Below are 141,615 nucleotides of genomic sequence, written 5' to 3'. Positions count from 1 at the left end.
ACCGGGACGCGCTGCCCCCTGGTGGAGAACTGTGGTGGAGGTTCTCCAGCAGGAACACCGGGAATCCCCACACTGTGAGCTGCTGATGTGCATTTTAGTTGCTGTCTTATTTATAACACTGTTGTTATGAGCAAACGTGTCAGTTATATTGACATGCAAAAGTCTCACAGCGTACTTCCAAGTATTTAATATTAAATTGAATGTAGACCACACTCTTGATTCATTTTTATCAGTAAGATGATCTTCACCACTGATGGAATATGTTCTGGAAGTTGCATGTAAGACAGAAAAGCATAGGAATTTGTGAATGCACAAAACACTTTCTCATTTTGTAGTGCTGTGATGTCAGGAGGTGCTATAAAAATAAACAGTACAAGCTCTTGATTTCTTCTTCAGTGTGAAGACATTTTATTGGTTACTAGCATGAACTGAACATGTTAACATGTCTAACAAAGTGCAGCCTTGAAGGTGAGTTTGGGGCCCCGTAGGATACAACCACAGATAAAAGTTATTTATTATCTCTGAATGGCCTAAAGAAAATGAAGCTGTGCTTCTAAATCCCCTGTGTTCATGTAGTAGAATCACTGACCTTTTCAAGCACCTAGTTTTATGTTGATGTGTGCAGTCTGATGCTAGAATGATCAGCTCTAATATTAACATTATATAAACAAGTTTTGTGTTTCCGTGTTTGTTTTCAGCTGCTGGTGATGGTAACTCCTACATAGACAACTACAACGATCTGTTTGGTCCAAACTGCATCAAGGAGCTCAGCGATTGGTCCAACACACCGCAAACACTGATGCCTTAGGTGGGCAGCAATAGATCACCTCCCTGTCTTTGTGTTTACTTTATCTTTGGCTTGTCTTTAGCAATTCCTTTACTGCTGCATCTCCGCTGATCTGACTGCAGAAAAAAAAGAGAGGCCAGAGAATATTACTCAGTCAAGTGGTCGTCCTCTCTGCTGAGCGTGCTGAGAGGGAGATCCTGTTCCAAGCTGTTTTATCTTTGTCATCATCAACTGGGTTCGCTGTGATTCAATGCCTCAAACTCATTGAAATGACATCAAGCTCACGCTGACTTTCACTGTAAACAGATTTTGTTTCGCTTCAGTGCATCTCACTGTCTGCCTCATTTCCTTGTGTTTTAGGCAACACTTAGTAAACTAAGTGCTGGAGATGAAGCTCTTTAACAAATGGAGGTTTGATTTGCGAGTGGAGTTCCAAGCTTCCTGCATGACATCATATACAGTAAATGGACAAACCTGTTTAGATCCAAGCTCTTTGTTCATATACAGTTTTTCTTTTTCTTTGTTTTTTGGGCTCATGGGAAGATAAATATTAATTCCAATTTTCGAGATGTAATGTCCACACATATGGATGCCAAGAGGTTGAAGTAATAATGCACACATGCATAGTTGTCTAAAGGTTCGATATGCCTTCAGTTTTAAACAGTTCAGTGATTACTCTCACAGATGTTTGCACCAAATAAATGTTGAGGTTTTTTTAAAAAAAAATTAAGGTTGTGTATTTTTTTAAAAACATTTTCTATATTTACAAATATAAATCCAACTAAATCTAACACTAAATGTCAGGATGCTTTGTGTTTGTTTTTAGCATTACTTACTTTAATGCCCAATTAATAATTAAAGTACTGGACAGGTATGTACTGACCATACAAACTGCTTAAACTGAAGTTCATTGTGTGCATCACTTCATTAAGATCTAGAACCCTTTTCCCAGCCATTATTATACGGTTGTTGATCCTCTGCTGAATTTAGGGTTAGGGTTAGCCACAGTATAAATCACATGTCCAGGTGTGTTAACAATGTCATTTGACGTGTAACATTTAAAATTTTAAAAATTGCTTTAAAAAGCTGCAGCTCCACATAGAATGTAATCATAAGTCGTTTGTGCTCTATACCTTAAAACCTTTTTGTCATTCTAGAAACTGACTCGTCACAGGAAGGCACTTATTCGAGCCTCCGTTTCATGCATCTCACAAAGTCCTTACAGCGCTTCAGTTTTCAACATCAATCTTGAGAGTTACGCAAATGTGCCAGTTTCAACAACCTGAAATTACACGACTGAGTAACACTACACCTAGCATAAGAATTGAACCTACAATAAAGGCCGTGAACAGTATGCTTGTGTGTCTGAGTGGCTGGAATGGACAAAAACAACAACAACCTAAAACACTGTAAGTACAAGAAATCAGACTGGTTTTGCAAATCTGCAAAAGCCCAAAGTAGAAATAAAAGGGCCTCCACTTTTTCATGATGAAAATGCTTAAGTATTGTTACCTCAGTAATAATCACTTATAGTCTACTTATACTACTATTAATTCAAACAAAGGGCTTGTTTCCCAGTGGAATGAGTAGCAGAAGAATGCAGTATTAAATGTTTTGAAAGCAACAGAGCTTTTGATTAAGGGATCTGTGCCCTTATTTTTTTACATCTATAAATGTGTTTTTTTCCCCAGAATGAACAAAATAACCGCCCCTTCTCGTTCTGCATTTTGGTTCTGAAGCAAAAACATTCGACACATGGTCAAAAATCAACAATGGACATTTATTTCTTAGATTCTGAAAAAATGCAGAAATAAAAAAACAGACCTATTTCCCTTAAAGAGGAAACATATCAGAAAGTTCCTGGTAAACTGAAAACAAACATCAACTCTTCCTTCCCAGTAATGAGACTGAAAAGTAACCAAGAACATGCATGACCCTCAATACTTACAATATAACCCAGGAATCCGACAACCTTATGTTATATATTTACAATACCATCATAAAATAGGTCCTTTGAGGGGAATCCCCCAAGGAAACAATGTAGTCACATTCAGCCAACCCACTAGCACATCCTGCTGGTTAAATCATGTATACAGCGCTTCAGATGTGTGACCAGAGCTGGCAAAACAAGTCTGAACGTGAATCTCTTTTCACACAACAGTTACAGAAACACTGCAAGAAGAATAGATGATCTCTATGACAATACTTAAACCTGATGAATAAGCAGTTTTAAGGCTGTAAATGATATTACTAATGTGTCTCAATCTCCATTAGGGGTTCTATGTTGTTTGGTATACAGAATATTTCATTCTTGTATCATAAATAGTATTTAATAATACATTTAACATCAATCTACACAGAATTTTGCTTGACTTTACAATCACAGATGGAAAACAATGTATTGACAGATCCAGGCCTGCTGGTTTACTCTACACCTTTGACCTTGTGATCTACAATCTGTTAGTCATGATGATCAATGCATTCATAAATGATGAACATCAGGGACCGGACCATGGTTTTTATTTTTTATACTGCAGCATCTCTCTGGCACTGTCTGCAAAAGTATTTTTAAAACAGCCTGGACCATATTTGGAATACATATTTAAAAACAAAACAAAACCGACAACCAGCTAATAAAACGAGAAAATAATTTTTTGAACATTAAAGCAATTTATAATCACTGATCAAGCGATCAGAGCTGCACTTGCTTACTTTTCCTTATAAGAGAAATCAACCTATGCACAAACAGATTGTAACATCTCCAGTGAGCCATGTTGGGGTTTAATGCATGATTTTGCCAAAATATTGTCAACATCATATGGAAACAACTGAATGCCTGACACAGGTTCATATCTATTTTAACATAAAAAACTTGATTCAAATTACTGAGACCGATGGACACTCAACACCCCTTAAAGTGGGTGCAGATCAGCCAAAGAACAGGCTGGCAAAGAAATTAAAAAACCTAAATGAAAGATGAGACAAGACTGAGCAACACAGAATATCCCGAAAAAACATAAGTTTCAGCTAATGAACATAACAAGTGCCCATTTGGAGAAAACTACTAATTTTGTCAAAAGATCCAAATTCACAGCGATATTTGCATTGGTGTTTGATTACTTTACAGTTTAATTTTTGGTCTGCGATTTATACAACACCCCCAAAACAGAAGGGGGAAAAAAAAAAGCTCCATATTTTTAGCATGACGCTTATAAACAAAAAATTAACGTGACTTCAGAAGGCAGATTATAAAACTCATAGTTTATTAAAATTCTATATTTTCAATCTAGTGAAGTATAACAAAAACCCAGCTGAAATCAATGTCAAATTCCTAAGCAAGTGTGAGTGTACAATATATGTTCCAGTGTACTCTACTCATTTCAAGTTTTTTACATGATAGCAATCTCCAATCCTGAAAGTAAACTCAGATGATCATGAGTATGTCTCAAAATAAATCGCTTTTTGCGTGGCTACCCCAATCTGTCCTTTGATAAACCTCTGCAAACAAAGAAGGAAATTGAACGTTCCAAATCTCCAGCATGGCCCAGCCACTGTGAGGTCCATTAACAGATCAGAGAATAAATACAGGCATACAAATGGGCTACAACAGCAAATATATTTGAAACTATATTCCACATGCATACACACAAGCATACGTCTGAGACTTCTAAACCCTCTTATCTACTCTGAACAGTTACTCTTTACAGTGCAACAGTATGGCAGCAAATGAGTAGCAGTGCTTTCATTTTTTTTTTTTAAAAAAAGGAATGAAAATTAAAAATATATGTACATTAAGGAAAAGCAGTAGTTTCATCTTTTGGTCCTGCATCCTTTACAGATAGAACTGGTTTTTGAAAATGCTTCCATGTATCAACAACAGTAGTTTCCACGTGCCTGAAGCGCTGCAAGAGGAAGAAAGTGGAAGAAATGTTAAAGGTCAAAATTTTACTGGTAATGTGTAACAAGTGCGCATCACATTTTGTGAACGCTTTGAATAAATACAACATTTTTAATAACTTTGCTGACTCTAGGTTCTTTTTTATTTATAGACATATTCTGATAAAAAAAAGTATCCATCCATCTACTACTACGATAAATCTTTATTTTTCTATATACAGATCTATATCTATAAATCTATTTATCTAGACTAATGGACAAACAAGCAGACAGGTAGACAGATAAAATGGTGTGAATCTATTTCTGGATCTGAGGAATACCCAAAGTGACCATAGCAACATGGAATTTAAAAAGATGACAAGGAATAACTGGCTGCCTGACGCTGAAAGCAAAACTGCCCACATTAGACCAGTGTTGTAAATAAGTACACCTAATAATTATAACAATTATTTTGACAGCTGAGTCACTAGAACATGGAACACTGAAATTATTCTTATCACAAAAAAGCTAATGAAGGGGAACAAGGATATTCATTCTTTAATTGAAGAGTGGAATCCCCGAGGAAAAAACATGATCACATACAACACAAAGAAAATATGTGCTGTGTGGCATTTCGCCACTTCATCTTCAAAGCCACACAACACAAGCTTCCTGTTATGTGTAAGCATGGATATGAATGTTAATAAGCAGGTTTTCGACTTTTAGTCACGTTTTCTGCCTCAATAATGATAAAATCACAAACACTAAAGCCTATTTTTTTTCAACAATATACTTTTTAGAAGGATGCTGAGTGTTGAACTGCCAGGCAGGAGGCCTAGAGGAAGACCAAAGAGGAGGTTTATGGATGTAGTGAAAGAGGACATGAAGGTAGTTGGTGTGAGAGAAGAGGATGAGAAGACAGGGTTAGATGGAGGACACTGATTGGCTGTGGAGACCCCTGAAGGGAAAAGCCCAGAGGAGAAGAAGACTTTTGCATGTCTAACCTACAGTTTTACATTTAATCTGTAGGTAATCAAATTTTCTTATCTTATGCCAATCACAAAGTGGCATTAATCACCTTAGCTAAATCCTACGAGCTAGTCTGGAGACAAAAAGAGAGAAGCCGTTGAATTTTCTGGGGAAATCAATTCCACAGAATAAATCTGAGCTAAATATCTTGGTGTTATCTAAGAATTCCAGCTTAGCATTGTAATCATTTACCACCTTTAAAACTGATATTTATAAATAAACAAGAAGTTAAAAAATATCCATGCTTTTATTTCAATTCTGCAACATTACTGCAATGCAACATTTACTAGTACTCCTAATGAAACACACGAAGAAAAAAAAATCATACAGATTTTAACTTCTTTAAAACTCTTCAGCTCGGTTAATAAACCAGAATACAGAGAAGAGCTCGTCAGTCCAGATTTAGATGCTCTATTTTAGTGCTGTTACATTTACGTCAAAGGTGCTCCTCCTTGTTAATGAAACTCTTCATGGTGTTGAGTAAAGCTTCAAAGCAAAAAAAATGATTTACTGGAGGTTCAGATATGACAGAAAGAACAAAAAGGAAAGCCGCTTCTGTTAATTATAACACAAGGCTATGGATCACCCTCTGTAGATTTATGTGCTAAGATGCATTTAAGATGAATGTAATTTATTGGAGGTATTTTGACCTACATATCTTCTGTGAAAGGTAGTAAAAAAGTAAGTTATTAATGTTGAGAATATTTTATTATTAATAATAATAATGTTACTACTCAACCAGGATTACATACATCTATAATAGGGAACATTCAGTAGCCGAACATGAAAAACTATCTCACCTTGCTACAACTGGGAACCTTCAGACCCTCCATGTGCGTAGCCCCCTTTAGATTTCATCTGGGACTGAACAAGGTCCACCTACAAACAAACATGTGATTAATAGATAACTTGTCTTTGCTACACTGTGTTGTTTGATTTTTCAGTCTAGAAGATCTAAAACATACCGATGCCAATCCCAGGCCCATATCCCCTGAGCCTACATGTGTGGTGTGAACAAAGTTTGTTGGTTCCCCGATCATGGAGCGATCGATCCGCCGTCGTCGTTTCTAAAATTCAATGAAATGTGCACCTTAAATGTAACTTCCATTTTGAAACCTCAAGATCATTAATATGATGATGTTATGTTAGGGTTAACGTCAGTAATCACTGAGGAGAACGGTGAGATGTAAACATTAGTGGCAAAAGAGCCTACACATTCCTCTCCTGTACACCTCCTGAAACCTGTGCTATGCAGCGAAAACTAAGACAGGGGCCAACACTGATGGTTTCTTACAGGCTGGCTGACATCAGGAAAAAGTACAACTGGATGCTGACTGCTGCAAATAGGAACCCTATTAAAGCTGACTGAGTGTCTTGTTAGGCAGTAAGATGTGGTTAGCCGGAGAACAATGCCACTTACTCATTTAACATATGTTAAAGAGGATGTGATCTCTATTTTGTCAGAAAGAGGGAACCATTAAGTCTTAAAGGAAACTTTATTAAAAAGAACAGCAAATTGTGGCTACTTGTCTTCCACTTCACACACGACAGTGGAGTCAGTCAATCAATCAGAGTTCATCTCATACTTACAGGCTGTGGCTGTTCAGCAATGCAACAGCTGAAACAAACCCAGAACTCAGTCATTCTGAGGATGATGAAGAAGCCACAGCAGTTTCCTCTCTCCGTTTGCCTTCCTGTTCAGTGTTACCAGAGCCTCAAACACACGCCGGAAACTGATGACAGGAACCAATCACGTTTATCCTGGGTCACACTTTGGCACGAGAACCGTCTTTCCAACACAGGGCAGCTCACTCCTGTCAACATGGGAAATTTGTGTTGTCGTTAATGTCAAGGTCATCCTTCATGTCTACTCTTTGCTTTTCATGTAACTCATTCACATATTTGGAGAAGCTGTATGGTAATTGGTATCTTAAAGTTATTGGTATCACAAGGATGATGTAGGAGCCAAATGATGCTTTGGGTGTCCTGGCGATAATTGGTCAGCAGGTATAAATAGAAACCAATTGGTGGCTGGGTGGGGTTTCTCCACCTGGAAGCATAAATAGTTTTTGACCGTTGATTGCGCATTGACCGCAAATATTGAAATGTTTTGATATCAACTATTGGACAAGTTAAATGGAAAATAAACAGAACATTCATGCAAAAGCTTGGCGTGTCGGATCTTGATTGAGGACGCGCGTCAATGCGTCAACTACTCAGAGCGGTGGGAAACCTCAGTGGCTTCAAGCGTGGCTTAGCCTCGACAGATGATAACCCAGTTTTATGCCTGAGGCACAAATTTATTCACTAAAGCAAAACTGTCCTATAGTAGGAAACAAAACTAATGAGGTTAAACCCATAGGCCAAATCATTTACTTGTATACAGCATAAAATACTCTTCTCTATTTTTATACATACATTTGTTGCAATAACAGAATCGTCTGTATAATTACATACTGAATTTTTGATACAAAATGTTGTACTGTGTTAAAAAATGAATTCTGAAGACATGTTGTGGATACATGTAAACAACTGTACATTGTGAAATACAGTGTGCGTCTTACGTTGAATTGTGGACATGGAAGAAATGTTATCAACCATGTGTTCCATTGTAGTATTCTGAGCAGTAACCCACAATAAAACACAAGCTGTCCAAGTAATCACCATGCTTCAGCTTTCCTTTAATGAGTCATCTCTCATGGTAAATAAAGCACTGATCATCAAATGCTTCAATGTTCATCACAGTTACGAACACCGCTGAAGCATATCCACTTTAATGAGTATTTCCCTGGACCTGAAATAATCTTGTGGCCTATTTAATATCCAATGGACAAGCAAATGTATTTATATAGATCTGGGACATCACCTGACTGCAGAACATGGCTATACTGTATAATCTGATTAGCAAGTGTGATTTTCTGGCCAGTGACATATCTTTAACCATAGGTAAGAAAAGACTGCTTGCATGCAAAGTTTTCAAAATCAATTTATTTGCAATATAGAAGCGTTCTTCTGCAAAAGACACACCAAGAACATAAAAGACTGTTTGACAGCCAAGTGGGAATACATTTTGATGCTGTCCCAAAATTCAGGATTTAGTTTAATTATGTAATTGACTTATTACGGGTCATTAATTGCAACAAGCATTTTAAGAAATAATGTGCTACTGAATGAAGATTTTGCTGAGTGCTTTATTTGAAAAAAATGAAAAAACGGCACTAGGGATTTACCTCTACAGCCATTACATTCAATGATCAGGCTTGATCTTAATAACAGCTCAATAACAGGATTAGTCACTCTGCTTTGGGGGTCAGGTCACACCTAAGTAACCGGTATTTACAAACAAATGGACCTTATGTAACCACTTCGCGCCGCTGCGGCAAAGACTGTTACCGTCACTAAGTGCGTCAGAATAAATAAATAAATAAATAAAAAAAGACAAACAGAAAAAAAAAAATCGGCATTCTTGCAAATTGCACATCTATTGAACTGCTTTGGTTTAGCAAAGTCGGTGCTTGCAGCGAACAAGCGCTGGCTTTTCCAGCCGCTAGCTGAGTTAGCTGACGAGCTAACATTCACAAGCCCGCTAACAGGACCTGGATCCTGTTCTCTACCGACTGACAGCTAGCTAGCCTCGCTAGCGGAACCCGTTTTCGAAAGTGTGACATGATGCGTTCAATAAAAAACGACATGTACCGTACATATGCGTGCTCACGCAACTATTTCGCGGCTACATGGTAACGTATTTTCAAGAGGTATTCTGATTATAAGACAAAACTTACCGGATAGCTGCCGGTTTTCCGTACCACACACGTACGATCGCTGGACGCTAGAAGAATGTTAAAAAAAAAAAAAAAAAAGCCAACCAGGAACTAAGATCGGTGATGACGTCATACATGTTCCGGTGCGGAGGGCGGGCACTTCCGCGTTGACCCACGTTTCCACATTGCCCACGAAACTTTTGAGACAAATGCTGATAGAAATAGATATCTCAACGACTCAGGATGAGGCCATTAACTGACGAAGAGACAAAAAGTATGTTCGAGAAGCTGTCGAAATAGTAAGTGGACAAGGAGACCGTTTTTCCTACTTGATAAATGTCCATGTATCAAAACGTTAGTCTCCCTTTTAGCTTCTTTATGCTAACCGTGTCTGCTATCTCGCAACAGCATCGGAGAAAACATAAAACTTTTAGTGGACCGACCTGATGGTACTTACTGCTTCAGGCTGCAGAATGATCGCGTCTACTACATGAGGTGATGTCGGGTTGACTAACTTGCATGTTTTGCTGCCATTATGTCCATATGGAAAATATCATGCAGCATCACTGTTTTCTCTTCACAGTGAGAAAATTCTGAAGTTGGCCACAAATATTTCCCGGGACAAGCTGGTGTCAGTAGGAACATGCTTTGGGAAATTTACAAAGACCGGGAAATTTCGACTACACATCACGGCTCTGGATTTCCTGGCCCCCTATGCAAAGGTGACTATGATGGCAGCTTTCATATGTCTTTCCATCTCTTCATTGTTCATACAAATGAGGATTGGAGTATGGGGGCCCTAAAGGAAGTGAGATCATGGATATATTTAGTATACAGTACTGAAATGCCCTTTCCTTACCAAAATCGAATTTAATGTCAAATGATGGAATTCCACAGTTGGTACCTGCCTAATTCACTTGGAGGTACCATTCCCCACCCGTTCCTACTTTTTTCTGATATAACATCTCTTCTGCTGCCACTTGCACTGCAGTGAGTCAGCAGTAGACTTTGCATTTCATTAATGAGCAATAAAACTATCAATACCCACATGATTGTTACTAATTCTGAAAAAAGAAAAAAAAAACACATTTATGAATTGAGTGAAACCATACTTGGTTCATTACTGAAGCAGCTCATGACAACATGACTGGCATGTTTATAATCCAAATGGCCATACTTCTGCAGGATTGCCTTTTTAATAAGGGTTCAAACACTTTGTGTTGTCATCAGTTCAAGGTTTGGGTGAAACCTGGAGCAGAACAGTCTTTCCTCTACGGGAATCATGTGCTGAAATCCGGACTTGGAAGAATTACTGAGAACACGATGCAGTATCAGGGAGTCGTGGTCTACTCTATGGCTGATGTACCCCTGGTAAGTTTTATTGATGCAACTCTTCTTTGCTCACGTACTGAGTGGGTCATAAAGGGCTGATGTGGGACCACTAGTACTGAAAATACACGAGATGGGACACGTCATACAGCCCCATTTACAAAGTTTGAATGCTGAGTAAAGTGAAAATACAAACAGGATTCAATGATTACAAAAACATTGAAACCCCACATTTGATTTAAAATGGATTTCCAAATTTGAATTTATGACAGTAACACATCACACCGAGGACTATAATGGTGAACAGCTTAAGAACATTTCTCAATGTAAAATTGCAAAGCATGCAGGTTATTTTTACCATCACATCGTTAAGATTCAGAATATGACAAAATCTTCAGAAACATGGACTTAGGCTGAAAACCATATTGTATTGTGCTTCATTCAATATGACCAACAGTAAGCTTTTCCAGTTCACTGAGGGGATTTCTTTTTGCTCAGGGATTTGGTGTGGCAGCCAAGTCAACACAGGAGTGTCGGCGAGTGGATCCTATGTCCATTGTAGTGTTTCACCAAGCTGACGTGGGAGAGTTCATCAGGAATGAAGACACATTAACATAAACATTCATCAACAACTGGACTGTTGAATCACTCATTACAGTCAAATGTTTCACACAAAGTAAGAAACTGAATTTCTTACCCAAACAGTTGTGTTCAATGTGTAGTTCAAGGGCTCTTGAATAGAAAGGTTTCAACCGGCGGCCCATACTTTTAATGGAAAGTCGAGGGACAAACAGACCTCTTGCCTTGTGATATTGATATTCTACCATCCAACTGTCAAATGAAACTAAATGCTTTAGTTTCATGTGCTGTAAATATCGAATAAATCCATGTTTTTGAGTCTCTGTGACGTTACTGCCTGACTGCAAACTCACAATGAATAGGCATTTAATCATGCTAAATGATTTATTGAGAAGAATTTACAATATATACATGTTTCATGGAAAATATAAGGTATTGAACCAGATTCACATTTCCCTGATTTTGGGTATAACTAATGGAGACAGCGTCTACAAATAAGACATCCGAGTCATGTAGTTTTGAGGTCTTTTTCTGGTTAAATGAAACCGTTCAACTCTAGCAATCGTTTTGTTTTCAGGAACTTAAAGTGTTACATACTGTGATAGCGCTCACTTATCTGCTATTCCTTTGCAGTACATTTGTGGCAGTAATGCTCTCGCTTCATATGAGGCCATTGTCAAAAATCATCCCAACCCAAATCAGGGAATGTTTACAATTCCAAAACTATTTAATACAAGTAAACACAAAATTTCATTGAAGACAACTCGTCAAATTAAAGTCCTCAAAAATCAAAGTTTATGCTGCATCGAATTCTCTTGACATCAGCTCAGATCATATTTAACTTCTTCATGGTTCTCCATCTGTCCTTAATCTGGACATTCGTTCGATCCTTGAAGGAATAATATGCCGCTATCTTATTCCAGTTGCCCTCACCAAATTTTCTGACCCCTTCTTTCAGTTTCTTTGTTTCATCTTCAGTCCACTTCTGCAACACAAACAGAATTGGGTTTATTCAGAATTCTGCTAAATAGACAATAAGGCTATCTTTTACTTGTGTCAGTGCTGGTGCATCTTAACGCCACTAACTATACTGAGAAGTCTGCTTCATTTGGACTGTCATCAGATGTAAAGGCACGTAAGTCACAAGCAGAATGCTTTGCAGTCATTTTGAACACAGGCAATCAAGTCCATGCAGTCCATTTTATGTTAATATTTGCAGACTGTTGTGATTTTTCACAATATAATGTGAATTTATTAAACTCTCAAGACTTGGGCCACTATGGAACAAACCCTAACAAATACTACTTTATCTCTTTACAAATGCAATTCATGTCATAGTTACCCTCTTCCTGTGGCCTGAATTTGAAACAAGGCTGTCATCGAGTGATCCTTTGGGAAAAACAAAGAAATTAATGCCTAAACAATAATTCCGCAACTATAAGAAAGGAATTAAGAACATAAAAATTGTCTTACTCTGTCTGGCAGTGAAATTTGACTCTTCATCACTCCATGTGTCCTTAGTCTCCAGTGCATTGCTCATCAGCTGCTTCCTGTGAGAAACAGTATAATTTCATTCAACTGCTCTATTAAAAGACATTGCGAGTCAACATACAACAGGTAAACTGCTGAAGTAATCTTCACTAACCATTTTGAATTTGAAGGACCTGGATCCTGAGTAGAATGTTTTTGAGGGGTGGAGCTTTTTCGAGGCACAGGATCAGCAGGAAAAAGATTGGGTGAGGTGTCCAATGACGAATCACTAATGTAGACTTCGTCTGCATGTTCTGGAACCCTTCATTTGGAAAATGTTGTTTATGAAATGTTGTTAGTATTTGAAATGTACAGTGAAAAAATATCAAATGAATAATGTATTGACATTTGCTTGCTGAGAGAATGACTGGCCAGTGATTTTTGAGGTTTCTGGACCGAGGATCTGCAGCGGGCCGGTGAACGTGGGTCTTCTTCACTATCTGATGACTGCTCTGACCTGGAATTTCTGTATGATGAGAGTTGAGGCCAAATCAAGCATCATTCAAAAGGGATAAACCTGACTTGATTAAAATAGTTTTCTGTCACATGTCTATAAAGTTTTTACTGGTGCTTTAATGTTAGTAGTTCAAACATCTTTGTGTTTAAAGTAGAAAAATGAATAGACATCCTTAATGTTTTGAGTGATATTGTGATATTACCAATCTATGCAACCAGTAGTACTTCTATGTACGAAAGAGTTCTGGCAATTACAGGACAGACTTGCATTTACAGCCTTCAATCAGAATTTGTGGAATATAAGGCTTCCTACAATTACCTCTTACATCTCAGGTTGGACTTTTCAAAAACAAAACCTGCAATGTATGATTCTATTGTTTGACATTCCTATGACATTATGACTTGTATAACCAAACACAGAACTGGTCATTTTCTTCCCCCCACCATTGTGCTGCCTAATCACTCGGCCGACATCAAATTATTGCCAATTAATTGGAAGCTGACAATTCTGTTGAACATAGTGCTCATCTGAAAGGCCAAGTGTTTGGCCATCTTTAATTTAAGAAGTCAGATATTGCCTCATCTGGTTTTCTGGCAAATCTATGACAACGCTAACAAGGGGGCGGCAGTGGCTCAGTGGTACAGTGTATCGTCCAATGTTCCCAAGATCAGCGGTTTGATTCCCGCTCCCACCCAAGCCCAAGCCACCCGGAGAGTGAGCTGACAGAGGGAGGCGTCAGCCGACCCCCTGAACACTGCCGAGGCGCCTGTGAGCAAGGCGCCCTTATACACAAGTGAATAGAGCAGTCTGTTAAAATGGCTGATTGCTCGCTAGTAAATAATTTTAATATGTATCCCGTATATAAAAATCCTCGTAAGCGGTGATGTACATTTGGACTTACCTTTTAAAAGAACTGTTGGACTGGTTATGGAGTTCTTCAACGCAGCTTTGCCAATCAGCAGCCGAGGAAGGGGTGTCCTCCTCACTGGTGTAACAACATGCAAGTTCAGTGGATTTCAGTGAACAGCACAGGACCAAAAGCAGCTGATATGTCTAGTGTGTAAATATATCTTAATAAAATTTAACATGTCATTAGAATGTATACAAATTTTATATCTTTTTAAAGTGAAACAAACATTCACTAACATTTTTCTTAGATTTTGCCTTTGTAAAGAGTTTGTTTAACAGACTAATTTTACAGAATATCACGTACAGTATTACAAAATAGAGTTGTGTTGTTACACCTTCCACTTGTGAGAAACCCAGTTCTTTGCATGCTGACACAGGCCTTCAGCCTTCAGGTGAGGGTGGCTCAAAGATATCAACTACATGACGACATCCTGAGTTATTTCTACAAACAAAACCATCGTCTCAAGCATCTTTAATGTTAGAACCGAACTGTGTAAGAAACAGCAGTTCAGCCATGTTAAATTATTTACATGTTTACTGACCACTTATAAATCTAACAAAGATTAATGACCACTGGCCCATTAATTTATGATAAACATGCAATGGCATTCTGATTTTTATTGGATTTAATTTTAAGTGATGAAAAAATGTTAACTCTTACAACTCCATACACTGATCAGCCATAACATCATATCAATAATATCAATGATTATTTCTTTATCATTGTATCTGTGGGTGGGTATGTCTGGCAGGTATTAAGTATTTTGTTCTTAAAGTTGATTTGTTAGAAGCTGGAAAATTAGTCAAGCTTAAGGATTTGAGTTTGACAAAGGCCAAATTAGCCTCAGAGGATCTCTTGTGGGGGGTTCCTGGTGTACAAACCAGCATCAGTGGAACATGCTGGACAAATCAGTTTGATCCATAGAGGCCTCACCTCACAGCTTACAGGACTAAAAAGATCTGCTACTCATGTCTTGGCGCCAGACGCCACAGCACATTGTCAGAAATCTGGTGGACTCTATGCTCCAATGGGTCTGGGCTGTTCTGGTAGCAAACAAGGGGAGCTACACGATATTCGGCAGCTGATCATAATGTGCATGCCGACGGGGGTAGATGCCACACCAATAGAAAAACTCCAATTGTGCTTGTGCTATAAGGTGAATATGATCAAGCGGAAATGAAATACCTGCTGCTAATTGTTCTTGCTTTTCTGGGATGTTTCCGTTTGGGTATGGAGACCTCAATCTCCGTCACAGGATTCTGCAGGTCTTTCTCTCGGACTCTAGTTGCTGTCTCCGGTGGGTCTTCTGATCTGACTTCAGACTCCAGGTCCCCAGCAGGTGTTGTGCAATGCAAACTCACCTGGCTGTCTGGATCAACCACCAGTCGGGCCAAAGTGTATAGTCGTCTTTTCCTTGGCACTGATGTTGTCTTTGAAAGTGAACCTGCCTGTATTTGTGGATCGTCATCTTTTTGTGGTGGCTGATCTGCTGGAGAAGCCTCCATGGGGCTGCCTGCTCTTTGAAACGAACCACTCTGCTCTGAGTCTTGACTGGTGGCCATTGTGGGAGAAGGGGAGAGACGCAGGCAAAGATCTTCTTTGGCCTGCTGCTCTTTCTCCACTTCGTTGTTCAGCTGATTAAATGTTTTACGTGAGCCAACCACCAGAGCCATGTAGGCAGCCTCCAACTTGGACTTGGTGATAATTCCTGAAAAAAGACGACTGAAAAAAGAGAGACATCAAAGTATTTAGGCAAGAACAAGACTTAAAAATGTGACTGCACTGGAAACATTCTCACTTGGAGACATAAACAATTATGCTTGACAGTGAGTATGTCAGATGATTCTATGACTCAACAAGAGTCATGCTGCTGTTGTAATTACTACTGTAAACAATTGTTTCTTTGAAATGAGTGGAAGCGTACCGTCTTAGAAACTTGGCATCAGTGGATTTTTGTGGTGCCGAGTGTGGTTCAGGTTCATCTTGCTCTTCACAAGTTGTCTTGTCATCAACTTCCTCACATCTTTTATTAATACACATTCTTGCAACCTGTTTCAAATAAACAACCCAAAAAGACATGTACTGTACATCAACATACGTGTTACCTAAAAACCAGCCTTACAGCCATGTCTGTGACTGGCTGAACTCAAACTATTACAGGTGAGATTTTCTTATTGAACTTGTGAATGTTTTCAAAGAAGACGCACATTTTAAAATAAACATGCGTTTACCTTTTGGTCTAACAAGAAAAAATAATGCTGTTAGCAAAAACTTTCAAGGACAATAAATTATATGTAACCCAAAAAATTAAAAAAGCATTCATGCAGCAACATAAAACAATGACAGAAATGAAAATTGAAACACAATGATCATTATTTGGTTCCAAACATATACATACCTTCTGAAGAAAAGGAACATTCAATGGGCAGAGTGACTTGCAAAAGATCAACATTTCCTCCTTAAACTTTCTGAAGTCAAATTGCTCTATGACTTTGTGTGTACCAGTTTTCTTTTTGATGAGTCCCATGAATATAGCTTTCTATTAGAGCGGAAACACGACATATACAAATGTAAAATGAGGACAATAATTACCTTCAAAATGTATAAGCCTTTCATGCAAAATAAATTGAAAAACATTTACTGCAACATGGCAAGTTATGACACAACATTGTATACCACACAGAATTTCTAAAATGAAAATGAATACAATTTTTGTAACTCTGAGGAACAGTGTTGCTTTAGGTACTAAACTCACCTTGCCAACCATTGGTTTGGGGAAGTATTGTTTCAACACCTTTTCTGCCATGTCAAACTCACCATTCTTAATGAGAACTGACACCATCTAAAAGTAGAAAAAATAAATTCTCATGAAATTTTAACCCAAGAATCATTTCAAGTGATCCGAATAGAGTAAGCTGAACGCACAGATACACAATGGACAATTTGACTCGTTACACGTGGGGCCTACAGTCTACTTTTTACCACCACAATTTTGCAAGAAAGTTAGTATAATGTTAACATCCTTCACTGTTAAATTCAAGCTGTGTTTAGCTCCATTACCATAAAGAAGAATCTGTAAAGAATCTGTAACATATTTACTGCTCCGTAAACTGCTACTTTTTCCCCCACGCTTTTGAAAACTGTGGCGTGGACAACAATGCGGCTTATCTATAGTTTTTTTTGCTGATGGCCATCAGGGGGCGCAGGAGGTGTAAAAACAACAGACACAAGTGGTCAATGCAAAGAAGAAGACGCTACTTTTAGGTGCACTCGATTCAAAACGCAGCACAAAATGCAAAATATTTCATCATGCCCTCATCATGGTAAGTACACAAAGAAAAGCATATGATGCAGCTCTTAAGGTGAAAGCAATTAATCTGTCTATCCAGACAGGAAATACCGGTAGAGCTGCTGCATGGAATCTAGGGGTTAATGAATCAATGAATGAATCAGGGATCACAAACGCAGATGGCCTGAACTAGAAAATATTTTTGAGGACTGGGTGAAAACACTGAAAGCAGACGGCCGACTGAAGCAGATCCGACTGAAAGCTAAAACAATCGCCAGCGAAATGTGTATTGATGATTTTAAGATTTAGATTTATCAGACAAAAAGATCTGTCTATCAGGGTGCAGCAGACTGTCAGTAACTCCATCCTGACTATGAGGAAAAAATAGCAAACTTCCAAAAATTCATCCATCCATCTTCAACCGCTTATCAGGGACCGGGTTGCGGGGGCAACAGTCTCAGGAGGGATGCCCATATTTTCCTCTCCCCCAGCTCCTCCGGGGGGATCCTGAGGCCTTCCCAGGCCAGCCGAGAGACATAGTGCCTCCAGCATCTCCTAGGTCTTCCCCGAGGTCTCCTCCCAGTAGGACATGCCCGAAACACCTCCCTAGGGAGGCGTTTGGGAGGCATCTGGAGCAGATTCCGAGCCACCTCAGCTGGCTCTGCTCGAGGCGGGGGAGCAGCAGCTCCTCCCTGGTGACTGAGCTCCTCACCCTATCTCTAAGGGTGCGCCCCCCCACTGTACGGAGGAAACTCATTTCAGCCGCTTGAATCCGGGATCTTGTCCTTTCGATCATGACCCAAAGGTCATGACCATAGGTGGGAGTAGGAACGTAGATTGACTGGTAACTCCAAAGCTTAGCGACTCAGCTCCTTCTTCACCACGACAGACCTATACAGCGACCGTATCACTCCGGTCGAGAACCATGGCCTCGGATTTAGAGGTGCTGATCCTCATCCCATTGCGTCACAATCGGCTGCAAACAGTCCCAGTGCACGCTACAGGTCTAGGTCTGATGAGGCCAACATTGTCCGCAAAAAGCAGAGATAAAATTCATTGAAACAAAAATAGCTGAGAATTCCATGGGACCAGACAACATCAGAAATATGAATGAAATACCTTTAAAAGTTTGACCTGGCTCAACTAGAACTGTTAACGAGACATATGCATCACCCATTATGGTGAAAACAATGGCCAAAAAACACATACCATGTCTTTGAGGGAAATGCATACATTCTCAAAATCCTGCGGTGGAATACTGAATTCCTTGTTAATATTTCCCAGCAAAATTAAAGCTGATTCCAGAGGACTTATCTGGTCAGACTCAAATGATGCATCTGAAAAGAAAGACAAAGCAACATTCAGTGTTTGAATCACAACGATAGGATAGGATTCATCTGAAGTTTAAAAGTCTTGGATTTGGATTCACAACTTGGTTGTGGAAAGAAGCCTCTACGTCATATCACAGTGAAGTCTTGTGGTTGCTGTACTTACATACAATGTCCAAATATGACATTAATTTTATTGCATACTGTTTTAAATTATTAAAAATGTCTTGAGAATAACTGTATTATCCTGGATTATCAAATACAATAATAATAATAATAACTAGAACACTGCTAGTTGCCAATGTACACTGTACTGCATCTTTACCTTTGCACCATCTACTGTTCGAATAAAGGAAATTACTGTATACATATAGTAACACATAAAACATAGTCACAAAAACACACATTGTTACTGAGAACACACTGATGAAAGCATTAATATTAATGTTACCCAGGTTTTCACCATCGTTAATACGGGAGAGGAACTGCAGCACTCGGATCTTGATCTGTGTGCTCTCAGTGAGCTCCAGAGGACGTTCCAGGACACCTGCAACAAAACAACGCGTTTGTCATTCACCCCTGGAAATCTGTTAGAATATTAATAAATTATTCACTTACACCGTTGTCTTTTTTTTTTTGTTTTTTGGTACTCTCTTCCAAGTTTTTAAAAACGTTTCTGAACAATCGTCCGAAACGACACTGCTGAAACATTTTGAGGTATCTGGTAAATGGGGCGCTGGGTTGATGTATCTTACTCACCGTTAAGTATATTTCTTATTCCTAAAAAGTCATTGTACTGCTCATTTTGAAAAAAATCTAGCGCCAGGGAATAATAGTGATCCAACAGCCAGCGGTTAATCACAGGCTCGACACCAGTTAGACTGCTGCTCACGACTTCCTTTGCCGCCATCGTCGTATCATTTCTTCTTCGCTCCTCGATATTCACGCCACATGAACGGAAACAGGAAACAGTGACCGATTTTTTGGGAGGGGTGGGGCGGCGGACGTACACGCCCCCCAGTCTGATCGACATCCTCCTGACCAATTACACAACAGCAAAAGATTCGAACCTACCCAATCAGATGCGTACCAGGAAATTTATATGCGCAGAAAATCTCGAAATTATAAAATTATCACAAAGTTATTAAATCATCCAAAAATGAAGGAAAGATAAATAGAGTGTATTAAAATATATTTCGTTTTTCTGTAAACTCTTGGTTTGGCCCCTCCCCCTCCCCGTTCCACTACCGCATTCCGAGGATAAGTGAGGTCACAGTTCAAAGCCTCGGACATCGAACAGAAAGTGGGTTTACTCCCTAATGCAACTCACCCGAATGACGCTCTCTCAACAGTCTTACGAGACTATTAATTAAATGGAAATGAATTTGGTCAAATTCCCATTTTTTCTTATCTGTGAAAATGTACTTAGGAGTGAAATGGAGACGTCACATGTCTTCAACAGACGTTTAAAAAAGAAACAAGAACCAATGCAGTCAGACTGCAACATCCCACGACACCCCCGAATTCAAAATTTTACCCTACTTGCATAGGTCAAAAATCAAAGCTAGTGCTCTGACCTGCTGCCACTGAACAAAGCAAAAGCTCTGATCTATGGTTTTACTCTGGCCTTCTCCCTCATCTTTCTATCTTATCCAGACTCAAAATGTGAATTTTTCTAAATTCCTGAATTGAGAAAATGTAAATTCCCATAAACTGCTGCAAGTTACTTTTTCATTTGGATGCACTATATATTTCAGTGTAGTATTTCAAATTTACATAATGTCTTGAATGGTTTCATCATTGTCAGCAGAGTGCGCTCTCTGCATTACATTCCACTGTTAATCTGTATCCGTCAAGAGTTGAAGTACTGATGTGATTTGAAGATTTGTTTTTCATGTTCTAATGAAAAACACACTTCCCATGGCATCCAGAAACAAAACCCACAAGCGGAGAAAACAGTTGTACATGATTCACAATCACAAGTTTTAATTTCATCAAGTTTATTATGTAAAATAATGACAATAAATATTTAAGACATTATAAGATTGGGATACAGTATATTCATAAAAAACATTCAGCTGATACTGGTCAACCTTATAATTAGTTCAAACAGCTAAAGGACTTTTGTTATTGGGGAAACAATCTGATTGAAAATTGTTGTTCCTTCATAAAACTTTTTGACCCCATATTTTCTGCCCAGATTTCCTGAACTGCATTGAATAAAACCTTTGTAGTCATAGAATTCAGTGCACCATTCCCTGTGGTTGTTGTGTTATAGTAACTTATACAGCAGAAGGTGGGAAAAATGTAATTAGTGATAAATCCCTTTTTAAAAAAATCATTATTCTGATTCTGTTGCTGAGCATGACTTCAAAAGTCATTCTGAAACAAAATCAGAATTTAAAACACAACTACAGCATCTGAGCTTTGTCAAAAGATAGGACTTTTCCTTTTCTAAATCAACAACCGGTATTCCTGAAAACTGCTTGTTAATGCCAAATACTTTAATCAGTCAACAGCACCTTATCTATCAATCCACAATTATTTCTGATGTTCTCTCACTAAAGGTTTAGCAGCATATTAGAATAAACAGTTACTGTACCGCAATACTCAATATTTACGCTAATTCTCATTTTTGTTTTTCAATTTTTGGATTTTGTGTAATTTTTTCCAATTCATTTAAGCTTTTTAACTAATGTTATAATATTAACAAATTTGAGCAAATACTACTGTTTTTTTCTTGCAAGGCTTTTGTACATATAAATGAAAGAGATTGTACTTGACCTTTATGGACATGCTTGAGGACATCTCATCGTTTTGCACCTCATAAATGAAGGAGTACACTGAGCATGACTGGAAAATGGACTTTAAGGAAAAATAATATTTTTCCAATGTTTAGATGAATACTGTCACTGAATTGATCTACTCCAGTAGAATAAGAAAAGAGACCAGCATTAATTAAATCCCCTGATATTAATATTCCAAAGTTTTCTAAGTTTTACACTGTGATAACAGCATGTTATCATAGCTGTACAGCATCAAACGTCATCATTTAGTGTAAACAATTAGACACAGTTCCTTCTCCTCAAACCCACAGACAAGACCAAACAGCAGAAAATTGTCCAATGCATGATAAAAAAAATTAGACATTGAGAATGAAGACACACTTACTGACAATACATGGACAACATCAAACCAAACAAGAACTAAAAATCCTGATCTCACGGCTGATGTAAAAATGGGACAGCTGTCACAAAACGGATTAAACACTTTAATAAATATGGCAATAAGGACAAAATCCATTCATGTTGATAAATTCACTTAACTGCACGAGTATAAAGGCATGGATATATGTTTTTTTTTAACATTGTGAAGACACTGCCACTGCCTGCCACTGGGCATTCCAGGCCTGAAGTATGAAAGATAAGCCAGGTATCTGCTGAGCTCCCTGTGCCTTAGTAAAGCTGTATAATGTGCCTGGCCCCTCCCCTCCATCCAGCAAAGCAGGTCCTTCGTACGTCTACAGACTGACTCCACAAAGGAGCTAAAGTCTGTCGACTAAAATGATTTCACAATGAGCAAAAGGAGGTTATACTAGGGTTTTTAAATTTCCTTTTCACAATGCGGCACCACATGGTGGCCAAGGAGCATGCAAAGCCATTATATCTGAATGCTGGCTCTGATATGCGTTTGTATGGTTGCTTTTCAGAAATAAAATACTATGATAAAGCCTCTCTTGTCCAAATGCATATGGATTCCTTATATATACATAGATAACCATAGATAACCTGCAGTTTACAGCAAACATATTTTGACCATTCATACATAACAACATTCGGTTAGTTCAGCAGCCAAGGTTGTTCAACCTGAATCACTTATTTAGTGTTTTGGACATTTAAGGGATGCGATGTTGAGCAGCATGTAGGAATGGTAGAATCGCAAATTTATGGATATGAGTACAATTAATACAAATCAGTATTTTTTTTCGCCTAGATGAAGATACAGAGTTAACATCTCCAGTAAGTCAATACGGCCAGGCTTTGAGGAATAGTCACTATGCTAAAGAATCCCCCCCCCCCCGTTTCAGCCCAAGAAATTAAAAATGACAATGGAGGTGAAGACAGAAAAACAACCACTCTTTTGCTTTGTGTAAAAATGATGTTTGTTCATAGTAGCCTGTTCATTATTCATTTGAATATACTGTAGTGAAAGCCATGATTCCTGTCTGAGATCCAGATAAATTGAGGCATTATAAATGTACATACAGGCAGCACAGTTCCAGGTCTGATGTCCATTCAACTCCTTATCCACACCTTTTCTCAAATGCCATATAAGTAATGCAGTCCCTGACTGACTGGGTCCAGTGGTGCAGGTTCAAGCATTTCCCCATTGAGACTTTATCTGAGTCCAGTAATAATTAAAGATTGATGTTTGTCCACGCTCAAAAACTAACAAACAAAAAACCCAAAAAACAAATCTTGAATCTCATGTGGAGAGCAAAGAAATACTGCTTAAGTATTTACCTTAAGAAGGTACATGAGTCAGGTTGAAACTCCACCTTGGACGGTTTCACAAGGAGTAAAAGTCTCACATGAGTTACATACTGCATGCTTTACATTAAAACACACAAACAAACCAATAACCTGCTCATGTGGGAATCAAAATTCCAGTTGTTCAACAAACATGGAGACCAAAGGTCTACATCCTCAGGTGAGAGTGAGTTCATAAACTTTTAGCAGGGCTCATGGTTTGCTGGGGTCTTGCTGGGGTCCCACAGGTTCAGCCCATCTCCCCTGTCACCCACACGATGGATTGAGTCAGGGAACAAAAGTCAGTTTTATCACAGTCTAAGGAGGGCATACAGGACATCTTGCTTAATACAGTCATGTTTTGGTGAGCCCCACCAGTCTGTTTTTTTTCTCAGACCGAAAACTCAGACCCGGTGCGACGACCATAGGTCAACAGCAGCAGGCGCCGAAGACGCAGGCCCGTGAATGGATTGCACCACAGCAGTGAGGGTGGGCCCCCAAATACAGCTTTCATTCCATCCCATCTCATATGACGCTCCCATGTGGGCTTCTCATTTTTAAGACGTTCAATTTCCTGTAAGCAAGCAATAGAAAACCCTCTTTAAATAAAATGGTCTTCATTATTTTCTCTTTTCTTTGGGTCTTTAGCATGCAAGAATGCTAACACATGCAGTCTCATGAAACCTGACAAAAACCTGTATTAATAAATACAACATCATTATCAACATACACTCCGCCAATTTGGGTTCACTTGTATTATTCCTTGATGCCCTCTTATTATAGTGACCTTCCTTACTACACACAGTCTGCTGAGAAGAACAAGGCTTTCAGGGTGTGATGGACACTGACCGTTTCATCATTGCAGATGGAGTGGATCTGTGTGCCAAACATTACAGCTGTGAACGTGAGGAAGAGGATGGCTTCTAGACAAAGGAAAATCAGCAGCAGCACTGACACCCCAGGAGAGAAGTCACTGCATTCTGGTCACAGGAAGACAGGCAGAAGCATTATTTCATGCTAAACATTGGAAATGCATAATAAGTAAATTCATAGAAATATTTTTTTGAATTAATGTTTTACTAATTCTGGCTGTTGAGGGCCTAAAATAAAATTAAGAAAAACAAAAAAAACACTGACCCTAATAAAATCCTGCCTATATAAAAGAGCCAATGCATACTTTAACATATTTTTGAGCTATAAACAAAATGTTACTTCATTTTCTTAAAATGTACCAATTCTGTCAATAATAGTAATTTTTATTTGTAAATGTATTGGCATATCAATGTGTCAAAAGACAAAGGAGAAGATCTAAACATATTTTCTAAAAATTGCAAAAAAGGAGACATCTTTGTTTAATCTGGACTGCTTGTTTAAAGTCAGAGCATTAACTTGTAGAAGGAAGTCCAGCCTGGAGAATAGAATGAAATATTATCCACATTTCCTGTGGGAAGTGGGATAAGATCAATGGCAGCTCTGCTTAGATTGTGTGGTACAACTCCAATGACTTGAAAAGACCTTGAAACAATATAAAATCTGTTTCCACTCCAACTCAGATCTTAGCAGTTTCAAGCAGTTTTCTTGCACAAAAGGTTGCTACTAAACTCCATCTTTGTAATATTCTGTATTTGTCCAATAGTATTTGCAATAGCATATTCAAAGCTGTAAAACAGAGAGGACCTACCATTCCACTGGGCTTTAATACAGGTTACAAAGTGCATACCACTGAGACCCAGGGCATGGGCAGAAATCAAGGCTATGTACATCTGCAGATAGAAGAGAGGAGAGAGACACTACTGACCATATGTCATTTAACAAAGGTTAACTTTCTTAGTCATTAATTATTTAAACACAAATTAACAAATAGGAATTACTGTGAAATGTGCATTCCTATTCCTTACCACACACATTGATGAAACTACATATACTACTCTATGAGTTTTTGAGTACTTACCGTGAATAGAACAAAGAATCTTTGATTCTTTTCTCCTACACAGTTATTGACCCATGGACAGTGGTGATCCATCTTTCTGATGCATCTTTTACAAATACTGTAACCAGATGAGAAAAGAGGTTCACATGTGAAAGAATTAGTGCCAACATCATCAAGTATACTGATCCTGTTTACAGCAAATATGCAGATACAGATGCTGCATGATGAAGATGTCACAACTTAATTGGCTACATGGAGACCGACCTGCAGTGGTGGGCTCTCTCAGGCTTTATGCTGCAGCACTTGGGGCATTTGTAGATAACTTCACCAGGTTTCAGCTGTAAGCTCTCCATGTACTCCTTGGTTGCATTGCCCTTTGGAACTGCGCCCTAAGAGGAATGTAAAACAGATAAAGAAAAAAATGCCAGTCTTTAATGTCATGCATGCGTTTGAATCAGTAGCTAGAGTGTGCATTCTTAATGTCCCTTCGGGGATCAAACCAGTATATAAAATTAAATTTAAAGAAACTAAGTACTGGTAGATTTTGCCATTACTACATAATGTGAAGTTTAATATGCATTTTTATATTGTTTTGTGAAAAAAGCACCCACCATTTGGACATACTGCTGTAATAATCACTTGCTCTTAAGTAAGACTGGATGCTTTATTTTGACTGAATTTGCAAGAAATGCTTTCTCCTTTTGTTTGACAAAAAGCAAGGCACATTACATTTGAATAGAAGTAATCTCTGGTGATTCTTAATGTGGCTGTAACTATCAGTGAAATGCATGAATAAACCTAAAACCTTGACAGCTCACTTGAACACTCAGATATTACAACTGCACAACCTTCTGTGCATAGTTTAATGGCTTTAAATATTATTTGTAAGGCTTTGCTGTTAGATAGCATCTATGCAGCTTTCATGACACATCAAGTTTATGAGTCAATGTTTTCACAAAATTACCAAACTATTTGACCTACATTACACAAAGCATGAATTAGTGAGCTCACCATGAGTAGCTACGAGGAGTTACAAATATATTACAGTGTGATTCTTGTAATTTGACATTTGTTTGTGAATTTATTCTCTCACTGGCTTTTAGTGTGGGCTTTCCTCCATCTTCAGTCTCAATCTTATGGGCTCTTGGATTCATTAACATCTTACCGGGTCAGTCATCATGGTGCGCAGATGTGAGGCCAATGCAAGGACAGCCAGGGAGTTGAAGGTGGCCCCATTTAGCAGTGAGTACCAGAAGCTCTTACTGGGCAGCAGCATGACAAAGTTCACCACAAATTCAGCATACAGCACCAGGAACCAAGTTATGGAGGCACACACCATCCCACAACTGTCCTGGATGAACCACACTGAGCGGTTCCCTGCTGTGTGGCCTGCATGGGAACCTCCGACAATCACTCCGGCTGACAGGCTCCCTGATTCAACATCAGATCCAGCTGACAACAGCGGGTGGTGCTGCTCCATGTCTCTTAGTCGGTGGTTTGAAGTTTGCATCCTGCCTAAGGAAATAGAGAAAGCATTCAAAAGAAAATTTAGTGCAATTGTCTTTATCTTCTCACAATAAAAAGGACTAGACAATATTTCATAGATTATACACCAAATGACAGCCACACAACCTGTACAAATATAAAACAATGTTTAAGTGTGCTGTGTGATAATATTCAATTAACTTATCTCACATTAGCCCTTCATTCATAAAATAAAAGTGTTGAGGGCCAGGCAGAGAAAGTTCACATTTCATGTAGTAGAGTGTTTGGGGAAAAGACAAATGGTCACCAGAAATTTAATTTAATCAGCACTACACACAGCACAGTGAGCACACAAAAGCACACAGAAAGTATTACCAACACCTAAAAAGAATAGAAAACAACCCACCATGAATATACAAATAAAAAGGCATAAATAGGCATTGGAAAGTAAAGTTTATATAGTGTTTGCAGAACAGAACTCAAAGCAAAGAAACAAAAACTCAAAGACATATACCGATAAAGGAAAGGCATGTGGCTGTACATCATCATACTATCTTTGACAACCAAGTTTACATAGGTGCTTCATTCTTGGAATGAAAGTCAGTAACATACCTACAAGAAATTTTTTTCATGGGAGAATCTTGTTTAACATGCCTTTCCACTTTCACAATTGATCAACTGTATTCATTTTGCTAAGGAGAGTTACTGCTTTCATTTGTTGGTGTGGTGTCCCAGTAAATTCTAATGTAACGATATCAAGTGAAGGGCTTCACCCTTTTATTACATTTAAATGAAATAATACATCTCCAGTGAGACAGGTGGTGCAGGGATAAGCCCTTTAATCTTAACTTGACTGGTCAGTCAGGCAACCTTCCAAACACCACACTGGTGGTGGTTTCTGCTTGCATACAAAAACTTTACATGTTAGAAGACTATCAAAAAAAAGTGTTGGAAGACAGAAATGCAAATACAGTCCGTATTAGAGGCCTGGGAAGCTGATACCACAGGGGCAACACGACTGGTCAGGTAACCTGTGATTACTGTATTATAAGGGAGAGTAATGGTGACATATCTTACAATATCAATGATTCTGATTCAAGTCTTTCTATGCTGTATATAGACTGTTTTAAAAGACAGTGTTCACAAACAATTGGCTTTTTAGATCATATATAATATTTAAACTTTAGGCCGGTTATAACATGGGCACTGCTACTGAAACACAAATAAAAATTCTCAAAGAAAATACACGGTCAAATAACACTGACCTTAAATCTGATCTGTTGACTTGAAAATACTTACCTAAAGCATGAGAATTTTTGTGCCAACTGAAAATCAGCAACGTTCTATTTATACTATTTTACAAATAATAATGAGTCAGTGATTTCCTCTTTTTAACACACCATATGAGCTAACCCGGAAACCTTGCTTAGGATTTGAAGAGACTGACAGTATCTTGACAATTCTCCTTTCGTTCAACTACTCTTTTAATGGAACACTACATATTAGCATTCAATATGGCACGCTTTCTTAAACAGAAAAGCAAGTTATTCACAAAAAAATGCAGTTTAAGAAATAAAGTTCACATTAAATACAGTTTAGTCACAATTTGAATGCTTCCTTTTTCCTCGTGAAAGCCAGAATGAGGAATGTAACACTTCCAGCTTTTGCATTATGAATGAAGACACATTATGTTAGCTGTGTGACACTGTTGTGTCACACACACACACAGACACAATGTGCGTGTGTTTAGTCTGTAGGCCTTAATATGTAGCTAAATGTTATGGTCATATGATGGTTGTAAATTTGCTGAACTGTACATGCCTGTAGGTGTACGTAAATTTCAACTATCTCGTGGCAAAACAGCAAAGTAAAGACTCTCAGGCTGTGATCACACAACTGGAGCAAGAGTTTTATTTTTTTTAAAAAGTTGGATATTATTAACCTTATGCAGATAAGTTTCATTACAGGACTGTTGGCTTCATATTTGTTTAGTACATAATTGTTAAATCGAATAACTTGAAAAGTATAAAAAGGTGTAAACTTCAGTGTTACCACAAACAAACTGGTACAATGTCTGCATCCTCTCAAGATGAATCCATCAGTGCGATGTCTACTTTGCAAGCGCTTTTCGCCCAAGGAAAGAACAAAAACAATCCTCATAATGTCTGTTCGTGTACATGTGGTGACATCGACAATATTTTGAGCAGATAGTCTCACAGTTATAAGATTGTTTAACTCCGAGGTGGTGACTTCATCATATCCGGGGTGTTCAGACCTATGTCCGAAATGAGTAACTACAGCGGCAATAAAAATACCAAGCAATTACGAACACACATCGATTACCTCTAATTATTTCTTAAATACTACTGCGGTTGTCTCCAGCCTCACCTGAAACCAACGGCACATAAATAAGATTACCTGTACAAATATGTGGACTGGTCTGTGCAGTTACACAGAAACGTAACTAAAAAATTCGCATTTTTCAGAGAAAACACAAATACTCTGTATATTATATTGTATCTCAACATATTATTTATAAAGCTGTGATTTAGATTACAGCCCTTTATCGAATTCCTACAGCACTGCTATCTGTAGAGGGCATACCCACAGGGCACGGACGCTAGCTAGCTACACAAATCTAATGTATCCACAATGGATGGTAAATACCATTTGCTAAGTAACATTAGCCACGAACAGAAGCTAGCACGGCTATGATGCTAACGCTACATACGAGCAACCAGAGAAATAACAGAGCTTCCCCACTGACGGCTGAGTCACACACCTTAAATCTTGTCGTTCCTTTGGTTAGGAGTGCCTTTTTAATACATTTCGATGTCCCGTTTGAGCAAAAGCCCTGTTCCGACACAGCAGTACCCTCTGCAACAGCATCAACACATCACTCTAACAACGGATTGACAATATAGGAGGCACTTCCTGGATCGACCTCGGGTTTCTCCGACATTGTTCGTGACTGTCCGGAGATACAAAGGTCAGAGGTACAGTATTTCGGTTCTGCCACAGCGCCACCCCGTGGATTGTGATAGAAATGTAACTCCACAACTGCAATATCTTAATTTCTCCACTCGACAGTGCTATTGGCCCAAAAATTAAATAAATAAATAACTCATAGAACCGAATGAGGAAATGTTGAATTGTGTTTAAATACAAAACATTTTGGTCTAATAATAAATAATAATTATCTAGTTTTTAAAAAGGACAGTTATGTTACACAAGCATGCATCAGTATGTATAAGCATACAAGTAGAAGAAGAAGAAGAAGAAGAAGATACACTTTATTGATCCCCTAGGGGAAATTACATTTGTCACTCAGGTGTACATTTGTTACATTTTTTTGTGTTAGTTTTTCACACACTATGTATGTACAGGCCCCTGAAACAACCACAGCACACAAAGGGGCCTGTAATCATGCAGTTAGTATACAACACAACATCAAGCTGTACATCGGGAGCCTGAGTGACGGGCAGCAGCTTCCTGGAGTGCGCCCCAATAGAGCAGCTTGTAAGGGGGACGGCGCCTTGCTCAAGGGCGCCTCGGCAGTGGCTGGGAGGTGAGCTGACGCCTCCCTCACACTCCGGAGATGTTCTGGCGGGAGCGGGAATCGATCCACCGATGGCTGGGCGATCTGTCTTCAAGACCTCTGCTCTACCGCTGAGCCACTGCCGCCTGAATGTATATGAATGAAGCTGAAGCTTATTGGCCTAAAGTTTCATCGATGTATATTTGATTTATTCTTTTTTAGCTGGCAAAAGTTATTTAGAGTCGCGCCCAGAGTTTCCCCACCTCACGTCCTAACACAAGCTGAGCTCTCCGTGACCCGCGCAAGCAGATGAAGTGGATTGAGAAAATGAATGAATGAATGAATGAATGAATGAATGAATGAATTTATTTAGAGCAGAAAGGCGTTGCCTCTTCGTGAATTGTATGTTTCCTCAAATCCTTACATCCCGTGAAGCTGTGATGTATTTGTCAGTGTTTGTGCGTTGGTCCCTCCGTCCGTCCACCAAATATCTTCGCAACCATTACAGATAGAAAGATGAAACAAAAAGCAAAGGGGGTGAAAATGAGATGATGACTTTGACCTTGAAAAACTAGGTTGAGTCAAATTTTCACTTTCGTACCTTCTTATTACACATCTCAGAAACCTGATGAGATACACCGGTAATCACAAAACAAAAAGCAACATTTTCAGGAAGCCAGAGGCACAAAAATGTGATGATGACCTTCACCTTTGGAAAACTAGGTCAATGTAGGTCAGGGTAAAATTTGGAATTCAGGGGTGTCACGGGATGTTGCAGTCTCTGACTGCCTTGTTTATTTTGGCTGAATCCTTAAGGGTACCATTTCAGTATGCTATACCTTTCTGGATACTCCTTTCGGATGGATGGACGGATGGACTAACAGACAGACAGACCGACAGACCGACAGACAGACAGACAGACAGACAGACAGACAGACAGACAGACAGACAGACAGACAGACAGACAGACAGACAGACAGACAGACAGACAGACAGACAGACAGACAGACAGACAGACAGACAGACAGACAGACAGACAGACAGACAGACAGACAGACACTTTAGTAATCCCGGAGGTAAATTACGTAAAAGTAAGTTGCCTGACCAGGAGTCGTGGCGGTGAGAGTGCTGAATCCTAACCACTAGACCACCAGTGAAAGAACTTCACTGGGAAGATATACAGTATTTCACATAATTAGAAAATATAATTCTGGATGTTTATTCTTATTTAATTTCATTTATATCTACTCCAATCATCAAATTTACCAAATTTGAATGGTTCAAACCTTTACAGTGAACATCCACTATCTATTGGTTTCTTTTGCTATTAATGATGAAAATATATATCTTAAGGTGCCCGTAGGAATGGTACATATTTAGGTCAGTGAATTTCCAATCCATTTTTACGCTGAAAAATTCCACAAACTTTATTGAGTGTCTTTCTGTCAATAATACAAAGAGATAACAGATTATGAAGCTGTCCTGCCATGTGTCTCGAAGATGCATATTGAAGGCTCTGGGCCCCTGGCCTCTCCTGTACTCACTCAGAGCTGATAGCAGCGGTATGTTTTAGAGTGAGGGAGAGGAAAAACACCCAGCAATCCTCTAAAGCAGCTTAAGGGCTGACAGGAGACTGACGCCCTGTTCATATCCATCTCTCTCATCTCTCTCTCTCTCTCTCTCTCTCTCTCTCTCTCTCTCTCTCTCTCTCTCTCTCTCTCTCTCCTCTCTCTGTCACCCCCCCTCCTCCTCTCTATGTCCATTATGGCTACATTAGCATCTGATTGACTGCCAGAAGAGCAGCCGCATACAAAGTGTCTACTGGTTGCTTATGCTCCCAAGGGCTCTGTCCTTATCATTCTGTACAACTACCAGAAAATCTCCCACTTGGACAAAGCACCACATTGGCCACATTAAATAATATGAAGAGAAAGTGAGACAAGCAGGGGTATTTGGTTTTAACTTTTGTTGTAATCAGGACTCTTGTATCTGATTAAATAATGAATGCTAAGTGCTCACATAACACATCTCCCATTGGGGGCTTCGAGTTACCATGTGCATTATTATTTTGGCACAGTCTATCCACCACAACCCTTTGTTGATATGACATCATTTTGAGTGGACTGAAGTGAAGCTAAGTGAAGTGGAAAGTAGAGTGGTTTGGAGCAAGTGTGCAATGTCCTCTTGCATGGCTTTTTTTTTTGGTGCGTTTGAAAGAGAATGGAGAAAAAAGAGGTGGGGCTTTGTGTGCATCAGAGGAAGAGAGAATATATTTGGGTAATAGGAAATAAAGAAAAAGCAAGCAAGACAAGAGATAATGTCAGATTCAGACATTACCATGAAGTTATGAAACAGAACCCATGCAAAAAAGCTTGCCTCTGAAAATGTGGAGAATATTGATTTTTAGCATCATTATTTCCTTAGAATTAATAGTTCAGACAGTCCAGAGACCAATTTTTTTTGTATGCTGCAATAAGAGATGTCAGGGAATGAGAAGTCTTGAGCGTCCACCATGATATGGCGATGGCTTTGACAGATTACCCTTTATCCAAGCATAGGGCTTAATCTCAGCTTCAACCAACTTCACTTCAGCCTCGCAAATCCAATCTGGAAGCATTTCAGAGGATTGTCTGAGAAGGGTAATCTGTTGGCCTCTCTAAAACTGTGAGAGTAAAACAAATGAGGGCCAAGATTGTTTGCCATCTAGGCTAACATTTGTGTATGTGCATGTGAATAGAATTTGCACATACAGTTATGAAATGTTACAGAAAATTTTACAGACAGTGAAATTTACAAGATAACAGATAACTGATAAAGATTGTTAAAGGTCACGAGTGCACCACTCGTACAGAAAGCTCCAGTGTATTAATTGGATGTCATTTGAGATTCAGGTGACAAACATCCCAATAATACATTTGATACCTTCTTTTTTCTCTGAAAGGGACAGGAAGGTAGGATTACTGCGTTCAGGATTTATAGTAGCAGGAGGAGCCAACTGGAAAACAAGTACCTCTTCAGTACACATAAGCAGATAACTGAGGCCCAAACCTGCAGCATTCAAATGGAATGCATCTTCACCTGATAGACCGTCATTATTCTGCCAACATGTCACTTTTCATTCTTATCAACCCCCCTCAGGTTCTTTTGAACCATGATGTGATAGGATTAAAGCTAAGCTTTTACCGCAGCAGATGCAACACATCCTTTTGCCCATCTCAGTCTAACACTGAATGTGCACTGCAGCGCAACAGAAAGCCTTATTCCACTGGACTCCAGTATAACATTAATGTTTTAGTGCTAGACATTCATAGGCTCCCCTTTAGATATGTAGTCAGGGGTCATTTTGTGTTTCTCAGACAGAAAATATCAGTGGTTCAGTGGAAATCAGTGGAAATGTGGTTTATTCATTTAATATGAACCATCTATGAAATATATGGTTTATATTATCTAATATTATCTTATATCATCTAATTTATTTTTCTAAATTAGATGAAAACAGTGATTCCATGTAAGCATTCCATGTATCCATGTGTGCACAAAAATGGTTTCACACACACACACACACACACACACACAAACACACACACACACACACAAACTTTATGTGGACGTTTTTGGAGACGAGACATGATTCACGGTCCACCCTGCTGCTGCACGCTGCACCGTGAACGAGACCACAGAGTGGACCAAGTCCATCAATGATTCAACAAAGAAAGACTTTCTCTCCCTCTCTCCCTTTCCCCTCAGTGTTTAGCCTCATAGTGCCACAAACAGACGACACCTCCAGACTCCCTGATACACCTCATACTCCCTCCTAAACTAACCAGGTCAAACCACTTAAAGCAAGCTGCACCGTCCAAATATAAGCCACATCCAAATAATCTTTGGCTTTTAAGAGATTTCTTTCTAATAACTAGTAACAAGATCATTTACGACTAGCAGCATGATGATCCTGTACCTTTTAGCAGTTTATCTCCCATACTGACATCCATCAGAAAGAAAGACGAACTAAAGTGTCTGAATAGGAGCATTCTGAGGAAAAGGGTTGCAGAGAATTTTGAGAGGATCATATTTGGACCACTCAACTCAGTGGGCTGTGGGTACTGCTGCTATGCACAAGGAGGTTAAAGGACCTTGCTGACTGAGGCCTGTCTATTGCCTTCTACATGGTAGAAAGTTGGTGCTTGAATTCCTTACAGTGGCTTCAAAGTTGGACCTTTTAGCCAGTTGCCTCCACATTAAGTGTATTGGACATTTTTACCATTTTTTTCTTATGTACAGCAGCCATGCAAATGTATAAATTTTCCCTTTTCTCTGCAGCTATTGCCTGTCTGGAAATCCAACAAGCAAACATCAAGTATGGGCTAATTTTCTTTTACAAGTGTTCACAGACATATTATTTGTCTCGTACTGCTTTTTGTGCAAGCCAGCATGTTGCTCACATTATTATTTAAAGCAGGGATCCAAGACTTTTGAACCACATTCCATCTTCACATCACAGCAAAGTCGACTTATTTCTAATTTCTGTTACCCACAGATTTTTTTACTGGCACAACGAGGCCCGCTCAATAGTGCCCTCTGGGTCCTCTGATCACTCCAATGTAGTTGAAACATATGATGGGTATAGCATAGACATGTGGACAAAATTGTTGGTACTTCTCTCTTAATGACAGAAAAACCCAAAACCATGTCTGATTTTCTTTGGTTAGTTTTCAGTAGACTTTTATTTGTTATTACTTTTGTCAGTTTCAATCAGTTTCATTGACCATTGTGGGCTTTTCTTTCACTAACAGAGGGGTACCAAAAATTTTGTCCACCTGTGAGTATCTCATATATATACCTACACATGCATTAGGCTTTACCATTCAAAATTTACTATATACACGTGCATATATATATTTGCATGTGCCTTTTATTAAACAAGGGAAAGGTGAAACTATACATGTTGGGACTTTTAAATACACAGCTCATTATGTTGAGCAAACAAACCAAAAATTACTACAAGCCCTTTTGGTCAGACTGCATTCGTATTTAGCCGCTATGTTTGTTACCTGTATAACAGAATGCTGTTATGCTTTCATGAAGCAAAACATTCGATAATATCAGAGGAAAGTGCAGTCACTGTTGCAGCTTTCAGCCGGATTTATCAAGAGGTCTGACAGAGGATATTCAAGAAGTGCATCAATGCACTTTCAGGAAAAATATCTTACTACTCGTGTACTTTTAACCAGTCTCACACGCACTGGTAAGTGCTGTCAGGATCCATTTTCTGCTGCAACATTTATTCCATATAATGAAAATACATGATGGATGACAGCATCCATTAAAAGATACATTAGAAGGCATTATGTTGCTTAACCCTGGAATTTTAAGACATTGTTAATCTGGATTATAGCATTTGTAGATAATTTCAAAGCATCATTTGGCAGAGGCTCTTCACCAAGCTATTTATGTCTCCTTGCTTTCCTTCCTCTTTAGCGTCTTGAGTTCAAGGATGCTTTTGCTTATCTTTCACTTTAACTTCAGCTTGTACTCAGAAGTTGTCTATTATATTATTTAAACTCTTAAAATAGTGTGATAACATGTGAAATTGTGACATTAATAATAAAGAAGACAAAAATAACACAAACCTATTTATATCTATCTCTCTATCTCTCTATCCATCTATTTATCTATGTCTGTCTGTCCGTCTGTCCGTCCGTCCCCCCGTCTCTTTATTTCATCAAGTAAAGTCAAAAACTTAGTGAAAACAAATTTAAAAGAAATTAAAACGAGACACTCGTTGCCCTGCCAGGACTCAACAGTTCCAAATACAGTACTGTAAATGAATAGAGCACTGTACAAAATCATATTCTAGCCCTGCAATCTGAAGTTAGGGACTCATAGAAACTATGCCTAGAATATAAATGTGTTATTTCAACAAGATCCATGCATAATTTCCAGAAAGATAAAAGCAAATGTTAAAAAAAAAAAAATCCTCTCATGCAATCTTAAGATGGCAAGAAAACAAAAGTCTAGGCTCCTTCTACCAGATCTGCACTAAAATGTCTCTAACAGAGAAAGCCATTCTTCTAATATTGCAATCAGGAATGCTTATCAGCGTTTTTTTGTACAGACATAGTTCCACTGAATGATTGATGTTGTATTTATTTTTGATGTTAGGAAAAAGCAAAAAATAATATCTATAAAATGTATTTTAACTGATTTTTTGGTCTTTCCACTGTGCATCTGAAAAACCATCTTAACATATGGGCCTCCTACCTACTCTCTTCTGTATAGTATCACATATAAAGACATCCTCTGCACAGGAAATATCATTGTTTTCCATGATGTAATCACTCTGAGAGCAATCAGACCCCAGCATGTCTGAGTCATCAACACTTGAATCGAAGAGCTTATCAGGAATCTTATTATAGGAATGCAAGCAGACAGACTCCTCAGTCAATTTTACAATTTAATCCTGCAATCCTGCCTCTTAGTTGTCAACACTTCCATGTAAAGGTGATAAAGAGATTAAATAAACACAAATTTCCAGGGAGTTGTACCTACAACGTTTTTGTGTATTTGAGACTGAGATGACTTGGGTTGGCAGATTGCAATTGTATTGCTTCCTGTAGCTTCCATGTAAAGCAAGGCTTTAATAAGAAAAGCCACACCTAATAAACTGAATGATACGTTGATTTAAACATTCATGCAACAACAAACATGATGATTTATTGCCTTGCATGTAATTGAAGACCTTGTTGAAAATTATCCAGAGTGCTAGTCAAGAGGAGAGGGGTTGCCATGGAGACATATTCAATGGGAAGAAGATCTGTTTATTGAGATATTAACAACACATCTGACTCAGACTTTCAGTCAGATATTTCTGACATGGTCACCATGCATGAAACAATATAGTGTACAGAAGAAAGATAGAATGTGCTTAAGTTAATATCAAACTAACCCAGGAGATTTTATTACGCATCAAAATTGATGGAAAGTAGAAATATATCGGATGCAGTCTTGTGGAAAGCAAAGAAATAGGTTTGCCACAAGTTCCTTGGGCATTCTCTGTATTTCAGTCCATTAGCTTGACAGCACACTCAATGGATTATTAGACGTCATCCGCTTCAATAATGCAAAAAGAGCAAACCACATAGCCTTATCTGTCTCTCACCTCTCATCACAGCGGGGGCCAGCTAGGTAAACAACACATTATCCAACCGGTGATGTATGCTGCAGCTGTATGCATTCTGCAGAGTGTGTCTGATTGGCCATGTGACTCACAATTATGGACAGAGAGAGAGTAGAAATAAATGCAGCAATCTGACAAAGTTACTTTTTCCAATTGAAATATAACACATTTTCATTTTTGAAGCACACAAAGACACACAACCAGTAACAAAAATGTTTCTAGATGATTTGTTAAAGAAAATCCCCATGATAATGATAATGAATATTGTCCAAGCCCAGAAATTTTTAAAAATCTTTTAGACCCTATGGGCCTGCCAAACCATACGAACAAGCAAAAGGATTGCGTTCAATTTTGCTTTTACTGAATTGCTTTTATCCAACAAATTAGAAAAGCTGCTTTATATATTGTATTACTTGATTCCAACATTTGTTTCATTCCTCATAACAGACAGGCGACAGTGGGGTTGAAATCCTATGCAGGATTGACAAACAGCTATTGGATTAGGTTTGGGCTTTGTGATTTGGCGTCCTTGCTGACAGATACCACAACCCTGCCCACTTCGGGGGCAACACAGCAAATGATAGGATCCATGTAAATGTGAGGCGTACTGGGGCAAACCAATAGAAGTGGAACTGCTTTGTTTTCTCACCACATCTACCGAGTGCGCACATGCGACCGAAGAGGGCGCTTTCTGATAGACCTATTTAAACATCATCGATTGGGTACATGAGTGGGCAGTAATCCCTCCCCACCCACCCCCATCGAAGATAAAGTTAACAAAACAAAAACACAAATGCCTTCCTGCAGTGGACGCAATCACGCCTTTCCCTCCCTATAATTATCGTAAAAATCTCCATCTCCCCAGCGGCGCGCCATTTTCGAAAATTTAACATTTTTACTTTATTCTACCACCTGTAAAATATACGCATTCTCAGACGGGGGGAGGAGGGGCTGGGGGGGGGGCACTTGTAGCTGATTCCTGAACTGAATCACATTTTTTTAAAGAAAAGGGCCGTTGGTTCATTTTCGCGCATCCACCATCCGCGCCCTGCGAGAGACGCGCTCCGCCGCCGCCTGGTGTGGAGAGGAGAGGGGAGCTCAAAGGTAGCCCAAAGCCATTTACGGACGCATTAATTTCTAAGCCGCTCTGTGTGCATGCTTGCAGACAGGAAGGAGCATGGATAGAGAGGAATTTTCTCTGAGCAGTGCGTTGAGGGGATTTGTAAAGCTGGAGCTGCACTCCCGTGGAAACTAAAGACAGCGGCTGGAGCCCCGCGGACAGCTCGACATTTTTCACCGAGCGTTTTTTTTCCTTCTAAATTTCATCTATTTTTTAATTTATTATTATTATTATTATATTTTTTTGGAGCAGTTATGGGGAAAGAGGAATGCAAAACAATGCTGGACGCTTTGAACAAAGTGACTGCTTGTTACAGACATCTGGTCATCGCCATGGGAAGCACCTCGGACTCGCAAAACCTGCGAGAGGAGCTGAAGAAGACCCGTAAAAAGGCCCAGGAGCTGGCCGTGGCCAACAGGACTAAACTGACCTCTCTACTGAAAGACAAGACCATCAGCAAGGAGGACCGCGTCGAATACGAGCGCTTATGGGTGCTGTTCTCCAGCAGCATGGACCTCCTGGAGGTGGACATGAAAAGGTCCCTGGAGATAGGCCAGGATTTCCCCCTCAAGGTGCCGACCAGACACCTCATCCAGACAGGGATGACTGGCAGCACCACCACGGTGGCATCACGGGCCATGAGTGTACAGAACATGAAATACGAGGCAGACAGCAACATCGACACGGCCGACCTCCGGGACCTGCAATCAGAGATCTCCCAGGTGAGCCAGATGTTGGAGGAGATGGAAATGAAGGTGCAGGTGGCGCCGTGGGCTGTGGAAGCGAAGCAGGAGGCCGGTGCAGAACTGAAGTCTAATATGAGTGTAGGGAATTCCTCTGTTGGTGTCATCTCCATCTGCGAAGAGGAGCCCAAAGAGGAGGACGGGGGAGGCACCAGGGATGCTGGCTTTGCGTCCATCTGCGCTGTGCTCGCCTTTTTTGTCATCGTTACAGTCGCTGTGGTTTTGGGATATTTGGTCATCAACATGTCCTGAACTGGCCAACCCACTCTGATGGGACACCCCGTGGGGCTGCCCACGGGAGGAGCCGTCATGGTTTAGGAGCCAGCATCTGCACCGGAGAGAAGAGCTTATGTTGGCAGGGCTTGGAAGCTGCGGACAACGGGCAAAGTTATTAACCTTCTCGGATGTGTACATGTATTCGGAGGAACTGATGAAGTTGCACTAGACGAAATGTAGAGCAGTATGTGTGTCAGTCTGTGGGAGTGAGTGGGGTGCAGGTTCAGGTGAAGAAACGTGTTTTGAGGGGCCAAGGGGTCACGGTATTTTTGGAAGAGGGGGGGAAAAAAAAGTGAAATTACGTGACAGAGTCTGTCCATCAGGATGAAACACACAACACGTAATCCAAGTGGATTAGCGGAAAAGCTCATGCGTAAATGTAGCCTACTGTTAAGTATTCACTTTGATGTTCTGCTGATTGATGCTTTCAGTTTATGAATTAAAATCCAGCAAAGTTCAGAGAGCATGGGACCATTACGTCGGGAGTAGGGTTCCACAGGTCGTAAGGAAACCAATAGAGTCAACATCACCGTCGAGCTTCACATATTTTTCCTGCTCTCTTGTTAGAACAGTTTTAATGCCTTGGGACAGGATGTAGAACACATGCATCTTACTTCATTGCATTTAACAATGCGCTTCATGAGAGCTTCGACACCTCAGAGACTGTCCTGTCTTTTGGTCACACACCCTTTTCACTGTAAGCTTGTTTATGTTCAGGGGTTTTCATGCAAACAGTGTTGAATGTACACATAACATGTGAATAGAAAGATTTTACCAATCCATCAGATGATGTACATAAATAAGTATATTTATTATAATAAAATCTTAAAACATAAATGAAAACAGACCAGTACTGTGCAGAAATGACTCCCAGCAACATTTGACTTGAACACTACATTTCTGTTGTTTATGAAGCTTCTGAATGAAAGCTAAGGGTTTCAGGTTGAACCAGTTTGTATTCCCTGAAGAGCTTCTGGTATACGTACATCAGCTGGTGAGGATTATTATCTTATACATAAGCATCTTTGTGGTAAAACTGTGCAGTTCAAAATAGAAATAGGACTAACACAGATGCTTTAACTCCCTAATGGTTTTAGTTGTAAGAGTCTTTGAAGTTATTCCGGCTGTAATACAGTGAAGGGGGGTGTCTGTCTGTCAGAGCCAAAGCCTCTATGAGGGCAAGTGTTCTGGGCCAACTCCTAACAAGATTTCATGCAGGACAGTTTAGGATAAGAAATGTTTTCAAGTCAGATATTGTATAAGACAATATCAGAGAGATCTTTGCACAAAATCTGACTGCATTTCTTGTCAGCTTAATAAACTGTGGATGATATGGTGAAACAAAAAACAAGATCATATGATCCAAGATGACATAATCCATTACAATGAATTGGAACGTCAAATTCTTTTCAACTTTATAAGAAGCTTTCTTCGTTTTATGTTTTCATATACTTTTCTTTCACTCACAATTTTGAGGCAATGTTTTGACTTGTTTTCAACAAGATCAGGCATACAATAATAGACTGGAACAAAATGAATCAAAATATGACAATATTAAATGTTTAACTGATGTGTTAAAATACTAGAATAATCATGAATGGCCAACATGTCATTTCTCCATTTAAACTGTACTAATCCAACATCTCTTGAAGAACTGAAACACCTCTGGGACTAATTTGAAATTTCCAGTCTAGAATTCAGAGGATGGATCAATAATTAAGTAAATATGACTTTTTTGTCATTCTCTATTGTAATAGTATGTGAGAAAGGTATATTAAAGTGTCCATGCGCAATTTTGCAAGGGCCTCCTTCATTCAAGCCACAAAGATACTTTGACAACAGCTAGTTGGTCCTTTATTGATTCTGACTATAATCAACTGATCTTGGGATAAAGACAACCACAATTTATTATCCACCGTGTGGTTGGTGGAAAAATAGAATTGCCATCATCAGTTGATTTGAATGAAAAGTATTTTATTGCTCTGGGCTAAACAATTAGACAGAAAACTAGCTCCACATTGACTCTAGCTATCAGCTCTTCATACAGTACTTAACATGGGTTTCTGCAAACTGTGTGCATTAAGGACCCTTGGCATTTACATATCATTCAGCATGAGTTTCATACTGTGAAACCATTTATTTATAATGATGGATCCAATTAGTTTATAGCATCTTAAATAGAGAACTGAATTATTCTTTATGGGAATAATGAATTTGCAATGAAACTTTTTTTAATTTATTGACTAATTTTTTAAAAAGATGCGTAAAATATTGTAGTTTCAGTCACAGATTGTTCTCATATGGGATATTACATATTTATCCAGCAGATTACTTAAATGTCTTCTTGTTTTGGGTTTTTAACTTATTTATTTTCAGGCTGTCTTGTGTCTACTCAGCCTTTTGAGGTTTGAAACCCTTAGAGAAATATTAATAGAGCATCGGTAAGAATAAAATTTGAAAGGCAAGTTTACTTCACTCCTAAAAGCATCGAGACCTCCAAGTTGGGAGTATTTTCTGGCAAGGCTATGATGTGTGCAAATCAGCGGCGTACTGCACTCACACTCGACTCACAGCAATCTTTCTGACATCTTGCTTATCCTTGTTATTTTGCACAAGCAGGAAGGTCTGTTAAGAGTGAGTCATGAAACTCTTCAAACTGATGACTTATATTAATCATCTAGAGATCTACAGTTATCAAAAAGAAGGAGGCAAGAAGAGTGACTTCAAATTGTGCCAATAAACATTGCCCACAATAATACTGTACATCCCTTTTGTTTTAACAGGAATCATTACATCAATGTCTGAATATTAGACATATACTGGTATGCTACATTGACTATGCTGATATATTTGTTACGCAAGCTGCATCTAAAAATAGCCACAGATATCAAACTTTCAGAATATGCGCATGTTTTTTAAAGCTTGACCCTCCATAGGTAAGGAAACTGTGCAGCTCTTTTGAAACTTCATGCACAACGGAGTCGTTCATTTGCGACCCAATCCTTCAGTCACAAATAAACTATGCAGGTTGGTTCACAGAGAGGCGAGCAACACACTTGGCGGAGACAGACTGCTGCATCATCACCTCATCTGGACGAAGATGGTGGGTTTCCAAGGCTGTGAGTTGCCATGGAAACCCCCAACGGACTCCAACACAAACAGCACAGAAGGTTGAGCAGTGTTATTTAAACTCAACCCGTTTCTACCACCATCATCCCACACATAGTGAGATGTGGTGTGAGGACCGCACTGAGCAGATTAGAAAACCTCAGCATCCTCAAAATTAGACTGAACAGCACTGACCCGGTGTTCATAATAGAAAAAAAAATCATTTCATACCAAGTTGACTTAAGGATAGATTTTCAGGCTATAAAAGGAAACAAAGGTCAAAACAAATTGAAATCAGCAAATTCAGTCGCTGATATAATTACACCCTCTTTCTTTACGTTTATTTCTATCTTTGTGTCACTGTCAACCAGTATTTTTTAATATTTCTCCCCAGAGCTGCCCCTCATATGTAAGATAAATGATGCAATTGATCCATGTAGCACAAGGTTAATTACTTTATTGTGGTTTTGTGTGAGACAAAGAAAAAAACCCACTTGATTTGCTGTTTTGCTTTCATTGTGTGGACACCAAAATCAACAAGCACATCAGAAACGCATTTAGACATTTAAAAAAGATGCAATTAAAAATAAATAAATTGATTTCTTGAATAATTAAAGAATTCCTGAATGTCAGACACAGGGTACCAACCATATGACAGAGATCATGTCTTACCAGCTGTCAGTGTGTCATAAAGGACATGACTGTGAGCAAGGAAGACACCCCAAAGAGAAAGGGTGGAAGCCCTGCAGTGCCTCCATCACTGACATATGCAGTTCTGAGAGGAACCATCAAAACACACACACACACACACAAAGGCAAAGAAACTGTTAAGTGTGAAGACTAGTCTTCAAAAAGGGGACCAGAGCTTTGGAAGAATAAACAATCACAGTGTGTACAGAAACTATTCAGACCCCTTTAAATTTTTCACTTTGTTATATTGCAGTCATTTGCAATAATCATTTTTTTCCCTCACTGATGCAGACACAGCACCCTATTGACAGGAAAAGACAGAATTGTTGAGATTTTTGAAGATTTATTCAAAAACAAAAACTGAATTATCACATGGCCACATCAGACATTTTGCTGTGACACACATTTATCTCAAGTGCTGCCCATTGCTTTTGATCACACTTGAGACAAACTGTAAGTCTCAGGTTTGCCTTCCCAATAATTGTTTTCCCCCTGTTGCTCTGTAAACCAATAGAAAAGGATGTCTTAAAATTGTTGAGTTTTACAGTGAGAGTTGTGCTTCTGTTTAATATTTCGCATTGGAGCTAAAATTTTTCCATCGCTCATTTACAAACAAAAACAAGAGGCTTCCAAGTCTACCAGCCTCTGCTGCATAAGTGTCACTCAACTGTTACACATTCATACAACAGACTGATGGTCATCATTGTAAACTACACTGCAATTCAAAATGTCCACTGTGAATGACTTATGGGCTGTTGTAAGGCCAGTACAATCAGTATGATGTGTTAGCATTTACTGTGTAAGTCACATGGGATGGCCTGTCCTACAACAGGTACCAGATGACTGTGCTTGGGTGTGATGTTGATCTGTATATTTATAGTATATGAATCTAGAAGCAACATGCGGTGCAGTCCACAATCTGGAGGATCTTCCTGCGGGAGGTCTGTGCTTTTATTCATCTTAGCGTCTTCAGAAGTGCTCCGAGGGTAAAGTCTGTCACCTGAAAAGAAACCAAGAATATCAGACTGAATAAGACAGCAAAAACTGACAACTGACCACAGGCGTAGCAGCATTCAGAATTTTGCTACTGCCAAGAGATACGATGAAATAAGGAAAACCAATAATACATTTTCTCAAAACTTCCCAACAGCCTCATGATAATTTTATCAGGGACTAATTAGTATACAATATTTAGGACCAGACTATTATTGTGGTATTTGTATAGCATGGGAGAAATATTTAAACACACAATTTCTATGTTTACTACAACAAAAGAACATGTAAAAAACAGAGTTTGGTAAACACGGATCTTTTGCGCTAATTCCATGTACCGGTAGTTTTTTGAGGCAGAACTGTTGCATCCTGACTGAACATCACCATTCTATTGATATGCTGTGAAGGTCTCAGGGAGTCATTATCACTCTGCTTCTGATTCCACTCTAGAGACATCAAAATTGTATTAAATCTGTATTAATAAAGACAACCAGCAAGGTATGATAAATCGTCGTGTGATTTTTTACAGCATATTATGATGTGAACCAGAGTTGGAATTCAGTAATTAGCATTTAACTCATAAAAAAATAAAACTTCAACAGCCTCTTCAAATTGGGAACGTTAAATGATATTTAACAGGGAAGGCAAAAGATCCTTTTTGCACTTTATTTTGTAGCATTGGTAAATCAATGTTGACAAACCTTGAGAGACGACACATAATATGTGAGGTGTGTTTTGGGATGAACTCACTGACAACCAGAGTACACTGAAAAGTGTCACAACGAATATCCAACATGTCATCTGTGCAATACATTGACCACAGAGAGCAACATTCATCACTGGGATGTGTGAACTGTAGAATACTTATGAAAATATATGTACTTTAAACAGGTTTTTCTGTCTGTATATAATATTTGCATCTTCTTTAAAACTGCGGTTAGAGTCCAAAACAAATTCCCAAATACATAAATATATATCAAATTGTATTGCACATTAATTTTCTAAAGAACAATCAAAAATTCAACTCAAACCACTTGTGTAGATTTTATGTTGGAACTCCGTCATTGTATAACAGACTTTGAAAGACGTGTCCCACATTGGGTACTGATTGATAGTGATCAAAATGAAAAGGTGTCCAGAGATTTCTGTGAAAGGGCTATAAACAGAGGATGGTGGTTTGAGTTTTGATTACGTAGATAACACTGGTTTGTAGCATCCAACCATTATTGGTTTTGAAAATTTCATGGAAAAAAAACATTTTTTTTTCAACTTAAAGGAATATCTATTTCCTATTTTTCTCTATTGGCTTAGATGAAAGGCAATATTGACCTGGCAGTAGTGACATCGACTGTTCCTTTTGCACAACAACAGGCAAATACTGTTCACAGCCTTCTTGGGCACGTTGAATGGAGAATTTGTGGAGGTCACTCATCCGAGGCAAGCGACACATTCGGCTAAGCTCATAGTACTGCGGCGGAGCAATCCAGAATTTCTTTGCATGGAAGGTCTGCAGGACCTCTGAGGGTGTAGACCACTGAAACACAAAGACGGAAGTAGTTTTCCAACATCATTACTTTAGTTTGGTATGGAAAAAAAGGCATCTGAATAGTGAAGAGTGAAATCAGGATGTGTTGTTGTTAAATATTATTTAATGATAGCACATCCCAATATTTGTGTAAATGACTCACATCAGTAAAACCCACTGATCTTTAGAACTCGTTGGTGAGTAATTTCAGTTATGTATACACTGCTTGAACCTGTAAGTCACGTACCCCATTTCACATGACTGTTACAGTAAATGTCGATTACACAGGATGGTTTGCCCACAAACTGTCGCACTACCAGCATATAAAGTTACACTCAAAAACTCAAATGAAACACCTGATAATGGGTACATGTTCCTGTTTGACTTAGAATATTGCAGTAGAGAAATTTATGGCCATTGTGTCAGTTTAGCACTAATATTAAGCTTATCATAATAAAAAATAAAAGCAGAAAATTGAAATCAATTGAAAGTGTTAATGATTATTAAAAAGAATCATCTGAAAAATTGTGGTTATTAAAGTTGATTTCATTTCATTCCATAAAGTCCTCTTAAGTGATAAATACATCAATTTGTTTGAAAATGTGCTTGATTAAATTGACATGATCGATCACCTGAAAGCAAACTATTTCCTTTTCGTCTTGAAGGGTTGCAGGGGTCTCCTGAAGGCAGCAGATGAAGAAAACGGTGTCATATCTCCTCGACCCGTATCGGGCTTTGGGGGTCAACCAGTTGCTCCACTCGTGTAAAGCCCAGATGTTGGGCAGTATCTCCAACTCTCTGCACATCCTGATGAAGTTAGACGGGTTCTGGTTCACCAGAGTCCTCCACTTCATCAGTTCTTTGTTGCAAAGCCCATTTAAGTTGTTATTCAGCCCTTCATTAGTGGCACAGCTGAAATCTGTGCCTGGGATACACCCAGTCTCCCCCGGCGGAGACACCGCCAGGAGCACACCGGACTCCTCGAACGTCTCCCTCAACGCGCAGATCCGGAAGGCGACTTCTCCCGGTATAGGAGAGCCTAACTTCAGTCGGTCCGTGGCGAAGATGGGAGGTCGGGTCTCCAGCGGTTGTTTGACACTCGCCACTGCAAAATTGGGGAAATTCCTGACATGCTTGAAAATGTCGAGCCACTCACTAGAGAAGTCCGAGGAGTCCACGGTGCCACCGGGAAACACGTACGCGTTGGGCATGAACCCGCTTTTGTGGCTTCGTTTAAGCATCAGAACGTCGTAATCAAACCGGTGCGGCAGAGGTGGAGGTCCAGGGCTGCGGCCCCGGTTCGAGCCAGCGACCGCCAGCGGTGTCCTTGAAAGCCCGTCTGGAACAGGCCTGTGTCCGGCCACTAAAATAAGAGTGGCCGCCTCTTTCCAGTGTTTCAAGGCGGTATTCATCCTAAAACTTTCAGCATTATTCTGTGTTCAGTCCACTGGAACGTTGTTACGACTGCCTGTTTTGTTTTTGCTGGAAGTGACGTAGTACTAGCGGAAGTGACGTTAGACACGGTACCCTAGCGACTACTGCCACCTACTGGCAATAGCGGCAGGTGCACCGTGTCTGTGCAGGTTCTGTTGCCCAGGCCTCGATCCAGAGTGTAATTAATGCAGAGAAGACATACATCGGTCACACACATACAGTATTATATATATATATATATATATATCTATTTTTATACATATATACTGTATATATACGGTATATATGTAACCGATGTACATTGGAACTCATGTGGTGGCAATAGCTCATGTGGGGGTTTATTCTGCATTCAACAACAAATGGACACAGGAGACAGTGTACAAGGTGTCAATTTGTGGACCCAAGCACATGTCCTGTCTGGGAAAACACTGATACAACCTGTTCACTAACTGTACTGGACACGTTCTTTACAAGTGAAACAATGTACTGTACACAAAGTTAATGTTTGACCTAACACAAAATGTAACAGTTAGTCCACTGCTGTTTGCTTTCAGGCATGTATCCCAGAATAACTTTTAAGTACTTTTCAAAATTATAATTTATTTTGTCCACGAATGCACGGACATTACCTGTCTCATGAAAATCCTGCGGCGTACTGAGGATTTCCCATCATGCTTCGCTAACATGAAGCAGGCATGATGCAGACATGTACAACAGTAGATAGGGTAGTTTCCCCATTTCAGACTACAACCTACTCAACTATGTTACATACTGTATACTATATCACACAAGAAATGGGCATTGGTAAAAAAAAAAAAAAAGCTATTTGTTTATGGTAAATAGGGAATCAATAAAACATTATTTCTAGGAGTCTCTGGGACATGAGAGAGAGAGAGAGAGAGAGACAGAGATAGAGATATTTTGATTTAATTTTTAAAATCACATTTATTCATGAAGTTGAAAAAAAACCCCACATCATATGAAACGTGGGCAGAATATACTTGAATTAAACCAAACACTGACTGAAAATAAGTTCCTCATTTAACACGGAACATAAGACACATTTGACCCACCATAGGTTTGTAACAGTATCCAAATCAGTCATAGCTCTGAAATAGTTAAAATCGATTCTGATTCTCGAGAGAGAGAGAGAACAATCAGTAGTGCAGATAAAGAAGACAGAGACAAAGAGCAGCATTCAGACCATCCAAGTATCCACAACATCAGCGTGGTTCACAAAAAGAGCTGTCCAAAAAATTGGTAATGCAGTTTTCAGTGACTATTGGGTGCTTACCAAGTACAAATTGCTGCATTCTTGTTTTTGATTAGTGTTTGGTAAATATTTCAGACAGGAGGAATTTGTGAATGGTGGTATCAATAATAGGAAAAACAAATATTTTTCATGCAAGATACAAGCACTTTTGAGTAGAATAGGTCTTTTTAGTGTAGAATTCTCTTTTTAGATCTTAAAAAATATGAGCAGAAAAAAAAAGTATTGTTAGAACAGAAAACAGAAAGCAGGAGTGTCATGTGTCTTTTTCAAAGAAGCACTGTGATGTTAGTCATGTTTGAGACGAGACAGTTTTTAAAAAATCTGGAACTGCTCTGAAAGTGTGGAAAGTGTAATAAAAACTAATTAAATGTCTCATGATGTAGCAGGAATATGAGGTCTTGCAACATCTTCCTAGTATACTGAAACTGGGCAGTTGCCTGACCACAGATAAAGTGGTAAAAGTATAAAAGAATAAAATATGCAGAGAATGTACACACACTTCTTTTGCTGTGAATGACTCCTGCTGTGGTAGTAATTTTTACCTGATTCTGTATTTAATTTAATGATTTACATACTTTGTTTACATTAATTGTAAATTATCTGAAAGAGAAGAAAATGTGAATACACTGCAGTTTTAAACAAAAACACATTTTCCAAACTAATAAACTAAACTCCTGGTTCATGAGCTCTTATCAGCAGATTTTAATAACCCACAAACTAAATTTTTGTTGATGCAGCCTTCTCCCTGTCTTTACTCTGAGGATATCTGAGGACGTCCCACTGCAGTGTGCTCAGTCACAAGGAGCCAGGGTTTGCATTTGCATCAGACATTCCTGCTCTACTTCATTAAACCTGGCTCATCTTCATCTGTTGGTGCATACTACTTGAACTGTCCTCAAGAGACCTTTACTCAAAGTCCATAGAGTGTCACTGAAATTTCATCATACGTAAGTGGAAAAAGCATTTAATTTTTAATTTTATTCATTGATTGTCATGTGTGTGATGTATCTAACAGAGTTTATTGCGGCACCACACAATTAAACATCACATGAACTGCTGTGTTTTAGAATCTTGTCAATTAAACTTTTAAGATTTTTTTTTGGTCTTTCATCTGTAATAGATGGAATAGATGGAATGTAGTTATATCATACAGTACTGTGTTATTTTTACTAGGGATGAGCGAGTACACCACTATTTGTATTTGTATCTGTATCCATATCTGTACTCGGAATGGGTGGGGCTTAAACCGGACGTTGGTGCGGTTTGACCAGAAATGGGTGGGTGACCGTGGGTGACACAACAAAGCTTCTCTGCAATTACACATCCAAATTTGAACTTTGACATGATAGGTTGGTGTCATCATTAGACCTTAACAATGAAAATTATTAACTGTTATGAACAGTTAAGCCAGCTGGAGACACTGATGTTACGATGCCAAGATGGTTTGCTTATGACTCCCAATCAGTCACAGTCAACACAGATAACCTGTACCTTCCATGTGTAACTCCCACTACCTCGTCACATCTGACACAATTTTGCTTTATTTTTCTTACATGTTCTTCACCTGGCACTGCCTTCTCCTCTCCATCTTCAACTGCTCCAAATGGGGCTCTTGCACCATCATTTGTCAGGCTTTTGCTTTCACGTGTGGCAAAGTTCCTTTATGAGTCGCATTACGAGGTTCCTCTGTGACATCATCTTGTCATCATCATTCTTGTCTACTCTTATTTACTGACCAACCAGGCTGGTTTTCTGGGCCTTTAGTGCCTTGGAAATTTCAAGAGAAGTAAAGAAGTTATCAGTGGTGACATTTCTCCCTCAACACAAGTTACCTGTGTTGAATGGGGGAAATATCAGTGTGAGCAATAAGCAAAACAACTTGGACTTGCAATAGCAGTGTCTCAAGCCGGCTGGCAGCCAACACAGTATTATGTAATGTTCATAATAGTTAATTGTTAATAATTTTTATCGTTAAGGTCTCATGATGTCACCAATGTATTTTGAAGCAGGATATAATTGTTTTAATATCACAGAAATACTTTTTTTTTTTTCACAGTTCAAGTTTGGATCTGTAATTGCAGAGAAGTTGTGTCAATTAAATAAATAAAAAAAACTCAATCATTATAGTTGTAATTTATTGTCCTGATGAGCTCTGCTCTGGCTCTGGCTCTGGGAGGGGTGGGAGCTCTGGGTGACAGTTGTGAGGATTTTATGAGCATGAGTTTTACTCGTATTGTGCTCGTACTTGTCAAATTGCGTTATCTGTACCGGTGATTACACTAATCTTTGATCTTAGCAAAAATTGAACGGCTTGTAGAAGGATTTTAGTAAATGTAGCTTAGTTTGGACAATGTCTGTGAACGTTCATGTTGTAAAAAATGTGTTGGTGTACCAGCAGATGGAAATGGATGAAGACACCTTCAGGAGGAGGAAGGAGTCTCACAATGGTTCCACCAAAAACGGCATGGACTGCCAGACTAAAAGCAGACAGAACGTCAAGGCCACCGTACTTCAAAGGGAAGTGAGTTGTGATGTGAGACTTATGAGATAATTGTACCTTAAAGGATAACGTACAGTAGATCGAAATTGAGGACCAGGGAGTGCCTCAACAGCTGTTTACACATTAACTCCAGTCAGTGTTGTCGTACAGACATCTTAACCTGAAGCTAGAAATAGAAGGTGTGATGTTCAATGTTGTTAGTGGGTATGCTCCACAGGTAAGATGTGAGGTGGAGGAGAAGGAGATTCTGTTATCCATCGCGAGGCAAAAGCAAGGCCAGGACGGAGGCAGAGTACAAGAGCGAACAGTTTATTAAGCACAAAGTAGCAACAGAAAATCACTTTCAAAAGAAAGGCTAACCTAACAAAGTAACAACGGAAAATCACCTTAGTCAGGGAGAAACTCATGAAGACCAAGAACAAGAGAATCACTGGAAACAAAAACCTTGCAGCGGGAAACACGTGACAGGAGACGAGGTCAGCAATGTGGCGAGGTACAGAGAGCATTACATAGAAAATTTTCCGCCGCTGAACAACGGGGGAAAAAGATGGCGAAACTGGCCACAGATAATCAGTCTGATGAAACTAAAGTGTGGAGACCAGAATGCCCACGAGCCCAGACCTGCCTCCTGCCACGCTCCAACACTGCAGAGAGGGAGAGGAAGAGCAGAGCAGAGAAACATGACAAGAGCAACAAACACAACCATGACATCCGGACCACATTGAGACGTTATCCACTGCAATCTGGAGGTAGGAGACCACCTGCAGTGTTGATATAATTTGACAATCATAAACACAAGATTGCTCTTCTGAATCAAGGAAAAAATGTCTACATTAATGAGAGTGTCACTAAATAGAATGCTGATATCGTTAAAAAAGCTCGACAACTGAAGAAGAATGGGCTGAGCGACTACACCTAGACAAAGGGGCTTTCTCTGGAACAGATAAAAACAATGATGATCAGAAGTCCACAGGAGTTGGTGAAATACGAATAATAAAGATGGAAAAGAGTTGTTACTACACCAAAGATCAGTACAACAGAATCACTTCAATAGTAGCAGCTCTACACCAATTTTGTACACATCAAAGATTACATAGAACAGTTGAAAAACCATTCAATATCATCGATGTCAGAAACATGGATTAATGTTTCTGACAAAAAACTAGACTTACAAGGAGTTTTCTGTCAGCTATTTCTGACTGAGGACTTTACTCAACATTATTATTTTCTTGTTCTTTTCTGGTGTTCTCAGGTTGGTCTCTTTAGTGGCGTCTGCCTGATTGTGGGAACAATGATTGGGTCTGGCATATTCATTTCTCCTTCATCTGTTTTGCTGCACACTGGAGCCGTTGGACCTTGTCTCATCGTTTGGGCTGCCTGTGGTGTGTTGGCCATGCTGGGTAAGAATGGTATCTAAACCAATGCACGATCGTGGTCAGTATCAGATAATTTCAATCCTAATTGCCTTCTGTCTTTATAGAGACAGTTTCAGTAATATCCATAACTTTATAATGTAATAGTCTGAAAACAACAACAACAAGTCCTATTATGCAACAATAACAATAATTCTTTAATGATAAGACTGTTCTCACACATAATATTTACAGTAATTGACTCAACCAGTCTCTCATTTTGAAGTAACAGATGTTCATTGAATTAAAAATTGTGCTTGGCAAAGTCATAAAGTGTCATTTACCCAAATGGAGTCAGAGGACTAGCCACTAATAATGGCACTTGTTGGTTAACTGACAAGACCAGAATGTGTCTGACACAAGCATGTTGTACCAATAATTAAAGACGACTTACAACAGCAAATGCACCATTTAGATGCTCTGCCAAACAATACAAATACATATTGAAATACACAACAACATATACAAAGTGTATATGTACACACACACACACACACACACACACACACACACACACACACATATATATATACACCATAGTGCATGTTAACAGTGATATATTCTATGTACTGTATATAGATTTTGTTATTTATTCAGGTTTTTAAAAAAAAATATCGTAATAAACATCAGAAGTCACATACAATTTGCCATATCTTTATCTCCACAATACAGTAAAATCCAAAAGAAAACCCTATCTGCTATTTCATAGTTGACTTATTGACATTTGTCATATAATCTGAGATTTTATGTTGTTTAAACTGAACTATTTTTTTAACATTTTTTTTGAAATTGTCAAACGGTTCTACCACAAAAATCCAAACAGAACTTTGTTTGATATTGAAATCAGAAGCAATTAAATTCAAGTATCTTTACATATTTCAACTTCTGTTTGATCACATTTTTTGTGCATGTATTGCTTTACAGGTGCTCTCTGCTTTGTTGAGCTTGGCACCATGATCACTAAATCTGGAGGAATGTTCTCATATTTAATGGAGGCTTTTGGCTCCATTATAGCGTACTTGTTCTCCTGGACCACTGTCATGGTACTGAAACCCTCAGGCTTAGCCATTATCACATTGAGCTTTGCAAAATATGCTTCCACTCCTTTCTACCCTGAATGCACTCCTCCTGTTGTTGTCACCAAGTGTCTGGCAGCAGCAGCTATAGGTAAGAGTCACATATAGTCCAATTGTGATAAATTTACCAATGAACCATTCCATAAATGTGATGTTAATCTTGTAACTTGTTACTTTTGGGAGATTCCCCTCTTTTGTTTTTGTGGTAAGAGTTCCAAACGTTCCAGTCAGGAGATGGGTAACGTGGTTTGATGGATTGGTTCTATTGAACTCTATTGCCCGGATGAGCAGGAATTCAAGCTTTGTTTAGCTAAAGTCAACTCAGACATTTATGTGGGGAAAACTGAACATTGTCTGTGATGTTAAATTCAAAGTAGGAGTGAAAAAATGTAACCTATTAGACTTTGGAAGTGCGGCACAGTGGCGCAGTGGGTAGCGCTGTTGCAGTACAGCAAAGCGGTCCCACTCTATGCATGTTCTCCCCGAGTCTACATGGGTTCTCTCTGGGTTCTCCGGCTTCCTCCCACCTCCAAAAAAATGTGCTTCAGGTTAATTGGTTGGTCCCAAATTGACCGTAGGTGTGAGTGTGTGCGTGCATGAGTGCCTGTGTATATGTATGGCTCCGCAGTGCACGCCCGGAGTTCTGCTTGACATTGATGGTTATTCTTGCATGTCAAAGCATGCTTCAGGAAAAGGACACTAACTCTGCAGTAACTCTGTGAAAGGAGGAACAGTGGCAGGGAAAGAAATCCTGCAACCATAATTGGATGAAAAGAGAGTATAACTACATCCTTCTGGAGATGAGTGTTCTTTCCATGGCCTGATAATATCCTCTGTCGAGGTCAGCAGCTCTCCGCCTCTACTGTAAATAGTGTTGGTTGTGCACCGCTTTCCCCTCCTGAGGCACCAAATGGTTTGCGAGAATTTCTTCGAGGCTGACCAATAGTCCTCCTCCATGGCCTACCCGCATTCCTCTCAGACCCGATTTTTAGCCTCCGCAACTACTTGGGCTGCAGTAAGCCTGGCCTTTCTGTACCTGCCAGCTGCCTCCGGAGTACTACAATTCAGCAAGATTTGGTAGCACTCCTTGTTCAGCTTGACGGCATCCCTTATTTCCAGTGTGCACCACCAGCTTTGGGGATTGCCACCACGACAGGCACCAGAGACCTTACGACCACAGCTCTGAGCAGCCGCTTTGACAATGGAGGTGGAGGAGTTGGTCCACTCTGACTCAATGTCGCCAGCCTCCTGCGGGATCTGAGAGAAGCTCTCCTGGAAGTGGGAGTTGAAGACCTCACTGACAGAGGGTTCTGCCAGACGATCCCAACAGACTCTCAAAACACGTTTGGGCCTACCGAGTCTGTCCGGCCCCCTGCTCTGCCAACGGATCCAAATGGGACTGAAATTAATGGAGGGCACAATTGATGAGTATGATGAGGAAAAAATTAAAGCTGTGTTTCCCGACAATCGTCACGGACTTATGGTTATAAGCAACTGTAAATAATATAAAAACGTGGTGTGTGTGTTTGTGCGTTTGTGTGTGTGTGTGTATGCGTGTGTGTGTGTGTTCGCTATGACGCTGAAAATATAGAGCTGAGCAAAGCTAACTTGTAAGTCAAATACTAGCTGACTTCAACAGCTTGTGAGGAACTTTCAGTGTCTAGCTCTCAGCCACACACTAATACCTTAACAGGAACTTCACCTCGGGGATGAATCAGAATCAGAATCTTTATTTGTCCTGCTGACACACGTTTTCACATAGGACAACAAGAAATACCCTTCTGAAGGTCCCAGTTAGCCCGTCGGATAGATAAGATTAGAAAAACAAAGAAAAAAGTTAATATGTAAAATATATACAGTGTCTGAACGTGCACTTATCAGGGGGAGAGGGGGGTGTTCTCACAGACGGGCTCAGGTTATATCAATCACTCTGTCAGTTACTCCCATTGTTATGTCAAGATGGGAGCTGAGATAAATGGATAGTTACCTGGGTGTCTAGCCCAAAATTCCATATATAGTATCTATTGATACACGAAGCATTTGTTTTCCAGAGTTTAGGAATTTGTAGGGTTAGGGAGGACCACTATGTATATGTAGAAACCTGAAAAAATGTGATTTTCACAGTAGGACCCCTTTAATATTATTTACTGACATGCCTTACTTGTATATAATTATAATATTTATTTTGTCTTCTCAGTTTTGATTGTTGGAGTCAACTGTTTCAGTGTCAAACTGGCAAGCTATGTTCAGAACTTCTTCACTGCGGCCAAACTTTTCGTCATTGCTGTGATAGTGGGAGGTGGCATCGTAATGTTAGCACAAGGTGGGCCTAAAGACACCACCATTATTTCAACATACAACCATGATTCATGTTTTTGCCCTCTAACACACCTGTTTTTTGTAGGGAAAACAGAAAATTTCTCCAATGCTTTTGACAGCCCATCATTGTCTGCTGGAGCCATTGGACTGGCATGTTACAGTGGGCTGTGGGCTTATGATGGATGGTAAGTTATTCTTCGGTTCAATTTGCTTTCAATGCTGAAGTAGGAAAAATGCGTAAAAGTAGGTTGTTGTCATATTTTCTGAAATAGTTACAATTGTCTTTACATTCGTACTCAAGACAGTCTGAGCAAACCAGTCTCCTATAACCTTGAAAATCCTCAAGCCTGTAAACACATCTTAAAATTTACCATGCTCCGTGACATGCACTTTGGTAACTAATAAAATTATATCCTACTGGTATTGTAAAAGGAACACTGATCTTACCCAACTCTATCTACTCCTGCCTTTTTTTTTTTTTTTTTTTACTGGATAATGCTTTATTGCAGAAACATGGCACCATACAGGATCCCAGTAAGTAGGACCAAGTCCTCTTGCATGGAAACATCCTCTTCAGTGGCAAAAGGAGTTAACTAGTAGCTGTACCAGTAACAGTTAATTTACTGAAAACTTACTTCTAATTATATCATTTCTGCCAGGGTTTACCAGACTCTGCTCAGGAGCTCTTATTTGACATTGAACATTCTTCCCACAAATTCTTTAATCCATACACACTCGCCATACATTGAGAAACAGTGGCTCTATAAAGGTTTTTGAAGTGTTTTTGAAGTTTCAATGTTGAGATTACAATTGCCGGTAACTACAATTGCCTCATCTAGATAGATAGATAGATACTTTATTAATCTAGATGAGGCACCTTATCTCTATGAAATTGTTATGAGTTTATTCAGGCCATGGTTTACTTAGTTTTAAATTTCATCAATACTTACTGTCATTATCATCTGTTTCACGACATACATAGTTTCCTGGTAACCTCATTTCTTCTTGTGCTAGGATCCTTTCTTTAATGATTCTGGTCAAAGTGGAGGGGTGCAGGCTCCTTTCCTGTAACCTTTTTTTTTTTAATGGGCAGGACGCCTTAGGTTACTGACAGAGTCTCAATTTTTGGTGAGACTATCATGGAAGTTCTTTCCAGTGTCATTGTGACATTTAGATTGGTCAGAGGAAAAAGAGATCAGCATGTCATTGACATGACAGCCAATGAAGCAGAAGGGTTAAAATGATGCCTTGGATGGCAATGATGAAAAAATTTATTTTATCTTGGTTAAGTGTTCTTGCATGATTTCAATGGGGTGTTCTGCAGAGGACAGTGATTAGGAATATATATATATTTCATAGCACGCAATGAAATATATAAAAGATTTTGCTGCAAGACTGAAACAAGCATTGATCTCATAAAATGTTGACCCCTTTTTACTGTGTTAAACTATGAGAATACATGCAAACAAAAAATAAAGGAATAAAAGTTATGACAGTTGTCATATTGTGTGATTTTGATAGTATTAGGGCAGACAAATTTAACTTTATATCTTATTTTCATGTTTTCTCAGGGATCAACTGAATTGTATCACAGAGGAGCTCAAAAATCCAAACAGGTAAGACAGCAAGACCAATCTCTAGTTTTTAATTGGTCTTTATAAAACATGAAAACAACAAAGTTTACTGTTACTTCTTGGTATGAGAATAGATTACTTAGCTTCAGTGGCAAGGTGGCGCAGCGCTGTTACTTACTGCAAGAAGGTACTGGGTTTGATTCACCTACAAAAAAATGCCGCTTGGGTGACTTGGCCGCACCAAATTGTCTGTAGGCGTGAGTGTGTGTGTGGTTGCCTTTTTATGTGGCACCACAATGAGCTGGCATCTCCTCCGGGGTGTACCCCGCCTCTCGCCCATTTCCAGCTGAGATAGGCTCTAGCGGACCCATGTTCCACTCGGCAAATAAGCAGTTACAAGGAAATGGATGGGTTTAGCTCACATTTGTTGAAAGAAATTTCCCTTAAATTTAATCTGTATACATTCTTCCATATTGAACTTCTTGTTTTCTCAGGAACTTGCCGTTGGCCATCCTCATTGCAATCCCATTGGTATCTGTGTGCTATGTGATGGTAAACGTTGCTTACTTCACTGTTATGACTGGGGCTGACGTGCTGAGTTCCCCAGCTGTAGCTGTGGTAAGAAGGAACATAGAAGAATTTTGGAATTAGATGGTAATTACTTGTCAGTGTGGTTTAAAAATGAACAATAACCTCAAGTGATGAGGTTGTTATGAATATACTCTTTGGTCTGCATATCCAAAAAATATGCAGTATTTGTACATTTTCTGTTTATTCTAAAGTTAGTCTAAATATCAATAACATCTCAGCTTTTTTTTACTTCATTGTCTTTTGTTTGGATTTGTTTGTGTCTCCTCAGACTTTTGGAGATAGAGTCCTTTACCCTCTGTCCTGGATTGTTCCTTTATTTGTTGTCTTCTCCACATTTGGTGCTGCCAATGGAAGCTGCTTCACTGCTGGCAGGTAAAATTCTTGCACTTTGTAATTAAAATAGAAGCTTAACATGCATTTTTGTCTGTGACCAAAAATGTAAAATGAGAAAGCTAAATTCTTGTGTAAAGATTGAACCTGAGATAATGTTTTTTATGGCTGGAAAGACTTGGTTGCACACAAACGAAGATAGAAGTTGAACAAATATAAGAAAATATAGCAGAAGAAGAGTATTCAGCAACAAAAAATGTATTAACATCTCTTACAGACTGGTCTATGTGTCCGGAAGAGAGGGTCACATTGTGAAAATTCTGTCCTATATTAGTCTGAGAAACTACACTCCATCCCCTGCTCTACTGTTCAATGTGAGTTTTGCTTGTTTAAGGACTCTATGATATATACTTGTCAAATTGAATTTTTACCTTTAAATGCCATGCCATTTGTTTTTTGCTGAGACTCAAAAAAGTTTAAAAAATATATAATGTAACCAGACTCAGAGGAACATAAGTCTTAACTATCTGGTCTTTTTCAGGGTTTTTTGGCTATGTGCTACATTATGCCAGCAGACATCAACACACTTATAAACTACATCAGCTTTGCCCAGTGGATATTTAATGGTCTTACAGTGCTGGGCCTTATACGCATGCGTTTCACCAAGAAAGAGTTATATAGACCAGTCAAGGTAATGCTTGCTAACTAAGGAGTTGTCAGTTTTCTTCTCTCTCAAAAGTTTTTGAAATACGGTTTTTGCAGACCACTACTCTTTGGTCTGTCCCTGTTACTAGATACAGGGATAGTTAATATGAAATGCCCTCTTTGCTAAGGACCATGTTTTGTTTTAATGGTAATAAATGTGCAATATTATCACATTAATTGTAATGAATTCAGTTGCCATTATGATCACATGATAATAGCAATGATGAATACTGAACCATGAACTTGGTGTATTTGTTTTGTGCTAAAAGGTTCCAATCATTATACCAGCCCTAGTAGTCCTGGTGTCCTGCTATTTGGTTGTGGCTCCCATATTGTACGAGCCAGCTTTGGAGTACCTCTACTGCACTATTTTCATCTTCAGTGGACTTATCTTCTACTACTTTTTTATATATCGGAAAGTCAAGTGGGCACTCAAACTCATGAGTAAGTTTACTTTCAGTTAATTCCATCCATCCATCCATCCATCCATCCATCCATCCATCCATCTTCAACTGGGCCGGGTCACAGGGGCAACAGTCTCAGGAGGGAGGCCCATACTTTCCTGTCCCCAGACACCTCTCCCAGCTCCTCCAGGGCGATCCTGAGGTGTTTGTAGGCCAGCCGAGAGACAGTCTCACCAGCATCTCCTAGGTCTTCCCTGAGGTCTCAGGACATGCCCGGAACACCTCCCCAGGGAGGCGTCCAGGAGGCATCTCGAGCAGATGCCTGAGCCACCACAGCAGGCTCTACTCGAGGTGGAGGAGCAGCGGCTCTACTCCGAGCTCCTCCCTGGTGACTGAGCCCCTCACCCTATCTCTAGGGGTACGCCCAGCCACTCTATGGAGGAAACTCATTTCAGCCACTTGCATCCGGGATCTAGTTCTTTCAGTCATGACCCAAAGGTCATGACCATCGGTGAGAGTAGGAACCTAGTTTGACCGGTAAATTGAGAGCTTTGCCGAAGGAGCTGACTCATTAGGCAAAGCTCTCAATTTACCGGTCGAACTAGGTTCCTACTCTCACCGATGGTCATGACCTTTGGGTCATGACTGAAAGAACTAGATCCCGGATGCAAGCGGGTCAGCCTCTGCTTCCATTGTGTAAGACATGGAAGCAGAGGAGATCCTTCTTTCCACCGTCCGACAATATCCTCATCTGCCTCTACTGTAAACAGTGTTGGCTTTCCCCTCCCGAGGCGCCCAATGATTTGCCTGAATTTCTTTGAGGCTGACCGATAGTCTTCCTCCAAGGCCTCCCTGCATTCCTACCAGACCCGAGTTTTTGCCTCCACTACTACCTTTTCAATGCTATCAAGGAATATCACCACCGCGCTGTTCATTCGGGAGGCTGACTTTATGCTGCCGTACCCGACCTTCTCTCCCACCGCTAAACTAACCTCTTCCACCAAGCAGCTGACTGCCTGTGCCAGTTTAATGGCATGCCAACAAGTCTCGAACCCAGAGCTCACCGACATGTCGCCCTGTGGGCTGCCAGATCGCCCCCAATCCCTCCAAAACACCCACAAACTGCCAAACGTAACTGTGATTAAACTATATTAATAGAAATGAGAATAAACATGAAAAAATAAGCAAAAACAAAATGAAAAACGCACTCAGACACCACACACTCCTCGCACTTCCTATCACGTCCTTTCCCAGCATGCACCAAGAAAGACAAACCTCCTCTGCCTCCCCGTGTACAAACAGTACAAGGGGAGGCAGAGTGACGGCCAGCGAGCCACTGCCACCCCCAATATAGTATTTCTCAAAATGGATAAAGTTTTGTAATGCATTGCCTTATGTGACCTTTCACCCCTAGGACCTGTCACCATGCATCTCCAGCTGTTGATGGAAGTTGTTCCTCCTGAGAAAACTGAATAAGAATAGACAACATTTACAATTTTACCACAGTTTTTCAATCAAAACAATCAATTAAACATATTCAAATTTACTGTTGCTTGCATACAATAATTTTACTCTTTCCAAGTACTGGGCCTCCCAAAAATGAGGGTGACTGCGAGTTGGGTGGTAAGAGCTTCAGCTGCTTAATAGAAGGTTTTTAATAGAAGGTTTGAGCCCCAGTCCCGTCAGGATGTGTGCCGGGTTGCCAACTAGTCCTCGGGGATGGGTCAAATGTACAGAGCAAATTTCATGACACAATACAATAAAATATATAATTGTGTGTAATTGTGGTTTTGTAAGGTTGTGCCATATACAGTATGATAGTATGTGACAATTAAAGCTTTAAAAAAAGAAATTGGTCAACTCCATTTCCATGCCATTTCTTTGGTCATGTGCAAACATGCTCTGGTCTCTGTCTAAGTAATCAATGGTCAATTGCATGTATGAGAGCTTACTCATAATCATTCTATGCTAAGTGAACTTAGTGTACTCTCCTCGAGCCGTTTAGGTAGGGTCAGATTGACCTGAGAGGCCAAATAATGAAAGGTCACAGAGTCAGCTGTAATTGACTTCTTAAAGTCACAAATACATGGGATATCACTGTACTTATCAAATGCTGAAAGTCAATCTGTACACAGCTTGTTTTTCATTTTTGATGTCAACACCAGAAATGGGATCAACATCTGCAATCTGCCTCCTAAATTGTCCCCAAAGATACCCAGTGTTTTCACACAGTACACCAAGTCACAGAAAGACCAAATAAACTCCCTGTCTTGCCGACACCCTGAAGCAATAATCATTCTCTTAGGATCTGATGGTTGTCAAAGGCAGCAGGAACATCTAAAAGAACAGGTACGGAGAGAAATTCCTCCTCTGATGCAAGTTTGAGGTCATTTGTAATTTTGACCAGTGCAGACTTCACATGTTGATGTTTTCAAAAACATGACTGGAATAATTTGAGTGAGTTATTATTCGAGTTACAAACATTACAGTTGCACAGAAAAAAAAAGTTTGGTTGATTGTTGCTCTGTTATAACATCAATTCTTATAATTTGTCAGGTTATGAAACCCACATAACTCCATCAATCAAAGATCGACTATCCCAGTGAATAAAGAAAAATAACATCAAACATGCGAATCAAACCTATGACTTCCATACCGGATCGGTCGAGGCCCAGGTTAACAACGACCGCCATCAGTGCTGTTCACCTACAGGGTGCTGGTGGAAATTGGACTACTGTTCGTCGAAGAAAGAGAGGAGGAAAGTGTGATTGTAGGAAGAGGAACGCCAAGAGTATAGGACTGAGAGTAGGGATGTTGAATGTTGGAACTATGACAGGAAAAGGTAGAGAGTTGGTTGACATGATGCAGAGGAGGAAGGTAGACATACTGTGTGTCCAGGAGACCAGGTGGAAAGACAGAAAGGTTAAAGGTTTAAAAAGGGTGACAGACAGAGTCTGAGAGCTAGAAATAGAAGGTGTGATATTCAACGTTGTTGGTGGGTATGCTCCACAGGTAGGATGTCAACTCACACTCCAGGCGACTGGGCGGGAGCGGGAATCGATCCGCTGATCTTGGAACTTTGGACAACCCGCTCTACCGCTCTGCCACTTTACCACTGAACTACTGCTGATCGAGGTCATAAATTAATCTGTAAAAGATCCTATGGGGCTATAATCATATAATGTTTGTCCAAGCATTGTAGATGAAAAGGAAAATGAAACATCTTGCAATTGCTTCTATCCCAGTATGGATTCCACCTTTAAAAAAAGTCTTTTCATATTTAACTCATTCACTTCCTACTTAAGAGGCGCTAACAACATGGTCTTACAAAAATGGGCCTGCAGGGCAATGCTACATTTAACATGAAGAGAGCATAACTGAAGCTGAGGAAAGTTGCACGTGCACTCGACAAAAATGTAACAGAGTTGGTCCCATTTTTGATAAAGTAAAAGATTCGTCTTTGCACATAAAAGACTTTTTCCACTGAAATATTGCTTCCGATTTTGTTAAAATCTGCTTGTGAGAATTTTCCTTAAAGCAGAAGATCCATCCAGCATTCAACCTCTTGACATATGATATTGATCGTAGGAAAATGGTGACCAACAGACTAAAACAAATCTGAATAATTTGGAGGGGAAAATGTTTGTGTGTACAGAAATTGTTATATCATTTAACATGAACTCATGAGAAATGTGAGTAAAAACCATAGAGTTGGATGTGGAGTACATGATAAATAACACTTGCACAATACAGTAATAAACACATGTCAGTGAAGAAAACAAAGGTAGGTGTTACAACACAGGTAGGTGTGTCATGTATCCTTATCAAACAGCAATTGTGAGGATAGTTTAGCTCAAGAGAGGGAAGTTTTTTTTAAAAAAGTTTTATGAAACTGTCCTGAAAGTGTTGAGAGTGCAATACAAAACTCGTTAAAATTATGAGATGAAATGTCTCATGTTGTAACAAGTATATGAGCTCTTGAAATGTCATCTGATGTCACGGTGACAGTTCCCCTAACATGGATAAAGTGATAAAAGTATAAAGATATGAAATATGTCTGGGATTTCCACACACATCTTTTCTTGACTCCAGTTACAATATCACCTATTTTTACCTAATTTTTTGTTTTAATTAGTGATGCACATACATTCTTGAAATAAAATGTAAATTATCTGAAAAAGAAGGAAATATGAATATGCGGCGATTAAGAAACAACAAACTTACAAACTGATAAACAAGACACCTCTTTACTGAGCTCATATGAGTGAATTTTATTAACTCACATACTAAATCTTTGTAAAAGTACCCTGCCTCCTGTCTTTAGTCAGAACATCTGAGAGCCTCCCACTAGAGTTTTCTCAGCGTCAGCTATTATTCCATATCACTGCAACTGTTCTCAAAACAGATCTTCATTCAAGGTTCACACAGTGTCACTGAAGTTTTCGTCACATGTAAGTAGCAAAAAACAATTGTTTTTAAAATGCTTGTCATGTGTATGATGTATCTAACAGTGTTTATTGTGGCACAACACAATTAAACATCATTATATGAATGTAGTGTATTCAAATCTATACATTTAATACAACAAATATATTTAGGGTTTAAACAACAAGTCAAGATTAATTGACTTAGTTTGCTTTGATGGAATATACCGAGGTGGCGTGATAAAATCAAGTTAATCCAGTTAATTATTATTTGCATAAAGGTTCTTTGGGTTCTCTTCTGGAAAATGAAAGTTGACATTTCATATTTGTTTACAGTTTTCATTGAGAACAAGAACAGACATTTTATGAAATGCAGGTTGAATCTACAAGTGAAGTAATTTGATACATTGAATGTTAACATGAGTGGAATGTGTACTTGGAACAAACCATTTATTTGCATCATTTAGTAACAAGATTGTCCTGAAACATTTTTTCTTGAAATTTGTATGGCTGCACTATACATCAAGTTGTATATATTTTATAGTGGTCCTTTTACAGAAAAAGTGAAAATAAAGAAGTTCAGCTGCATCTCAGCAGCCTAGATGAGTTTGTTTCTCAAGAATAAATCTTCTCTTTAGCTGACCCATTCAACAGCCTCACTTAACGTAGAGGCTGTTGCTGGAGGCTGAGATTTGTGGCTCCAAGTGAAAGCTTAAAGAAACACAGTAGATAGTGACTTAAAATCTATGTCATCACTCTGGATCATTTAGCTGAAATACCATCAGTAAAATAACAGGATCAAGAATGTAAATGTGATTTCACTTGGAACTTTCTGACGTCAGCATAAATTGCACTGCTTGAAGGGTTTTTTGTAATTTGGATGTTTGTGACCATTCATGTAACATTTTTAAAAATGTGTTGGTGTACCAGCAGATGGAAATGGATGAAGACCTCATCAAGAGGATGGACTGCCAGACTAACAGGAAACAGGATGTCAAGGCCAAGCAGAATATCAAGGCAACTGTACTTCAAAAGGATGTGAGTTTTTCTGAGAACATTTAGGTCTTTTTAAGGTGCAAATACCTAAATTAAATTTTTGGTGACTAAAAAGATTTCTGTGGATAAATCAGGATTATAAGAATATATTGCCTAAAAAATAATCATTAACATTACTAAACTAACATCCACACTACTAAAGAATGAAAATAAAGTGTATGGTTAATTCTGATGTAATAAAAATAAAACCTTTTTCCGGTCTGTGTTACTTGTGAGTTCTATTTTTGTTAGATTTCTCATTAAAACACGTGAGAATAACAATAATACCAACCTTCGGTGCTCAACATAGAAGGGGTAATTGATAAATGAGACAATGAGTTTAATGCCGCAAAGTTTGTAGCTGATGTTTCTTTTCTCATGTAGAAGGTCAGTGTGCACATTCCTTAAGAAACATCGTGTGGCAACAGTGGATATATGTACCAAACATAAACGGCAGTTTAATTGTGTGCTTGACCCTACAGGGACCAAAAAATTGTCTGTGAAGATAATTACTATCCATCCATTAGTTGTTACATATCAAAGCCCATCTAGTCACTCAACTATCAGTCAACTATCAGTTTACTTATAAAATAAGAAAGTGGTTGATGACATGAAATTATGTATAATTTACATAGAATAATAAAAAGAAACTGACAGTAATTTTATAATCTACAGTAATCCCTCGTTACTCGTGGTTAATGTGTTCCAGGACCACTGGTGAAAACCGAAATTTTGCAGTACAGCGACGAACCACTTATTTTGTTATTTACGGTAATTTAAACATTTATGAAAATATAACCGCAAGAGGGCACAAACTAGTGTCTTATTGTGTCGGTCCCAAGCCCGGATAAATACAGAGGGTTGTATCAAGAAGGACCTCCAACTTAAAACTTTTGCTAAATCAAACATGCAAATCAAACCTATGACTTCCATACTGGATCGGTTGAGACCCGGGTTTACAACAACCCCCATCGGTGCTGTTCACCTACAGGGTGCCGGTGGAAATTGGATTACTGTTGGTCGAAGAAGGAGAGGAGGAAAGTGTGTTGGTAGGAAGAGAGAGAAGAGGAACGCCAAGAGTATAGAATTGAGAGTAAGAATGTTGGAACTATGACAGGAAAAGGTAGAGAGTTGGTTGACATGATGCAGAGAAGGAAGGTAGACATACTGTGTGTCCAGGAGACCAGGTGGAAAGGTAGCAAGGTTAGAAGTTTAAAAAGAGTGTCAGATAGAGTGATGAGTCTGAAGCTAGAAATAGAAGGTGTGATGTTCAATGTTGTTAGTGGGTATGCTCCACAGGTAGGATGTGAGAAGGAGAAATTCTGGTTGGACTTTGATGAAGTGATGCAGAGCATACCTAGAAGTGAGAGAGTTGTCATTGGTGCAGACTTCAATGGACATGTTGGTGCAGGAAACAGGTGATGAGGAGGTGATGGGCAGGTTTGGTATCCAGGAGAGGAACGCAGAAGGACAGATGGTGATTGACTTTGCAACAAGGATGGAAATGGCTGTAGTGAATACTTTCTCCCAGAAGAGGCAGGAACATATGGTGACCTATAAGAGTGGAGTTAGGAGCACACAGGTAGACTACATCTTGTGTAGATGGTGTAACCTGAAGGAGATCAGTGACTGCAAAGTAAGTGAATGAAAAGAGAGTGCATGAGTTTTAGGAACGGGTTAAGACAGGCTCTGGGTGGTCAGGAGGTGCTTCAGATGACTGGACAACTACAGCTAATGTGATCAGGGAGACAGGTAGGAGAGTACTTGGTGTGTCATCTGGAAGGAAAGTAGATAAGGAGACTTGGTGGTGGAATGAGGAGGTACAGGAGTGTATACAGAGAAAGAGGTTAGCTAAGAAGAAGTGGGACACTGAGAGGACTGAGGAGAGTAGACGGGAGTACAGGGAGATGCAGCGTAAGGTGAAGGTAGAGGTAGATAAGGCCTAACAGGGGGGTTATGATGACTTGTATGCTAGGTTGGACAGTAAGGAGGGAGAGACTGATCTATACCGGTTGGCAAGACAGAGAGATAGAGATGGGAAGGACGTGCAGCAGGTTAGGGTGATTAAGGATAGGGATGGAAGTCTATTGACAGGTGCCAGTAGTGTGATGGGAAGATGGAAAGAGTACTTTGAAGAGTTGATGAACGTGGAAAATGAGAGCGAACAAAGACTAGAAGAGGTGACTGCTGTGGACCAGGAAGTAGCAAAGATTAGTCAGGATGAAGTCAGGAGGGCATTGAACATTTATGAACCCTCCCCATACTGATATTAAACCACCTTATATCCGTATTAATTTTTTCCACACTCTTATAGACGGTTTAAAGCACTTCTGTGTTTCACTGAAGTGCGCTGTGTTCCATGAGTTTTGGAACACAGCGCACTTCAGGATGAAGTCAGCGAAGAGCATGTGCATATGGTATCACGTGACTACCTAGTAAAAATCCACAACATAGTGAAGCCGTGCATCTTGACGTGCGAACAAGCAAGGGATTACTGTTTTGGCTTCATGAGGCTTTTTTGTCTAGCATGAGCAATGTTGACACTTCCAGTTGGGAAGCTTGTTGTGCTCCGTTTCATGCCAGTAAGTCAGAATGATGCGAACAAAGTGTTTTGTACCATATCACAACCTAAATCCCAGGATGCTTAAAAGCCTATATACATAACAGCATAACACATCCAAAGGAAGTTTCTTTTCAGTTATATCTGACTACTCAACTCTTGTCTTCTGTGTTTCCAGGTTGGTTTGTTTAGTGGAGTCTGCCTGATTGTGGGGACAATGATTGGGTCCGGCATCTTCATTTCCCCCTCATCCGTTCTGCTGTACACTGGGGCAGTTGGACCCTGTCTCCTCATCTGGACTGCCTGTGGCATTTTAGCGATGCTGGGTAAGAATGGCATCTAAACAACATGCATTGAGGATGACACAGATATGCCTTGCAATGGTGCGTGCGTATTATTTCAACACACACACACACACACACACACAATATATATATATATATATATATATATATATATATATATATATATATATGCTGTATATATATCCCTCTCACCCTTGTAGGGTGGTCCCCTCCTCCTCAGGTTTCTGCTGCCTGAGACATTCACTAAGCAGTTCATCTTTTGGGGCCATCTTCCTGATGTACTCTTGGATTGTTGATGTCTCATCCTGGACAGTGGCCCTGATGCTCACTAGTCCTCGGCCTCCCTCTTTCCGCTTAATGTACAGCCTCAGGGTGCTGGACTTGGGGTGAAACCCTCCATGCATGGTGAGGAGCTTTCTAGTCTTGATATCTGTGGCTTCTATCTCCTCCTTTGGCCAGCTTATGATCCCAGCGGGGTATCTGATGACAGGCAGTGCATACATGTTGATGGCTCGGATCTTGTTCTTACCATTCAGCTGACTTCTCAGGACTTGCCTTACTCTCTGGAGATATATGGCTGTGGATGACTTCCTAGCAGCCTCCTCATGACTGCTGTGGTCAGTTCTCAGGTCCACTAGCATCAGTGTTGTGTGTGTGTGTGTGTGTGTGTGTGTGTGTGTGTGTGTGTGTATGGACCCATTTTCTCACAGTGCAGTGAGTCCTGCATGAAGGGCCTGGTCACATTTCATTCAACCTGGCAACACAGGCTAGCTGAATTCCGATTAGATAAAAACCTAAAAGTAGAACACTGACCCCAGTGTTAGCCCATGTTATATTATATCCTAGTGTATGTGTGTGTGTGTGTGTGTGTGTGTGTGTGTGTGGCTAAGATCAAGGGTAAAATTCTGTGGGACTTCAGCTTCCAGACTGACAAACAGCTGCCGTTTTGGACATAGTGTCCACCACCACTATGTCCAAACCGGACATAGTGGTGGTGGACAAAGAGCAGAAGAGAGCAGTGGTGATAGATGTGGTGATTCCAAAAAAGATTGAGAAGTATCAAGGGTTGAAAGAACAGCTGGAACATGTGTGGAAGATCAAGGTTAACGTCCCCGTGGTAGTAGGAGCACTTGGGGCAGTGACCCCCAAACTGGAAGAGTGGCTCCAGCAGATTCCTGGAACAATATCTGAAGCCTCAGTCCAGAAGAGCCCAGTCTTTGGAACAGCTAAGATACTGACAGAACCCTCAGACTCCCAGGCCTCTGGTAGAGGACCCGAGCTTGAGGATGACAGATACCACCCCACAAGGGTGAGAGGGACATTTTTTATTTTTTTAACATATCATGGCGGCTTTCTCTCTGGCCGGTTCAGCCTCCACCAAATCACTCTGTCTATCTTTTGTGCAGTTATCCATGTCCTGTGTGTCAGTCTGACTGTTTAACCATCCTGGTGGCTGTCTGCCACCGTGTTATTCTGTGGCTATGGGTTGGCGGCCGGCAACTGTTTAATCATCTTGGCTTCTGCCTCTCTGGCCCCATCAGCCTTCAACAAATCACTCTGTCCATCCTTTGTGCTGTTATCCGTGTTCTGTGTGTTACTCTGTGGCGTTGGGTTGGCGGCTGGCGACTGTTTCATCTTTGTGCTGTCACCTGTGATCTCTGGGTTGATGGCCGGCGATTCCGTGGGGGGTGGAGTAGAAACTCACAAAGCTGCGATTGTGAAATCAGGACTGTTAACATCTTAATAAAACTTGATGATTATTTCCTCTTGCCACACATTTATCTCCACAAGACATTAAAATCCAACTGAACACCCCATCTGATATTTAATACTTGACTCATTTACATTTCTCATATCTGAGATAATATATTGTTTTTGTTTTATTACTTTCTGGTGTATTTATTGTTGAATGATCACGTAATTTCTATAAGACTTCTGGTAAACTTTATTACCAGATACAATATTTTTTAAACTTGTTTCAATTTCTGTTTTCTCTCTGTTTCTCTGTGTATGCATTGCTCCACAGATGCTCTCTGCCTTGTTGAGCTTGGCACCATGATCACTAAATCTGGAGGCGAATATTCATATTTACTGGAGGCCTATGGTTCCATTGTAGCGTTCCTTTACACCTGGACAAATACAATAGTCCAGAAACCCTCAGGCTTAGCCATTATCACGTTGAGCTTTGCAAAATATGCTTCCACTCCTTTCTACCCTGGCTGCACTCCTCCTGTTGTTGTCACCAAGTGTCTGGCAGCAGCAGCTATAGGTAAGTAAGATAGTAGATACTATCTTGCAGCTCTTGTACTGTCTTTGCAGGGAAAACATTACAGTTATCCAGATGTTTTTGGTGTTGAAGTTACTCTACTTTCATCTCAAAAGAAGTAGAACACATTTCTCTTAATATCATTATCTCCCCCCCTATATATTTGAATAAGCTCATTTGAAAACCTCACAGTGGCATGTTTTAACTCCACCCACTACCGCCCAACCAATTACAGCGCATCTGCCAGAAGGAATCACGTGAACTTCATGTGTTGTCTTTCATTTGTGTTGCAGGCAAAATTTTGGTTGGCTTACTAATCAAAATCAAAAACTACTAAAAAGTCCCCCCCTCACAAAAATATTCACAAAATTTTTGCTGCCCTTGTGTTCTCTTTGCAGGGAGATGTCTTTTAAGGACATACCAATGTTTTTTGGAGTTTTTCTCTACTTCCATCTCAGAAAAGTAGAACATCTGCTTATTATCATTATACTGATATGCCTTCATTGTATATGATATTCATGACTTTCTTTTCATTGTCTCCTCAGTTGTGATCACAGGAGTCAACTGTTTCAGTGTCAAACTTGCAAGTTATGTTCAGAACTTCTTCACTGCAGCCAAGCTTTTTATCATTGCTGTGATAGTGGGAGGTGGCATTGTTATGTTAGCACAAGGTGGGCCTATAGACACTATCAGTATTCAATTTACAACCCTGCTTCACGTTTTCGTCCTCTGATACACATTATTTTATTCTAGGGAAAACGGAAAATTTTTCCAATGCTTTCGACAGCCCATCATTGTCTGCTGGAGCCATCGGACTGGCATGTTACAGTGGGCTGTGGGCTTATGCAGGATGGTAAGTTATTCTTCAGTTCAGTTAGCTTTTAAGAATACAGTAGGCAACATGTATAAGGGTGACTTTTTGTCATACTTCTGAAATGGTCACTATTGTCTTTGCACAAAACAGACAATCTGTGAACAAACCAATGTTCAAAACCTAAATCATCCAGCTTGTAAACACACCTTGAAATTGACCATGCTCCTCTCTGAAGAATAGCAGTGACACACACTTTGGTAACCAACAAAATGATACTCTACTGGTATAACAACATGAACACTGATCTTACCCGACCCTTTATCTACTCATGTCTTTTTACTGGATGATGTGATGCTTGATTTCAGAAGCATGGCACCACAGAGGATCCCAGTAAGTGGGACTAAGTCCCCCTACATGAAAAAATCCTCTTCAGTAGCAAAAAGGGTTAACTAGCTGTAGCAGTGACAGTTATTTTAGTGACAAGCAGCACTGTCCATACATTGAGAGGCTTGCCTTTGTTAGACAGTTAAGTTTATAGAAGTTAAAGGACATCAGAGTGGAATCTTTTCACTGTCAACTGTGACTCACTGTCATTAAAGTCAGTTATAATTGATTATCAAACTGCATAGAACAATTTGTGTTTTTGTACAAAATTGTAATTTGAGAGGAACAATTCACACTTATCCAAGCTTATCCTAATGCACGACTAGATGTAACACGAGATGAATATTAGGTGCATAAAACACTGTACATCCTCTTCAACGGCTAAAGAACTAGTAGCTATAATGGTGACAGTTTAGTGACAGTAGCACTGTTCATCCTTTGAGGGGCTCGCTTTTGTTAAAAAGTTACAGTAAGTCACTGAAGTTCAAGGACATGTAACCCTTGACCTGCAAGGTGTGGAAGCGGCTGTACACAAGACAATTACAGTCGTCGTGTCAGAGAAAAAATTAATGGATGTATGTCATGAAGCCAATTTTCTGCTGATGCATGACTGACAGATGCATATTTAGATGTGCAAAAACAGTCTACATGTTGTAAAATTTCAGTTAACATTTGATGAGCTGCAGTAAAAATTAGATTGTAGACAGAGAGGACTGCATGCTGACTCACTTCAGTGAGCCAGAGTCCTCCTGTTAGCATTGCAATGGCAGAGGAGGTGGAGGAGTGACTTCTCCAAATTTCTTTGCAAGGACATCATCTCACAAAGTTCTAAAAGAAGTGGGGTAAACACATCCCTGTGACCCACTTGCTTAGGGCATGAGGCGGGGGACACTCCAGGCGCAACGCCAGTGCACTGCAGAGCTACACAGACATACAACCACATGCAAACATACTCACTCCTACGAGCAATTTGGAACGGCCAATCAACCTGAAGCGCATGTTTCTGGAGGTGGGAGGAAGCCGGAGAACCCAGAGAGAACCCACGCAGACATGGGGAGAACATGCAAACTCCGCATGCAAACTTTGTGTTTTTTATAACAGGACCCTTTAAATGTTAAAGGTTAATTTCAGTCAGGGTTTACCAGATTCTACTCAGGAGTTCCTATTTCACATTGAACATAGTATACATTCTCCATACCTTGAGAAAGATGGGCTCTATACAGGTTTATCTGAGATTTATTTTTATCAGTATGACATTGTGGAAAAGGTGTTCTTGTAAGGCACTGGTTTGTCTTTCTTCAATGTTAAGTTTACAGCTGCACAACAGACTGTTATTTCATGAGTGCAATTGTAAACTCCACACTGAAAAAAAACTTTTTGATGTGATTGCATCATGGCAGTTCACTGCAGTGTCATTGTAATGATCAGGACAATCAGAGGAAAAGACACATAAACGTCACATACAATAACCAAACAGCATGTATTTAACATGACAGCCACTGAAGCTGAAAGGATCCCTTCAATGGCAATGCTGAAAAAATGTGATGTTTGCCTAGGTTAGTTTTTGCATGCTTTGATTAGAGTGTTCATTAGAATTAAGGTCTTAACAGTGCAAATATTGATTAAAGATTGTTTTTGAGGGTTTATGGTCAGACAAATGTATTTTCTTCTTCTACTGTCGTATTTTCTCAGGGATCAACTGAATTGTATTATAGAAGAGCTCAAAAATCCATACAGGTAAGACAGCAAGACCCATGTGTCATTTTTAATTGGTCCTTATAAAACATGAGAACAGCATACGTGTATTGCCACTTCTCAGAATGATTTCGTTGAGATTTATAAAAGAGCAAAATTTACCTTAAATTTCTTCTGTATACATTCTTGCATATTGAACATCTCGTTTTCCCGTTATTTATCCTCAGGAACTTGCCATTGGCCATCCTCATTGCAATCCCCCTGGTATCTATTTGCTATGTGATGGTAAACGTTTCTTACTTCACTGTTATGACCGTGACTGAAGTGCTGAGTTCTCCGGCTGTAGCTGTGGTAAGAAGACACAGAGAACACAGGGAATTTTGTAATGTGTCGGTAATGACCTGTCAGAGTTGTTTAAAAAATGAAGGTCAACTTCAAGTTATGACAAAGGCAAAACAGGAGCCAGTCAGTATTAAATAGTATGCAGTATTTGTACATTTTCTGTTTATTCTAAAGTTAGACTAAATATCAGTAACACTCTAGCATTCTTTTTCTCCATTGTCTTTTGTTTGGATTTGTTTGTGTCTCCTCAGACTTTTGGAGACAGAGTCCTTTACCCTCTGTCCTGGATTGTTCCGTTATTTGTTGTCTTCTCCACATTTGGTGCTGCCAATGGGGGCTCCTTTGCTAGTGGCAGGTAAAATTGTTTGTAATCAACATTGAGGGTGAACAGTACATTTTTATCAGTCTGTTCAAGATGCAAATATGCCTATTTTGTGTGTCTGAGAAAGGAGGAAAAATTCTCTGTGAAGATTGAAGGTGATAATGATCATGTATTGTATGGGTAGAAAGAAAACACAGGTAGAAGTAGACCAAATGCAGCAGAAGAAGAGTGTTCGGCAACAAAAAATGTATTTGTATATTTAATTTTTCACAGATTGGCCTATGTGTCTGCTCGAGAGGGTCACATGCTGCAAATCTTATCCTATATTAGCCTAAGAAACTACACTCCATCTCCTGCTCTTATGTTCAATGTGAGTTTAGCAAGTTTCTAACATTTCAATTTTAATTTTTTTTTTTAACATTGTTTGCTGTGTGCTGAGATCACAAAAAAAATGCAAAACTCCTAAAAAATTATTAATATTTCAACATTAGATGCAAGTTCAGAGAAATGATGTACCCACTGTGATGTTTTGTCACGAGTGAACCTAATCTTTAATTGTCTGTCTGTTCTAGGGCTTTCTGGCTATGTGCCTCATTATACCAGCAGACATCTATTCACTTATAAATTACATCAATTTTGCCCAGTGGATGTTTAGTGGTCTTACATCACTGGGCCTCATAGTTATGCGCTTCACCAAGAAAGAGGTCCACAGACCATTCAAGGTAAGGCTTGTAAAATTAGAAGTATTTAGTATTGAAGAAAACCTTTATCACAGTTTAGACATCCATTTTATGCAGAGGGACATTCTCTTACGACCCAGCTAGAGGACTGGGGAAATAACATAAATCAACCCAGATTTAAAAGTGGGAACATAAAATATTTATTTAGGACAAAGGACTCTATGAGATACAAAATTATCAAACTTCTCTAACTAAAATGACAAATGAAAAACAAAACCACTACCAGCTCTAAATAGAGGGTACACACTAATTCAATTCTCAAGATCACAGTCAAAGTTCTACGGACTGTTTTAAAGTCCATGCCAGGTGATGAGGCGGGGCCTGGGCCTGGCAGGAAGACAACACACCAATCAGGAGATGGGCATGACGAAGGGGCGTGGCCAGGAGTCCCAGAGACAACGCACCTGGCACTGACGAAGGAGGGTGGAGCATCTGGGAGCAGTGCAGTGCCAGCAGCTCAGAGGCAGGGGCGCAGAAGGATACACACTATGAATAGACATGAGCTACGGCTGTAACACTCTTTCATTTGTTTATTGCACATATGGAAAGTACATACTTTGCTACAGACCATGCTTGTGTTTTCTTGGTAATATAGCTGTAATGATGTTATTACATTTAAGGAATCCAGTTTCCATTATGATCACAGAATAAAAACAGACAAATACTGACCTGTGGACTTTGTGTGTTGTTACTAGGTTCCAATCATCATACCAGCCCTAATGGTTCTGGTGTCCTGCTACTTGGTTTTGGCTCCCATATTGCATGAGCCAGCCTTGGAGTACCTCTACTGCACTCTCTTCATCTTTAGTGGACTTATCTTCTACTACTTTCTCATCTACCGAAAGGTCAAGTGGGTGAACAGCCTCATGAGTAAGTTTACTCTCAATTCTTAATTCATGACCGGAAATTATTTATTGTTTAAATATTTTTGTTGAACCCTTTTTATTGATACTGAATGAAAAGTAGAATTACTTTCTCAAAACTGGGGATAATAAAGTTTTGTAATGTACTGACTAATACGACCTTTCCCGCCTGTGTAGGACCTATCAACATGCATCTGCAGCTGCTGTTGGAAGTTGTTCCTCCTCAGAAAATTGAATAAGAGATGACTGCACTGACAAGCTGGTGAACTCCTGCTGGTTGTTGTTAAAGTTTCCTGTCCTGAGGAACTTATATGAGAACTTTTACCACCTTTTTTCTATTAAAAAAAAAACAGTCAAATATAGTCAAATATAATGTTGCTGGCACACAATCATTTTACTGTATTTTTCTTCACATAATATTTGATCAACATATGATTTCAGCAACATAATATTTTTTAATATCGGAAGATATGATAAATATTTGTCTAGTTCAGGTTTTCTGTTGCTAGAGGGGGAGAGACTGAGGATGGGGAGGTGGAGAGCTCTAACTGATGGAGTGTGAGACATGGGCCGCCCCCTTGACTTGTATGCAACAATTAAAGCTTCTCAAAAAAGATATTGGACAAATTCCATTTCTAAGTAATTTCATTGGTCATGTGCAAACATGCTCTTTTCTGCCAAAGTATGCAATGGTCAATGCAATGCAATTTTATGTATGTCACTTTGTATGCTGCGTTGTAAGGGCATTATTATTAACAATATTTTTCAAAATATTCTCAAAGGACACTGAGGACTAACTCAGTGTTTCTTAACTTCTTTCAAGCCACGCCTCACTTTTTCATTAAAAAATTACGAAGCACACCACCAAACAGAAATGTTATGATTAACATCATTAATTGCTTCCAGGGGGGGCAGCCGATCGGCACCAATTCCAGATCTGTCTTTGCACAAAAAAAACCTTATTCCACTCAAATCTTGTTTATAATTTTGCCAAAAACCTCCTTTTCCTTCAAGGGGATAATCCATCAAGCATTTATGCATTTCTTAGGGGTTTTCTCTGAGCAAAAACGTCATAGGTTCTTTGATCTTGGTTGAGAGGTGTATCTTCAATGATGAGACAATTTGTGGCATGAACAAAATTTCGGCACTGCAAGATGTTCAGCATTTTACAAACTTCAGCCATTTTATAAAGTTGTTGAGGATACAGCGATCGACTCTTTAACAACATTTGCAGAAGAGTCCTAAATGTTCGTTGGCCGTGATCTTGTATTTAAGTTGGTCAGCTCCTGCCTTAGGGAGAGTCTATCACAGAGTTCATTGTACCTCAAGAAATAGTGCATCCCTGGTATGTGCTTCAAAAAAAATTGTGCATCCCACTCCATTTTTTTTTACCCGTCATCACTGGTGACGCCCAGACACGTCACTTTATCCACTAGAATTGCTCATTTTTCTAGCTTTTCCTAAAGTGGCAGATTTGTGCATACCATTGACCGTCTATATACCTCACATTACATGTGGTTTTCTCCATCGGTTTTAACGTACTTTAACTGATGGAAACAATCGCGTCCATTGCTCTACAAATGTTCGGACTTTTGCTGGTTTCCTTGAAAGTGATGAAAGTGTGAAACAAAAACATTGAAATTTTGATGTCAAATGTCTCATGTTTTAACAAGTACATGAGCTCTAGAAATGTCATCTGAGGATACCTTGACAATTAGATTCAATGTCAATGATCTGAAATAAAAGGAAATAGAAGGACCCTGCTTCCTGTCTTTACTTTGAGAATATCTTAGAACCTCCCACTGAAGTGTGCTTAGTGAGTATGAGCCAAGGTCTGCATTTGCATCAGACATTCCTGCTCTGCTTCATTAAACCTGGCTCAGCGTCATCTGTGGGTTCAAATCACTAACTGTTCACAGAAGAGAACTACATTCAAGGTTCATAGACCTTCATTGAAGTTTTCATCATATGTAAGTGAATTTTTAAAAAAAAAATATTGTCATGAGTACCCTCTGTCCAACAGTATTTAGTGACAAGATTCTTGCTCAACACAATTAAACATCGTCATATGAACAGTGGTGTGTTAGAATCTTGTAAATTAAACCTGTAAAATGTCTTTGACTCTCGTTTGTAAATGAAGGTTGATATATCACATGTGTTTGCAGTTTTCTTTGAGAACAACAGAAATGAGGTGAACGCAGGCTTGAAAGTACAAGTGAATTCATTTGATCCATTACATGTTAACGTGAGTGGAATGTGGGGAAAATATAAATCATTACAGTTTTAGCGTTCCAATAAACTAACCTAATTTAAATTCAATTTGCAGTGGCTGCAGTGAAAAGCGTTAAACACCACTTTGAAGTTCAAAACTTCTTGGAATTCCTGGATCATTCAATAATATAATCAATAAAATCACAGAATTAACAAAGTAAATGTTTGGTGGTGATTACACTTGGAAATCTTTGATGTTAGCAGAAATTGTACGGCTGGTAAAAGGATTTTTGTAAATGTAACCTGGACAACGATTATGAACATTCATGCAACTGTTAATCTCAGAGGAATATGTGGAAATTATAAATCATTGTAGCTCTACAATGAGTTTATCCTGCCTCACGCCCTCAGTCAGCTAGGACAGGATCCAGGTCCTCGCGACCTGCCGCAGTGGATGAAGCAGTAGACAATGAAAGAATGAACAAACAAATGTAGTTCTAGTTTTCCACTTATGTAACCAAAAATTGAATCTGCTCATGGCCTTTAAACAAACCGATTCTTTTATAAGAAGGTGGCCCACAATTTGCTGTGGCTACATTTACAAACTTTACACATCAAGTTGTTTTCATTTCATAGTGATCCTTTCACAGAAAAGCAAATATCCTCCCTGAACTGTGTGGAGTTTCGACGGAGAAGTTCATTTCCCTGATGGAAGCTCCTTAAGGGGTCAATAAAGTCCTACTCTACTCTGAACCACAGTAAAGAAGTTTAGTAGTTTCTCAGGAGCCTAGATGTAATTGTTTCCCAAGAATAAATCATGCCTTTACAGTGTTCTCGTTTGCTTGCGTCCTTCCTTTAAATATTACAATAAAAAACTCAATGTTACCTTTTTTCGCAATATCATGTTGGGAAAAAAGCACTTCCACTCAACAAAAATATTCACAATTGATCTATTTCTCAACTTAAATTTTGAACCCGGAAATCGCCATTGTGTTTTGATCTCGCATGTTTTTCGTCACGAGACTCATCCGCTTGATTCTTTCATTCATTCATTCAATTTCTTACCTGCTGAGTGAAAATTGAAAGGGAAAAAAACTATTACAACTTTATTTCTTAAACTTTTTTTTTTAAGAATGACCACCATGCTGTAACATTTTTCTTGTTTTTCCTTTTTATGACGTCGTTATTAGTAAAATCGTTAAAGTTATCAGTTTGTTTAGTTTTTATATTGTACTATTGGCAAAACTCAATCATTGCGTATACGGTTTGTACCATATATATTACTTTTGGGATGCATAAATGTCATGTTGGGATGCCCACATTTTTGTTGCCGCACATCCCAGGGATGCACTATTTTCTAAAATGAACTCTGCCTTTAGCTGACCCGCTCGACATCCTCCCTTGATGAGGATGGATTTGTGGCTCCAAGTGAAAGCTTAAAGAAGCAGAGTACGCAGTAACCCAAAATATCCGCCATCGCTCCGGATCATTTCACTGAAATACTATCAGTAAAATAAAAGAATCAGAAATATAAATGTGTTTGGTGGAGATTTCAATTCGGAATTTTTGATGTTAGTGTAGCGCCTCTCTAGTGTGGTTTCTCTATTAGCGAGAGGTGGCTAACCTGTGTTCTTTATTTAATATGGGTTTCTATAGTATATTTGTTAGGCTTCGCTTAATTTTAACCTTTAATCTTAACTTTAACGTAATTATTTGATTTAAACGTAAATAGATACCTCGATCAAGAAACACAACTGTTTTATAGAAATAAGAATATTTACTTAAGGTAGAAAATCATATACTGTACTTCAATATCAAACAACAAAAAGCACAGCTCAATAGGCAATATATAATCACATTAACAAAATAAGGGCCCAATATAATAAAACAGCATTAAAGGCAGATCAAGTTCAACTTTAATAATGCAACCGTTGCAGGCCCGAACGTCGCTTGTGTGCGGTGTAGCCTGAAACAAAGGGCTGCTTCAACTTTCAGGTAAAAGATAATGAAAAAGAGAAAGAGGTACCTTCCTTTAGAGTTGGGTTTCTCAGAGGCACAGGGTCCCAGACAGAAGCAGACGGAACGATGGTGGCCGATGTAAGGGAAGCGATGGTGGCAGGTGTGGTGAAGGCGATGGTGACAGGTGTGGTCCTTCTACACAGACTTTGCTGCTCAAGGTGGCTAGTTTCTAGCTTGCACACAGATGTGTCCGCATCTGTTGCTGAGCTAGCAGCTACGTTCACTGGTTTCAGTTTCGGCGTAAAGTAATCCACTCACGCTTATAAAACTTGTCCATGTTTGTCTTCTTTCGAGAGTTCGGGTTGAACTCATGCATCAAATAACTTTCACAAACAAAACCTCCCACTAGTCACTCCCCACACACCAACTAACCACTACTGACACACTAAACACATACCAATCACACACTGATCACACACACCTGGTCGCGCGTCTCGCTCGCCCCTGTGCCCTTTGACCCAGGATGTAATGCGGTCGTTGCCCAAAACTCAAACATAAACAAATACATATTTAAAACATCAACACATTTCACATAAGCAGAGTAGTTAACACATGAACATAACATTTCTCTTCACAAAATGTTTTTAACTTTAAATATCATATTTATATTCATTAATATTTTAACCTTTTTACCCTTAAATATTATATAGTTATTAACTGATATTGATTATCTAACTTATTATTTAATTCAAGAAATTATTAATTGAAATGAATAAATTTTAACAGGGTTACATTAGCATAAATTCTACTAATGGGGGGAAGATGAGTGTTATTTGGATGTCTGTGAACATACATGTAACTGTTGTGAAAACTGTTGCGTTGGTGTACTATCAGATGGAAATGGATGAAGACATCATCAAGAGGATGAACAAAGCTCAGAATTGCTCAACAAGCATCGACTGCCAAACTAAAGGCAAGCAGAATGTCAAGGCCACCGTACTTCACCGGAATGTGAGTTTCCACATTAGGTATTTGGTATTAATATCTTAATAGAATCAGATTGACTGGTTGACTTTCACTATATGACAACTCAAATCCCAGGATGCTTTAAAACTTTTATACATAACAGCATAAGACATACAAGGAAAGTTTCTTGTCAGCTATTTTTTGGCAAAGGAGTTTATTCAACACTCTGATTTTCTTGCTTTCTTCTTGTTTTTGTCCTCCGTGCTCTCAGGTTGGTCTGTTTAGTGGTGTCTGTCTGATTGTGGGGACAATGATTGGGTCTGGAATCTTCATTTCCCCCTCATCCGTTCTGCTGTACACTGGGGCGGTTGGACCCTGTCTCGTCATCTGGGCTGGCTGTGGCATTTTAGTCACCCTGGGTAAGAGTGGGACCCAAGCCAAAGCATGTAACTGATCAGCATCAAACAAGTTTTAATTCAAGTTGATTTCTGTCTCTAGGATTAGACAGTTTCAGTAATTTGCAGAACACTTCACAATCATGTAACATTTACAACCAAAATTCTGATAATCGTTCAAGAAATTGTGTTGTTTCTTGGTCCCACCACCCAGAGGAGTAGGCACAGGGGTCCAGTGCAGTGTTGATTGAGTAGCAGCAAAACACAAGAATCTGAATGGTCCATGTCTTGTGTTGCCAATGCCAAGGTGGCTGGGTGAAGCTGTGGTTACAACCGGTACTACTCGTGGCAATAATCCCCAAACTTGCTGGTGGGCACAAGAGGTGATCAATGCTGATTAGTTGAATACGTCTTAAAGGTCATGTTGGCCTGTGGGAGTCCAGAGGCAGCTGATGAGTAAAAACAATGACAAAGCTTTTGCCCACTTTCCTTTGTGGCCAAACCCATGTGTAGTTAGTCATCAAGGAGACAAAGACCTGATTGTGGGAAAGGTTCGGTGGGACCACTGAAGATTTATTTATTTAATTTATTCAGTTCATTTTTCTTCTTTCTAGACCTGTTATTACAACATATTTCACTTTCATCAGTGTTGAAACATCATCAGCAACATCTGAAAAGAAAAAAAAAGGGGTTGACGGGTAGAAGCCATTGGCTTGTAAGATTCCCGTCCCCTAAATTATCAGATAACATTCAGTTGGCCCTGACGAGATTTTTGAAAACTATTTGACATCTTAGTATATACATACACTATATACACACACACACACACACACACACACACACACACACACACACACACACACACACACACACACACACACACACACACACACACACACACACACACACACACACACACACACACACACACACACACACACACACACACACACTATATGTGTGTGTGTGTGTGTATTTATATATATACAGTATATATATATATACACTGTATATTTATATATATACAGTATATATACACACACATATACTGTATATATAGTGTGATATCTAATAGTTGACTCATTTACATTTCTAATATTTGTGATTATATATTGTTTTAATTACATTAATTTCTTTTTCACACAAAATGAAAAACATGATGTGTTTTTGTTGAGTGATCTCATAATTCCAGTAGATCTTTGCGTGACACAAGGAAATACAAGTTTATATGTTTGTCACTCTGTTTCTTTGTGTTATGTAATGTTCCACAGATGCACTCTGCCTTGTTGAGCTTGGCACCATGATCACTAAATCTGGAGGAAAGTATTCATATTTAATGGAGGCTTTTGGCTCCATTGTAGCCTTCCTTTTTTCTTGGACCACTGTCATGGTACTGAATCCTTCAGGCTTAGCTATTATCACATTGAGCTTTGCAAAATATGCGTCCACTCCTTTCTACCCTGGCTGCACTCCTCCTCTTCTTGTCACCAAATGTCTGGCAGCAACAGCTATGGGTAAGTTTCACCAGAAATCCGTCTGTTATAAATTTACCTCAAATGTCATCCTCAAATGTGTGTGATCTTATCCTTGTTACATGTTACATCTGTGAGATGCCCCTCTTGTGTTTTTATGGTTAGAAAGAAGGAGAATGTTAAGTTGTGAGGCAAGTAGTGAACCCAAATGCAGCACACAGAAGGTAGATGCAAATAGAGAATTTACTGAAAAAGCTGGGCAGGTTTAGCAGAATGAAGCAGCAGAGCCAGGATGGTCCAAATGGTTGGAATCCAGGTGCGAAGCTGGTGATGCGGATGGTAGCTCAGCAGGCACGTAATGAAAGCAGCTGGTACGGGAATTAGTGGAACCCAAGAAAAAATAATTAGTGACACGATCAGAATAAACAAATGTCATCCACAATGAGCCACGAGCCATGTTCAGCTGAGACTGAGAAAGTAGCTCCATGCTTACCGCAGAAAAATAACAGTTAAATTATGAAAAACAAGAGTGAAAACCATGAGAAAAAAGGGAAATACATACTAACAAAATTGCTGAAAGTTTAAACACAGTTATGTGAGTACCTCGGATCAGTTTGAGCATTATACTGATATGACTTCATTGCATATGATATTCATAATTTTTATTTTCGTTGTTTCATCAGTTGTGATCACCGGAGTCAACTGTTACAGTGTCAAACTGGCAAGCTATGTTCAGAACTTCTTCACTGCGGCCAAACTTTTTATCATTGCTGTGATAGTGGGAGGTGGCATCGTCATGTTAGCACAAGGTTGGGCAATTTGCACCATCATTAACTTCAATATACAACCCTGTGTCACGTTTTTGTCCTCTGATATACTTTTTTTCTAGGGAAAACAGAAAATTTCTCCAAGGCATTTGACAGCACATCATTGTCTGCTGGAGCCATTGGACTAGCATGTTACAATGGGCTGTGGTCTTATGCAGGATGGTAAGTTATTCTTCGGTTGTTTGTTTTTAAAAATGCAGTATGCAACATGTATAAAGGTGACTTTTTGTCATATTTTTTTAAATGGTTGCTGTCATCTTTACAGTAGTACACAATCATCCAGGCTGTAAACAAATATTTAAATTGATATGCTCCTCTCCGAAGAATTGCAGTTTGCATGCATTTTTGGTAAACAATAAAATTATACCCAACTGGTATAAAAAAATATTATTACCCAATACTTTATTAATTAATTATTATTTTACTGGATGAAGTGATGCTTGATTGCAGAGAAACAGCACCATAGCAAATCCCAGTGAGTGGTACCAAGTCCCCCTGCACGAAAGTGTCCTCTTCAATGGTTAAAGGAGTTAACTAGTAACTGAAGTGGTCACAATTAAATTAGTGCAGCTGCACTGTTCATCTGTTGAGGGGCTTGCTTTTGTTAAACAGTTAAGTCATAGAAATTCAAGGATATCAGAGGGGAAACCTTGCGCCATCAGCTGTGGCCCACTGTCATGAAAATCAGTGATCATCAGACTATCAGTGATTATCAGACTGTATAGAACACGGTTTTTGTATGAAATTCTAATATTGTACAAAATTTTTGAAATTTAAACATCAAACAAAATTTAAACATTAAACCTAGTAACCTCGTTTCTTCTTGTGAATTCCTGTTTCATGATTACGGCAAATGTGGAGGGAAACAGGCTCCTTTGCAATATCACTTTTTTGGAAATGGGAAGGAGGCCTCAGGTCACTGATGGCGTTTCAATTTTTTGTAGTGTGGTTGTGTCATCATAATTCAGACCAGTGTCAAGCTGTAGAACTTTGAATCAATAGGTTAATTTGAGGAAAATAGACAAATGAGGAATACAGCAACAAAATACTATGTCATTTACATCAAAGCCACTGAAGCTGAAGGGTTAATATTATCCCTTTGTAGGTAATGCTGAAAAACTTTTATCTGTTCTTACATGATTTAATTGGGATGCTCAGCACAGTAGAGCAATAAAGAATTAAGGTTCCTTACATTGCAACCATTTGTGATTAAAGATTGTATTTGAAGGTTTAAGATAGTTTTAAGTCAGTTTTTCTCCTTTTGACATATTCTCTCAGGGATCAACTGAATTTTATCACAGAGGAGCTCAAAAATCCATACAGGTAAGACACCAAGATTTATCTCTAATTTTTAAGAGATACTTAAAACAAGAGAAAAACTTATGTATGAGAAAACTTAGTGTAAGAATGTATGATTTTCCCCTAAATTTCTTCTGTATACATTCTTGCATATTGAACATCTCGTTTTCCCGTTATTTATCCTCAGGAACTTGCCGTTGGCCATCCTCATTGCAATCCCCCTGGTATCTGTGTGCTATGTGATGGTAAACGTTTCTTACTTCACTGTTATGACCGTGACTGAAGTGCTGAGTTCTCCGGCTGTAGCTGTGGTAAGAAGACACAGAGAAGACAGGGAATTTTGTAATGTGTAGGTAATGACCTGTCAGTTGTTTAAAAAGTGAAGGTTAACTTCAAGTTATGACAAAGGCAAAACAGGAGCCAGTCAATATTCAATAATATGCAGTATTTGTACATTTTCTATTTATTCTAAAGAAAGATCAGTAACACTCTAGCATTCTTTTTCTCCATTGTCTCTTGTTTGGATTTGTTTGTGCCTCCTCAGACTTTTGGAGACAGAGTCCTTTACCCTCTGTCCTGGATTGTTCCATTATTTGTTGTCTTCTCCACATTTGGCGCTGCCAATGGAAGCTGTTTTACTGCTGCCAGGTAAAATTGCCACATCTTGTAATGAGCATAGAAGTAAAACAATACTTTTTTTTTTGTGTTAAAAATGCAAATATAAATGTTTGTTGCTGAGAGAGCAATGCTCTCATTTTGAAAGTTTGAAGGTGATAAATAAGATGGATAAAAAGAGCAAAGAGAGGAAGAGTATTCACCAAAAAAAAAAGTATTTGTATATTTTATCTCTGACAGATTGGCCCACGTGTCAGGTAGAGAGGGTCACATGGTGCAAATCTTATCCTATATTAGCCCAAGACGCTACACCCCATCCCCTGCTATTTTGTTAAATGTGAGTTTTGAATTTTAATGAATTCTCAGATGTATAATTTTCAATTTCATTTCTTTTCATTTTCTGAATCACATTATTTGCTGTGTACTGAGTTCATATTAAAAAAATTAACCTCCTGAAAACATTCTTGATATTTCAACATTAGATGCACGTTCAGAGAAATAATGTATCCACTGTGATGTTTTGTCACAGGTGGACATAATCTTTAACTGTCTGGTCTGTTTTAGGGAATTTTGTCTGTATGTTACATTATGCCAGCAGACATCAACACACTCATTAACTACTTCAGCTGTGCCCATTGGATGTTCAGTGGTCTTACATCACTGGGCCTCATAGTCATGCGCTTCACCAAGAAAGAGATCCATAGACCAGTCAAGGTAGGTCTTGTAAACTGAAGAGTTTCAGTTTTTAAGAAAGTCTTTTTTTCTTCCAGTGTTCTGACATCTGTTTAATGTGGAGTGATGCTCTTTGACTTGGTTATTGGGTACAGGGACAGTTAATATAAAGCGCCCAACTTGCTGCAGACCACAATTTTGTTTTCTTGGTAATACACCTGCAATAAAGACACTACTTGTAAGCAGGGTGAGATTTGTCCCCCAAAAAAGGGATGGTGGTGGTGGTGGTGGTGGGGGTTATCATGAGAAAAATGAGCAAGAAAAATTCTGACCAGTTTATCATTCATATTTGACCATAGGCTTCCTGTAGGAAAGCACTGACACAGCCTGCCTGCTATTTTATATTTCTATAGATTATTGATAGGGTTGTCCTCCTGTAGGGTATTGGGTCCCCCGGAAATGATTGGAGCTCATATATAAGTGTGAACCAATGTTGGCCTGGTTAAGCTGTTGCTCAGAAACATTAACAGTTTTTTGACTGCTGAACTTTCAATGTTTTGCTATTTGATTGGTCGAGTTAAGTGAGAAACTTAATGGAAATATAAAAGAGAGTAATCAAGTTTAAAGTGGTGTGTCGAACTTTTGATTACAAGGAGTGGCTGATGCATCATTCACGAAAATGCAGTGGATTACCTCAGAGACTTAAAGCTAAGCTTAGAACCCCCCCCCCCAGATGAAATTCATTCAGTAGAGAAACACATGCAAAAACCAGAAGAGGGGATAATCCTACCATCCCTCCTCACAAACCTTAACCTGCTTGTAACAAATCCAGTTCCATTATGACCACAGAATAAAAGCACAGATGAATACTGAACCATGGACTTTGTGTGGTGCTTGCAGGTTCCAATCATCATACCAGCCCTAATGGTTCTGGTGTCCTGCTACTTGGTTTTGGCTCCCATATTGTATGAGCCAGCCTTGGAGTACCTCTACTGCTTTATCTTCATCTTTAGTGGACTAATCTTCTACTACTTTCTCATCTTTGGTAAAGTCGAGTGGGCACTCAGACTCATGAGTATGTTTATTGTCACTTCTTAATTCATTACCTTTAATTGTTATTCATATACTGCTGTTTAACTCTTTTCATTGATATTGAATGGAAAGTAGAATTATTTTTTCCACAACTGGGCATAGTAAAATTTTGTAATGTAATGACAATGTGGTGACCTTTCACCCTTGTATAGGACCTATCACCATGCATCTGCAGCTCCTGATGGAAGTTGTTCCTCCTGAGAAAACTGAATGAGAATAGACAACATTGACAAGCAGGTGAACTACAGCTGCTTGTTCATGATATTGTGCACTATATAATTTTATGTAATTGTAGTCTGTATGATTGTACCATGTATCATTGTATGTGACAATAAAAGCTTCTTAAAAAAGATGGACAAACTCAATTTCTGAGTAATTTCTTTGGTCATGTGCAAACATGCTCATGTCTCTGACAAAGTATACAATGGTCAGTTATTTAAGAACTGAAATGGGGATCGCCACAAGATCATACAAAGTCAGACGAAATCTCACTTTGTGTGCTGTTTCCACTGGAAAGGCATTAACATTTTTTCCATTTGTTGGACGTAGTTCTGAAGAAGCTGCTGTTTGATTTGAAACAAGCGTGTTCTGATGAACTCAGATCAGAAAATTACAGCCTTCTTTTCAATCAAAGCCGCTAATTAAACATAGCAAAGTTTATTGTTGCTATTATTTGACCTGTGATGATTTCTGTATTTTAGTCACCCTAAGTCATGGGCAACTCAGGTAAGAGGATATGACTGTAGCTTAGGTGGTAAAAGTTTGCCCCAGTTCCCCCCACTCTATGTCCCACTGTGTCTGTGAGCAAGATATTCATTCTATTCACTTCCCAGGCATTGGCCTGCCAACTGCTCCTCAGAGATGCGTCAAACGCAGAGAATACCTTTCATGACATTGTACCATGTGTAATTGTAAATAATTGCACATTGGCATGGTAGCTCAGTCCATTAAGATTGCCTTCCTGGTCTGGCCCTCATTTAGGGCCAGACTGACCTGAGAGACCCAATCATGAGGTGCTACACGCTCAGTTTTAATTATTTCAGGGAGTCACAAACACACAGGATATACTTATCAAATGCAGAAGATCATCCTGTACACAGAGTTGGTTTTACACTCTCTATGTCAACACCAGGAATCCCCATGAAGACACAATATTTCTAGAGATTCCACCAGGTCCTACAAAGACCGATTAAATGTCACTTTATGCACTTGTTGTATTGCAAAGGCATTATTGATATATTTTTTTATAACACTCTCAAAGAACAATATTGGTCTAGCTTTATTACAGGTTGCGGGCACTGAACTCACACCCACAAGATGTATAGTAGCTGGTCTTTGTGTCCCTCTAGTGGCATAAAATGCACCTACACCTAATCATAGCTGGAATCATATAAACTCTGGCAGGTTATGTTGGAGCTATAAAGAGAACCGCAGCCGGTTGTTGTGTGGCCAGTTACCTTTTGCCTCAATGAAATGCACATGGTACTTTAATCAATGCATGGCGTGAAAAATAAATACATTCTTGTCATGCAAACACTTACTTCTTTTTTGAAGTTGAAATGAGCAGTTAAGTTTCACCATCCATCCATCCATCCATTTTCTTGAAGACAAAACAACTGTAATCATCTTATCTTCAGCTGCTTTCCTGCTTTGCGGGACAGAGGTGTCGCTGGAGCCTATCTCAGCAGACTCCAGGCAAAAGTCACTATTCTTAATTATTTAACAATGCGGTTTGTTTTCCAGGGGGAATGAACAAATTTGTCATTTGGCGGCCGACGAAAGTGTAAACACCAATATCACAAAACAAAGAAAGTGATATGGTCTGTCTCTGTCTTGCTTTTGTATGTTATTTTATGGGTTCAGTTCTTATACTTCTGCCACATTTAGTGGTTTGTTGCACCTGGTTTGTTTTTCCTGATTGTTTCGTTTGGAGTTTAGCCAATCCGTGTTTAGTTCTCCGCATAGTTAATTAGTTTGTCATTTGTTTTACCTGAGGCCAATTTAACACCCTGGCCTGCCCATTTAAGGCGTGTCTTTTCTGTTAAGTGCTGTCACAGCGTTTTTCAGTAATCCCTTGTGGCAGAGTATCGTGTTTAGCCACGCCTTGTCTGTTCTTGTTTCGGTTTTGACCTCTTGCCTGTTCGACGATGATTTTTTAATATCCCACTGGTATTGTATGCTCTGAGTTTTTCCTGGCATTTGTATTTGGACTGATTAAAGGATTTGGATTTTGACTTTTGAACTCTCACGCCTGGTTCCTTGTGCAACCGTAACAGTACGCTGGGACCAAAATGGAACCAGCGAGAGACCCACAGCTCCTGGCTTTGGTGGAGCAACAGAAGACCACTCTGGAGCAGCAACAACAACTGCTGCTAGCTGTAATGCAGCAACTGCATATTATCACCCACCAGATGACCGATCTGACTTCCACTGTGGGAGCTAGCCAGCTCACTGCATCTTCCCTGTCGCCTGCCTCGGCAGCTCCGCCGGAACCCCGCCTTCCTCCTCCCGAGAAGTACGACGGTGAACCCGGAACCTGTCGTGCTTTTTTGACCCAGTGCAAGTTAATCTTCAGTCTCCAGCCCAGAACTTTTCCCACGGAACAGTCCCGTGTCGCTTATATCATCACGCAGCTGACTGGCAAGGCCAAGCAGTGGGCGACTGCAGCGTGGGAGGCTGGGTTGCCGTGTACCCAAACGTCAGCCCTGTTGGAGGAGGAGATGAAGAGGGTCGTCGACCGGTCTCGGCACGGTCATGGGGCGGGAAGGGGATTATTTCGTCTAAGGCAAGGTAACCGATCTGTGTCTGACTATGCAATCAAGTTTCAAACCCTGGCCACCAACAGTGGTTGGAAGAAGAGAGCATTATTAGATTTTTTTTCTTGACGGCCTGTCAGAGGGGATTAAGGATGAACTGTTGACCCGTGACTTGCCAGACAATATTGAAAAACTCATTGAGCTGGCTATTCGGGTGGATTCGCGTTTTGAGGAGAGAAAACACTTAACCAGCTCAAGCAGTTTTCTGGGTCATTTTACTCCTCGAACATTGACAGGACAGACCTCCCCAGATCAAGGTGACCGAACACGTTCTCCTTCAGAGGGGCAACCCATGCAGTTGGACCGGGGCCGTCTCACCAGGGAGGAGAAAGAGAGGAGATTAAGGGTACGTGCCTGCTTTTACTGCGGAAAGCATTGACACTGCGTTGCCGGGTGCCCAGTAAAAGGCAGCGCTCACTAGTGAGGAGAGGAGCACTAGTGGGTGTACTTCCTGTCGAGACCTCCTCCAAGAACAGAACGTGCCTGTCTGTCACTTTGGAGTGGAGTGGGGGAGACAAGAAATCCTCGGCCCTGGTGGATTCTGGCGCAGAGGCCAACTTCATGGATTTGGGGGCAGCCATCAGGTGGGGAATTCCCCTGGAGGGGATAGCGCGTCCACTGGTGGTAAACTCCCTTAACGGTCAGAGAATTGACTGTATCATCCACACAACCACTCTGCTTAAGCTGAACACTTCAGGAAATCATCAGGAGAGGATCAAATTCAATGTAATTGAGTCGCCACACTCTCCCGTGGTGCTGGGCCATCCCTGGCTGAACAAACACAACCCTCAGATGGACTGGGGAAAACATGAGATTAAGGGCTTGAGCCTGTTTTGTCTTGAATCTTGTCTTGTGCATGCTAATAATCATGTTCTTGCTCCTCAGGGGCAGGAGATTCCTTGTCTGGATCAGGTTCCTAAGGTTTACCAGGACCTGACACTGGTCTTTAGTGAGTCTTGAGCGACCTGTTCACCTCCTCACAGACCTTATGACTGTTGTATTGACCTGAAACCTGGGACAGTGCCTCCTAGGGGTCACCTGTACTCTCTCTCCCGTCCAGAGCACCTGGCCATGGAGAGGTACCTGGATGAGTCGCTGGCTGCTGGGATCATCAGACCCTCATCGTCACCTGCTGGGGCTGGGTTCTTCTTTGTGGGTAAGAAGGACGGTTCCCTCAGACTCTGCATTGATTACCGTGGTTTGAATGACATCACCATCAAGAACCGGACCTACGTAACGCTTACCATCTGGTGCGTATAAGGGAGGGGGATGAGTGGAAGACTGCATTCAACACACCAACAGGGCATTGGGAGTATCTGGTGATGCCTTTCGGGTTGTCTAATGCACCTGCAACTTTTCGAGCTCTTATTAATGATGTGCTTCAAGACATGTTAAACCACTTTGTGTTTGTTTATCTGGACGACATTTTGATCTTTTCGAAGTCCACAGAGGAACATATTGAACATGTAAGACAGGTGTTAAAAAGACTGCTGGAGAACAGGCTGTTCGTCAAGGCTGAAAAGTGTGAGTTTCACGTCTCATCCACCTCCTTCCTGGGGTTCAACATTGCAACCGGATGCATTAGCATGGACTCTGCCAAGGTTAATGCGGTTTCAGAGTGGCCTCCACCCGCTGATCATAAGTCACTCCAGCGTGTCTTGGGTTTTGCTAACTTTTACAGAGTTTTATAAGGAACTATAGCTCGGTGGCTGCTCCTATAACTGCCCTCACGTCCACCAAGACCTGGTTTTGTCGGACATATGAGGCGGATGAGGCGTTTCAGGAACTGAAAAGACGTCTTGCTACTGCTCCCATTCTCATCCACTCAGCCCCGGAGGTCCAATTGATTGTCGAGGTCGATGCTTCGGATGTGGGGGTAGGGGCAGTTCTCTCTCAGAGAGCACGTTCAGACAATAAGGTTCACCCATGCGCCTTCTTCTCTCGCCGCCTCAGCCCAGTGGAACGGAATTATGATATTGGCAGCTGGGAACTGCTGGCAGTCAAGTTGGCCTTGGAGGAGTGGCAGCATTGGCTAGAGGGCGCTGAACATCCATTCCTGGTCTGGACCGACCATAAGAACCTGGAATACCTTCAAACAGCCAAGAGACTAAGTCCTCGTCAAGCCAGGTGGGCTATGTTTTTTGCTCGCTTTAACTTTCATCTCACTTATCGTCCAGGGGATAAGAACGTCAAGCCGGATGCCTTGTCCCGAAGGTACGATCAGGATGGACCTCCCCCTTCAGAGGACACCATCCTAAGGCCCGAAGTCTTCGCCAGCGCTGTGTCTATGAACTGAGGATCAGGTGAAAGCGACCCAAGGGGATGGGGGTGCTCCTAGCAACTGTCCTGTAAATTGTTTGTTTGTGCCTATTTCCATGCGTAAAAAGAATCTGGAGTGGGGTCATGTGTCATGACTGTCATGTCATCCAGGGGTTTACCGTACCTTTAAGTTCATTATTAGAAGGTTTTGGTGGCCTGACCTGAAGAAGGATGTTCGTGATTTTGTGTCTGCCTGCTCAGTCTGTGCCCAAGGTAAAGACTCTCATCAGCACCCCTCTGGTCTGCTCCAACCACTACCCACTCCTCATTGCCCATGGTCCCACATTTTCCTAGATTTTATTACTGGTCTACCTCCATCCAATCATAATGACACCATATTTACCATAGTGGACAGGTTCTCCAAAGGCGTCCATTTTGTTCCATTGACCAAACTCCCTCCTGCACAAGAAACCGCCTCACTGCTCATACAACATGTTGTTTGTTTACATGGAATCCCTGTTGACATTGTTTCGGATCGTGGTCCTCAGTTTACAGCTAAGTTTTGCAACTCTCTAGGTACCTCTGTTGGTCTCTCCTCCGGTTACCACCCCCAATCCAGCGGCCAGACTGAGCGGGCAAACCAGTGCATTGAGACAGTTCTTAGGTGTCTCTGTGCTAGGAACCCATCGTCTTGGAGCCAGCAGTTACCCTGGGCAGAGTACGCCATTAATAGTCACAGATCCACGGCTTCTAACTTGTCCCCTTTTGAATGTTGTTTGGGGTATCAGCCTCTGCTATTCCCTAGCCAGGAGGAGGCAGTTGAGGTGCCGTCGGCCGAGGCCTTCATCAGACGCTGCCGACGTACCTGGACGGTAGCCCGTCAGTCTCTTTTGAGAGCAACGGCAGGCCAAAGCTGGGTTCCTTCTCGTTTCGTTTTGGACAGGTCTCTGATCAGAGAGTTTTACAGGGATCACCCGTTGCTCGGGAGGCGTTTCCTTGGGAGGGGGGGGGGGTTACTGTGATGGTCTGTGTCTGTCTTGCTTTTGTATGTTATTTTATGGGTTCAGTTCTTATACTTTTCTGTTCTGCCACATTTAGTGATTTGTTGCACCTGGTTTGGCCAATCCGTGTTTAGTTCTCCCCATAGTTAATTAGTTTGTCATTTGTTTCACCTGAGGCCAATTTAACACCCTGGCCTGCCTATTTAAGGCGTGTCTTTTCTGTTCAGTGCTGTCAATTTTTTTCAGTAATCCCTTGTAGCAGAGTATCGTGTATGCCAATTGTTTACTGTTTTACCTGACCACCTTCTGTACGACCCCGAGTTTAGCCTTGCCTTGTCTGTTCTTGTTTTGGTTTTGACCTCTTGCCTGTTCGACTATTTTTGGATATCCCACTGGTATTGTATACTCTGAGTTTTTCCTGGCATTTGAATTTGGACTGATTAAAGGATTTGGATTTTGACTTTTGAACTCTCGCGCCTGGTTCCTTGTGCGACCGTAACAGTAAGTAATTGTTTAGTTATTATGTGGTGCTTTTAACATGATGCAAGACATCTCAACAGTCACCACCAGTCATGCTGTTAAATTCAGTAACTTGTTCGCAGTTTACATTTGGAATATCTAATTGCTCTTAATCCAAGATTGACACTGAAGCTTCTAAGATCACATGGAAATGTGAACTGTGCTTATGTTCTACTGTTTGAGTTAGAATGCTTGAGATGCTGAGAACTCTGACAATAGGTGGTGGCAATCAGTGACAGGGGATGTTTGTTGGGACTGCTAACAAATCCTATTTGATTTCCTGTGGACAACAGAGGGAGGGTAGGAAGAATAATAGGAACAGCCTGTTGTGGAGGAGGCAGACTGGAGGGCTTAATCATGGACAGTCTGGACTTGTTCTCTGAGTTGAGGCTACTCATGTTGAAAACTTGCTCGGGTCGTTCTGGCCACAGATGATAAACACTCTGCTGGTGATCCAGCATCCCGATCGTTCAGAATCCATGGAAGCACATGCACATCAGCTGGAACCAATGCATCATGTCCATGCATAAGGTAAAAGGGAGGATACTGGGTACTCTAAAGTTGGAGGCGTTATTTGCGAAAGCCACTGGCTTCACATACATACACATATACTGTATGTAACCCACTCACCCCTGTGAGAGAGCAACATTAACCCTCTATTTATATGGTGTTTGTTGTACTTATGTAAAACTTTCCACTACTGATTGATTGCCTTCCTGGTTCTGGCCCTACCTGTTTGCAAATACCTGTCCACATATGTTCTGTCCACATTCCAAAAAAATGGTCTTCTGTCCACGACCACAAACCTCATCCATCAATTGTTGGTTACTATCTGCCTGTCTTCTGTCCTGATCCTTGCTGATACACTTGTGAAGAGGAGTGAATAAAATGTTTTATTAAATTACATTAACATCTTTCAGCTATTTTTCAACAGCTTTTGGGGCATCACAGACCACCTATACCACAGGGGGTGAGAGGTAAGGGATTTTCTGCAAATGCCATTAGTTCATGACATTCTCAATACATAGAATGACAAGAAAATACTGCAATACTCAAATACTCACTGTCAAAAATATTGAGCTGCTGTGGCATATTTGTGCCAGGGAAGCATACCAGCATGCCCATGGGGAATCAATCAACCAATCGATAGATACACACACACAGACACACTCAACAAAACATGTTAAGACAGCATTTGGCTCCATTGTAACCTGAAGCCATTGTTCATACTTTTGCAGAGTATGACATGCTGAAACAAAGGTTAGTGCAGTAAATGGACAAAGTTGGATGGGCAACTTGTATGAGAAAAACTTTTGAGGAAGAGGGGCAGAGCAGAGAGGGAATGTAAACAGGCACACACAGGTAGGAGTGTCACGTTTCCTGATCAAAGAGGCATTGTGAGCATAGTCAGGGTCAACAGAAGGGAGGTTTTTAGCCTTTGTAGTTAAAACCGAAACTTCCTTGAAATTGTAATAAAACTAATTTCAAAATTAAGGTGAAATATTTCACAATGTAAGACATATGTGACCTCTTACAAAAGGCAAATATGAGCACAGACAAAGTGATAAAATTATCTACTGTCAGTCAATGAATCTGATGGTTTGCAGTCGTTTGCATGTCTCTCTCTCTCTCTCTCTCTCTCTCTCTCTCTCTCTCCACCTACTTACCTATCTATATCTATTTATTACTTGTACTATAAACACTATAAAATAATCTATAATGTATATATCCACTAATTCACAATAATGCACTGTAGTTCACAAAAGGGATAATCTCATTTTCCGAGCTGACAAACAAGACACCTCTCTACTGAGCTCTTATCAGTGCATTTTATTAACTCACAACGTGAAAGGTTAGTTAAAGCTCTCTGCTTCCTGTCTGAGAATATCTGAGAACCTCCCACTGCAGTGTGCTCAGTAACAGGGAGCCAACTTCTGCATTTGGATCAGACATTCCTGTTCTGCTTCATTAAACTTGGCTCAGCGTAATTTGTGGATCTATATCACTGGAACAGTTCTCAAAAGAGAGCTTTTTTCAAGGTTCACAGAGCGTCATTGAAGTTTTTTTTATCAAATGTAAGTGTAAAAAAACATTTATTTACATCATTATTGATTGCAATGTATTTGCTGTTTACAAATGTATATAGTGAAAAGGACTGTTGTACAACATCACCCCATGAAATGTTGTGTATTAGAAGTTTGTGAATTAATCTACTAAGATTTCTTTGGCTCTCATCTGTAAATGAAGTTTGACAGTTGACATTGAGAAAGAACAGAGCTGAGATGAAATGTAGATGTAAAAGTACAAGTGAAGTCATTTGATATATTACATGAGTGGAATGTGTGGAAAAGATAAATCATTAGTTTTAGCTTTACATTTGTGTGACCAAAAAAGTGAGTGAAAAAAAGCTTAAAGAAACACCTGACACAGTGAAACTTAAAATTTGTACCATCACTCTGGATAATTTTAATACAATCAATAAAATCACAGGATTATCCATGTCAATATATTTGGTTGTGATTTTAGCAAAAATTGCACTGTTGATAGGATTATGTACATAAAGCTTAATTTGGGTGATGATTGACAACAGTCACGTTCCTGTTGTAAAAAATGTGTTGGTGTACCAGTAGATGGAAATGGATTCGGACACCATCAGGAGGACGAATGACTCTCCAAACGGCTCCACCACATACAGCATGGTCTGCCAGAGTAAAGGCAGACAGAATGTCAAGGCCACCGTACTTCAAAGGGAAGTGAGTTTTCCTGAGAAAAGACCCATTAGGTATTTGTACCTAAAAAATTCATTTAGGCCAGACTTGAGTACCAGGCAGTGCCACAACGACTGTCTACATATTAACTCCAGTCAGAATTGATGTCCAGACACCTTAAGCTCCCAAAATACTCAAATAAAAAGTTAAAAGGGATTCCTCTGGATAAAACAGGATTATTAGGACATACTAAAAAAAACACACACAAAAAACGTTTAAATACAAAGAAAGTACCACTTGTGTGCTTGAGCCTGCAGGAACCACAACTGCTTGTAAAAAAATACTTGTGATCTATTAAACATCACTAAAACAATAATTAGAAAAATGCTTACAAAGTGATTGAATCCATCACCTGGTGTATAATGCACATAGAATAATAACAAAGGTTTTGTAGACAAGGGGCTTTTTGAGGCTTATTGCTCTAGCATGAACAATATTGAAACTTCCAGTTGGCAACATGGAACAATACAACAGTACAATGACAAGAAAATGTATGTGAATCTTTTGGAATGTCATGGTTTTCTGCATTAATTTGTTCTAAAAAAATAGATTCTTTCACATTTTCATTGATCACATTGTTCAACATTGAAAGTAATTGTAAAAATAGTTGATCCCCTTTGGCATCCATAACCTCTACCTAGCACATCCTGTAGCTGTGGATCAGACTGGCGCTTTGTCCCTGAGGAATTTTAGCTTATTCTTCTGGCTCTTGTGTTCAAGGTTCTTTCTCTTGTATTACCCAACTGCCGCGGAGTTTCAACAGATGTGCAGATATTCTCAACTTATCCTGAAGAATATCATGTAAATGAACGATTCTTGATGCCCTTTTTGTCAAGGCATTACTTGTCTCATATTTTTTCCGATCATATCTTTTTTTCTATCAGTCAAACAATGTCTACCCCACAACTCAGAACTATCTTTAATAAAATGATTCCATGTATGCGACCACCTGATCCCACTCCGCTTCTTTCATGACTTTAATTGAAAGTTTCACTTTTTCCACATCCGCCAAAGATTTTATAGTTGTTCTCAATAAAGACATGATAAATCAGAAACTTTTTAATGTTATTATATTAGGGCACCATATATGTGTCAATATCCTTCACTTGGATTAAATTCAGATTTTTTATAAGACCAATGAATTCAGAAAACCATGACATTCGAAAAGGTTTCCATACATTTTATTGCCACTACATTTTTTTTAATGTGAATGTAGGTCTGTACTCTATCACACCCTGAATCCTAGGATGCTTTAAACCCTATAATCATGACGGCATAAAACAAGTAAAGTTTCCTGTCAGTCATTTCTGGATGAAGATTTTTTTTTTCAAAACTACAACTTTTGTCGTCTTGTTTTTTGTGTCCTCAGGTTGGTCTGTTCAGTGGTGTCTGTCTGATTGTGGGGACAATGATTGGGTCCGGAATCTTCATTTCCCCTTCATCTGTTCTGCTGTACACTGGGGCGGTTGGGCCCTGTCTTGTCATCTGGGCAGCCTGTGGTGTTTTAGCCACACTGGGTAAGAATGACATCTAAACAAATATGTGACACTCGTGACACCGATCATCAGAAATTTACAGTAACAGTCTCATCATTTAATGTTAAGACTGTTCCCACCCAATATTTATGCTAATTGACTCAACCAGTCGATCATTTTCTAGTTATAGATGTTGACTGAACCACATTTACACTTGACAAGGAAACATGGCTTCAGCTGTACATTGTCAGTTGTCCTGGTGGGGTCAGAGTACTTGTCGCTGATAATCTCACTTGTCAATTACCTACAAAGATTCTATTACAATGTGTGTGTGTGTGTGTGCGTGTGTGTGTGTGTGTGCGTGTGTGTGTGTGTGTATGTGTGTGCTGCAGTGTGGACTGTATACATTGTCTTTTATATTGTGTAAGGTGGTAAATGTTAATGTTTCTCAACGGCATAAAAGTTTGATTTGCGCTGATACAGGCAAACAGCACTTTTCCTCCTGACACAGATAAGTTCAATCGATATGTTTTTGTAGATGACCATAAAACTTTATAGTGAGTATTTCATAATAGTTTTAAGGTCATTTCTCCACATCTTTTATCATCTCAGGACAGTTAAATCCAAAAGAAAGCCTAATGAGATATCTAACAGTTGACTCAATAAATTTCAGAGTGACTGTGATTATGCCCTTCTGATTATTTTGTTTTATTTTTTTTATAAAGTTGTAAATTTGTTGTATGATCTGTCACAGAAATCCTGTCAGAAATTCCCTTGACTTTATTACCAGAAGCAACTAAATCTAACTTTCATTGATTTTTATGTCACTCAAGCATCTATTGTTTTCTTGTTCATACAGTATCTTTCATCTTCTATCTGTATTTGTTTGTGTATGTATGGCCCCACAGGTGCACTGTGCTACGCTGAACTTGGCACCATGATCACTAAATCTGGAGGAGAATATTCATATTTCATGGAGGCTTTTGGCTCCATTGTAGCCTACCTGTTCTCCTGGACCACTGTCATGGTACTGAAACCCTCAAGCTTAGCCATTATCACATTGAGCTTCGCAAAATATGCTTCCTCTCCTTTCTACCCTGGCTGTACTCCTCCTCTTGTTGTCACCAAATGTCTGGCAGCAACAGCTATAGGTAAGTTACATATGAACTCGTGTGAGTGAATTGTCACTTACAAGCATGACAACTCATACATGAGTATGATGTTATCACTCTAGAATAACTTGTGTGGAGTTGGGGTTGGAGGGTGGGTGGATAGACTAGTTCCCCTCAGGAGGTTGAATGGATTGGTGCACTTCCCCCAGATGAGCAGGAGTTCAAGCTTTGTTGGGTCAGAGCTCAAATTTGTGAGGCAAACATTGAACATTCTGTGATTCTTCAGTTCAATATGAGTGAAAAACTGAGAAAAAATGTGCATTTATTTGTGCATACACTTTGGAAGTCAGTTGGGTTAAATTATTCTAAGTCATACCAAATGCATTTCATAACATTCATAATTTCAAAATTCATCTAAAATGTTAAGATTCTTTTTTATACTTATGTACATTATTTCACATTTATTTCACAACATTTCACATTTCCGGATAGCAAGCATCAATGCTACAAAGAGCCATCTGCATGCCAAAGAATGCTTCTTGGAAAGGACACTAATGCATAATGCAATAGGGGTAAAATATAAGTTGGCTTACTACTGAAAGTGACAAGTACTAAAAAGTCAAATCCACCCCCACCCTCCCAAAAAATAATAAAAATAAACATCAAAACAAAACAAAATACAATCATTCATTTTGGATTTTAGTCTCGGAAAATATGTCATCTTTTATCTCTGATCTTTGTATGTTGGGAATTTTTCTCGGACCCCACTTTTTTTTGGATAGTTTGACACGTCTTTTGTCTTTTCAGTTTTGATTGTGGGAGTCAACTGTTTCAGTGTCAAACTGGCAAGCTATGTGCAAAACTTCTTTACTGCAGCAAAACTTCTCATCATTGCTGTGATAATGGGAGGTGGCATTGTTATGTTAGCCCAAGGTAGGCCTACTTACTCTTTCAGTAACTTTAAAATACAACCCATGAAAAGATATCTGTCCTCTTATAAAATGTTAAATGACAACAATTTATGTTTATTCGTGTTTTTGGTTTGTTTGTATCCAGGAAAAACAGAACATTTCTCCAATGCATTTGATAGTCCATCGTTATCCATTGGAGGCATTGGACTGGCATGTTACAATGGGCTGTGGGCTTATGATGGATGGTAAGGGTAATTTTACAGTTCACCTTGCCTTCAAGCCTGCAGTACTCAAGATGTATAACAAAATTATCATATTTTCTGAAACTTAATCAGTATTATGTTTAGAGAATTAGACAACACAGACAATCTGTGAATAAGTTAAACTCCTGTAGTCTTGACAATCATCCAACCTATAAACACGTCTTGAAATTGAACATGACGCATTGCATTGACATGTACATTGAGAACCAATAAATAATGTTTGCACTTATCACTGAGTTGGTACTGCTAGTTAATTGGTCCTACTGTGTGTTCCAAGACTGACTAGATAATTGGTTAAAATAGGTTTAAACACAACAAATTTAGCTTCTTATCCTATTTCTGTGTTTCCCCAGGAATCAACTAAATTTTATAACAGAGGAGCTCAAAAACCCTCATAGGTAAGATAATACTCATCTTTCATTTTTAAGGTCTTTGCACAACATCAGAAAAGCACAAGTGACCTTTTAATAGGGGATTAATCACAGATTTTTAAACAAATCAAACATTATCTTTATCTTCAATTTATTTATTTTTAGGAACTTGCCACTGGCCATCATCATTGGGATTCCTTTGGTATCTGTGTGCTATGTGATGGTTAACACTGCTTACTTCACTGTTATGTCCATGACTGAAATGTTGTCATCGCCAGCTGTTGCTGTGGTAAGACGACATGGAATTAGATGGTAATGACTTGTCAGTGTGGTTTGAAATTAAAAAAGTAACATCTAGTAACAAAAGTAAAGCAGGAACCAATCAATATTCTATAAAAATGCAGCATTTGTACATTTTCTGTTTATTTATATCACTGTCTTTTCTGAAGGATTTCTTTGTGCCTTCGCAGACTTTCGGAGACAGAGTCCTTCATCCTCTATCCTGGATTGTTCCTTTATTTGTTGTCTTTTCCACATTTGGCGCTGGCAATGGAAGCTGTTTTACTGCTGGCAGGTAAAATTGTCATATTTTGTAATGAGCACAGAAGCTAAACAATACATTTTTGTCTGTGTATTCAAAAAGGCCAATGTGCATATTTGTTTCTGAGAAATAAGGTTCAATTCCTGTTCGAAAGATTGAAGGTGAAAATTAAGATGTGCTGCAAGGGTGAAAAGACAAAAGAGATAGAAGTAGAACAAACAGCGGAAAAAGAGAATTTATCAAAACTTATTGAAATTGTATTTCTCATTTCTGATAGATTGGCGTATGTGTCAGGTAGGGAGGGTCACATGGTGAAAATCTTATCATATATTAGCCCAAGACGCTACACCCCATCCCCTGCTCTTATGTTCAATGTGAGTTTATTTCTTTTTAATTTTACATTTTTAAACCAGGTCATTTACTAACTTCACATAACACCTTAAATCTCCTAAAATGTTTGATTCAAGTTGAGAGAAATAATACCTCCATTGAGATGCTTTGTCACAGTTGGTACACAGTAATTTTTTTTAACTGGTCTGTTTTAGGGATTTTTGGCTATGTGTTACATCATTCCAGCAGACATCAACACACTTATTAACTACTTCAGCTTTGCACAATGGACGTTTTATGGACTTGCAGCGCTGTCTCTAATAGTAATGAGATTCACCAAGAAAGAGTTCCGTAGACCAGTCAAGGTAAGGCTTGTGTACTAAGAAGTTTCTCTCACAGTATTTTGACATCCAAACCAAGCAGTCCAGTTGCCATTATGATCACATGATAAAATTACAGATAAATACTAAAGCATGAACTTGGTGTATTTGTGTTGTGCTTGAAGGTTCCAATTGTCATACCAGCCCTAATGGTTCTGGTGTCCTGCTACTTGGTTGTGGCTCCCATTTTTTATGAGCCAGCTTTGGAGTACCTCTACTGCACTATCTTCATCTTTAGTGGACTTATCTTCTACTACTTTCTCATCTACCGAAAAGTCAAGTGGGTAATCAGACTCATGAGTAAGTTTACTCTCCCTTCTTACTTTATGGCCTGAAATCATTCATTTTGAAATATTCCCCTTATGACTTTTTTTTCTTGGTACTGAAAAAAGAGCAGAAATACTTTATCAACGGGATGGAAAAGAATAAAATAGTTTATTAGGAACTGTGATGTTTGTAATAAATCTCCTATTGGGACAAGAAAATTTTGTAATGTATCATCTTATATGACCTTTTATCTCTTTATAGGACCTATCACCATGTATCTCCAGCTGCTGATGGAAGTAGTTCCCCCTGAGAAAACTGAATAAGAATGGATAGCACTGACCATCAGGATAAGTACTGCTGCATATTGTGAAACAATTCAAGCTAGATGTTAGAAACACAGGATTAGAAATAGGTATAAAACAAACCGAATAAAAAATGTAACAGTTTTTAAAAAAAATTTTTTTCATGAAACTATGTATAAAGGAAACATTAGGATAATTTACATTTTGGTTCAGGAATGAAAAAGGTTAGAATATATTGTTTAAAATAAAACATGACCACAACCTCATGTACAACCCGTAATTCTTGATATTTTCCCCCCATAAATGAATGAATGACCCATGGAAACTTTCCTTTTGTTATAACTAAGTTTTTAAATTATGTTTGCTAAGACTTTAGGTTATATCTACTTTTTTTGTTTGTTTTTTTGGTGAGTTTGATGAGAGACTTCGGAGGCAAAAAAACAACAAAAAAGAGCAATAAACATATTAAATGTTCTTTTGTGTTGTTAATGTGCAAGGTTTTTACTGAACATCAATAATAATGTTGCCAACTGAAACATCCTTTTTTATTTTATTATATATGCACATTGACAGTGTTCTTACTTACTGTTTATTCAAGTTGGAATATACTGAACCAGTACTGCAGGGCACTGGGTGGTGTTATTAAAGACATTTTCTGTTGAGCATAAAATTGATGTGAAGAATAAACAATTTCTGAATAAAATATGGAGTGTTGTATGATGTTAAGTTGTTTATTATTCAGTATTTATTTTATGAAGCCTCGGTACACTAACTTACTGCCTGTTCGGAGCTGTGGTCACAGTGCTTCCCGTAGTGGCAGCCCTTGAACCCAATGGTTGACATCAAGCTGAAGAAAGAGTCTTATTGAGTCTTGTTAAATCGTGAGACTCTGGAGGCAGTGAACTGGTACAGGCAGGCCAGGCACACCACGGCCTCATTGGTGAAAAGTGCTTACCCTCGGTACAATCCTTTGTCATTAATCAGAGTAGGAGCCCTCAAATACTCTGCAGTTTAAGAGTATTTGAGGATTTGGTAGGTTTTGTTCCCATTTTTCTTTCAGTACATTAGAAAATTGTTAGCGCTGTTTTTGAAGTCCTCTTTTGGTTATATTTCTTTGTTTGTTTGAGCAGCATCGGTCGTCCTCTGTGTTGTTTTTGTGAAAATCCCCTCTGCACAGGTTTTGAGTAGTCCTTGATTCACTAAATAATTCGGGGACAGGATGGAGAGACTATGTCTCTCAGCTGGCTTTGAAATACCTCTGGATCCCCTAGGAAGAAGCAAGTGTGGGCATCCCTGCTCAGACTGTTGTCTCCGTGACTGGGCCCTGGCTAAGCGGTTGAAAAGGGATGGATGGATGGATGGATGGATGGATACTCACAACATATAGTTTTCAAGCTGCCTGTGTTCACTTCATAAGATCCTTTTAAGGAGATGAGCTGGTTCTGGAAGCTTGGTGGAATTGCATCTATATAAACATGACATTTCTTCATCAAATTTGTGCTCATTCAGTGGCAGACTGATATCCTCATTATTCTGATGAAAGGGAAGGTGCACTGTAATATATACAGATTATGTATATGGGAGTACATGGACATCGACAGAAACAGTACACTGAATCATCATCTGATTGATGGATAAAGAGCGCTGATGAGACTCCGTATGCATATCATTACAATCGCATTAAGGCAATTCTCAATCAGTTAATGAATTGACATTTGGATCAGAAGCTTGCAATTATTTGGCAACCTTTTCAGAACCTAAATTATTATGTGTTGCTCAAGAACACAGGCTACAAATGAAAACAGTGCTTGTCTTGAGTTTTTCTGGATTCTCAGTTATGATGTTTCAAGACCTTATAAGGGATAATTCATCAATTTCTGACGGAGTGAAAGTTTTGGTTTTTCAATTTTCTGGGTGACGTAAAATTTATCTGACATTCTTCATATTTGTTTGCTCAACTGTATTTTCTGACATTAAATTAGACTTACAGGAAATAACTGTATTTAATATTAGAAAAAAAGTACGAAACTCATTAACTATTGCTACCCGATGAAAAGTAAGGAAAACATTTTTGAAGAGATCAAAACACAAGTCATGAAAAAAGTACCACTTACACATCATGCAGTCGAACCAATTCTGTTAACACAACCTGTTTCCTCCATTGGAGGGCACACTTCAGTAAGCAATGAGCTCGAGCCATTTCATGTACGCCTTGCTGTTTTAGCGGAGGATCAACATCCATTATTCCCTGACACATTACCCAGATTTGTAGCTCACCCCCACCTGGCACTGCTCCCAGAAATGTCTTGCTATTACCTTTAGTGTTAAGAACATCATGAAAAAATGCTCTGCAAATGAATTATTTTGTTTCAAATGACTCTTCCCTCACAAATGTCTCATTAATAACTGTGTTTGCCAGTTTTTTTCCTGCCAACTTGAATGTGTGATAGTTAATTTTTTTCAGCCAGAAGGTTTAGGCTTACAGCTGAAAAACTCACACAATGTAGTAGACCAGTAACACAAAGAGGCAGATGGATTTTAATATCATTTAATATAATATCAGCTCTGTCCTAGGATGCTCCCTGGACTCAGTGGGGGTGGTGGTGGAGAGGAGGATGACAAACAAGCTGTCATCAATGATGAAGAACCACTCCCACCCTCTACAGGGCACACTGACATCACTGGAGAGCTCCTTCAGCGATAGGTTGCTTCACCCGATGCGTGAGGGAACGCTATCGCAGGTCCTTCCTGCCCACGGCTGTCAACTGTACAACCAGCAGTCCTCCCAGCAGACCACTCAAAGAACTCAGGGAACTACAAGAACTCACCAAACTCAAAGAACACAACGTTCTAATTCTGGATGAGCAATGTAAACATCAGCCTGTAGTGTATATTCTTTCTTTTTTTTGGTGTGTGAATATAATGTACATTCAGATAATATGATATATGTTAATATGTTCCCAATATGTGAATATGTAAATTTCATATGTTGCAGATGTTAATATGTATGTATATTATTTAACTATTTATGTTTGACCCCCCCCTGCTGCCACGATCGCACAAATTTCCCCACTGTGGGACAATAAAGGTCTATTATTATTATTATTATTATTATTATTATTATCAGTAACACTAGTGTCTGTCAATATAGGTACCATTAGAACTGCAGTAGGGTACAAAGTTCAACACTGCTTATGACATCACCTGTATTCAAGTGCTGCCTTGATAAAGAACCAGAACTATAATGATAAAACAACCTTAAAAAGTTTTATCTATCTATCTATCTATCTATCTATCTATCTATCCATCTATCTCAGGGCTTGGCGGTAGAGCAGGTCGTGCTATGATTCAAGATTGGTGGTTCGATTCCGGCTCCCGTCCAGAAACACCCAGAGGTGAGCTGACAGTGGGAGGTGTCAGCTCACCTCCCTGGAATCCCTGGGATCACCAGCGCCCCCCACCAATGAGGCACGACAGCATCATGCCTCACATAGTGCCTTATCCCAGTTTCAGGACTGCTCAACTCAAGAAAGACGTTACACTCATGCAGTTGTTGACAGAAAAAACCACTGTATTATATACATTAGCTAAATTATGGAAATTTAGTTCATAGCGCGGACGTGTTTGAACATTTTAATAGCGACATATAGAGAGATAGCATTACGGTCTCACTGTTTAGCATATCAGAACAGCTATTGCACAATCCATGGTGAGGCTTGGCTGGCTGGTGTCTCACTGCAGGTCTCTTCTCTGTATTTCAGCGATTTTGAGTAAAAATAACCTAAAATTGGTGATGTTGAATAGAAAATAACTTCATAATACACATCACTGGATAAATATAACCATTTAATTTATTTCTTCCATTTTTCATTTTTTTTCTCTTATTATGCCAGACGAGGTCGTGCCTCACCTGCCTCCCATGACCCCATGACCGCACGTCGCTGGGTCACCCTATGTTCCTGCCTATTCTGTCCCTCTGCGTTCCTCTCCTGGATACCAAACCTGCCCATCACCTCCTCATCACCTCTGTTTCCTGCACCAACATGTCCATTGAAGTCTGCACCAATGACTACTCTCACTTCTAGGCATGCTCTGCATCACTTCATCAAAGTCAAACCAGAATTTCTCCTTCTCCTCCAGCTCACATCCTACCTGTGGAGCATAACAACATTGAACATCACCTCTTCTATTTCTATCTTCAGACTCATCACTCTATCTGACACTCTTTTTACCTTCAGGACATTCCTAACAAACTCCTCCTTCAAGATAACTCCTCCTCCATTTCTCTTCCCATCTATACCATGATAGAACAACTTGAACCCTGCTCCTAAACTTCTAGCCTTGCTACCTTTCCACCTGGTCTCCTGGACACACAGTATGTCTACCTTCCTTCTCTGCATCATGTCAACCAACTCTCTACCTTTTCCTGTCATAGTTCCAACATTTAAAGTCCCTCCTCTCCTTCCTCCTCTCCTTCTTCGACCAACAGTAATCCAATTTCCACCGGTGCCCTGTAGGTGAACAGCACCGATGGCGGTCACTGTTAACCCAGGCCTCGACCGATCCGGTGTGGAAGTCATAGGTTTGATTCGCATGTTTGATTTTGCTAAAGTTTTACATAGGATTCCCTTCCTGATGCAACCCTCTGTATTTACCTGGGCTTGGGACTGGCACAATAAGACACTGGCTTCTGTCCTCTTGCGGTTACATTATATATATATATATATAATATCACACACACACAGCCTTGAAATTTAGTCTTTCAATCCCGTTTTCTCTGTTGGGAACACGTTTGTTTTATATTTTATTCGCTAACGTCTGCATACCGTAGGCTCTATTCAACAAAGGCAGATTGTACCACTAAAACAAGCCTACCAGGCGCTCAGAAAGGTGTTCCAGGTTTTCGACAGCCTATATCAGGAAAATACTTCTAAATGGATCATACCATGTGAGCTGAAGTGAGGGCAAAACAAATACTAGAATAAACCTTTTAAAAATTGTTCAACAATATATCGTTGCACCAACTTATTAAAACGACAGAACACATCTGTCGCGTCCTCTGTACCACATCGGGGTAACCTTCGGCCGTGCCTGCAGACGCCCGCACGCCCCTCTCCGGCAGTGGTTCGCTCCACACTCCAGCTGACCGGCCCAGGATTCCCCGGTGCTTCCGACTGCCGCTGGGATTGATGACGGTGCCGTTTGTCGAAACTTTACGGAGTCAGTGGCCGCTCGTGTCGGCGAGTCGTTCCTCATCGGGTGGAGGAATATCGTTCCTGGGTGTTTACCCTGCACCCGTCACAGACACGACTTTAAACACCCAACACAGGCCCTCCGTCCATCCCCGGATTCACCTGCTACACGGAAAGCCTTCCGCGGAAGACCGGACATGGGGGACACGGGGAGCGAGGGCAGCAAGCCTCCGACTAACGTTAACATCATCCCCCCGCGCTGCCCCTGTGGTTTCTGGGGGTAAGTTCAAGCAATCCTTCTCAGACGCATTGTTCGCTGATGCTTTTCGCGTCCCCCCACTGCTCTCAGAGCCGCTAGCCTTCCGCCTGAACTGTTAGCTTTAGCAGCTGAAACAGGGACGAGCAGCTTTTCTTGTTTTCACTCCCTCTGCCCATTGTTTTGTAGCATTAGCCGCTAGCTAAAGCAGGCTAGCCCCGGTCGTCTTCCGTAGAGAGAGACTGGACTAGGGGATTAGCCCCCCAGGTAATGTGACAGGTGTGACAGCTCAAGATAAATGTGCTAATTCACAATGTGCTGTTCAGGAATGGATTTCTTGATCAGAAGGTGTCAAAGTAGACTTTGGTGAAAGGCAGCAATTAGCCTGTTCGAATCAGTTGAAAAGCAATGTGTGTGGACGTCCATCCGTTTTCATCAGCACAAACCTCAGCAGTACTTTTTTTTTTTATTGTTTGACGTGTTGTTGAACTAGTTTTTAACATTTTATGTGATGTTGTAAATGGAAGGCAGGTGTCTCACTTTAGTTAATAACATGACATGACTGACATGTTCATTTCAATTGACAGATTTCAGTTAGTATACACTCGTTAGATCTGCAAAGGCACTGCAGAATTGACTGGACAATGTACTTTTGCAGTTAGTGTGATATGCAGATAATTATCTCTTTTTTTTAACTGAATACATACTAAATGCAAAAACTATTTGCTTTTAAGGTTATGTTATCTTTACAAACTGCTGGGTCACTTCTGCAATAACAGTAAGTAGGAGGTACTTTGCAATCAGGAGGATTGTGTTCACTCTTTCAAGCAACACCCACCAACAAATAAAACATGAGTCAAGATTTTACTTGTGTAAAGTAAACAAGATACTGTAGATGCTAATTAACTTTAAAAGAAACAAAAGAGACCGGTTTGTCCTATGTAAGGGTCGGAACCCTTAGGCGTGTTAAACTCATTTTTACCGAGGGCCACATAAACATAATGGCTGTCCTCAAAGGGCCAGATGTAACTTACAAATGTAACTAAATGTAAGTCATTGCAATGTAAAATAAATGTAACTACTCCTTAATGTTAAATAATATATTACTTATTCAAGTTACAAACATTAGCATTGCACATAAAAATATTTTCTTGTTCTTCTTCTTCTTGTTGCTCTGTTACATTTGTCATGTTATTAAACCCACATAAACCCACATAACTCCATTAATCAGAGATCAAACAATCCAAGTGAATAAAGAAAAATAACATCAAATACAAGTTAAGACATTAACTTGTCCAAATTTTTTTGTCAGAGTTAAAATGAGCTTAATTCCTGCACTTGTGGAAATGTAGCTTTGGTGGTGAAAGATCACAGGTTATTTTTCTCAGTCATGCACATTAAAAAACTTATTTTTATAACCTCCATTCAACAATGGTAGGGCACTGTATAAAATGTGAATAAGAAAATAATGATCTACAAAGCTTTGAAACTCCATATTGTTCATAAGCTGAATTGTTCGTAAGTTATTATTGATTAAATATCAATCTTTAATTGCCATTTTAAGTGATTTAAATGCATTTACTACTCTAAATACAAAATTACTATTCCCTAAGACTTCCATTACCAATTACAGGACATAAAATCAACACGTAATGAAATAAAATACAGGTACAGTTCATTTTGAGTTAAGTCATTCTCTTTTATACGGGGGTCAGTCATGCCGCTTAATGGTAGACTTATTTTACATAAACTTTTTTTTTGATAACCTGAAGTGGCATCATTTATTAGACAGTGGCATTGGTAAAATGATTCTTTGTAAAAGAGACTGGGTACTAGCGCTGTCGCTGCACAGCAAGGTGGTTCCGTGTTGGAGTCCCGCTCTGTGTGGAGTTTTACATTTTCTCCCTTTCTCCACTTCAGATTAATTGGCCATTCCAAATTGCCCGTGGGTGTGATGGTGTGCGTGCGTGGTTTGTCTGTATCTGTGTGGCTCCGTGGTGCACTGGCGTTGTGCCCAGTTTCCCCCGCCTCACGTCCTAAGCCAGCTGGGATGGGCTCCAGCTGCCCGTGACCCGCGATGGCGGATAAAGCGGTGTAGGAAAATGGATGGATGGATGGATGGAAAACAAAATGAAGGAAAGCCTCAACCTTTGAGCAGGTGAAATTGTACATTAGGCTAAATGGGAAGAAAAAAATCTATAAAAGTACAGCATTGAACTCTGGTTCAGTTCAGCTAAATGTGGTGGTGATGCAACGCAATTCTCAGATAGAAATTTTACACTGTTCAGAGGATTTCTGCCAATTTTAATTAAAATTCAGTAATTCTGTGAATTCCGCGGTGCACTGGCGTCGTGCCCGGAGTGTCCCCCGCCTCACGCCCTGAGACTGCCAGGATAGGCACTGGCTACCCCGCGACCTGCGTTAGTGGATTAAGCGGATTTGGAAAATGAATGAATGAATGAATAATTCTGTGAATTTTTTAAATCATTTAAAAAAAATTTTTTGGAGGGATGTTGGTACCTTTTATTATTCTTACTGAAAAATTATATTTTGTCAACTCAAGTTCAAATCAAATAACTTCAGTATGTTTGTTTGGCGATTGGTGACGAGATAAATATGAACCAATTTAGGCCATTGAGAATGCTCATGGCGTTTGCTTTCAGAAATGTATTCATTTGTCCTTTGATGTAACCAACTACACGATGGGGAACATGTTTTGAAGACAACAACCCAGGAGTCAGTGAACGCAGCCTAACTTTCTTGTCCCCACTTCAGCGCCTGCATCAAATCGCCTTCAATAACCATAACCATAAAGACGCTGACTCTATCTGGCTTACCTGCCCCTCTCTCTCTCTGACTCTCTCTTTCTCTTACCCTGTCCCTAACATCATTGTATTTCTTTTCCACCCAACTGATCATTGCGGATGGCCGCCCAAAAGAGTCTGTGTCCTGCCCAGAGTTTTTCCCCGCCGCTGACGCTTATGCATGCTCTGGAGGGTTTTATTGGGTTTTTTTGTCTGTTAAAGCGCTATGAAATGTCTGTTGCCATGATTAAGCGCTTAATAAATTAAGACTTGATTGATTGACTGATTGATTGACTGAGGCAATGTCCAGTGCTAAGGGATGGGGTTTCATTAAAGAGAAAGAGATGGCGACATGGCAAGCCCACCGGAAGTAATTAAAGAGAAAGGCAGTGCAAAAGGTGTAGAGGAAACTGTCAAACTAGAAATACCAATTGTGAACTGTAAGTAGTGTGAATATGAATACAGCCTATAGCTAGAAACCAAGCTGAAGAGATGTCATATTCTCAGAAGCCACCTGATGAGAAAAACTGCAAGGCATTGAAGGTAAACAGTGATTGAATAAATTTTCAAAGTAATAAGTTGACTTCATTGAATATGTTGGTGTATTTTAAGTATGCATTTTGATCAATAATTTTACTCCAAATTGATTATAAATTAATGAAAAGCTCTCAGCATTGGTCATCTGAAAATTACCATAATAGTTCTGTTGAAACGATATTTCCCCCTGCCATCCGTGATAATTACAGTAAATTTGTTTCAACATCTGAAATGTCTCTGTGCTACTTTGGATAATTAATGGGGTTTTGGTTATTTACAAATCTTTTCATACTATTTTAGACAGAATTTTTACAAAAGCATTTAGATCAATCCACTGTCAAAAAAGACCCAATCCACAGGTTGACTAATGTGAAGTGGCTCATACTAATAACCCCTATTAGCATACAAGGGCTCAATGACATCTTCGAAATTTATAATCCAGTAAAAGTTGACACTCAGTGGCACACCCAACAAATACCAGGAGGGTTTTGGCAATGGTCGTTGGAATATGACTTGCAGTGACCACACCTCAAAACGTTGAGAAGCTCGGACAACACCAACCACCATCGTAGCTGAAGAAGCCTCTTAGATGAGACTTGAAAAGTCTTCAAGGAACTCCTATGATGCTAGAATATAATGTGTGATTTATTACACGCAGAGTATAGAAATACTAAGAAACAATAAGTACAAACCAACAAACAAACAATAAGTCAAAAGACCTCTATGATGCTAGACTAAACGTGTCGTTTAGTCCCCGCAGCGCATAGCAATGCAAACAAACAATTCTATGATGCTAGAATAAACTTGTAGTTTAATTCCCCACAGGCACAGAAACAATTATATGATGCTAGAATAAACTGGTAGTTTCATTCCCCACAGAGCATAGCAATAAACAAACAAATATTTGGTTGAGCTAAGACAATATATGGTGGCATTCCAAATATGCTTCGCCTCTTACCTTGACACAGGGAAGGAGAGCCCACAACCCAGGCAGAGTAGCTTCAACCTGCTGGGCGTCCGTAGGTAACCCGCAGCTGACTCCGACTGGAGTATGAAACTCCTCACCTTTTATACCGTTGAAGAAGCAAGGCCTGCATGCGAGCAGGAATGGCCAGTTCCAGCTCGCAGGCAGCCCTCCCTTTGGTGGTACTCCCAGTTGAGGATAAACATCACCACCCCCGAGATTGCAATTTAGAGGCTTCCACGCACCGTAAAACATCTTACACCTTGGAAGGTAAACAGGTCTCCATCTCCTCTCTATCTGCTCTCCTTTGTGAGTGGTACTGGGTTTACAGCATCTTAGCTCCCCATATGGTTGGGCTGTGACCTGCTGTGACCTCTCTGTATTCAAACAAGTAGGTTGTGACTTAACCCAGCAGTTGCATTGAGGTTTTGAAGCATGCTTTCAGTAATGACATGATAAGAGTCAAATCAGGACACACACAATACAAATTTCCATTACACTCCAGCCCTTGGCCTGATTATGACTCTTCATTCATAGTACAATCAGGACATTTCTATTAATCTCCACCCCTTGGCCTGTCATCTTAATGTGGTGCGGTATAACTACTGAAGTGTAGACAAGAACTAAGTGTTGTGTTACCTATGTTTGTGTAACTACCAATTGAAGACGTGGCCCAACTGGGTCACCTATATGTATCCTATATGTTCACTCCAACTGCTGAGAACGTGGCTCCCTCCCCCAAAGGGATTTAGCGTACACCCCGCTTCACAAGCAGTGGAGAGTGTGGGTAACAATGTGGAAATATCTATAACAATGTGTTTTGAGCGGAAACAATGGAAGCTAACCTTCCCTATGAGACCTAGGGACTCAGCAAAGCTTAATTATCAGGGTCTGTGTTAGCTAAAACAATATTACCAACCCTTTTACCTCCACAGCCCTCACATGAGCAATGAGCACAGAATTATCAATAAAACAAGTCCTTGAATGTGAATTGTAGACCCTGACTAAAGCTGACCCCCCTTTCCAGCAGAGGAATGGATGATGCCAGCAATGTTTCCCACGTTGGAGTCGGGCGCCAATAGGGCCTCCCGCTCTGCCTTCTGAAATGACGGGGACATTTCCAGTCTGCCCACCGCCCGTTCGATGCTTCTCTATTTCTCCGTTGGGGACTCACACCAAAACAACCGACTCCTCAACGACTCAACACACAATGTCCTCAGTTGAGGCCGTTGCCTTTGTTGGTTCCTTAGCCGAGGAACTTTCTGGGGTTGCAAGAGCTGCAACCTCTGTTTCCAGATGAGGGTCTGGAGTGGCACCTTCACCAGCCGGTGGAGTGAGAGCAGATCCTTGGTCGGATCTGGCTGGTCTGGTACTCATCTGGAACTCCACGTGGGATGCCAATAGCATCTGTGTAGACTGGGTTGTCCTCCGGTTTCATGGTGTATGAGTTCCGTTGTGACCATGTTGTCACTTAAGCCTCGAACATTTAAATCTGTAAGTGAGAAATAAGAGACACAATTGCACATCTGTCTGCCCCATTTGGGGCAAGGAATCATTTTTGTCTTGGTGTTTCCTTGCATTACATGATAAGAGTCAAATCAGGACACACACAATACAAATTTCCATTACAAACCCTAACCCCTTTTTTTTCACAATACTTTCTCCAAACAGAGAAGTGACTAATTCAGCCACATTTGTGTGTGGTACATGTCTGTTAATGCTTGATTAATACACTTCTGCGTTTTTCTAATATTATTAATCATGTCACTCAAAAATGACAGCGACGACCATCGTCCTGTCTGTTCAAATCAAATGTTCTCAGTAGAAACAGTAGTGGTCAAACTGTGATTGATTATGGTCACACTCTGCAATTGTTACACAGAATGCATGCATCACTTTTGTTCCTGAATTTTTTTTTCACCGTTTTTAGTTAATATGCGATCTGATTTGTCGGATTGACAACAGGATATGATTTGTGATTTACTCAATATCTGTTTCTTCCCTGCTTGTCTGCCATCGTGAGGTTTGTGTCAACTCTTGTATCTTTCTTCCTCCCTGTCTCTTTTGTACCAAATACCATGCACAGTGACAGACAGTCAGACACCCCTCAAGTTGACTGCAACTGGCTGTGCATTTAGAAAGGAGGACGAAGGTGTGTAATAAATCACCTTCACATAAATACCATGTGACAGATGGCAATGACTGTCATACTCATTGTGCAGAGAGTAAGGACGACGGCTGGATAGGAAATGAAACGGACACTCTGAGGGTAAACTTTGATGTGCAGATGTTGATAATAATAGCAGATGTGTTTAAAAAGGTGGGTAACCAACAATTTATTTTAATGTATACAAATGTATTGGGGACACTGCACATTCTATTTCAAAGCAAGAAAATTGGAAAACATAATTAAATCTGAAAATATTTACCAGAAATTCAAGAAAGTAAATGTTCAAAAAAATAAGTGTTGACATCTTTATTTTACAACCTCAAAAAATGGACTGTATAAACTAAGAAATGCTTAAATATTCAAGTTTCCTGAGAATTATATACCAAAATATTCAGTTGCGTAACCACGGATTCTGATAACATTCTGTTTGACATCTGTGGTGCATTGAGTCGAACAACTTCTGACACCGCTCAATAGGTATTGCAGGCCAGGACAATTGAAGTTCCACAGTTCTTCTGCATTTCTTGTTGGTTACTCAAGAACATTTTTTTTAATGTCAGCCCGCAAGTTTTGTATGGGATTAAGGTTTGGGACTTGGCTTGCCACTCCATTAGTTGAATTTTGTTTGTTAGGAACCATGATTGTACTGTCTCGCTGGTGTGTTTGGGGTTATTGCCTTGTTGAAACACCCATTTCAAGGGCATTTGACTATCAGTATTCTGATGTACTCTAAATGATCAATGCTACTTCTTCTTTTCCTTTCGGCTTTTCCCTTCAGGGGTCGCCACAGCGAATCAATTGCCTCCATCTAACCCTGTCTTCTGCATCCTCTTCTCTCACACCAACTACCTTCATGTCCTCTTTCACTACATCCATAAACCTCCTCTTTGGTCTTCCTCTAGGCCTCCTGCCTGGCAGTTCAAAACTCAGCATCCTTCTACCAATATATTCACTATCTCTCCTCTGGACATGTCCAAACCATCTCAGTCTGGCCTCTCTGACTTTATCTCCAGAACCTCTAACATGTGCTGTCCCTCTGATGTACTCATTCCTGATCCTATCCATCCTGGTCACTCCCAGAGAGAACCTCAGCATCTTCATCTCTGCTACCTCCAGCTCTGTCTCCTGTCTTTTCCTCAGTGACACTGTCTCTAGACCAAACAACATCGCTGGTCTCACCACAGTTTTGTACACCTTTCCTTTCATTTTAGCTGAAACTCTTCTATCACACATCACACCTGACACTTTCCTCCACCCGTTCCATCCTGCCTGGACATGCTTCTTCACCTCTTTTCCACACTCTCCATTGCTCTGGACTGTTGACCCTAAGTACTTCAAATCCTCCACCTTCTTGATGTCTTCTCCCTGTAGCCTCACTCCAGTACTCAAACTGATCCATGCTTCCTGGTATGCGATAAATAGGACCAACACCATAGTATGAGAAGTATTCCCATATCATGTTGCTTGCACCACCATGCTTCACCATCTTCACTGTGTACTGTGCAAGTGTCAGTGGAGTTGTCTGGCACATTTTGCCGTATTACAGTATTTCTGTTCCATTGCATATTTAGAAGTTGAACCAGAAGTAAATAAAACTAAAACCAATAAAGTCACAGACTGCAACATCCCTGAATTCAAAATTTAAGCCTGACCTACTTGCGTAGGTGAAAATCAAAGCTAGTTCTCTGACCTACTTTCATTGCTCAAAAAACTAGCTTTGATCTATAGTCTTAATCACACTGGCCTTCTCCCTCGTTTTTCTGTCATATCCGGTTCATGAGTGTACAAAAGTTGAAATTTGACCTTGACCTACTTTTGTCAAGGTGAAGGTCAGCATTTCATTTTCATCCCCTTTGCCGCCTGAGTAATGCACGTTTTGTTTCATCGTTTTATCTGCAACGGTTGCAAAGATATTTGGTGGACAAACGAACTAACGGACGGACGGTCGAACGAACATGAGAACACTGACAATTACAATACAATGCTTTGAAGCAGGATGTAAATAAACATTGGCACAAATGGTGTCACTTCTAATTGAATATGCCTATCTATTCATACACATGATGGCCCTACAGAGGATGTTGTGAAGGTTTGCAATTATTTTAATCCATTTATTGAACCCTAGCTGTTTGTGTACTTTTATTATTCAGTAGTCATGCTTTGCAGATTTGTACCAGAGAAGAAGAAGAGCACCAAGGCCGAGGCCAAACTTTTCATAGCTGCTCTTTTTCAATTAGAATTTCATTGATTCATTATACATTAAAAAAAAGCAAAGTTCCCTCTATATACTCACAGAACTCTGAAGGAATATCACAGAGGAAATTAGTGTTATCAGAATGAAATAATTTCTTTTTTATTTTGCAGACTTTCTTTACTGAAAACTCTTTTAAGCTCCATCTGTAAAATGTGATACAAAAGAAATGAGAACAAGATGAATAATTTCTGAAGCTTTTAAACTTTAATGTCATCTATAACCTCCACAACTCACCTGAAAAACAATGTAATTGTTTTTTATTATTGGGGAGTTATTGGCTTTATATATGACCGAAAAATGACCTCTTCAAATCTGTGAACTTATGTCTATTGTGTACCTACAACGTGTGCATGTGTATTTTGAATAGAGGTGAAATCATAATTTATCATTTTCAGTGAAGCATTGGGGTTCAGAAATGCCCTGCTTTACAGGGGAATGAGAAATGTTTTTATCTTGAAAATTATATGAAAAAAAAATCCACATCAACTAGAATTGTGACTCATGTCACAGTTTTGACTGGCAACAGATCGGAAAAAGTCTGGGGCTTGGAGTAATGCTGTAGCAACATGCTATTAATGGTATCTAGATGCCCACCAGTAGATGGGGCCAGCATAAAAACAAAACCTCTAAGCGTTTTAATAACAACAACAACAACAACAACAACATTACATAGTAATAATACTAATACAAAAAACAACAATAACAATAATAATGTTTGCTTTTTCTCTGCTTTCCCTTTCCCTCAGGTCAAGCAAAACTATGAATCTCTGCTCAAAATGTTTTGCAGGTAAATCTGTCTTCTGTGCACTTGCGGGGTTGACTGTAGCTGTTCTGGAATGATACTGAAAATTTGAAAATTCTGGCTCAGCAACTCAAAACTGTTTACTATAGACATTTTGTTCTGAAATATTTTTAATTGTGGGAGATTTCAAGATTTATTCTAACATTTTTCTTGTAATTATTTAACTTGTCTAGCTGAAATCTGATGTTTTGTTGGTATTTCTTAGTTCAGTACATATTTAGTTAATCCTGTAACTAAAACATGATGTAAAAGTGAATAGAAAATTACATGTAATTACAAAACATCCCAGCAGAACGTTATCAGTGTACCACTGTTTCTAAATGAAATTGAGCATATTCTAAAAAGGCACATATATTCCCTCTATGTCACATTTGAACAGCCTACTGGCCAAATGGAACTTGAAAACTAATAATTTCTTACCATTTTATTTTATTTTACAGGTATTGACAAGAAGCAGACAGATGGTGATTGTACGTCAAAGGCGTCCTCAAGCTCTAGCAGTAGCCAAGCAGACATCTTCTGTAATGAAACAAACAGCAGCATTAGCCAGTCACTGGTATCCATGCCTAACACCTCGGAAGACCGTTCAGCAGAAGAGAGGGGGATGTCATCTCTACCTTCTCAGGATGGTAAGACAGCTGTTGATAATCATAATTTAATGATTATGTGAGCTGACTTATTTCAGTCAGCTCACATAGTTTTTTATTTTTCTCATTATTTGGAATTGGCCATTTGCTCGTACCTACAGCTTCTGACAGATATTTTTAGAATAACTCCTATTCTGAAGTGTAGAACTTAAATGTCATCATATGGTGTATGATATGAGTGGTCAAAGCCACTGCAGTGCATTGAGACTTTTAGTTCAGGACATCTTTCTGTTGAACAGGGATATTATTTCCTGCCACCTGAAGTAGTAGAGAGAATATGTGGAGATGGAGATATTGAGGTACACTAACACAGGTATGTGCATTAGAGCAACAAGAACAGCTTTTGTGAAAGATAGAAGAAGAAAGACCACTTTTATTATCCCCTACAGGGAAATTATCTTTACACACAGCTTTATACAGTACATGCATGTACAGTATGTGTTAGACCATGCATACATTGTTTTGTACAGGCCCCTGAAACAAATACAACACACTAGGGACCTGTAGGTATGTAATTAGTACAACAACAGCAAACAGTATAGGGGAGGCAAAGTGACAGGTCACGACTTCGGGAAGTGCCCCAAATGAGCAGCCTGTAGGGGGGACGGTACCTTGCTCAGGGCTGCCTCGGCCGTGGCTGGGAGGTGAGCTGACACCTGCTACTGTCTGCTCACACTTTGAGGATGGCTGGGTGGGAGTGGGAATCGAACCCGCGATGTCTGATCATAGGGCGCCCACTATACTGCTGAGCCACTACCGCTAGTACTACTGTTATTTTAATAATTATGACAGCACTGGCAGCAATAATAATAATGATCGTGATTAACCATTTTTATGGTGCAGATGACAATGTGTATGTCAGTGGGTGTCAACCATTATCCCAGCAGTGGATTGGTCCATCGCAACCTGCAGGGTGATAAAACAGAAGTAAAGTTTGTAAATTGAATTAGTGAGGCATGAATGTGTATAGAAAGAGTAGCTGTGTGCGTGATAGGGAGCCACTCAGTAGTCTGAATTTACAGTATAGCAGCATACCTAAGGACTAGCCTAAGCTAGCCTTAATAATAAGCTTTATCTAAGTTATCTAATTTTTTAGATCCCTAAGACATTCCTGAAGTTTAATTAAGTGATTATTTTTCACTAGACATAACTTATTATGTGCAAACAATATTTGTCAAATCACCCTGAATAACTCTGTGATTAACTAGACTGTGCATGTGACCAGCTTTCACTTCAATTAATTATTCAAGTCTTTGTAATTATAGCTGGTAGTCAGTGCTGTGAAATGCAGCACTAAGATTGAATAAGGCACAATAAGAGTACAGAGCTAAGTCCTTGATCTGATGCTACTACAAAGTAATTTGTAATTTTGACCAGTGCTATCTCTGCTATGACACATAAATCAACCACACTTAAGGTGCCGATTCATTGGAGGGCAAAGATTGTTTTTACCAACTTCATCTTCTTCACTATCTTTCCATGTCTCTTTGAGAGGAAAATCTCTTAGCATGAAATATGATAACACACACTTCAGTTAGTCTTCTCATGCTGTTAGCATGTGATTAACCTTACTGTGGTAACCAAGCAACCACCAAAGGCTCACTATAACTTGGCAGGCTGTGGTCAATTGACCAGAGCTGCAATTGACCAGAGTATGTATGGATGAAGATATGTGCGTAAGAATGAATGTGTCTATAATTTAAAGTCTATTTCACCATGTTTGACTGCATTTTTTATTTAGATGATTGATTGATTGCTCTATTCTCAGTCAACATATCCAAAGACTTGTAATTGTTTTTGTTTGTGTATAATTTTGTGCATAATTTTCTTTTTCTTTGTCCTTCCTTTTCTTTAATATTCATCATTCATTTCCTCTTTTTCTTCCTTTTTCCTTGCCATATACCTCTTCAGAAGCATCCAGCACAGACACAGTCTTCAGTTCAGTCTGCACTCCCACAAAACGCTCATGTGAGTCAGGTATGCTTCAGATCTACCCTCACATATTCGATTGTTGTCTTTTCTGTGCTTTTCATGTATCATCTTAGCATGAAAGTGTATCAAGTATGATCAACAACACTGGATTGCTTCCAAATTGGCTAAACAAATTTCTCAAATTTTCTAGTAACAATTTTCGACTGCTTCAGTTTTGAAGGCTTCATGCTTTCTTTTGCAAAGACCTCGATGCGCAAAGCACACTGAGGTTTGTGTACTTTGTTGTCCTCAATGTAAGAGAATCCATACTTAATGGGCCCGTTTCACACAGGCGGGGTTAACAAACCCTGAGGTAAACCTGTGGGTCTGGGTTGACTTACCCTGAACTTGGAAAACCAGGGATTTTGTTTTCAAAAACGCTTTTCAGGGTTAGTTTTATTAACCCAGAGTAAGTTGATCTGCAGTTTAACAGGCGCGACAACTCTAAAAAAAGCCGTCATCAATGGAGCCCGGATTCAACGATTCCCCATAACATTGGACGGGACGCGCACCGCAGCGCTTTATGGCAGTCGAAGTACAGATTTAAATTTATGCATATGAAGAATTTGAGGACATTTTCAGAAGAAAGAGGATCAGCGTTGCAGCTGCGAAAAAGGAGATGGCGTGGGATGACATCGCTGCTCGAGTCAGTGCGTAAGTTTAAACGTAGTCCGTTGCACTCATGGTAAAATTAAATTCAAGGTAAACGACCTTAAATAATAGTTTATTGATTTATTTTATTTAGGTGCAATCCAGCGGGGGAGAAGAGCACATGTCACCAGCTGAGGATGAAGTATAAAAACATCGTTCACACAGGTCAGAGATTAGGGATCCTCTTCATCCTCATTATGTTCGATATTTTACAGTACGTATTGAGTGGACGTTTGAATGTTCAGTTGTTTTGTCGCCAACATAATGCTCTTGTGACGCACATTAATGTGCTCTCATCTATATCAGGTTCTGTTAAATAAGGAAATCTGTTTAAACTTTTAAATGTTATGTAAATAAAACAGTCAAATTAGCATGAAATCTAGCTGAAATCTAAGAGCTGAAATCAAGAGCTGGCAAGTAGCTCCTTTGCATGGTTTCCTTGATAAAGTAATAGTCAAAACTGCTTTAGTTCTTACATCAATATCTGTGGCATTGTGCTGCTTATAAATGCTTTTGGGCTTTCCAGGTTTTATTTCCTGTCTGTTTGCGTCACCTAATACACACAGGAGTTACTAATTGATAAAGAGAAAAATAAATGAATAAGAAATTAAAGAAAACAAATCTGGTTTAATATTTTATGTTACTGATTAATCTCATCCCATTGCTGAACATTCTGGTGCAGTACATTGTGACATTTAGCATCCGCTGAAGTATTAACACCCTCTCATCCTTTTTTCACAGCATGGCTGGACAGTAGCAGAAGGATCCCGACTGCAAAGATTTTCACAATAAAATAGTTGTTCAGTAAACACCAGCGGTTCATTTTGTGGAATTCATATGCAACTGTATGGTTTAATGTACTCCTCATGTATTTCCAACTATCTCTTAAAGAACAGAAAATAGAATTGGTTTACTAGAACCTCCAGATTAGGAGGGCAGATCTGGACATTTAAATTCTGGAGCACAAGTTAGAGGTAGGTGATGGTCACAGGTGAATCATGTTAACTATTAGAACGTTAACTATTAGAATTTTAAACTAACTTTGTAAAAAATAAAGATGACCAAAAGAAATGTGTATTTGTATGGTTTTATTGCCTGCTTTATTGATAATGGTGACTTAGACTCTGAAATGATTCTGGTTGATGGTGTCTGTCACTGCTCTGCCACCCTGGAAAGCAGGAATCATCCTGGTGTGACGTAGGCACGGCAAACGGGCTTTCAGCAGGCCTATGGTCATTTCCAGCCGGACTCTCTTCCTGCAGTTAACCCAGTTGAAGTTCTTTTTGAGTGCCTGGGTCAGACTAAAGGGTCAGCAGCCATGGTTGGCATGGGTAACCCCTGTCCCCCAGCAAAATAAACATCAAACTCTCCTGTAATGTATAGTGGATTCATTAGAGTGGATTAAACAATGGAGACAAGTGAATTATTATCTAAATCTTTAAGTTACCGACCACATTACAGTCTGCTGCTCAGATAAGACTTTAACATACACCCGTGAGTCACCCGTGAGACCGAGACCTCCACATCAGAAATGTGGAGGTCTACAGCATCACATATGATCTGGACAGATTTTAGTTTCTGTGATGCAGTCTTTAAAATTATGAATCTGTGGTCAATGTACATGTACCTTGATGGGTGTGATGGGAATGTGAGTACCATCTATGCAGCCAATTACTGTAGATTGGGAAATCCTAAAAGAAATATAACTGATCCAATTCTGAGGTTGCTGCGCAATGTGATTGAGAGAATGTAATTTCAAATTCATTGATCAGATTTCTACATCATTCACCTGCAATTCTGTGGAACTCGTTGATGATTCTGACGGGTTTATCTCCAGTGAAATAGAAAAACTGGGGTTACAGTTCCAAGGCGATGCACACTGAGCATAGAAAACTACCGTTGGCAAATAAGGCAATAAAACTGAACGGAGTGCTACACGCAGTGTTGCTGCATGTGTGTGTGATGGATCGTGACGTGAACCGGTACCGGAATATTACGGGACATGTGAACGCGAGACAAAAGCATTTAATTCTCTATGAATTAATGCTGAAACTCCATCTATGGGATCCTCGTCAAACAGACATGCCATGTTTGCCTCTAAAATACCTCTAAAATACGGAGTTATTTATAAAACCGAATGTCGGTAAAACTCTCCATCCGACAGAACCAGGAAATGAAATGGCACGAGCGACTGTAAAAGGGGGCGGAGTCAGAGGAAACCCTGGGTTTGTGGAATAAAACCTGCTCCCGACCAGGTTAGCTTCGGAGAGTCTTACTGCGGTAACAAACCCAGAGGTTTAGTTCACTTCATGAAACGGGTCAGGTTTACTTAAGTTTCCTCCCTTTGTGAAACCGAAAACCCTGGTTTTCCCTGATTTCAGGGTTAACTTAACCCAGGCTTTCCCCCAAACCTACTTTGTGAAACGGGCCCTATATGTCATATTTACATTTCGCCATGCTCAATTCGTTTTTAAAAACAAACTTTGCAAGTCTTCTTCTATGCCATAAATTAGTGGGTGTCAATTGTTGATAACCAGTTTATAATCACTGCCCTACTACGTTCCTGTCCAAAGGTTTTGGGGGAAGGCTGACACTGATGGCGACATGACCAGATAACAGTCTGCAGTGCCAACCACTAGCTGTGAGAAGGCAGACTTCACGGCTTCACTACATTGCGTAATTTTAGTAGGTAGCCACGGGATACCATATGCGCATGCTATTGGTTGACAGCATCCAGATATGCTGCGTACCGAGACTCTCGAATCGCAGCGCACTTCCACGAACCACAAAAGTGCTTTAAATAGTGTAGAAGAGTGTGGGGAAAAGTAGTACGGATATAAAGTGGTTTAATAGTAATATGGGGAGGGTTCATAAGCTTAAATTACTATAAATAATTTGTTGCTATATCATGGAATTTTGTTTTTCACTGGTCGTCCTGGAATGTATTAACCACGAGTAAAGTGGGATTACTGTCGTAGAAAGTGGTTTGACTGCAAATAAATGGAAAGATTAATTAGTAATTAAAATCATGTCTTGTAGGTTGATTAAATCTTTCCTCCCTAACACTGCCTACAGGTGTGATAATTTATGCGAGTCTCAACTACAGGCATGGTAAGCAAGATGTGTCGTCGATTCCAGTGATAATATTACCACAGTGTTTGAAGGTTTATGACAAATGATGTGGCGATACCTCCAGCAGAGATTGTTAGAGAATGACATGCAGGCAGGTTTCGAACCTCACAGACAACTTTCTGGTCACCCTCCACCTGGCTGCTGCCTGGAAGGTTCCACTGAGTGTAAGACGGTCCCTCAGACTTGTCCTCCACCTCTCCTCCTCCAGTCTTTCCATCTATACCTCCCACCAACAGAGAACCAGAGCTGGACAACAAAATTATGTCTTTCACCATAAACTTAAAAATCATTGTTTTACTGAAATTATATGAGTTTAACGATAAAATAAATGATAAAATTTGGTGAGTTACTTAATAATGACATGACATGTGAGAATCACCTATATGGCAACAGCGCCAGTGACAATTCTTCATGGAAGAATGACAATTCTTCAACAAAGAACCAATTTCTTCACAGCTGTCTATTCCTGCAAGTCTTAAAAAAAATTATTATGGCTTGTTTGAAATGTAATGTGAATCATACAAACACATTGTCAACATTTTAATGTTTTTTTTTCATTTAGATTCAGCTTCACAGGAGATCACAGTATTAAAAACACATCCAAGATTGTCTGCAGAAAAACCTTTAAATTTACATTTAAAAAATTGAGTTGCAGTTATGGAAGGAGATTATTGCAGGGATTATTCTTTTTAACTGTGTGCGTGTTGTTTTAATCTTTAATCGTAATCTTTTTTTGTGTGTTTTCAGCCTTGGAGTCAGAGAGTGATATTTCACCAGAGAAACGTGCACGCGTGGGTGAAGTAGCCCAAGCTGAAGACTCATCGTCATCATTGTTCACATCATGCACGTCCTTGTCTCGCAGTGGATATAAACAGCGGACCCGCAAACGTTGCCATCACTGTCATACCAAACTGGAGCTGGTGCAGCAAGAGCTAGGTTCCTGTCGCTGTGGTACAGTACAACTCTATATTATCACTTATGCATGCTCTTAAAAAAACACAGACCTATTCACACACATTTATAGTCTTTGTTAAAGACCTCAGCCATGGGGCTCACGTCAATATTGCACTGTTAAATATGTGTAGTATAATTTGGTAGTGTGACTATTAAATCTAATGCAGTGAATTTCACATCCTGTGTATATTTGTTTGGTGCTGCAAATGGGTGTGCTGTTTGCTTGCCTTGAGGGACCATTACTAACAGCCTGAATGTTTCAATTTGCTTATAAAACACAAGGCAATTACTACTAACACTAATGCAGTTTAAACCAATACATGACTTGTTAAGCAACTTGTTTGTATGCAACTTAAAGTGTTTAAAAAGTGATAGTTCTTCACTGCTCAAAGACCATCTCCTTAAATCCAGGCAATAATGGCTAAATTGGAAATTGCCTCCCCCCCCACCCCACCAGGCACAGATTACCTAATGGGCCAACTATTCTCAATTGTCCAGTGCTTATTATGGAAACAGGCTCTTCAACAGACTGAAAGGGAAAATTATGGAAATTGTAATAATTTCTGGCTATTGAAATAATTACAGATTACTTTGCTAATGTTCCTGCAGAACGTCTTACAGTGTAAGCCAAAGAGATCTGATAAGTTGAAAGCATGAATGCTTCATTAATGGAAATGACAAGAAAAGCAGGCAGACTAGAGTGTCTGTTCTTCACAGTGTCTGTTGACGACTGTCAGTATATGACAGCTTTTGTGATGCAGGGAAAATTCGTTGCAATCTGAAAACCTGTTTAAATCATACGGGTTTTCATCTAATGTTGAGGAGGAAGACCCTTTTAGCTGTTTGGTACTTTGATTTATCTTTCATTTTCAAAGTTAATTTATTGGTTGATAAATTGATAGAATCATACATGAACCTTTATAGCTTTTCTTGTTATTTGTTACAATCAATAATAAAGATCATTGGATGCTGTCCTACTTCAGCTCTAATACCAAAATTAAAATAGCATCAATTATATCATCTCAACTAGTGATGTGTTCTACATTTACTCTGTTGACTCACAAATGGTGAAGTTAACAATCATTTAGACATTTGAAATGCAGTCAAGTTTGTGTTTTACTTTCATGAGGAACCCATAAGGGGCATACTGTAAAGCCTAGACAGCGCTGATTAAAACTGAATTAGTTTTGAGTAAGGGTTAGAGTGAATAATGTAGTTTTCACTTCAGATGTTTTCTATATTACTCTTAAACAAAAATTATAGAAATGCAAAGGTTGCCATCATGGCAACATTGTATTGTCTATATCCCAACCAGCAGACTGGCATCATGGGAGGTTTTTGCATTTACTTGTGGTAAGTAAAACCGTTACTGGCAGTAGCGTCCTTTTTAAAACTGTCAAATGTTACACAACCTTCTCCCTTACACTCCATTTGTGTGCTCTTTAATCACATAGATTTACATTACCTTGCAACCAGCTGTCAAAGCATACTTTTAATCACCACCCATTGAATGTCAGGAGAGATATTTTTCGTATTGATGGATTAATTTGAAACAATGAGAGCTAACAAGCTTCTCTGAGCTTATCAAGCCTCCTGCATCAGCAGTGCCTTTTGATCAAAGTGTTTTAGTCAGGACAGTCAGTTGCAGAACTTTTTTGAATGGAGCCACTTGATAAGGCTGTTTTCTGAATTTATGACACAATGCCGTGGCTGCAAAATGAATGGCGAGTATAATGTAATTGTTCCTTTAGCCATTTAAGAAAATATTTAAAGTTTAAGAGAATGCATCTAAGGTATTGCTGCAAACAGTATGAAGAACTATTTTCGTACGGAATTTTTTTGTTTTACATATTTACAATTATTTGAGAGAGTAATCATTCTAAAAAGAGAAAACTAAACTATTTATCTACTCCTTCTCCTTCACTCCAGGTTATGTATTCTGTATGCTCCACCGGCTCCCGGAGCAACATCAGTGTCTCTTCGACCATCTGGGCCGTGGTCGTCAGGAGGCCATCCTAAAGATGGTCAAGTTTGATCGCAAGGTGGGCCGCTCTTGCCAGCGCATCGGAGAGGAGTGCTCCTGAGCATCTTTTCCCTTTGAAGAATCTTAGTGTTCAAAAGGTGTCTTATCACAAACAATAAATAAATAATTTTTCTCACTTTACTTTTGAAATATTTTTCTTTTTTCTTTTGGATACAACCCTCTACTGTTTTGTTAATATTATGCTTGCTCTTGTTAAATCCAAATGTTAACCATGTCAGTTGTTTCCTACTTCTGTTGGCTTGATCATATCCTTTCTTTTTGTTTTAAGATGCCTTTTGGAAAAATCAAACCCAGGAATGACAGAACAATAAAGTGCAAAAGAAATATACAATTTCTTCACTTTTTTGTAAGATCCTGACCATACAGGAAAAAACAAATGGAACCGTGAACAGAAAATGTAGAAGGCTTTTTGTTAATATTTGTCTAGTCAGACAGTTTAAAATGACTCTTTACCTCATAAAATGAAGGAAAAAAAATGAAAAGGAAGAGAATTGAATGCTCTGCTTTGGTACTCTTTATCCTGTTCTTTCCCTTCAATCCAGGCTACAGTATATACTCAGCACTTAGCATGGATTGTATGAGGCTAACTGAGCTAGCCTGTTCCCCCCCTGGCTCTTGTCAACCCCCAGACATTAGGAAGTACAAACCGCTATTCATCATCCACCTCAGGTCACCAATTTCTACCCCTCCACCCACTAAACGCATCCTTGTTTTTTCCTTGAGACACCTTTTAGTCTTTCACTTGTAAGATTATTCCGAAGATGTTTTTGCAGTGCTGTTACAGGACAATGAAATCACTATTATGTTGTGAATTAGATGGTTGCCTTTAGATTGCATGCAGCGGTCTTCAACATTTGAATGTGATTAAAACTTTATTTCTTTGTGGGTTTTCTCGGTCTTCCTTTCCTCAGCTTTGCGCTTTTTACTCTTCACAGCCCTCCATCAGCCCTGTGTCGACTATGTATATTGAAAGTGTGCACATATCAGGACAAAAGTATTTTCTGGATTTGATAACATTTAAGTGCATAAAGGACTTTTGTGTACTCTTTGCATGTGCACACGTTTTGTTTTATGGGTTTAGGTGTTCACAAGCACAAGCAGGCAAAATGAATGGATGGTGATAGTTTTGTAGTTCAGGTTTCTCATAATATAAGACCATTTCAGTCGTCCACATTTCGCTTGCATTTAATGTCCTCCTTTGAGCCCTGTCTTTTCATTTCCAGCCAGGATTATGAACTCAGCTGAAATCATCTCTCTCAGGCCTTCATCTTTCCTCATCATCCCCTTATTCATTGCTTTTTCTGATTTCTGATGTCTATCTCTAACTTGCTGTAGATCATCAAAATGACAGGTGGGTGAGTAGAGTCCTGAAAGTCAAAATCCACGAATATTTTCCAAATCCTGGAAATCCTGGACTGTGTAACAATTAACTAAGAAAAAAAGCATAATGAATGAATATTTAGTATGATTAAGACCTACTTTGAACTCTCTTAACATTGCACTTCGAATTTATGTGGAGTTACTTTCTGTTGTGGTGTCATGAAATGGGAATACAAATATGGACAATTCTACTTATTTTGGTTTGATTGCTTTCCCTCTTCGTTTTTCTAACATCTCCTTTTACGAAGAAAAAATAAACTGGATTAGACAAAGTATAAATGTATTGAATGTATTTATTCAAAAGATGAGTGTAAATGAACAGCAGTTAAATATTTTTGAAATATCCAAGAGACTGGGATTACTATATACTTTGCATAATGTTTATTTATATCCATTGAAAGTTAACGCTAGAGTTTTCTTCCATCATGGTGCTGGGTTTCTACTGTGTCCTTACACCAATTGTTAATGGTGACAAACGTGCTGTTTACTGCTTACAAAGGGCTGCTTTGCAGTTACTTTGTTGAATAAATCTCAGTGTGTGTGTGTGTGTGTGTGTGTGTGTGCACTGCGTAATTACATCCCGTGAAGCTGTGATGTATTGTACTTGTCAGTGTTTGTGTGTTCGTCCGTCCGTCCAAGAAATATCTTCACGATCGTTGCAGATATTAAGATGAAAGAAAAAGCACAGGTCAAGGTCAAATTTTCCCTTTTATAACTTTTTAGGTACACATCTCCGAAACCTGATGAGATATAATCACAAAACAAAAAGTAACATTTTCAGGAAGCCAGAGGCACAAAAATGTGATGATGACCTTAACCTTTGGTGAAAAGCCAAATACTCGATAATACAATATATAATTCATTGCTGCGACCATTGTGAAAGTTCTTCTTCTCCTTTCAGCTTTCCCCTTCAGGGGTCTCCACAGCGAATCAATGTTCTCCATCTAACCCTGTCTTCTGCATCCTCTTCTCTCACACCAACTACCTTCATGTCCGCTTTCACTACATCCATAAACCTCCTCTTTGGTCTTCCTCTAGGCCTGCCTGGCAGTTCAGAACTCAATGACCATTATGAAAGTAGGTCAGGGTAAAATTTCGATGCAGTAATTTCACATCCTCCTTTAAATTTTCTCAGATTTTGGATGCCACATTACTTACTGACCTCCATTCATTTTGAATGAGTACATTTTATGGGCGACGCAGTGGTGCAGTGGGTAGCACCCCTTATGCCTAAGAGCGAGGCTTTGAGCTTGATTCCTTCCTGTGCGAAGTGTGTATGTTCTCCCAGTGTTAGTGGGTTCTCCCTGGATTCTTCCAACATATAAGAACATGTAATTTAGGTGATTTGGTGACCTCATGATGAGTTGGTGTCTTATCTGGGGTGTACCCTGCCTTTTGCCCATATCTGGCTGGGATAGGATCCAATTACGGTTGTCTTGTCTTCAAGAATGTGGATGCATAGATGGATGGACACCGTTTTCATCCACACCAAGGATAATATGTTTTTCCATGTCTTTTTTCATTTGTTAGTCACTGATTTGTGTTGTTTCATGTTGTCTTGAATACATTCTGACACAGAGCAAGAAACACTTTGCCTGGACCAGGTGTCAACAATACTCTGCTTGTCTTGCTGGAACCATAATTAGTGTTACTACACAAGTGTGAGTGAGCTCCAGTGATTATATTGTTGGTACCATTTTAAATCAGACAGAAGAGACCACATGAGCTCAGAGGTGTGTGTGTGTGTGTGTGTGTGTGTGTGTGTGTGTGTGTGTGTGTGTGTGTGTGTGTGTGTGTGTGTGTGTGTGTGTTGTGTGTGTGTGTGTGTGTGTGTTTGAAGTACGTGAGTAGATCGCTGCCAGTTACCCAAAGCAAAATTAATGAAAATAATTTTCTGTTAAAAATTGTGCAATTGATTATACCCAGAATATATGAATTATTTATTATATATTCTGCCATTATTTTGGGGATGACAGTAGGAGGGGTCTTCAATGAAAACCTAATCTCTGTCGGTAAACCCTGGCAACACAGTGTCTCAGACCCCTCCTGCCACCCTCACAAATTCCATTACCAAAGCAGTGATCACATTTCCCAGGGACACCAAGCACCATTGGATCTGAAAAAGATGCAAACAGAAACATTAATTCAATGTACTTGTGCTGTATGGTGTCTAATTTCTAATTGTTGCAATATCACATTACTGACCGCGGGCTCCAACAATTTACTGAAGCCAGCAGAGAGAGAGAGAGAGAGTATGTGTGTGCGCACCACTCTAGCTCCCACTGCATGGTTACAGGCCCCTTGTATATGTGTGTGTGTGTGTGTGTGTGTGTGTGTGTGTGTGTGTGTGTGTGTGTGTGTGTGTGTGTGTGTGTGTGTGTGTGTGTGTGTGTGTGTGTGTGTGTGTGTGTGTGTGTGTGTGTGTGTGTGTGTGTGTGTGTGTGTGTGTGTGTGTGTGTGTGTGTGTGAACACAGGATGAAGTGTGAGGAAATTGGAAAATCAAATTTGTCTAGAGTGATCCATGATACTGGACAACCTCATCTTGGTTGGGTTTCAGGGAACAGGCTTTGAGTGTAAGGATGTTTGTGGGTTGGTGTGGATGCATTAGAAAGAGGGACATTTATTTTCCAAAATAAACGAGCATTTTTAGTCGGATATGTAAGCAGCATACAAGAAGAATGGTAGAAGAATGCTGAGTTTTGAACCACCAGGCAGGAGGCCTAGAGGAAGACCAAAGAGGAGGTTTATGGATGTAGTGAAAGAGGACATGAAGGTAGTTGGTGTGAGAGAAGACGATGAGAAGACAGGGTTAGATGGAGGACACTGATTGGCTGTGGCGACCCCTGAAGGGAAAAGCCTAAAAGGAGAGAAAGAATGTTAGGTGTGCATACTTCCTAATATCTGGCATCCCATGACCCCCATCCCATCAAACTAGTGCAGAAATGCAAACGAAAAGACAAAATAAAGGAATTATTCTTTGAATACTAGCAAAATGCAGGCTAGGATATGAATAGAATATATCATCCCCTGGCCATGAATTTTGAGCAGTTTACATGGGCAAATTACCCCCTTCTAATAAAAACTTAAATAAGGAGTCAAGGAGAGAGGGAGGAGAGAGACACAAGCTGGATTTAAACCACTGTTGCAGTAATGATAGTGTTTGCCTGTGGCCAAACACATACAGAGAGAGTTTGGATGCAGCAAAGAGAGGATAATAGCACAGAGAATTATTAGACAGATCCCTGCAATCTGTGTTTGAGTCAATTCTTTAGCCTTATTACACACTGCAATGGAGTGGGAACTGGTGGGAGGGGAGGGAGGCTGAGTGATTTAAACAAGTAATACAGCATTACAGGCAGTAAATCTTCTTTTCCTTTCGGCTTTTCCCTTCAGGGGTCGCCACAGCGAATCAATTGCCTCCATGTAACCCTGTCTTCTGCATCCTCTTTTCTCACACCAACTACCTTCATGTCCTCTTTCACTACATCCATAAACCTCCTCTTTGGACTTCCTCTAGGCCTCCTGCCTTGCAGTTCAGAACTCGGCATCCTTCTACCAATATATTCACTATCTCTCCTCTGGACATGTCCAAACCATCTCAGTCTGGCCTCTCTGACTTTATCTCCAGAACCTCTAACATGTGCTGTCCCTCTGATGTACTCATTCCTGATCCTATCCTTCCTGGTCACTCCCAGAGAGAACCTCAGCATCTTCATCTCTGCTACCTCCAGCTCTGTCTCCTGTCTTTTCCTCAGTGACACTGTCTCTAGACCAAACAACATCGCTGGTCTCACCACAGTTTTGTACACCTTTCCTTTCATTTTAGCTGAAACTCTTCTATCACACATCACACCTGACACTTTCCTCCACCCGTTCCATCCTGCCTGTACACGCTTCTCCACCTCTTTTCCACACTCTTCATTGCTCTGGACTGTTGACCCCAAGTACTTCAAATCCTCCACCTTCTTGATCTCTTCTCCCTGTAACTTCACTCTTCCACTTGGGTCCCTCTCATTCACACACATGTACTCTGTCTTACTGCGGCTAACCTTCATTCCTCTCCTTTCCATGACAAACCTCCACCTCTCTAGCTTCTCCTCCACCTGTTCCCTGCTCTCCCATCAGATCACAATGTCATCTGCAAACATCACAGTCCATGGAGATTCCTGTCTAACCTCGTCTGTCAGCCTGTCCATCACCATAGCAACAAGAAGGGGCTCAGAGCTGATCCCTGATGCAGTCCCACCTCCACCTTGAACTCCTCTGTCACACCTACACAAACCTCACCACTGTCTTACAGTCCTCATACATGTCCTGCACTGCTCTAACATACTTCTCTGCCACTCCAGACTTCCTCATACAATACCACAGTTCCTCTCTGGACACCCTGTCGTCAGCTTTCTCCAGATCTACAAAAACACAATGCAGCTCCCTCTGGCCTTCTCTGTACTTCTCTATCAACATCCTCAAAGCAAATACTGCATCTGTAGTACTCTTTTTTGGCATGAAACCATACTGCTGCTCACAAATGTTCACTTCTGCCCTTAGTGTAGCTTCCACTACTCTCTCCCATAGCTTCATTGTATGGCTCATCAGCTTTATTCCTCTGTAGTTGCCACAACTCTGCACATCTCCCTTGTTCTTAAAAATGGGCACCAGCACACTTCTCCTCCATTCCTCAGGCATCTTCTCACTATCTAAGATCCTGTTGAACAACCCAGTCAGAAACTCTACCGCCACCTCTCCTAGACACTTCCATACCTCTACAGGTATATCATCAGTACCGACTGCCTTTCCACTCTTCATCCTCTTCAATGCCCTCCTCACTTCATCCTGACTAATCTTTGCTACTTCCTGGTCCACAACAGCCACCTCTTCTAGTCTTTGTTCTCTCTCATTTTCCACGTTCATCAACTCTTGAAAGTACTCTTTCCATCTTCCCATCACACTACTGGCACCTGTCAATAGACTTCCATCCCTATCCTTAATCACCCTAACCTGCTACACGTCCTTCCCATCTCTATATCTCTGTCTTGCCAACCGGTATAGATCAGTCTCTCCCTCCTTACTGTCCAACCTAGCATACAATTCATCATAAGCCCCCTGTTTGGCCTTTGCTACCTCTACCTTCACCTTACGCTGCATCTCCCTGTACTCCTGTCTACTCTCCTCAGTCCTCTCAGTGTCCCACTTCCTCTTGGCTAACCTCTTTCTCTGTATACATTCCTGTACCTCCTCATTCCACCACCAAGTCTCCTTATCTACTTTCCTTCCAGATGACACACCAAGTACTCTCCTACCTGTCTCCCTGATCACATTAGCTGTAGTTGTCCAGTCATCTGGAAGCACCCCCTGACCATCCAGAGCCTGTCTTAACTCCTTCCTAAAAGTCATGCAACACTCTTCCTTTTTCAGCTTCCACCTTTTGTCCTCTGCTCTGCCTTTGCCCTCTTGATCTTCCTCACCACCAGAGTCATCCTACACACCACCATCCTATGCTGTTTGGCTACACTCTCACCTACCACTACTTTACAGTCACTGATCTCCTTCAGGTTACACCGTCTACACCAGATGTAGTCTACCTGTGTGCTCCTACCTCCACTCTTATAGGTCACTCTATGTTCCTGCCTCTTCTGGAAGAAGGTATTCACTATAGCCGTTTCCATCCTTTTTGCAAAGTCAACTACCATCTGTCCTTCTGTGTTCCTCTCCTGGATACCAAACCTGCCCATCACCTCCTCATCACCTCTGTTTCCTGCACCAAAATGTCCATTGAAGTCTGCACCAATGAAACTCTCTCACTTCTAGGCATGCTCTGCATCATTTCATCAAAGTCCAACCAGAATTTCTCCTTCTCCTCCTCCCGCTCACATCCTACCTGTGGAGCATACCCACTAACGACATTGAACATCACACCTTCTATTTCTAGCTTCAGACTCATCACTCTATTTGACACTCTTTTACCTACAGGACATTCCTAACAAACTCCTCCTTTAAGATAACTCCTACTCCATTTCTCTTCCTATCTACACCATGATAGAACAACTTGAACCCTGCTCCTAAACTTCTAGCCTTGCTATCTTTCCACCTGGTCTCCTGGACACACAGTATGTCTACCTTCCTTCTCTGCATCATGTCAACCAACTCTCTACGCTTTCCTGTCATAGTTCCAACATTCAACGTCCCTACTCACAGTCCTATAGTCGTGGCACTCCTCTCTCTTCCTACGAACGCACTTTCCTCCTCTCCTTCTTCGACAAGCAGTAGTCCAATTTCCACTGGCGCCCTGTAGGTCAACAGCGCCGATGGCGGTCGTTGTTAACCCAGGCCTCGACCGATCCGGTATGGAAGTCATAGGTTTGATTCGCATCTTTGATTTGGCAAAAGTTTTACGCCGGATGCCCTTCCTGATGCAACCCTCTGTATTTATCCGGGCTTGGGACTGGCCCAATAAGACACTGGCTTGTGCCCTCTTGCGGCTACATTAGCATTATAGGCATTAAATTGTGACAGTAACTACTCATACCATTCAAACTGAGGCATTAAGGCAGAAAACAAGCCATGCTCCCACTGTCTCTTCCTTCCTCCTCTTCTCACCTTTTTCCCTTTCACTTTCTATCACTATTTTCTCACTCAATTTCTCCTTATTCATCTCTACATTCCTCCTCAGTTTCCATAATGCTATCGTACTTCCTTTCTTATCCTCCACTCTTTGTTTCTTCATCTTCCTCTGTTACTTTTAAAGGCTTTGGAGTCTCCCTGGGTAATCAGGATCAGTGTTGTTTTATACATGTAACGGTGAGGGTGTTTGGAGGGGCAGAATCAATAAGAGCCATTACCTCTGCTCTCTAATGATGTATCTGCCTCCTGTCCTCCTCATTTCACACCACCCCTTGTCTCAGCTCATTTCGACCAAGTACCTAATATTGGAATGGAGAAAGTTATGAATTATCAAATCCCAAGGGCAATGTGCTGCACCGCCAGTTACCCAATAAATAATGACCCTCCTTGGCTGTATATGTGAGTGTTTCCTTGCTGATATGAGTGTGTGGAGTCGGTGTTTGACATGGACCAGCCAATTCCACCCGCTTGTGACACTGACACTTAATTCGTCTGACAGAAAAACACACATGCACGTAGACAGTCTTGTGTTTTTTTAAGGTTGTGTGTAGATGCTTAATAGCACTACAGGATTGACACTGCTACATGTCAGGGTCAATATTGACAATAGAAAATGACAAAATCAGTCTCCTGTACATTATGTTCAGAATCATGCCGAAGTGATTTATATTAAGGGTCAACAATCATTGACAGTGATGATTAATTTAAATGATTTAGCATAGTGAGGTATCATGGTCACTCTCTTACTTTCCTCATCGTAATTCTATCACTATATTAACCACACGGAGATAAAATAATAGCCTGACCTCTACAAATCAAATTCATTTAGGATGTCTTGCATTTTAGCTATTGTTTTTTTTTTTTTTTTCTGGCAGTGCAATGATGTGAGCACAATAATAAATCAGATGGTGTCGTCACGTTACCCTCCCTGACACAACCTCAAAGTGTGTTACGGTTGAGTATCTCACTTCCAATCTGTATGCCAAGGTGACCGATCCACACACAGACATAAAGCTGCGACTTCTGCCAAGAGAACAGCTTCATCCTCTTGTCAGTGTACTTGATAGTGTTGTCTGTTGCCAGCTTGACTACCTGTGGGTTGAAATGAACAATGCAGATACAGTTAACAGTGGGTTCTTGAATGATGACTTATTTTGGTAGTGGAATTTTATTGATTGATTTTATTGATGGATTTTAAAGATGGACTTAAGTGACTTTGAGAGCTGATGAATTACACTGATGGGAACATAAATTACCCGGTATAATATCAGACGTTAAAAAAAAAAAAATTGAAGCAAATTCCACAGATAACATGTTTCAGTGTATTTATGTGTTAAGTTTATGTTTATATTTGAATGCTCCAGACTGGTGTCGGTATTCTTACCACAGTGACTTAGAACTACATCAGCTGACAAGAATGTGAGAGGCGCATCTGTTTAAATATTCAGTAATGCTTTTGATGTTTGTAGTTGTGTTGCGGTGTTCTCGTGTCTGTTGGAGAGGTGAACTCATTCCCTTTTTCATCTCAGATAACTTCTGTCATTATTTGGAAAATACAACCCTATGCTGCTGGGTAGATCCGTCTGTGTGTGATGATCGTCTTTGTGGCTGGCAGTGTCGTTCCTGCTACATGTTGCTTTTGAAGATGCAGTACATTGCTGGGAAGGAATGCAAATGCTAATGGCTGTAGCCCAAAATGGAAAAATGAAAAGGAAAATAGGGAAGGAAAAAGACTAATTTTAAATGAAAGGGCTGCTGGTGTTTAGGGATCCTCTAAACTTCAGAGCGTGTTTCAGTTCCACCATTGCCCCTTGGCTATTAAAGACATCTTGCCTCTCCCTAAAGAATTTAAAACCTATAGCGAATAAAAGACGGGACGAGGATGGAGAGGGTGGGGAGAAGAGGGTGATGTTGGTCTTTTGACAACCTGTTAAGTCTGGATCTGTGAGGCTTGAGCGCTTACCGGTATGTGTAAGCCTCTGTCCCCCCTCCCCTCGCCTATCTGCAGCCCTCTCTCTCCCTTCACAGACAGGGGCGGTCGTTCTCAGTCAGCGCACATACTCCGCTTGGCCAGTATGACTCGGAGTCCACAGACACAGGGCTGATTCAAAGAGAGGAGGGGAGCTCATGGATGAGGGGCTCCTGGAGTCTCACAGATCAGAGGCACAGAGACAGTAAAGTGAACCATTCCACTGCGTATTATCAGTGGCACGGATAAGGTACAAAAAAACAGGACGGGGTTCACAGCATTATTTTTGCTAAACTATCCATGCATGAGTTTTTCCAAAAGGAACGTGGTTTTATTTTTATTTTTTACTCTGGGAAGAAGGAGTCTTCTATGAAACAGCGACGTAAAATAAAAGTTTAAGGAAATAATCTGAAAGGTCTCGGAGCCTAGAAAACTCTTCATGCCACTCTCTGGGATTGTTTAGGTGAAGGAGACTGTACTTTTGTGTGACCTTTTCAAATTTGTGGACAGAAAAGGGTTTTAGAGAGTGAAGGATTTGTCTTTGTTGAACTGCGAAGTGTTCGCTCAAAGGAAGGCAGCTCAGAGACAAAGTAGAGACACAACCAGGAGTACATGATCAAATATTCATTCATTCATTCATTCATTTATTCATTCATTCATTCATTTATTCATTCAGGACCTGGCTAAGGTGGATTGAATGTTTATTTTTAGTTTTAGTAAATACTCCATCCAGACAAGAAGGTAAGCAACCAAGCAGAATTACATGCTTCATAGAAAAACTTGCCTGTTATGTGAGTAAAACAAAGAAATGGCCACACAATGGAATGTCAGTGAAATTGAAGTGTGTGAAGAAATGTTGACTAGAATTCTTTTTATATTGTGTCCACAGCACAATGCGGAAGTAAATATGAAATTGTCATCACATGGGACAGACATGGATGAATCTGTGACTGCTAAACATTAGAGTATGTGGTCTTGTATGTCTCTGTGAGTTGCAAATAAGCAAATTTGATCATTCTTCTGTGGGAGAATGTGTCTGCTGAAGTGAAAAGAATGGTTACAGTGGTCAGTCTTCTGTCTGATGCTGTCCTACAGCATCATCTGCTCAGTAGGTCAACTTTAATTTCAAATGAGAAATCCATGGAATTGAAAACATCTGAGATTGACGTAGAAATGTTTTCATACAGGTAAGGAGATCCAGATGACCAACAAGTTGTAAAATAAAAACCAACAAAAACAAAAACATTGTACATCCAATCTCTGTTCAGGCGTTCACAGAGATGTGGATAAAAGAAGGACAATACGCTGCAAATGACGCATCGACAGGAAAGCCAGATGAAGTCAGATGTTCGTATCTTGGGGAATACCTTTATGGAAAAAATAGATTTATGAATTGAAGTAGAAAAAGAAACAGAAAGAAGTCAGAGCTGTAGTAACGGATAGAAAGTCACATTTTCTTTTTGTGACTTTTATTGTAAATTCAATATAACTATTTCATGATGTAATATCACACACACATCCTTCTTTACCATGAGTTGGTGAATGGATACTTCAGCTGTGACGGGACCCTGCCCTCCTTTGTGGAATAAAGACACAAGACGAGTGTTTTAAGTTAATGTTCACGTAACCAATCATTAATTATGCACAGGCAAAGTATTCATGTTTATTAGTTGATAATTTTTTTTTTTTTCATAATTTAGAGAGGTTTTGGATGTTTTTAAATGGCTGGAATTAAATTAAAAGACTTTAGTTACCGGTAGTTTTATTTGACTTATGAGTTGTTTGCGTTATGAATTCAGTCATGAAAGGGATTACACTTGTATGTCGAGGTAACACTATACAAATATGTATATGTGTGTACATATGTATGTGTGTACATATATGCTATATATGTACAGTATGTGTGTGTGTGTGTGTGTGTGTGTGTGTGTGTATGCATATTATTGTCATACACAGTATATTAGCATTGTTAATTGGTTCCAGGAATTGGGACGTCCGTGGAAAAATGTTGAATGAAATTGTCTCCAGGCTAAACTGAAAATAACCATTCCTATTTCTGTACTGTACTTTATTTATTATTTATTAATTTATTCAATAATATTTGGTTAATACAAATCTATTTTAAGGGTACAAACAATTACATTTAAGTTTTATGCTATAGTACAGAAAAAAAAAATTGCTATCTTGTACACACACACACACACACACACACACACACACACACACACACACACACACACACACACACACACACACACACACACACACACACACACACAAAGAAAAATTACAGAACATTCCATGATGACAAGTATTTTCAATAGATGTCCTCAGTTCAATTTTTTAAAATATTTTTTTTAAATTTTCTATACTTAGATAAGTACGACAGCAAAAATATATTTTCATTCATTTGTAATCATTAATAATATGACATAAACAAGTTGGAACATTTAAATATGCATTGAGTAATGGAGCACAGATTACAGAAATTGTCTTCTAAAATGTGTGACCTTTTTTATACCAATTTGGAGTCAATTAAAACCAACCTAATCACAAATAATATGCTTATTTTAAACCACGTTTTGACAGAATGATAAAATAAATAATAATTTAAAAGGTCTGTCAGAATCCCAAATCTTGATTATTTACATAATCCAAAATTATAGTTTATTGTGTAATAATCTGTTAGCATGTTAAATATACTCTTCCCCTTACAATTTACAATTACTTTGCTTTAATGATCATCACTGGGTGTTATAAAACAATGCATACGTATGCAAGACGTTTCTCATGCTTCACCTGTAAAGTCAGTGGATGTATTTATGACGCACTCACGTGTCAAACGGGGAAAAAAAGGTTGCTGACCAACCTGTGTATGTCACACTGAATACACAATGTTAAGGTGTGACCTGATTGTTAACCCTTTCACCTCTGTCACCCCTGCGCTGTGCGAGAAACGGCTGCTGAAAGACTTTCTGAGCCCATTGGCCCCTGGAAATGTCGACAATCTCTCCATATTCAGTCCATTTCTGCAGACTCAGGGCTTTTAGACAAAGAGCCAGTTTGTGGGTCAGGTATAAAAGGAAAGGGTTAAACTAGGTAGGGTACAGTTTGGTGCAAGCCTGAGAACGACAGCAGCTCTAGCAGCAGCAGCAGCCCACTGACGAGCAAAATGACATCCACTGGAATGAACATGATGGGCAGGGTAGGCTCTCTTTGATTTCACTTTCATCATTCTCATGCAATTAAACAGGATATTCAGGATATTACTGTTGAAGTTTTTAAACACAGGGCGTGTAACTTGACCAAAATTACTTTACAGCTACTGCTTTAAATATTTGTTAATGATAATGAATCATAGGGGCATGTAATGTAAAAAGGTTAGTGGTTAAAGTTGAAGGTTGAAGTCCTACCTGCCAGAGTATTTTGATAGTAAAAATGATCTTTGGAGCAGGATTAAGAGATTATTAATTAGTGGGCAGAAACCCCTCAAATAAAATCAACAAATGTCAATGTTTCTTAAATCTGCTGATAGTATACATGGGCCATGGAACATTTACTGTTTCACAGTGTATCTTCTTGTTTTTGCTGCCCTCAAGTGTCAAAAATTTGTTAATTTGGGTTTAAAGTAGAACAGAATGTTATCCTACGTCAAAATAAAACCCGATTCAGAAACAGTGAAGATTTATAAATTAAAAATGAGCATGTGTCATCCATGACATTGACGCCAGAGCATTCCGAAAGCCTGAAATTTTCTAACTTTCTTTTCAGATCATCTTCTATGAGGACAGAAACTTCCAGGGTCGCTCCTATGAGTGCATGAGCGATTGCCCAGACATGTCCTCCTACCTGAACAGGTGTCACTCCTGCAGGGTGGAGAGAGGTTGCTTCATGGTGTACGACCGCACCAATTACATGGGCAACCAGTACTTCATGAGGCGTGGCGAGTATGCTGACTACATGAGCATGATGGGTATGAACGACTGCATCAGGTCCTGCCGCACAATCCCCATGGTAAGAAGTCATGCCAGGATAGATTTGCTGTAGACTTGTATAAATGCAACTGTTTATTTATGCAAATCAAGCTGAAATCAACCCCCTCCTCCTCTGCTATTCAGTACCGAGGATCCTACAGGATGAGGATCTATGAGAGGGAGAACTTCGGAGGTCAGATGTATGAGCTGATGGACGATTGTGACAACATCATGAACCGTTACCGCATGTCTAACTGCATGTCCTGTAACGTTATGGATGGTCACTGGCTGATGTACGAACAGCCCCACTACAGAGGCAGGATGATGTACTTCAGGCCCGGAGAGTACAGGAACTTCATGAACATGGGCGGAAGTGGAATGAGGTTCATGAGCATGAGGCGCATCACTGACTCTTGCTATTAAACTCTCTTTGCACTCAATAAAGCTGTCATAAACTGAACTAACAGTGCATCTAATTCGTGTTTTTATCTTTCTGTATCTTTCCTAACATTAGCATAGTCTGCATGTCAGACTTATATTTCTGGCTGTAAGTCATGAAATTACAAGACCAACTATAGAAAATCCTCTTTCAATTACAATTTTTTAATCAAAAAAATAAGTTATTGATTGTGCTGAATTTTCTACTCTTGTCACCATGGTTCAAATGTCTTTTTTGTTTTGAAATTTGGTACACAAATACCTATCCCCCATCTATTCTTTGTATAGGCTATTGGGTGGTAACAATAACTTGATTATGTCAAGTTTTGTCAATATTATGTGATCACAATTTGTTTGCTATGACCTTAACTAACAAAAAATAGTATTAAGAGATTTAGACAACATTAAAATTAAAACATTACATTTATACAAAGGAAAACCTATGGCCACATAACCTGGAAACTTACATACAGTTTCATATGCCAGAGGAGAACAGGGTTAGGCCTCATCTCTAACCCAGGGCTCTGTCTCTGTCTCCCTGCAGCGTCAGTTATATTTGATCTCATTAGACTTTCATTAGATGCAATAAGAAGAACGGCCTGAATAAAAGTGCCTTTGTGTGCACTTCCATGCCATCTCCTTTCTGAAAAAGAGGCATATGCTTAATGAGGAGA

At 39.7% G+C, this 141,615-nt stretch overlaps 13 protein-coding genes across 22 annotated transcripts in view; 9 read left to right on the top strand and 4 right to left on the bottom strand.

Annotated features, from left to right (window-relative positions):
• Positions 1 to 1,478, top strand: part of LOC137595598 (interferon regulatory factor 1-like) — a 9,724-nt gene extending 8,246 nt beyond the window's left edge. The window contains exons 7-8 of the mRNA XM_068315813.1: positions 699 to 808; positions 910 to 1,478. Of these exons, the coding sequence (XP_068171914.1) occupies positions 699 to 808 (110 nt within the window). The 3' untranslated portion in view covers positions 910 to 1,478. The remainder of the gene's footprint in view (positions 1 to 698; positions 809 to 909) is intronic.
• A 1,076-nt stretch (positions 1,479 to 2,554) lies between these two features.
• cdc42se2 (CDC42 small effector 2) lies at positions 2,555 to 9,529 on the bottom strand. The gene is made up of 5 exons (XM_068312121.1): positions 9,475 to 9,529; positions 7,283 to 7,506; positions 6,658 to 6,759; positions 6,493 to 6,571; positions 2,555 to 4,689 (listed from the first exon to the last, which is right to left on the bottom strand). The coding sequence occupies exons 2-4, from the start codon at positions 7,334 to 7,336 to the stop codon at positions 6,497 to 6,499; spliced, it is 231 nt and encodes a 76-aa protein (XP_068168222.1). The 5' UTR covers positions 7,337 to 7,506; positions 9,475 to 9,529; the 3' UTR covers positions 2,555 to 4,689; positions 6,493 to 6,496.
• An 80-nt stretch (positions 9,530 to 9,609) lies between these two features.
• Positions 9,610 to 11,666, top strand: nip7 (NIP7 nucleolar pre-rRNA processing protein). The gene is made up of 5 exons (XM_068321887.1): positions 9,610 to 9,752; positions 9,862 to 9,948; positions 10,037 to 10,175; positions 10,684 to 10,824; positions 11,281 to 11,666. The coding sequence occupies exons 1-5, from the start codon at positions 9,697 to 9,699 to the stop codon at positions 11,398 to 11,400; spliced, it is 543 nt and encodes a 180-aa protein (XP_068177988.1). The 5' UTR covers positions 9,610 to 9,696; the 3' UTR covers positions 11,401 to 11,666.
• Positions 11,667 to 11,734: 68 nt separating this feature from the next.
• Positions 11,735 to 19,795, bottom strand: terfa (telomeric repeat binding factor a). The gene is made up of 13 exons (XM_068321875.1): positions 19,635 to 19,795; positions 19,327 to 19,422; positions 18,757 to 18,884; positions 17,014 to 17,100; positions 16,657 to 16,797; positions 16,183 to 16,307; positions 15,444 to 15,980; positions 14,250 to 14,333; positions 13,238 to 13,357; positions 13,007 to 13,153; positions 12,835 to 12,911; positions 12,704 to 12,750; positions 11,735 to 12,346 (listed from the first exon to the last, which is right to left on the bottom strand). Exons 1-13 carry the CDS (start codon positions 19,783 to 19,785, stop codon positions 12,188 to 12,190), a joined length of 1,899 nt encoding a protein of 632 aa, XP_068177976.1. The 5' UTR covers positions 19,786 to 19,795; the 3' UTR covers positions 11,735 to 12,187.
• A 1,123-nt stretch (positions 19,796 to 20,918) lies between these two features.
• On the bottom strand, positions 20,919 to 29,721 carry zdhhc7 (zinc finger DHHC-type palmitoyltransferase 7). Of its 2 annotated transcripts, none has more exons than XM_068313408.1 (7): positions 29,602 to 29,721; positions 26,500 to 26,849; positions 25,599 to 25,723; positions 25,356 to 25,452; positions 25,086 to 25,167; positions 24,254 to 24,384; positions 20,919 to 23,978 (listed from the first exon to the last, which is right to left on the bottom strand). In XM_068313408.1, exons 2-7 carry the CDS (start codon positions 26,842 to 26,844, stop codon positions 23,796 to 23,798), a joined length of 963 nt encoding a protein of 320 aa, XP_068169509.1. In that variant the 5' UTR covers positions 26,845 to 26,849; positions 29,602 to 29,721; the 3' UTR covers positions 20,919 to 23,795. The 2 variants fall into 2 exon arrangements, with proteins under 2 accessions (XP_068169509.1, XP_068169517.1); XM_068313416.1 differs by having other exon boundaries at positions 26,500 to 26,845; positions 29,602 to 29,715.
• A 9,187-nt stretch (positions 29,722 to 38,908) lies between these two features.
• si:ch73-167i17.6 (regulator of G-protein signaling 9-binding protein) lies at positions 38,909 to 40,001 on the top strand. Its single transcript, XM_068322252.1, has one exon. The coding sequence runs from the start codon at positions 38,909 to 38,911 to the stop codon at positions 39,647 to 39,649; it is 741 nt and encodes a 246-aa protein (XP_068178353.1). The 3' UTR covers positions 39,650 to 40,001.
• Positions 40,002 to 43,214: 3,213 nt separating this feature from the next.
• nudt19 (nudix (nucleoside diphosphate linked moiety X)-type motif 19) lies at positions 43,215 to 47,465 on the bottom strand. The gene is made up of 3 exons (XM_068316727.1): positions 46,622 to 47,465; positions 45,794 to 45,998; positions 43,215 to 44,471 (listed from the first exon to the last, which is right to left on the bottom strand). The coding sequence occupies exons 1-3, from the start codon at positions 47,399 to 47,401 to the stop codon at positions 44,257 to 44,259; spliced, it is 1,200 nt and encodes a 399-aa protein (XP_068172828.1). The 5' UTR covers positions 47,402 to 47,465; the 3' UTR covers positions 43,215 to 44,256.
• A 2,041-nt stretch (positions 47,466 to 49,506) lies between these two features.
• On the top strand, positions 49,507 to 61,336 carry LOC137597961 (b(0,+)-type amino acid transporter 1-like). Its single transcript, XM_068318378.1, has 12 exons — positions 49,507 to 49,643; positions 51,095 to 51,217; positions 52,449 to 52,596; positions 53,533 to 53,775; positions 55,882 to 56,007; positions 56,089 to 56,188; positions 57,575 to 57,619; positions 58,072 to 58,195; positions 58,437 to 58,540; positions 58,776 to 58,872; positions 59,473 to 59,647; positions 61,022 to 61,336. Exons 2-12 carry the CDS (start codon positions 51,095 to 51,097, stop codon positions 61,081 to 61,083), a joined length of 1,347 nt encoding a protein of 448 aa, XP_068174479.1. The 5' UTR covers positions 49,507 to 49,643; the 3' UTR covers positions 61,084 to 61,336.
• Positions 61,337 to 64,978: 3,642 nt separating this feature from the next.
• LOC137597945 (b(0,+)-type amino acid transporter 1-like) lies at positions 64,979 to 75,635 on the top strand. Its single transcript, XM_068318377.1, has 12 exons — positions 64,979 to 65,069; positions 67,805 to 67,952; positions 69,958 to 70,200; positions 70,743 to 70,868; positions 70,951 to 71,050; positions 73,088 to 73,132; positions 73,318 to 73,441; positions 73,684 to 73,787; positions 74,028 to 74,124; positions 74,327 to 74,476; positions 75,190 to 75,364; positions 75,535 to 75,635. The coding sequence occupies exons 1-12, from the start codon at positions 64,995 to 64,997 to the stop codon at positions 75,594 to 75,596; spliced, it is 1,449 nt and encodes a 482-aa protein (XP_068174478.1). The 5' UTR covers positions 64,979 to 64,994; the 3' UTR covers positions 75,597 to 75,635.
• Positions 75,636 to 77,187: 1,552 nt separating this feature from the next.
• On the top strand, positions 77,188 to 87,184 carry LOC137597909 (b(0,+)-type amino acid transporter 1-like). Of its 3 annotated transcripts, XM_068318374.1 has the most exons (14): positions 77,188 to 77,327; positions 77,523 to 77,602; positions 80,422 to 80,538; positions 80,765 to 80,912; positions 82,160 to 82,402; positions 83,044 to 83,169; positions 83,250 to 83,349; positions 84,466 to 84,510; positions 84,674 to 84,797; positions 85,031 to 85,134; positions 85,342 to 85,438; positions 85,666 to 85,815; positions 86,674 to 86,848; positions 87,018 to 87,184. In XM_068318374.1, exons 3-14 carry the CDS (start codon positions 80,422 to 80,424, stop codon positions 87,077 to 87,079), a joined length of 1,491 nt encoding a protein of 496 aa, XP_068174475.1. In that variant the 5' UTR covers positions 77,188 to 77,327; positions 77,523 to 77,602; the 3' UTR covers positions 87,080 to 87,184. The 3 variants fall into 3 exon arrangements, with proteins under 3 accessions (XP_068174475.1, XP_068174474.1, XP_068174477.1); XM_068318373.1 differs by lacking the exon at positions 77,523 to 77,602; XM_068318376.1 differs by lacking the exons at positions 77,523 to 77,602; positions 85,666 to 85,815.
• Positions 87,185 to 95,433: 8,249 nt separating this feature from the next.
• On the top strand, positions 95,434 to 102,800 carry LOC137595999 (b(0,+)-type amino acid transporter 1-like). Of its 2 annotated transcripts, XM_068316394.1 has the most exons (13): positions 95,434 to 95,535; positions 96,088 to 96,213; positions 97,598 to 97,745; positions 98,612 to 98,854; positions 99,623 to 99,748; positions 99,872 to 99,971; positions 100,343 to 100,387; positions 100,526 to 100,649; positions 100,831 to 100,934; positions 101,179 to 101,275; positions 101,447 to 101,596; positions 101,737 to 101,911; positions 102,140 to 102,800. In XM_068316394.1, exons 2-13 carry the CDS (start codon positions 96,091 to 96,093, stop codon positions 102,199 to 102,201), a joined length of 1,497 nt encoding a protein of 498 aa, XP_068172495.1. In that variant the 5' UTR covers positions 95,434 to 95,535; positions 96,088 to 96,090; the 3' UTR covers positions 102,202 to 102,800. The 2 variants fall into 2 exon arrangements, with proteins under 2 accessions (XP_068172495.1, XP_068172504.1); XM_068316403.1 differs by lacking the exon at positions 95,434 to 95,535 and having other exon boundaries at positions 96,170 to 96,242.
• A 4,411-nt stretch (positions 102,801 to 107,211) lies between these two features.
• Positions 107,212 to 128,303, top strand: zfand3 (zinc finger, AN1-type domain 3). 6 transcript variants are annotated; one of them, XM_068320357.1, is made up of 7 exons: positions 107,264 to 107,652; positions 117,104 to 117,144; positions 117,600 to 117,788; positions 119,718 to 119,783; positions 124,308 to 124,511; positions 126,444 to 126,635; positions 126,827 to 128,303. In XM_068320357.1, the coding sequence occupies exons 1-6, from the start codon at positions 107,570 to 107,572 to the stop codon at positions 126,596 to 126,598; spliced, it is 738 nt and encodes a 245-aa protein (XP_068176458.1). In that variant the 5' UTR covers positions 107,264 to 107,569; the 3' UTR covers positions 126,599 to 126,635; positions 126,827 to 128,303. The 6 variants fall into 6 exon arrangements, with proteins under 6 accessions (XP_068176467.1, XP_068176485.1, XP_068176494.1 ...); XM_068320366.1 differs by lacking the exon at positions 126,827 to 128,303 and having other exon boundaries at positions 107,212 to 107,652; positions 119,721 to 119,783; positions 126,444 to 126,673; XM_068320384.1 differs by lacking the exon at positions 126,827 to 128,303 and having other exon boundaries at positions 107,214 to 107,652; positions 119,721 to 119,774; positions 126,444 to 126,673.
• A 10,988-nt stretch (positions 128,304 to 139,291) lies between these two features.
• On the top strand, positions 139,292 to 141,316 carry LOC137598554 (gamma-crystallin M3-like). Its single transcript, XM_068318812.1, has 3 exons — positions 139,292 to 139,734; positions 140,301 to 140,543; positions 140,648 to 141,316. The coding sequence occupies exons 1-3, from the start codon at positions 139,702 to 139,704 to the stop codon at positions 140,924 to 140,926; spliced, it is 555 nt and encodes a 184-aa protein (XP_068174913.1). The 5' UTR covers positions 139,292 to 139,701; the 3' UTR covers positions 140,927 to 141,316.
• Positions 141,317 to 141,615: the final 299 nt, after the last annotated feature.

This window comes from Antennarius striatus, chromosome 1 (assembly GCF_040054535.1).
Source record: "Antennarius striatus isolate MH-2024 chromosome 1, ASM4005453v1, whole genome shotgun sequence".
Taxonomy (NCBI): domain Eukaryota; kingdom Metazoa; phylum Chordata; class Actinopteri; order Lophiiformes; family Antennariidae; genus Antennarius; species Antennarius striatus.
Note: the sequence above shows the minus strand (reverse complement) of the source record. Positions and strands in the feature narration are given on the sequence as shown.

Coding starts and splice junctions, on each gene's coding strand:
- zfand3 (XM_068320357.1), top strand. CDS start 107,570: ATGGGGGACACGGGGAGCGAGGGCAGCAAGCCTCCGACTAACGTTAAC. Junction 117,145..117,599: donor CTGCTCAAAATGTTTTGCAG/GTAAATCTGTCT, acceptor TTTATTTTACAG/GTATTGACAAGAAGCAGACA. Junction 117,789..119,717: donor ATCTCTACCTTCTCAGGATG/GTAAGACAGCTG, acceptor ATACCTCTTCAG/AAGCATCCAGCACAGACACA.
- zdhhc7 (XM_068313408.1), bottom strand. CDS start 26,844: ATGCAAACTTCAAACCACCGACTAAGAGACATGGAGCAGCACCACCCG. Junction 25,724..26,499: donor GCACCATGATGACTGACCCG/GTAAGATGTTAA, acceptor CATTCCTCTTAG/GGCGCAGTTCCAAAGGGCAA. Junction 24,385..25,085: donor TATTAAAGCCCAGTGGAATG/GTAGGTCCTCTC, acceptor TCCTGTGACCAG/AATGCAGTGACTTCTCTCCT.
- nudt19 (XM_068316727.1), bottom strand. CDS start 47,401: ATGAATACCGCCTTGAAACACTGGAAAGAGGCGGCCACTCTTATTTTA. Junction 45,999..46,621: donor AGGAAATAGTTTGCTTTCAG/GTGATCGATCAT, acceptor TTTGTGTTTCAG/TGGTCTACACCCTCAGAGGT. Junction 44,472..45,793: donor GTCGATGTCACTACTGCCAG/GTCAATATTGCC, acceptor GTTTCTTTTCAG/GTGACAGACTTTACCCTCGG.
- LOC137595999 (XM_068316394.1), top strand. CDS start 96,091: ATGGAAATGGATTCGGACACCATCAGGAGGACGAATGACTCTCCAAAC. Junction 100,388..100,525: donor GAGCTCAAAAACCCTCATAG/GTAAGATAATAC, acceptor ATTTATTTTTAG/GAACTTGCCACTGGCCATCA. Junction 101,276..101,446: donor CCCCTGCTCTTATGTTCAAT/GTGAGTTTATTT, acceptor GGTCTGTTTTAG/GGATTTTTGGCTATGTGTTA.
- LOC137598554 (XM_068318812.1), top strand. CDS start 139,702: ATGACATCCACTGGAATGAACATGATGGGCAGG. Junction 139,735..140,300: donor GAATGAACATGATGGGCAGG/GTAGGCTCTCTT, acceptor CTTTCTTTTCAG/ATCATCTTCTATGAGGACAG. Junction 140,544..140,647: donor CCTGCCGCACAATCCCCATG/GTAAGAAGTCAT, acceptor TCTGCTATTCAG/TACCGAGGATCCTACAGGAT.
- LOC137597945 (XM_068318377.1), top strand. CDS start 64,995: ATGGACTGCCAGACTAACAGGAAACAGGATGTCAAGGCCAAGCAGAAT. Junction 65,070..67,804: donor CAACTGTACTTCAAAAGGAT/GTGAGTTTTTCT, acceptor CTGTGTTTCCAG/GTTGGTTTGTTTAGTGGAGT. Junction 71,051..73,087: donor CTGTGGGCTTATGCAGGATG/GTAAGTTATTCT, acceptor GTATTTTCTCAG/GGATCAACTGAATTGTATTA.
- cdc42se2 (XM_068312121.1), bottom strand. CDS start 7,336: ATGACTGAGTTCTGGGTTTGTTTCAGCTGTTGCATTGCTGAACAGCCA. Junction 6,760..7,282: donor TTGCTGAACAGCCACAGCCT/GTAAGTATGAGA, acceptor ATTGAATTTTAG/AAACGACGACGGCGGATCGA. Junction 6,572..6,657: donor TGGGCCTGGGATTGGCATCG/GTATGTTTTAGA, acceptor GTTTGTTTGTAG/GTGGACCTTGTTCAGTCCCA.
- nip7 (XM_068321887.1), top strand. CDS start 9,697: ATGAGGCCATTAACTGACGAAGAGACAAAAAGTATGTTCGAGAAGCTG. Junction 9,753..9,861: donor TTCGAGAAGCTGTCGAAATA/GTAAGTGGACAA, acceptor ATCTCGCAACAG/CATCGGAGAAAACATAAAAC. Junction 10,825..11,280: donor CTATGGCTGATGTACCCCTG/GTAAGTTTTATT, acceptor CTTTTTGCTCAG/GGATTTGGTGTGGCAGCCAA.
- LOC137597961 (XM_068318378.1), top strand. CDS start 51,095: ATGGAAATGGATGAAGACACCTTCAGGAGGAGGAAGGAGTCTCACAAT. Junction 52,597..53,532: donor TGGTGTGTTGGCCATGCTGG/GTAAGAATGGTA, acceptor ATTGCTTTACAG/GTGCTCTCTGCTTTGTTGAG. Junction 58,196..58,436: donor GTTCCCCAGCTGTAGCTGTG/GTAAGAAGGAAC, acceptor GTGTCTCCTCAG/ACTTTTGGAGATAGAGTCCT.
- terfa (XM_068321875.1), bottom strand. CDS start 19,785: ATGGCGGCAAAGGAAGTCGTGAGCAGCAGTCTAACTGGTGTCGAGCCT. Junction 16,308..16,656: donor ATGTTCCTTTTCTTCAGAAG/GTATGTATATGT, acceptor TATTTGAAACAG/GTTGCAAGAATGTGTATTAA. Junction 15,981..16,182: donor GATGCCAAGTTTCTAAGACG/GTACGCTTCCAC, acceptor CTCTTTTTTCAG/TCGTCTTTTTTCAGGAATTA.
- LOC137597909 (XM_068318373.1), top strand. CDS start 80,422: ATGGAAATGGATGAAGACATCATCAAGAGGATGAACAAAGCTCAGAAT. Junction 80,539..80,764: donor CCACCGTACTTCACCGGAAT/GTGAGTTTCCAC, acceptor CCGTGCTCTCAG/GTTGGTCTGTTTAGTGGTGT. Junction 83,170..83,249: donor CATCGTCATGTTAGCACAAG/GTTGGGCAATTT, acceptor CTTTTTTTCTAG/GGAAAACAGAAAATTTCTCC.
- si:ch73-167i17.6 (XM_068322252.1), top strand. CDS start 38,909: ATGGGGAAAGAGGAATGCAAAACAATGCTGGACGCTTTGAACAAAGTG.